This window comes from Callorhinchus milii, unplaced genomic scaffold (assembly GCF_018977255.1).
Source record: "Callorhinchus milii isolate IMCB2004 unplaced genomic scaffold, IMCB_Cmil_1.0 Scaffold2, whole genome shotgun sequence".
In the NCBI taxonomy this organism is placed as follows: domain Eukaryota; kingdom Metazoa; phylum Chordata; class Chondrichthyes; order Chimaeriformes; family Callorhinchidae; genus Callorhinchus; species Callorhinchus milii.
In genome coordinates this window covers 34,532,714-34,676,892 of record NW_024704743.1, presented here as the reverse complement: position 1 = coordinate 34,676,892, position 144,179 = coordinate 34,532,714, and the positions used below count along the sequence as shown (strand labels likewise).

Here is a 144,179-nt window from a genome sequence, read left to right as displayed (position 1 = left end):
GATCACTATCCAGTGATCCCTGCGAGGAAATGGGTGGGTGTGGATATTGGTGAGGGTAGGATTCAGTTTAGCAGTATTGTGTGTTTGAGGCACATAATGTCTTGGCTTCTGTCAATCTGTGTCTTTGTTCTCAAACTGAGGCAAGCAGAGGGCATATGCTTGCCCAGGTAAGGTTGTGCACTCCAGAATTGTCCAAGCAAAAACTCTGTTTCTGCGAGGTATAGCTTGGACCTTGAGACTCTGAAGACTAACCCGGTTTGACTCAGAAATCATAACAGCAGTTTTGGTGTGTCCCAGACTCCTGGCTGATAAAAACAAATGGGAAGAAAATTGGAGCAGGAAAAAATATAAAAAGTAAAGTGATATAGGAGAGGGGATCCGACAAGTGTCAATTTAAACCATCAATTTAAAGATTTCTTAATAAGGACTCCAGGTCACAAATGCAAATTCCTTTCATTAACAGGAAATATGCAGACTGCAGGACTCCAACCCGAAGGTGGATCTCATAGGAGTGAATTGCTCATGGGTCACGTTCCTGGAGGAAATCAATTGTTTGTGAATCACAATCATCATGAAAAAAAAGTTTGAATTTGTTGTGTTTTAGACCCCCAAATCTACGCCAGGACAAAGACAATGGACTCTCTGATTGATCCAAAACACTCTCTGCCCTGAAACAAACCTAAGGAGAGACAACAATTATCCGTTAAAAGTGCAATCATCAAAGAGGAGCTTTTAAAAGCTTCTCAGAAATTCTCTAGGCTTGCATCATCAGAGGCTCTCCAGAACAACAGGCTTGTTTGCAGTCAGGAATTTGCAGATTACAAGCCAGAAATTCCTGATTTTGTGGGCCGGACAGATGACTGAATGATTTGGTTTAGTCGACAATATGTGGTTGGCTGTGTGTGACGATAGCAATCACAAGCTTATTCCTATGAATCACTTGTGAGGCATCCTGTCAACTGACAATCAGATGAAGAATGAGTTGTTGAGCTGACCTGTGCATGGGGTGTGGTTGAATCAGATGGACAAGAGCAGCAGAAAGCCACTCCCCACTCTCCCTTTCTTCTCATGAGAATGAAGTTGCCAAAGGATTAGAGGATGTTTAATCACTCACTTCTCTTTAGTAAATGAGAGCAGTGACCCACTGAAGCACTCACTGTGTTCAGGCTTCTCTGTCATTCTTCATTATTGCCAAAACAAGGAGCTAGTTGATAGGCTATTTAACTACGGTGGCGTCAGAGCTGAGCTCAGTCCTGTCCCCACCCACCCAGGAATCAATGGATATTGTTCAGAAGCAGAGATACTTGTTGATTATTTCCTCCTCACTAACCAAAGGAACATCAAAACCAACTATTGCCTGACTGAGATCAACCCAACTTCAGATAAACCAGGGATCAAACCTTAACCTTTGGAGTCCTGTAGCTCATTGGTTAGAGCACTCGCATTGCAAGCGAGACACCTGGGTTCAATTCCAGGCAGGGTGAAACCTTGGGCAAGTTTCCTTATTCCACACCCCTAATAATAATCCCTCCAAAACAAAACAATAATAAATTGGTCATTTTCAATCCACGACTGTTTGTGGGACATTGCTGTGCGCAATTGGCTGCCGCGTTTCGCCCACAAATATACAGTCAATTCACTTTACAGTCTATTCTGTGAAGCACTTTGAGACATCTAGAAGATGTGAAAAGCGCTATATCAAATGCAAGGATTATTATCATTAACACTACATTGAGCAGTGCCCATACCCACTAAGGCATTTGGAACCCTCATTGGAACCCATAACAAGTGTCATTGAGTGAGCGGATGTGTATTTTCCATTGCTTTGAATTGAAACTTGAAGTTTGTTTCACTGTAAATAATTAAAAGTATGGAAAGTTAATGACATCGGTCTTTCCAATAGAGAATGTATAAATAGATTTGCAGAATGACTCTAAATCAGTACAAGATCTTATGTTTGGTCTGTGAATGTTGATTTTAAAGCACAATCAATTGTCTTGTGCAGGAACATTATATTACTAATGTTTTTTGGTCAGCTGGGTGTCTGATACGTGTGGAAACCCATGCTTAAGAGTATCCAAACCAAATTGAAAGTTCCATCTATCCCACCTATACATGGAAATTCCCAAGATTGATGTTAACACTCTGTTACTGAACAAATCTCCTTGGAGCCAGTTCAGCTTCGAAGAGATCCTGCTTATCTCCACTCCCCCTAGTTGGTCACAACGTTACCAAATTAATGTTTGTGATGATATAAAGGTGTATCAGAGCAGCAAACAGGAAAGGATGATTTCACAGTGAATGGCGTTCCCAAGGAGCTGTGGCCAATACAACATTTGGCCATGTACTTATTTATACCTTGTTCAGTCTTGTTTGGTTGAGAAATAACATGAGCTTATTCAGGAAGAGTTGTGGAAACGTAGAATGCTCTGCCTCAGACGTGCTGTAGACGAGACACTCGTGATTCACTTTCCTATTTGGGAGACCTTTAACTTTGAAATAGTTTTTTTGTCCTGCTAGTTGTTTAAAGATCTATAGAAATGGTCTTCAAAGTCAAATCTGCATACAACAATTTGCCGAATTCTGCATGCTCTGAAATGCTACATTAATAAGAGTAAATTTAGCTCAAGGTGGAATTTTACCCCAACAGTGTCTATGAAAGCACACCTTCTTCTTTACTTGAATTCTTTAATTGCAGAATCATCACCTGTAAATCGTACTGTTTGATGGTGATGTGTGCGAATGTTTGGTAGCAGTCAGTTCCTGGAGTTTATATTGCGTCTTATATTGCATTTCTTTTCCCTTCCAGGATTAGTTGCAGTGAAGGAGGCTCGTGATATTGAAGCAAGACTGAACGAAGTGGAGAAAGTGCTGAAGATTATAATTAGCTTACCCTGTAAAGTAAGTCTTGCTCTATCGAGATGCCTCTTTCTTAGTGCGTAAGATAATTCTGAATGGTATTAACTGTCTGAGTATTACAGAATATGTCTCATCCCAGAATTTCTGAGCTCATCGTTACTCAGAATGAGAGAATGGGTGGGACCAGAATAATAGCTTAGTAACCAGTTTAAAGAGTCTTACAAATATTTTGTAAGAGCATAATGGAACAATTTGAATATAATTCCAACGTTATAGGTTTTTTGAGATATGTGTTCTGTAATGTATAATCCTTGCAGTTGATATGATGCCTTATCACGTTGAAACGTTGCAAAGCTTTCTGTAAAGTGCAGCAGCTGTAATTTGTTGGCAAACACAGCAATCAGTTTCCACGCAGCAATGTTCCACAACAAGCTATGAAGGGAATGATCATTTTTTTAATCTGGAGAATTGTTGGCCAGGGCACCAGGAGAAACTCCCTCCTTTTTCAACTAGCATCACAGGATCTTTAACATAAACATGAACAGACAGCTGGGACCTCGGGTTAACATCTCATCTGAAGAACAGCATTTGCAACATTGCACTGCAGTGTCAGCTTAGTGCAAGGCCCAACCCCTTGCAAATCACGCCAACTTGCAAAACCATTCAGGTTATTACATTTTTAGTTAATTTTACCATAGACTAAAGGAAAGTTTTCACAGAAGTCTTCTGTAAACTATTTTGTTGGTAAATACAATATCTAGTTTGCACCCATCAATGTCTCACAAACAGCCATTAAGTGAAAGACTAACTTATCTGGGGCATTGGTTGGCCAGGTTGCCAAAAGAAACTTGTTTCTCTTTTTGAATAGTGCAATGAAAAAAATGGACAGGACCTTGATTTAGTGTCTCAGCCAAAGGACGGAATTTCTGACAGTACAGTGCTCCCCTAATACTGCACTGAAGTGTCAACTTAGACTACAACAACAACAACAACAACAAGATTCCATTTATAAAGCGCCTTTCACGTCAGGAGGACGTCCCAAGGCGCTGCACAGTTGGGTCATGACCCAAACAGGGGGGAAATGGTCAGGGTGAGGGGAGGGAAGGGAGGGAGCGAGGAGGGGGTAAATGGTCAGGGTGAGGGGAGGGAAGGGAGGGAGCGAGGAGGGGGAAGAGAGTCGAGAGGGGAGCTGAAGGCTCGGTCAAAGAGAAAGGTTTTGAGACCGGCCTTGAAGGAGGAAAGGGAGGAAGCAAGGCGAAGGCACTGGGGGATGGAGTTCCAGAGCCTGGGGGCTGAGAGGCTGAAGGCCCGACCACCGATGGTAGGGCGGTTGGGGCGGGGGACGTGGAGCAGACCGGAGCCAGAGGAACGGAGGGTACGGGCAGGTAGGTAGGGGATAGTAGGTTGGAGAGGAAGGAGGGAGCAAGGCCGTGAATGGCCTTGTAGGTGAGGATGAGGATCTTGAAATCAATCCTCTGGGGGATGGGGAGCCAGTGGAGGCGAGCGAGGGTGGGAGTGATGTGGTCCCGAAGCCTGGTGCGGGACAGTACACGAGCTGCAGAGTTCTGAATGACCTGCAGCTTGTGGAGGGAGGTGGCGGGAAGGCCGGCGAGGAGAGAGTTCCCATAGTCCAGCCTTGAGGTGACAAAGGCGTGGACCAGGGTTTCAGCAGCGTGAGGGGTGAGGTAATGCCGTAGTCTGGCGATGTTCCGGAGGTGATGGAAGGCGGTGCCAGTTGTGGTGCGGATGTGAGGGAGAAAAGACAGCTCAGGGTCGAACAGAACCCCGAGGTTCCTGACTGGCTTTGAGAGGTGGAGAGTGCAGCCTTGGATGCTGATGGTGTCAGCGCCTGAGGTGCGGAGGCGCTGACGTGAGCCATATAAAACAGGCATTAATTATTATGTGGTAAAAATATAACAGTGGGGTTTTAATTGCAGAATTTCTTAACAGGATTTTTCAATAAGTTGTAAATGGATATAAAGGAATGAAATAATTATCACCAATCATATTTGTCATATCACGTACACTTGATTTGGGTAAATAAATGTTACTCTATTTACCATGGTTGTTTTTCTGTCGATCTCGAGCACTTACTAACTCTCTGCCTCTTTGCTCAGTATTCCAGGTCAGAGGTTGTCCTCACCTTCTTTGAAAGGTCATCAATAGACCAAGTGTTAAAAAATGACAGCATACAGAAGATTCAGATGAGCTTCCAAAGCCCAGTCAAAATATCTGGTGAGTGAAACACGTGAAGTTTCGTCTGGTCTTTCAGAGATGTCCGAGATGCTGCCACATGAAGGGCGCTATATAAATTAGGGTTGTTGTTGAAGTGTCCTAGTGGGTTTAGCAAAGTGGTGGCCAATTGGTGGATTAGATGTTATTGGGGGACAATTTGCTGTATTTGATGTGATAATTATCACGGTTTACAGAATTTCTAGTATTTTTTGACCCCATAGTGAATAACTGGTTTGGAGTTGAACACCCATTTGACTTCTGGCGAATTGTTCCTCCCTTTAGGCTGTTCAATTCTGGATTTCTATCATCTCATTAAAGATTTGAGGACATTTGTTTATTTAATACAAATATAAAACTATTTACATTGCGCCTTTCACATCAGTAGGACATCTCAAAGCACTTGACAAAGCTGGATGAGCACTTTAGCTGGGGATGGGAGCTGAGGGGGATAGATGACCCAAAGCGCGGTCAAAGAGGTAGGTCTTGAGACATGCTTTAAATGAGGGGAGGAGGGTTTGAATCAGAGGAGTTCCAGGGAGCGGAGGAAAATGGCAGAAAGTTCACCTGCCAGTGAAGAGTCAGATAGGGTGGGGGACATAAAGTAGGTCGAGTTTTCTGAGCAAAGGAGCAGCCAGGATGATGTTCTCCAGGTGTTCTGGCCAACAATCTTCTAAATAACAAATTGATTATTCACTTTATAACTGTTTGTGGGACATTGCTATAAAAAAAACCTTGCTTTTTTTGATGTAGCGCCTTATCACATCTTCGAGATGTCTCAATGAACTTCTCAGAATATGCTGTAAAGTGAATTGATCTTGTTTTCAAATCCCTCCACTCTCTGCACCCACCCCTACTTCTCTGACCTCTCTCCTCACAACAGTGCCCGTTCCCTTCGTTCCACCAGATATGGCCTCTTCCTTGTCCCCCAAGTCCTTTGCTCCACCCTCGGCGGCCGTCCCTTCAGCCATCGCGTCCCGAGGCTCTGGAACTCCCTTCCTCACTCCCTTCGTCTTGCTCCCTCTCTTCCTCTTTTCAGGTCTCGGGTGAAGACCTTTCTTTTCAACTGCGCCTTTGGTCACCTTCCTCCCCCTCCCCCTGGCTCGGCCCCGGGATCCGTTACTGTGAAGCGCTCTGAGACGCCGTCCGGAGTGGAGGACGCTATATATATAAATCCAAGTTGTTGTTGCTATATTTGTGGGCGAAACACGGCAGCCAATTGCGCAGAGCAGTGTCCCACAAACAATCATGGATTGAGTGACCAAATTATTTATTTTATCTTATTAGTTTTAATTAAGGGATTATCATGCCTGAGAAAGCGATCTGCCAATCACTTAACAACTGGGTTCCTACTTACTACAAGGAATTGAACCCAGATTCTCTTGCTTGCGAGGCAAATGTTCTAACCAATATGCTACAGGACTCCACATTACGTGAGGCTGGAGCAGAAAAGAATACATCCTAGACTGCAGTATGCCTTCAAGCAGCTATATCAGAGTGACATTGACTGTGACAGTGTACAATTGGCTGTACAAATTGGCTACCACATTTGCCTCCAAATATACAGTTATTACACTTCACAGTAAACACTATGAAGCGCTTTGAGACATCTCGATGACGTGAAAAGGTGCTATACCATTGTTATATATTCCAGAGATCTTGCTTATTCAGATTCTAATTTATAATAATAATAATCCTTGCATTTGCTATAGCGCTTTTCATGTCTTCTAGACGTTTCAAAGCTCTTCACAGAATATGCTGTAAAGTGAATGGACTGTATATTTGTGGGCGAAACGGTGAATGCAGTACTGGGCTTGTTGTGAAAAAGCTCTGAATTCTGCTGTAGTTAAATGTTGTATGAAAACTATAAAGGTAACCCAAAAAATATCAGTTTGGAGACTTCACATTCAATATCTGTTTCTTTGGCTCATTTGCTTGCTGTTTTCTGCGGGGCAACGAATTTGAGGATTTGTTTTCAGATAGATTAGCGCCATCTTCTGTCCAAACTTGTGGTGCGGCTCAATAGAGCAATGCTGAAAAACACACACATATTGCATTCTGAAGTTTTCTGAAGTGAAATAGAACAACGAGATAATAAACGGCTAATCTGCCTCTTCTCTCCACAAATCAAAAATAAGTTTACTAAACATTTTTTGCAGGGAGATAGCACTCCTTTAAGTAGAGGAACCAACATCTTTTCTACCATGTTGCATTATTACTACATAATAATAATTCCTTGCATTTGATATAGTGCTTTATCACGTCAGGAGGATGTCTCAAAGCTCTTTGCATGATCTACTACAGAGTGACTTTTACTTTGTAGGAATTTGCACACAGCAATATCCTACAAACAGCCATGATTTGAATGACCAATTTTATTTGGGGGCTTCTTGGCTAGGCATATATGGTTCACCCAACCCACGTTATACATCCCATTTTCCTCACCTGTTGATTTTTGGGATTCACAATTAGTGGTTTTGAAAATCTGAGAAATCAAGAATCTTCTTATCATCACAAACTGGAAACCACAATTAACACAACAATTACAAATTGTGAATATTGTAATTCAGACCCCATCGCCGCACTCAAAATTTTATATTCTGTGTAACTAATGCTACAACTGACAATTAGTGTTGAAAAAGTGCTCCTTTGGACATGATGATAGTAATAGTACCTCTCTGCTGGAAAAGATTCTTCAGGACAAATAATAATAATAATTCTTATACCTGATATAGCTCTTATAATGACAAAATATCACAAAGCACATCAGAGTTATTTACTGTAAAGTGTAGTCATTGTGTATTTGCAGACGACTGTGGCACCAATTTGCGCACAGCAATGTCCCACAAATAGCCATAGAGTGAATGATAATTGTTTATTGTAGATTGTTAGCCAGGACACCGGGAGAAACTCCCTTCTGTTTTTTTTTAACATTCACCTGAAAAGGCAGATGGAACCTCAGTTTAATATCTCATTCAAAGGACATCATTTTCAATATTGCAGCAAACCCTGCACTGGATTGTCAGCCTAGATTACGATTCTTTAATCCCAACCCTATGTAGGCACAGCAACTTGCGAGATCTCTCTCGTCCCATATAGGTTATTATATTTTCAGTGAACTATATCATAGACTAAGAAATGGTAAATACTGTACTCATAAAATAATCCTTCTCTCTGCCCTGCTGTGTCCCATTTGGTTTTGCACTTGGGAAAAGATTTCAACCCTAGACAATCACAATGAGGATGTCAGTGATGGCAGATGAGAACTCTGCTCCTGATAATGATGATGTGTCGGCATCAGCTATACCAAGAACGGTTACAGCATGCAGTCATACATAGAAAAAATATCTCTTTGTGATGATAAAATATCTGCCCCAAAATGCTCCTGAATTCATTACTCAGAGGCACATCCACACTGCTCCACTCAGTTGACATTCCTATGTCTCACACCAGGCATCTGAGGTTTCCGAATCAGTCTTGTTCACCCCAACCCAAAGCATTTTGACCTCATTATTTTGCCATCAATGTAGTGAAACTCCTAACCATTAAATCAGAGCTATCCACGTCATCCTTTGAGTCCTTGATTCACATTCTCATTATAGTGCTGGTCCTGCCTTAGTTAAAAACTTTGAATAGGAATAATGATTCACTAACTTATGCTTTGTTCAAGGTTTTCTTTTGCTTATATTCAGTGTCACAAAAAATCTCAGGTAAAATTTCACAGTTTTCATCCTATTAAGTCAGGCTTCCCTTCACTTTATGAATCTAGGAGGGCGTTGATTCTCCAGAATGTTATGACCTGTGTCTGAATATTATGGGATTGTTTTCATTTCATCTTCTATTTTGTTTCTGCACAGAAATTATGCGCTCCAATGGGTTCTGTTTGGCGAACACGGAAACCATTGTGTTTGACCACAGTATTCCAAATGGGAAAGACCAGATCATAGCAACAGATGCCACTGAAGCCCTGTGAGTATAGAGCTTTAACCTCGTGTAATAGCTCATGTTTACCGAGTGACTGAAAAACTAGTTTCAATAGGATAACAGACAGGCAACAATGAGGTGCCTGATATTATTCAGGATGGATAGACCAAATCTAGAGCAGTTTACGGACATCAGTAGACCCTCAGCTGGTCAAAGGAGATCTGACAACAATGTCAGGCTATTGATGACTTTACATTAGTGTCTGAGCTGAAACTGAGAATAGAGAGGTTATTAAATGAAGAGCTACATTTCCAGTTTGTGTAGAAGGAGGTGTGACACTCCTGATGTGTTAGGCTGGGAGTGGGATTGTAAGAAGATTGCCCCCAGGTGGAGGCTTCTTAACATTGCATATTTTACTTTACAACATAATATTGTCTTTCCATTCATGTTTGCAGACCAGGTATCATTGCAGTCCAAACAACACAATGTCTACCACATGCTCCTTCACCGCTGAAACCCCCAAGGGATTTCAGGGCTGCAGTGAAATAAGACTAGCGGAGGCTGAGAACTGTACTGGAATGTCAGACCACGTGATCTTTGGCGCCATTTCCAGCCTTCACTAACTGAATTCCACTGTTGCATACAAGTCATTGCATGTTGTTAATGGTGTTGTCATGGCACATTGTCAACAGTAATATCATCACATGTTGTCATTGCGTATTGCAATCACACATTGTCATTGCGTGTTGTCACCACATGTTGCCCAGTGATCAGTGTAACCATTTATAGGTCAGGAGTCACTGCCAAGGATCTGATGGCTCAGTCACAAAGCACTACAGAGAGCGATACTTTATGGCCACATCTCCCGTATTGCTGCTGGACAACTAGCCTATTGCAGGCTTTGCCCTGACAGCCCGGATCTCAGCAAAAGTCCAACTAATAGAGTGGGATCACTGAAATAAAGTTGCTGTTGTGGGTGCTATAAGTGGCCACAGCCTGCCATGCTAGCACAAAGAACTTCTAACAGAATTCCTGCTCCTGATGACAATCCAGCTATTCCTGCTGGAAATTTTGTGTGGGTGGATGATGGGCAAGGACAGGCTGGGTGTGTATTTAAAAAGTTGTACTGACTCACTCTTGGTCTAGACTCACTCATGAAGAATAGTTACTTGGATGCTCTAGTGACTATGAAACTAACCCTTAGCCCAAGAGAATGCGTTAAGGAGAGGTGGACCGGAGAAAGGGAGAATATTAAAGGGAGAAACAAAAATAGAGCATGATGGAAACTGCTAACACACTCTGTAGTAAACCAGTTGTGATTGGCATTTTGAAATGAATAGAATTTATGCTTCATCCTAATCATAGTTATGCTTCTCTACAACCTTTTGAAGTTTGAAATGAAGCATAACTGATTAGGATAAACCGTAATCATTATCATTTTATTGTAAGGCTGTGATTTAGCTGTGTAAGGGCTGGCGCAAAGACTGTACGTGTGACCGCCCTGCAGGACTGTGAAGCAGCCTTCTGTTCCACACAGCCAGATTCAGTGTTAACTGTCACAGAACTTAGCGAGCAGATGAAAATGTACCCAGAGAGATGATACTGGCAGAGAAAGCTCCAAACAGACCAGTGCCACCTCATCGAACTTCCCTCTGGTTTCACACTGTACAATTGCAGAACTGACATGGGGATCAGGGACGTGGAGCCACATTTAAGCTGATAAAGAAAATTGTGACTTTCATGTCAGGAAGATATCTCAAAAGTGTTTCACAAGATTTACTGTAAAGTGGAGTGACTGTGTGTTTTGTACGTTAGCACCTATGATCTCTGATAGGTCAGGTTGGTTAAGTGCTGTGGAAACACAGAATGGAGGTGAGGCAACCAAGGAATGACACATATCGCACACTTCCTAGTGGTGGGTCAGTGAACAGTACTGGCAGAGATAACTGGGACCAGCTCATTTGACTCACTGCTTCATCGGTTAATGTGTGCAGAAGTGTCATCAAAAGAGATAAAGATCATTTTAAATCAGTGGGAAGATATGATGGTTATAGGAGAGGTAGATTTAACACAGTGAAGCATTCATATTTCAAACTGTCCTTCGGATGAGGCGTTAAATTGAGCCCCTGCTCCATCTGCCCATTCATATGGACATTAAAGATCCCGTAACACTATTCAAAAAGAGAGGGGAGTTTCTCCTGGTGTCCTGGCCAACAATTGCCCAAATAAAATTGGTCAGTCATGGCTGTTTATGGAGCACTGTTGTGTGCAAATGTGTGGCTGTGTTCACCCACAAAACACACAGTCATTGCATTTTACAGTATATCCTTCAAAGTGCTTTGAAACATATTCCTGTTGTGAAAGGCACTATACCAAATGTAAGTATTATTATAATTATTAGCAGAGAGGTCCACATGTGATGCCTTGGATTTGAACTTGCTGGTCTCAGTATGGGTGGTCTCAGACTTCAGGTTAGGGAGGGTGAAACTCATTCCAGGTTCCCACTACTAATCACTATTTAGCATAACTTCTCCATCCACCACTTCACCCCATCAGAGATGTAAATTATGGCAAGCAAGGTTTAGCTTCAGTTCATCACCGACAACAACATGCATTTCTGTAGCGCCCATCACGCAGGCTGTGTCTTGGGGTGCTTACATAACCAGCCACATTTTAATAAACTGATAACATTCAACTTCAAGTCTCAGACATGAATAATGAACACTTGGGGAGAGTTGGCAGTTCCCAGGAAACCATACCAGCAGAATTAAGAGGCCTCACGAGAGGGGGAAGGGAGAATATCAGAAAAATCTGGTCTCTAGAGCGAGAGAGAGAAAGAGAGAGTGTAAATCGTGGGTGGAGAGACTATTCACAGAGGCATCTTCGTTCATCTGCGCTCAGTGTATTTGATTCATTATGCGCCTTGTCACATGCTTTCAACCCACACTGACACTAACTGAAACTTGTCTTCCAGCTTTGAAAATGGAAGTGAATATTCTGCCGAGGCTGAGATCAGTGACCCTAGTGCCTATGTCACAAACTTGTCCTACTACCAGCTTGTTCCTTTTGAGACAGATATTTTGGAATGATTCTATTAGAGGATTTATTTAATCAGAGGATGGCTCTTTCTCAATCCTCCCCCTCCCTGCCCCCAATCCTCAATTGAAGCATGAACTTTCACCTTTGACACCTCTCTCAGCAGCTTGTTTGGCTGGTCCAATTTCCCAGGGATTCGGCCTTTTTTCAGTTTGTCACTGAAATGTTTACAGAAAAACGAATTGACATTTGAAAAGCGACACTGATTGAAAGTGTGAACCTGTGCACTCTGGAGTCCTCGTGTATGATCCTTGTGATACAGAGATCCACGCGACCAAGGTCAACAGGAAAAGAAAAGGGCATCTCCTTCATGGAAGAAAAATCATCACAATAATTACAGAGTTATAGTCTTTAAACAGCAGCTTCTGAGGATAAAGGTCCCATTGTACAACTTTAGGAGCTGTAGCCATATTATTTCAAAGCACATTGTGTCCTCAGACCTGTTTGTAAGGAGAAAAAAAGAAGTTTGTGCAAGAACTGGGAAGGATTTAGGATCGTCATGTGATTGATTCCAAGTGAAGTCCTAAGACTGGACACCATCCTTACAGAGTGGAAAGTGAGAAAAGTTAGACTATCTTCGATGTCAAGTATTTTGGGACCAGGAAGAATGGGTGGATCCTGATGTTTTGTGACAATTTCTATTCCAGTTTTCATTACAAAGCCACCGCAGAGTATCTAGCAAGTGTTCACTTTGAGGTAGGTAGACAGAACTGTGACAGAACCGGCTACGAATGAAAAGCTCGAGCGATTGGTGCTATGGTGCCTATGCCTTAGTCTAAGAGGCTGCTCCTCACAGTATTGCTGCTGCTGCAGGGAATACACACACACACATGCACATTCTCTTCTACAAGCGCCTTTTAAACAAATATCTACTAACTTACTATTTTTGCTTCATGTAAATAGTAAATTATTGAAGTCTAAATTGTTTTATACAATGTGTCTTCAAATGTATTTTATTTGAAAAAGTATTAATCAATTAAAATGATATTTTAATCTGTGCATTAACCTATACCATCTGTTTGTTCCGATGCGGTCTGCCTGCTCTTCAGGGAGACATTAAAGATCCAGATACAACAACAACAACAACAAGATTCCATTTAGAGAGCGCCTTTCACGTCAGGAGGACGTCCCAAGGAGCTGTACAGTTGGGTCAGGACCCGAGCAGGGGGGAAATGGTCAGGGTGAGGGGAGGGAAGGGAGGGAGCGAGGAGGGGGTAGACAGTCGAGGGGGGAGCTGAAGGCACGGTCAAAGAGAAAGGTCTTGAGACCGGCCTCGAAGGAGGAAAGGGAGGAGGCGGCGAAGGCACTGGGGGATAGAGTTCCAGAGCCTCGGGGCTGAGAGGCTGAAGGCCTGGCCACCGATGGTAGGGCGGTTGGGGCGGGGGATGTGGAGCAGACCGGAGCCAGAGGAACGGAGGGTACGGGCAGGTACGTGGGGGGATAGTAGGTCGGAGAGGTAGGAGGGAGCAAGGCCGTAAATGGCCTTGTAGGTGAGGATGAGGATCTTGAAATCGATCCTCTGGGGGATGGGGAGCCAGTGGAGGTGAGCGAGGGTGGGAGTGATGTGTTCCCGAAGCCTGGTGCGGGACAGTACACGAGCTGCAGAGTTCTGAATGACCTGCAGTTTGTGGAAGGAGGTGCCGGGAAGGCCGGCGAGGAGAGAGTTCCCATAGTCCAGCCTTGAGGTGATAAAGGCGTGGACCAGGGTTTCAGCAGCGTGAGGGGTGAGGTAGTGCCGTAGTCTGGCGATGTTCCGGAGGTGATGGAAGGCGGTGCCAGTTGTGGTGCGGATATGAGGGAGAAAGGACAGCTCAGGGTCGAACAGAACCCCGAGGTTCCTGACGGCTTTGAGAGGCGGAGAGTGCAGCTTTGGATGCTGATGGTGTCGGCGCCTGAGGTGCGGAGGCGCTGACGTGAGCCAATCAGAAGGGCCTCAGATTTATGCACGTTGAGCTGAAGAAAGTTGTCTCTCGTCCAGGACTCGATGTCGGACAGGCAGATTGTCAGGACATCGGTGGTCGTGGAGTTGAGGGTAGAGGAGGAAAGGTAGAGTTGGGTGTCATCCGCCTACATGTGGAAGTTAACCCCATATCTGCGGATGATGTCACCAAGGGGGAGCATATAGAGCGTGAAGAGGAGGGGACCGACGACAGAGCCCTGAGGGACACCACACGAGACAGCCTCACACAACAAGAATGGGCGCTGGGCTGATGTGCTTGAAGGTGTATGGTTCCTGTACATCATATCTCAGCAGCAGTCAGGGCCAATGGAAAGAGGAAGAATGGGAGAAAACTATGGGGGGGAAAGATAAAGGGAGAGAGGCTGAGATTCTGTCCTATGATCCTGAGATCCTCCTTGAGGCTGATTAGAGTAACACTGGCAGAGGCCTGGGAGTGGGTCACTTGTGCACTCATAGCCTTTCGAGATTCCCTGTTAGACCCACGTTTACTTTTAAGTGATCGAGGATGTCGAAGATGTTTAACGTTACTTCACCAGATACCATTTTAAAATTAATATTAAAAGTTAAACTGTGACTTGACAGCCAGAAATAAAGGCTTCAGGATCCTCATTGACTATTAAAACAACATGTGGAGCTTTGGAATCTGAGAAGCCTGTGGTCTAAACCACAATCAAAATTTGGGGCAGTTATATTTTATATACTAGTGGTGGTTGTTCAACCATTTTGGTCGGCCACCAAAATACATTTTCTTGTGATTGAATATCTTGATGTACGCTACACCAACTTAACCTAGACTAACATTTGGTGGGCCACTTCTTGATAGTCCACAGGCCATCACTGCACTAGACTATGAAGGATGCCACAGTGAAGGATGCCACAGCTTGAAAATTACCTTCAGGCTGAATACCTGTGTGCATTCCCTTCGCACCAAAAAAACACTGTTAAATTGTTTTAATCCTTGCATTTGTTATAGTGCTTTATTAAATCTTTGAGACATCTCAAATCGCTTTACGAAATATATTGTAAAGTGAATTAACTGTTGTACAGCTCAAAGATCCCGGGGTCTGAGTCACACTGGATTCTGCTGAATCCCTCATTGTAAATCTTATTAGTGTCAGAAAAGCAAAGCTATTGGTGGATATTAATTTAACATGTCTGCTCTAGCTGTGCACAGCCTGATTGATTTAGTTTCAATTAGGATCCGTTTCAATTCTACACTACGGGTTCCACAGCAGTCCAGCCTGAAGAGATATTAGGGTACTATAACAATGTAAGATCTTTCTAAGTTTTTCTTACATGAATAAAGGTAGCAGACATCAGCAGATGGATGTGATGTCAGTCCACTTTGCTCATTCACCTTATTTAGTCATTAGACTGATTGGGTAAAGGCTCCTTGATTGCATGCACATGGCATCTGACATCTTTGCGTCATATATGCAACACGTCCCGAGTTCCAAACATTTGCAGGGGCAGATCAGGTAACTGTTTAGTGACAGCATTGACAGCAATGGTGGAAGAGGTCTCTGGTGCCAGAATTGGTTCAACCACCAGTGTCTCAACCTTGGCTGTCTTTTCACTTCAGGTCACTTTGTAATGTTTAAATTCAGCTTTACTGCCAAAATTCAGTCAAACTAAAATCACACCTCTTGCCCCCCCACCTCACACCTTCCCTTCTCTTCAATACAACACTTAGTTCTTTCCTAACTTAATTTTGCATCACAAAACAATACAGTATTTCCTGTCTGCTAAGCACACCAAATAGAATTTCAATGGACAGCACATCTTGGAGGCAATTACCATAGAGTATAACCATAGAGTGGAATTTGTGCCAGCTATAATTCATGAAAATTGCTATGCTCCCTCTTAAACTTAATAACACAGTGAGATTTTGGCTTAGTTCTTAAATTTATGTGTTCATCTCAAGAGAAAAAAAACTGAACTTTTATCAGTCTATGAACACAAAGGGGCTGAGATTTGACTTGATTAAAGAAACAACCGAAACATGAGTAAGCGTTGTTCTACCCTCGGATTTACACTCATGCCTTCTTCTCCTCGGGAGTAACTATGCATTTGATCTGCTGTCTGTATCGCTCACTATGCAATCAGTAAATCGATGCATTGGAGGAAAGCTAAAGGCATTGAGTGAACCCTTGGCTGATGCAGGCAAGCCAGAATCAGCCTGTGAAACTAATAGCCCAACAAAAAGAGAATACTTTCCTAGATAAAACAGCTGAGGATTGCTGTCATGTTCAAGCTAAAGTCATAATTTTCTTTTGGCGTCCGTGAATGAGAGGTCAGAGAAGCCGGTGGGTTTCCTGACTGAACATGCAGTGTGTATGGTGCGGTATAGCTCTGTAGAGTATTGTATAGCGGAGTGCAAATAGCTGTCAGTCTAAACTACATGGTTATTACTGTGCAAAGGCAGGTTGGAGCTTAAAAGGATTGATCTTTGCTCTAAATCACTACCCATGCTAAAGCTATTTCAGCTCTCTCCCACCCACTAATTTTCCTATACAGCTTCCCTGGTTTCTTAACATATTCAGTGAGCTCAGTGCTCTCCTATAATTTTGCCCCTGTCGGATTAATAAAATCATCACAACTTTGTTGAGAAGAGTTGTACTTTGGAATAAATTGCTAGTTATAAAATCAGGAGGGGTTGGTGGGCAGAAGTTATTAAGAAGGACTTTAGAGAATTGTGTTGACTTGCTTCAGCCGTTTCATTCTGAAGCACACAGAGACACTCTTGTCTGAGGGGAGGGTGGTATTGAGCCCCAAACTTTCAAATCAATTTGATAGAGATGAATAAAAGGACGCTCTGATGACTAACATGATAAGCACTGTACACTCACTGTCCATTGTGGAGCCCAGACAGGAGAATCCCAGGTCTGAAGAGTTAGATGATCACCCCCAGAGCACCAGTGGGGGGGTTAGGAAAGGGAATGATCAGCCAGGCTTTCCTGCTCCAGATCGCTCTCCAGGGATTCTTCATGAAAGTATGTGTATGTAGATGCCAGAGGCCCAAAAGTTTGGATTGGCCAAACTGGTTGAGTAAGGTTGCTGACACATTGGAGTCCTGTAGCTCAGTGGTTAGAGCACTCGCTTTGCAAGTGAGAGACCTGAGTTCAATTCCAGGCAGAGGGCGAAACCTTGGGCAAGTTTCCTTACTCCACACGCCTAATAATAATCCCTCCAAAACCAAAAACAATAATAAATGGGTCATTTTCAATCTACGACTGTTTGTGGGACATTGCTGTGCGCAATTGGCTGCCGCGTTCACCCACAAATATACAGTCAATTCACTTTACAGTGTGTTCTGTGAAGCGCTTTGGGACGTCCTCCTGACGTGAAAAGCGCTATATCAAATGCAAGGATTATTATTATTATTATTATTATTATTATTATTATTGCCTAGGCTGCTGTGTGAGCAATGGCCACTAGGGATGGGGTCTTGAGCATGAGTCTTGGCCGTCAGATCAGGAGAGGAAAAGCAATTTTAAATTGTCGCTGAACAAACCAGGTTCTACAGCCCCAGCGCTATTTACATCTATTTACATACGTTGGTTTCTCAATTAGCAATTTTTCATGAACATCCGAGGATTACAATAGCTCAGGACTCCTATTAGTTTTAATGAACTGGTGCAAACCTATGTCAGAAGCTAAACTGAATTTCGTTCATGGTATCAGTGCTGCAGCAGGAGGGCAGCAATAAGCCCTTTCTCAGTGGCATATCCATTCTCTATACAAGCCATGAGTTGTGGTGCTCACAGGATTCCGCACACACAAGCATAAATGAAAGCAATTAAGCTGTATCACAGCCCTGAAAATGCAGTTAATAATAATAATATAATAATAATAATAATAAAATAATAATCCTTGCATTTGATATAGTGCTTTTCACGTCTTCTCGACGTCTCAAAGTGCTTCACAGAATATGCTGTAAAGTGAATTGACTGTACATTTGTGGGCGAATTATACTGGCTGTAACAGAACTGTGCATGGAGTGTAAATAGATTCAATGCAAATGCACAGACTCGGTACTGTACAGACAATTTCAATCAATGTATGGGGAACTAAAGACTTCTAATATTTTCACTCTGATAATAATACTAATAATATAATAATAAAAAAAATAATAATAATAATCCTTGCATTTGATATAGTGCTTTTCACATCTTCTAGACGTCTCAAAGCGCTTCACAGAATATGCTGTAAAGTGATTTGACTATATTTGTGGGCAAAATGCCAATGGATTAAATACTTTGCGGTATGCATCACTGAGTGATGAAGAATTTCCCAGGATTGATTCTTGGTCTATGCTAAGGTCATTGATCTAATTAGTTTTCTTGCTTCTGGGATAGGCAAAGAAACAGATCAGACACAAGTTCATTCTCCAGATTACTGTCCTGTCAATCTGGAAAAGAGCGCAGGTGTCGCAATTTTTGCAAGTGGAAAATTCTTAAATTTGGTCTTAATTTGGAAGCTCGTTCTGCAATTCTTAAAATGAAACAACTTCCAAACTAAGGCTGAACTTAAGAATTTTCCACAATTTAACACAATCTTGAATATCAAGGCAAATTAGTCTTACTACCTTACTCACTCCCTTTGCCTCGTCCCCTCTCTTCCTACTTTCAGGTCTCGGCTGAAGACCTTGCTTTTCAACCACGCCTTTGGTCACCTTCCTCCCCCTCTCTCTGGCTCGCCCCCGGGATCCGTTACTGTGAAGCGCTCTGAGATGCTGTCCCGTGTGGAGGGCACTATATAAATCAAAGTTGTTGTTGTTGTACTAGCTAGGACAAGGTGGAATATCAGATCTTAGTTGAGTACAGCATTAGACTAGCCCCCTCCCATCATAAATAACCTGCTGGCTGAGAGTCACTTGACTTAAGCATGAAGAATGGTCACTCAGTGAAGCACTGACAAAATAATGCTGGGTATTGAACCAATGATCAGTCATTACCTGCAGAAGAGGAAATTAGAAAATTTGAAAAGAAATAGATATGACCTGACCTCACATCTTCACAAATCTATTTCTGCCTTGTGGCACATCAGCAGCTCCAGCATGAAACATCAAAGCAAAAACAACTGTGGGACTGAGATGACTGCATCTTCCTAGTCATCCACTTACCTCTCCCTTTCCCACTCACCACATGCACACACACACTCACACACAGTCAACCTTGCCCTCTCCATGACTTAACATTTAAAACATGATACCAAAATGATCACCAAAGTAAAATCAAACTAATTTTACAACATGATATTGTTTCGAAATCTTAAATGCAACTGCGGGATGACAAACAGAAAACATGTTTGTAAAAGAGCAAGTTCCATTATACAACATACTATACAATTCGGTTCCAAGTGCTATACCACATTTATGAATTTATCTTGCCCAAAGTCTGCGAATCTACTGACTTTCGGAGAATCATTCCTGGTGACTTCAGATAAATTATTTCCTCAGGATGATATCTCCAAGGGCACACAATCTAAGGCACCAGGCAGTTGGGCACAAATCCAAATCCTAACCAGTTCCATTTGTTCAGGTTTTAGAAGTTTGGCAATGTTGCACTATGCACTGGGGATTTTGCTCCAGCCAAACTTGATTCTCTGTGTGGAATATAGCTGAGTCTTAAGTACTTTCCTCTATGTTCTTTCATTGGTCAGCTGAGTGTCTGGCACATGTGGATACCTAAGAGTATTCATACCGGACCGATAGATCCCCAGATGTACTCCACCTACAATGGAAATTTTCCTGAATGGAATGTGCACCCTCTCTTTAGAGGGACAGAAGCTTTTCACCTAATTCTGGAAAGTATTAGGTGCAAGTTAGCGAGAGCCAAGTTTTGGGAATGCTGGAGCGTGTGTTGGGTACTGCTGGAATTTAACCAAAACCACATTGTTGACCATTGAGACCACTATCTGATGAGCTTTTGTGCGCAAATTGGCTGCTTCATTCATCTACAAATATACAGGCTCTACACTTTGCAGCAAATCTTGTGAAATGCTTTGAGACCTTTCAATGAGTTAGAGGATGCTGTGCCAAAAACAAAGATTAAAAATTATATTAATAATTTGTCATTTCACATCTGACAAGCGCAATGTGGAAGATAACTGGGATAAGCCTGAATCTTAAGCAATATCACATAGAGAACTTTCCTTGACTATCCGAAAGTGTTAGAGTGGAGCATTAGATCAAGCACAATGTTACATAGAGTTGTTACTCTAGGATTTTCAGCTGTTCCACATTTGCAGCCAGAAAATAAAGTCACAGTTCACAATTTACAATTGAACATATGAGTATTCTCTGTGTTTCTTGATACTTAACATTTCAAACCCATGAATGTATTTGTCAGTGAGTGGGCTATTGTACACATTATCCCCTGATGTTTCATTAGCACTACATGGTTTATATAAATCACAATACTGTAGAGTCCTTAGGGACTCCCCCCACACCGTTGCCTCACTCTTTCCTTTGAAGTCTTGCCACAAATGAACATCAGCTTTGTAAATAACTTTTCCTCAGGATACTCAGTACTACAGGGATAATGGTAACATATCAAACCCTATTAGTCTTCTCGGGAACGAAGTGTGTGCATTTTACAGTCTTCCATTGATTTGTGGGGGGAAGCAAATAATTCTCTCCACCCCTTCTGAACTCTTTCTTTTGCACACTGGAGAAATATCTGTGTGAATCTCTGGTTCTTAACAGCTTTAATTTCTGCATTTCTAGCATTGTTGACTAACCACACAGTGCCCGCTGCTGCCCAGCCCAGTCATTTGTCACATTCTAAAGGAATCCCCCTATTTTATCTCTGCTCTGAACCGCTTTTTAGCCCAGTTCTGAATCATTGTAACCTAGAGTTGTGGAAGTGAGGAAAGGGAGAGCAAAACATCCCGTTTCCTGTAGCATAGTGGTTAGCGCACTCGTCTCACAAGTGAGAGGCAACGATGGGTGACACCAAAAAGGATTCAAAGTGAATGGCACAATAAAATTGATTATTCACTTCATCGCTGTTTGTTCGCCCCAAAACTATAGTCACAGCATTTTACAGTATATCCTATAAGGAACTTTGCAATATCCTCCTGAAGTGAAAGGCGATATACTAAGTGTAAGGATTATTATTACAATATTATAATTTTTATCAAATAAATAGTTTGTAAGTAATTAATTATTATTTACATAGAAAATTGTAGAATTGTTGAATGCTAACAGTGCAGAAGGAATTCAATTCATCTTGTCTGCACTGGTACTAACTCTCCCAATTGAGTTCCAATCCCATTTCCTTCCTATTACACTTGAATATTAGTTTCCCTCAAGTATTTATCCAATTACCTTTCAACAGTCATTTGTGGTAATAGACTCCACATTCGAAGAACCCCTGTATAAAACACATCTTCCAGCCTCCCCTTCTTTTTTTCTGGCGATAAAGAAAGTACAATGAGAATGTTTGACTCCTGTAACTTGGAATCCATCTTCCCGGTTTCCTTGTTTGGCCTGCAGAGAGGCAAGCAGCTGCTACTTAAACTCCACACCTCCAATTGGTGGAACCACCACTCAATGGGAAGGGGTGTCTGCCCGAGCTGCAGATAGGAAGACGGTGGCAATGCTGTCTCGCGTTTCAGGCTGAAATACATTACCCACCTGGAAGCTCACAGGGAGTTCTTTGTACCTACCATCCATCTAGTGAGGGCTCAAGCCCACTCTTGTTGGATGTCGAACGACCAACTAGTGACTATCCTCCTTAGGGAGGAGGTAAGCTAAACTGGCTCCAAGATGAAATACCTGGCAATAAAATGTCGGAATCGAGCCAGCCCTCTGTGGTGGTTTCGGGAATCCAGTTCCTGAGCCAGGGGAGTCCAAAGATGACAGCACAGCCATCCTGGCTCATCGACCAATCACTGAGGGCAGGGACTCATCCCACTCAGCTCCCATTAACCTTGCAAGCTACAGCACTAGTGGGTAGGGTGGTCCTAGCTGGACAAACAGCGGGAAAAATTTCCAGGCAGTGACATCTGTGGCAAGCTATGCGGTTTTAGCTGGTTAGACTCCAGTAATAACCAACGCACACTCTAGGGTCCCCAAGCCTTGGCTCTTACCAGCCTGCACCTAAAACTTCCGGAGTTAGGGAAGCAGGATGTGTCCCTCCAGGGAGTGAGCGTGTGTTCCAATCCAACAATCTATCTCTGGAATTTCCATTTGTAGGTGGGATGCATGGAAATCTCAGCTTGGTTTGGGTACTCTTAAGCATGGTGATGGGTTTCTGTATGTGTCAGATCCCCAGCTGCCCAAAAAAACAACAAAAAAACAAGGTTATTGTGTTGTTCCATCTCCACCAGAAGAACCATTTGGATCATTCAGTCAGTAAAATCCAGCGCTATTTTTTCGAATCACTGATCACCTACAAAACACACAACCTACACTCTACAGTAAATCCTGTGAAGCTTTTGAGATGTCCTGATGTCCATGAAGCCCACTCTATAAAATGCAACAATTATTATTATTGTATCGCCAAAAATCCTTATGTACAGTAGCAATAAAGAACCAAAGAGGCATTCCTTGCTTGTGTTATATGTCTTAATATTCTACTTTGCGTTGCTTTTCCAGCACTCCGAGATGCTATCCGCATGAAGGGCACTATATAAATCCAAGTTGTTGGTGGGTATATCCACATACAATATTTTACAACAAAAAGTTCAGAAAGGTTAAAGTTTCCACTCCATTAATGTAAAAAGTGGTTCATGATTGCAGGAATGAAATATGTTTCCATGGTATCTCCAACTTTTATTTTATCCTTAAATTATGATTCATCCAAGATTTATGGAAGAAAGAGTCATTAACTGGTGCTTGGCTGCTATGTAAGAGATTAATCTACATTTGTCTTTAACTGCCCACTCAATGGTATTTACTCTTTTGTGGGTGAAATGAGCACGATCCAAAGCTATAGATCACGGATGAAGTGATAAATCTCCCCCAAAAGAAACAAGCTTAAGAGAGCTGTAATCAGCCGCATGCTGGCAGTAAGATAGTCTCAGAAAGCAAACTTGGCAATTGAACACAATACTTAAATATTTCAGCTAGACAATAGGCATGAAAAACATACAAAAGTACGAAATTCCAATTTGACTCATTCAACTTGCCAGTAAACCATACACAATGTGAACTGTCATGGTCTCTTCCTCATTTTGTTAATTTTCAGAAGGAAGTGAATACCTGCTGCATAAGTAAATTTTGCAAGAGGGGAATCATAGAATTATAGAGGACACCATTCGGCCGATCATAAAGTACTATATAAGAGGTTAATCTAATTTTGTAATTAGGTGATAGTTTGGCTCAGTTGGTAGCACTCTCACCTCTGAATCAGAAAATTTTGAGTTCAAGCCCCGTAATGAGATTTTGAGCTCCTAGGCTGAAATTCCAGTGCAGAGCTGGGAGAGCTTTATTGGAAGTGCCATCTTTCGAATAAGATGTTAAATCAAGGCCCTGGCTGCCTATTCAGCTGAACGTTAAAAATCCCATGACATTATTCAAAAAGAGAAGGTAGTTTTTGCGATGGCCTGACCAACAATCCTCCAGATAAAAATTGGTCATTCACTTAATGGTTGTTTGGGATATTGCTGTATGTCAGCCAGACAAATCCACAGTCAGTATGGTTTACAATAAATCCTGTGAATCCTGTGAAGGACAGGATCAAGCTTGCCTGCAGTGCCCTCCTCTCCCAAAGTAAAATAACCTGACAAACGGCAAATATTGTGAGGATGCGCATAGAAAACATCTCATCAGAAGTGTAAACCTAGTGTAAACCTAGGCCCAGATTGCGACAACAGTCCTTGTATTTGAAATAGCGCCTATAATGTCAAAATGGCTCAAAGTGCTTCACAGAGCTTACTGTAAAATACAACAAATGTTTATTTTGTAGGCAAACGCAGCAGTTCATTTGCACCTAGCAGCATTCTGTAATCAGTCATGAAGTGAATGATGGACGAAACACAGGCAGAATGCGAGAGAAAGATTTCACTGAATTATCCTACAGTATTATTGTAGGTTAGCAATGAGGCAACATAAGAAACAGTTTGTGCTGTTAAATGTGCATTAATATTCTTTAGCAATTTAGAAGTTTCCAGAAGGAATAGATTTGTAATAATAATACGTAACTAATGGCAAAGGTCTGTACATTGGGGCAGCAGGCGGGCACAACTATTAACCCTAGTGGTTCTGAGCTATGCCAGAGGGAGAGGAGGGAATGGGATATCCAGGATTGTTGCCTTGTGAGTGCTGTTCAAAGTTCCCTGCTTTGAGGATATCGGAGAGGAGAGAATAAGCTTTGCATTTTGAGTAGGAGGAGCTCGTAGCCAGCAGATTGTTTGAATAATTGAACCTGAAGCTGGTGAAAGCTTGGATGAGAGTCTCCATAGCTGGGAGGGGTGGCGGTGGAGGTAAGCGATGTTGCAAAGGTAAGGAAAAGCAGAGCTAGCAAGAGCCCACATGTAAGGTTCGTAGGACAGTTGGGAGTCGAACAAGACAGCAAGGTTCCACACCAGTTCTCTGAGGTGGAGTGAGCACAACATGCAGATCGATACACTCTCCCTTGAGGTGAGAAGGGGCTGACGGGAGCAAGCACGAGAGCCTCCATCTTGTCGACAATAAGCTGTAGAAAGTCAGAACTCATCCAGAACATTATTTGAAAAGATAAGGAAGTTTACCCTCAATGTCCTGGCCAACAATCCTCCAGATAAATTAGTCAATCACTTCATGGCTGTTTGAAGGACCTTGCTGTATGCAAAATTACTCCCAGGTTTGCCACCAAAACACTGTCACTACACTTAACCACAATTACCTGTGAAGCACTTTAAACCATACAACAGCCCCATTGAAGTTAAATATTTGTAGACAATTTACATTAACTTGACAATTCAGTGTAAACCTCTGTTAGATTACTTATTAGAGACCTGAGTGTTACTTCAGCACTTAGAAGCTGAGAATGTTTTAATCAGTTTTGATGTTGCTAAGGTAATTGGCGAAAATAAAACACTGTTTACTTTCTTCAAGTCTGTACCTGCTGGTTGCTGCCACAACAACTGAGCTTTATATGATTCATACACAATAATTATCTGCCTTTGGAAAAACAAACACAACAAATTTTAATAATATCCCATAAAAACTTTGACACTTGTTTTCATCCACTGTGCAATCAAGAATCTTATTCTACAATATCTTGTGGGTGGATCTTTCCAATTTGAGAAATGTTCTGATTGTGTTCTGAGAATAGACTTTCTAGCTCACTTCAGAGTACATGTGACCAGAGCTTCCCCAATGATCCAGAAGGGAAAAAACATTGATATGGATCTGCACTAAATTACCCAGGCCATAATGTGACAGAGGAGCCATTGGTCAGTACTGAGTTAGCTCATCTCAGATGGGGCAACAGTTGAGGTGCTAGAGTTAACCTTAATTCCCTTGAGCCAGAGGGTATGAATATGGTAGCATTTCTGCTTCTGATCGCTATCTTGTCACACGTCCCCTCCACCCCCTCGCTGGAAAGCAGATATTTGGGCATTGATGATATCTCTTTCCCTCAGACCCGTGGTTGAATAACCTGCCGATACTCATCTTGAGCGCTCAGCCTGAATAATGGTCATTTTGGCAAGTTACTGGAGGGTGGCTAAGCACCCGTGGAACTGTAGCACAGTTTGCTACATTGTGTGATTATTATTATTATTATTATAACAACAACAACAACTAGCACTTATATAATGCCATCCACGCAGGGTAGCGTCTCAGAGTGCTTAAAAAAGGGAGTAGAGTCCTGTAGCTCAGTGGTCAGAGCACTCGCCTTGCAAATGAGACACCTGGGTTCAATTCCAGGCAAGGCGAAACCTTGGGCAAGTTTCCTTACTCAACATGCCTAATAATAATCCCTCCAAAAACAAGACAATAATAAATTATAATAATAATCCTTGCATTTGATATAGTGCTTTTCACGTCTTCTCGACGTCTCAAAGTGCTTCACAGAATATACTGTAGAGTGAATTGACCGTATATTTGTGGGTGAAAAGCGGCAGCCAATTGCGCACAGCAGTGTCCCACAAACAGTCGTGGATTGAAAATGACCAATTTATTATTATTTTGACATTTTCAAATTGTCAAATTGTCATTTTCAATCCACGACTGTTTGTGGGACACTGCTGTGCTCAATTGGCTGCCGGGTTCGCCCACAAATATACAGTCAATTCACTTTACAGCATATTCTGTGAAGCACTTTGAGATGTCTAGAAGACGTGAAAAGTGCTATATCAAATGCAAGGATTATCAAATGTTCTCACCAGGGTGAAAGAAAGAAAGAAAAGAAAAAAAGAAAGAAAGAAAGAGTAGGCTGGTTACTTTAATAATGTGTCAGGTTTGTGGCAAAATGTCTACAGAGAGGACTCCGTTTATCTTCCTATACAGAACGGTTCGAGGCCAGAGGTTCAAAGCTATGACTCATAATCCCTCAAGAAAAAAATAATAAATCGGTTACTTCAATCCACGACTGTTTGTGGGACACTGTTGTGCGCAATTGGCTGCCGCGTTTCACCCACAAATATACAGTCAATTCACTTTATAGTCTATTCTGTGATGCAATTTGAGATGTCTCAAAATGCAAGGATTATTATTATTATAACTTGGAAAACACCACACGTGCAGTGATTTGGATGTTGCCAACTGAGGTTGGATTCTACCCCTCAAAGTAACCAGGGAGGAATCGCGATGTTGCAAAATTAATTATGCTTGAATCCCTCTGAAATACCTTTGAAATAAATATTGTATCAAGTTCCCAGTCACAGCCATGCCATCAGCGACAATGACAAACAGAGGTGGTGGATCTCCATAAACAAATGAAGGGAGTCCCGTGCGGCACAGGTATTCTCAGGAGTTTGACAACGGCTGGTTACAGGGTAGCACCAACGGTGCTCTGGAATCAGATTGCTATTTTCGGGTGGGAATGTTACTTGGGGCTGACATAGGGAGATAGACCATGGAAAGGGAAATAAAATACAATAATAGGGACTATATAAAACAAACATCTGATTGGTCATGCTGCAGATTACCACATGATCACAAGAAATGTTCAGGTGAGGAAGGCATTTTGGCCCATTTGATTGTATCCTCTCAGGAAACTAACCCTACTGCATTTCCATTTACAGCTTCAAACTGTTTCTGAAATGCCCTGATCTTAACCACTCTTCTCTGTAATCAATTTCAGTTGTCGATTACCCTCTGTGGAAATATCAATTTCCTTCACAATCCTGAACATGTGACTCCTTGCTCTAATCCATCAAGTATTTTCCCAGGAGAATGTCTCTCAGCCACTTACTTCTCATTGTGTTTGGATTTAATCTTTTATTTGGAAAGATTGAAAAACAATTAACCTGCAACAGCAATTCTTTTGATGCTGCAGCAATACAACAACAACAAATTATGTTTGTAAAACACCTTTCACGTCGGGAGGATGTCTCAAGGCCCAAATACCTGACGCCATTAGCTTTCTGCCTTAATTTCTGCTTCAAAGCTGTGTGGACACCTTCTGATATTTATGTTTATTCTGATCTGCTACCTGAAACCCTATTCAGGCTATGGTTCAGCTTTAAGTTCTACTCATCATGGCTGAAACTTGGTCAAAGGTTAAGGGAGTCAGGAGTAAGACAGAACACTATTTCAGCCTGGTGTCAGCCTGGCTCAGTTGCTAGCATTCTTGGCTCTGAGTCATAAGATAAGATGGTAGGTTCAAGGCCCACGTCAGGACTTGGAACCCATACTGTATAAACTGGCACTCCAATAATAATAATCCTTGCATTTGATATAGCGCTTTTCATGTCTGCTAGACGTCTTAAAGCGCTTCACAGAATATACCGTAAAGTGTAAAGTAAATTGACTGTATATTTGTGGGCAAAACAAACAAATGCAGTGCTGGGGAGTGTTACTTTGTCGGAGTTGCCATCCTTTAGTTGAGATGTTAAGCTGAGGACATTAAACCCATCTGTATGTCCAGGTGGACGTTAAATCCCATCATACTATTTGAAAGAGTTTCTCTCAGCATCCTGGTCAACAATAACACAAAGGAAAATAGTCATTCGTTTCATGACTGTTGGTGGGACAATGCTGTGCACAAATTGGCTGCTGTGTTTACCCATAGAATACACAATCACTCCACTTTACAGCATATCCTATGACGCTCTTCGAGATGTCTCAACAGTGACCATCTTTGACCATCTTTGGTCATCCTGATAAACTTGTGTCCAGGCAGTCTTTCTTTTGAAAAGAAAATTCCAAATAATTCCCAATTCTTAAATAATAATAATAATAATAATCCTTGCATTTGATATAGCGCTTTTCACGTCGGGAGGACGTCCCAAAGCGATTCACAGAACACACTGTAAAGTGAATTGACTGTATATTTGTGGGCGAACGCGGCAGCCAATTGCGCACAGCAATGTCCCACAAACAGTTGTGGATTGAAAATGGCCAATTTATTATTGTTTTTGGAGGGATTATTATTAGGCTTGTGGATTAAGGAAACTTGCCCAAGATTTCGCCCTGCCTGGAATTGAACTCAGGTCTCTCGCTTGCAAAGCGAATGAAGTTATAACTGACTCTGGGAGCTTAGGCCTGCAGAATTTTACTGAGCCACATTGCATGTATTGAGTAATGTAAATTACAGAGACCTAATGACCAGGTGGTCGATAAATCTAATGCGCTGGATTTAGGCATTGATACTTTAATGTTTCCCTTGATCACTGCTTTGGGACTTAAGGCCGTTTTAGTGAGAGCGTGGAAATTTAAGGTGAGCTAGGATGAGAGGTTAGCAATACAGTTCTGCAACATCATTCGAGGGATTTTGATGGTAATCCATTGCTTATGCTCAAAGCCACCAAATACAATACAGCTTGGTCAGGTTTACCTGCCCCTTGAAGCAGTCCTACAGGCTGGAACGGTCTCATATTTCAAATCCTCATTCTGCACTCATTTACCCAGGAGAGAAATTAGGACATTATAACTAGTTGTGGCACCCGTCAGCTAAAAAGGAGAAAAATAAACTAAGATTCCTGTTCCTGATGGTTATCCGTTGGCCTCTTTTAGATGTAAATATGTATAGAAATCAACAGCTGAGGACAGAAGCATGCTTGACTGTATTCTCCCTCCTGTCTAGAAGGCAGTGACTTATGCTGAGATAAAGCCACAGGGGTCTTCCAGCTCTCCATTAACTCATCCAAATCTCTAATCTTTATGCATGAGCCCCAAACAATGTGCGCTGGCAGGCTATTGAGCTTCAGAGGTCATCACAATTCAATCTGGTCCTGCACCAACCCAATGTTCACATGTGCACCCTTTCCCGAAGGATAATGGGTAATGATCAGAAAGGTAACATGTTCGGAAAGAATATGGATAAGGATATGGATCAGAAAGTGTAAAGTGTCAATGATACGCTAGACATATCACATGCTAAGTCCTAACATTTTTGTTAGGTGTTCATAATAGGACATATGATTGTAAACACATAGTGTGACAGACACTTATATAAAATGCATTTACCTAATTAAAAAAGTGGTATATCAAGTGCAAGGATTGTTAAAATGTTGTCAAAATTGCTAAAAACACTTGACAGGTTTTAGTGTAAAGTGTAGTGACTGTATTTGTAGGTGAAGTGAGTCATTGCAGAAGCTCATCACTAAGCTGCTATTTGTGACAGAATATGTTCTGAAATGCGAGTAACTGAATGAGATGCAATGAGGCTGTTTTTAAGAAAAATCTTTCAAATTATTTTGAAACACCCCAATTGCCACATAAAAACTGAATGCTTTTTCTATTCCTGGTGTTAGCAGCCATTGTGTATGTTTTATTTTTAAACTCATGGTACAAATAACATTCAGTGAGTAACTGAAATACTATTATCATCCCACTGATGAGAGAGTTCTTCATAACCATGTCGCAGCTCAGTCATCTGTGAGCCATGAACTCATGGGATAAAAATAATCTTCCATATTCCCAACTTTGCTGTTGCAATCTTCAGTGCCTGCCTCTGCTCATAATGTAACTTGAAACTTGAGGCCGAAATAGCCCAAGGGAACTGAGTTAAGAGCATTGTAATGCCCCAACACCAGCTGAGAGCAGAAAACACAGCACAGGTCGGATTTCAAACCTACTAATCTAGGACAGCATCAACCAGGTGACTTTACCAACCAGCCTTTTGGAGGATCCTTTTTATTTCTACTAATAGAAATCTCCACTCTTCTCTAAAGTGTGCCCAACTCTCACCAGTGTAGATTCAGAACCAAAAAAATCAAGAATTTCAATGATGATATTGGTGGATGGACTGCAGACAATTCCAGGGCTATTCCAATCTCAGTACTTGCTCTCTCACCTGCACCATCACGCCAACCCTCGCTAGGCTCCACTGGCTCCCAGCTGATTGATTTCAAGCTGCTCACCCACAAATCCATTCTCCCTCGTCGGCATTCAACCCTATCCTTGTAAAGCACTCTGAGGTATTACTTACCGTATATTTACCTACAAATAGTCACTACACTTCACAGTGAAATCCTCTACCACTCCATCTCTCCTCCTCCATCCCTCCGTCTCCCCGTTCTATCCCTGCCTCTCTCTGACCCTCCATCTCACCCCTATACTCCTCCATCTCTCCTCCTCTACCCCTCCCTCTCCCCCCACTCCCCCTCCATCTCTTTTGCTGTCTTAAAATTTTGCCTGAAAACCTACTTGTTCAAATGCACCTAGAGCCGTCGGCATCACTAACACCACTGCCATCTACATCTCTTCTTCCTCCTCGCCCCTCTGGCTTGCTTGGAGTCCAACTCCATCCTTATGAAGCTCTCTGAGACGTTACCCTACGTGAAGAGCGCTATATAAATAAAAGTTGTTAATTACGTAACTAAAGGTCCCTGAAATTCTTTTTGTACAGATGTGGCTTCCACAACATTACAGATCACAATATTCCCAAAGGTAGAATCTCCTCCCCCTAGGAATGGTGGATCTTAAACAGTTACATTGTAACTAACAGCACCTGAATCTGGCATTAAAGAGAGAGAATAAATGATTTAACACTGGGCAGCGGTCAACCTAATAACAATAATTCTTGCATTTGATATAGCCTTATCACACCATTGAGACGTCTCAAAGTGCTTCACAGAATATACGGTGAAGTGAATTGACTGTATATTTTGTGGGCAAAAACTGGCAATCAATTGCATGTTGTTGTTGTCCCACAAACATTTGTGGATTGAGGCTCAGATCACCCACATGTGATTACCAGTGGTCATCAGCACTTTCTGCTGTAGCAACAACTTGCACTTACATAGTGCCCCTCATGCAGGGTACCGTCCCAGACCGCTTTAACAGCACATCATCACACAAATTACGCAAAGTTTTATAAAGCGTTTTTTAAAAAAAAACATCGAAGACCTTCATTTTCAACAATAACAAATAATTCTATCGATAGAGTACTATATTACAAAGATTGCAGATTTCTTAAAGTTCCAGTTCTCACAGACTGTAAGGAAGTCAGACAGTATTTTCGGTTGGAGGATGAGAATTAGTGGACAAGCTCTGGATCGTGTCTGCATCGTATGGGGATATTTTATTTGCAGCGAGTAAAACACACAGAATATCTTGTGGAAGGTCGTCACCGGCATCTGTCTGTAGTGCAGCTGTAACTATCTTTCCATCCAGACAGACAGGTGCAGGAGGGCGAGTTGGCACAAATGCACCGTGTGCGTGTGTCTGTCCACAGTCAAAGGCAGTTTTCCAAGGGGATTCAGAGAAGAAAGGAATATATATATATATATATATATATAGTATTTACAAAATCTCCTCTTCCTGATTTCAGCCCATTGTCAATGTACGTACAGCTCATCTTCCAGATTTGGAGAGAAAAAGAGAGGATGTGTTGCAGCTCGTTTCCAGGTGATCGCAGATGTGGTACCTGTAGCTGATTGTGCAATAATATACACATACACATATATATATATATATATATATACACACACACAATAAACCAGAGAAAGAGGGCAGGACTTGGCAGCCAAGAGGATCTGACTCTTCCGGGGAAAAACGTCGAAACCGGTTTCTCTCCTCCTCCCCCTTTGGTTTCTCCCCCCGGCCATGTATGTGTGTGTGTGTTACGAATCTAATGAGTGAGTCGCCAGTGAGTGTTAGTGGGGATCAGAAGCTCTTCCACCGCAGTACTGGAACTTGTATTTTTTTCTTTTTCTTCTTCTTCTTCTTCTATCTGAGCTGGTGACCATTCCGGCCCCTCTCTCCCCCTCTCCCTCTTTCTTTTTCTCTCTGTGTTAGAAAGATCGCGACCGAAAGCAAAGGCGACTTTTGTGTTTCATTTGCAAAAAATTTCGCTGCGCTCTTTCCTGTGCGCTCTCTTTTACTCCTTCTCTCTCCACACACACACACAGGGAGTGGGGGAACACCAACTGAAGTCTCCCCCTCTCTCTCTGTGAGTGGCAATGATTTGCCAGTGAATATTGCAGAGGGCTGGGAGTCAATTGGCAAAGCCCAATCTTGATCAATCTGCAGAGGGATTTCTTTTGTGTCGTTTGAATTGGAATAGGGGTATATATTAAACAATCTCGTGGTGCGAAGCCCATGGCTGTGGAGAGAGGTGATCAGGAGGGGGGGGTTGGCTCCAGACGGCGAGACGCGCCCCCGACGAGGCTCAGGGACTTCGACGGGACGGTGATGCCTCTCTTGGGGGGTTTCGGGCAGTACCAGAAGCGGCTGATCCTCCTGACCTGGATCCCGGCCATCTTCATCGGCTTCAGCCAGAGCTCGGACTCGTTCTTCACCGCCGAGCCCGACTTCAGCTGCCGGAACGACAGCCGGCGGCCGCCGGGGCGGCTGGTGCTGGCACAGCTCGGGGGCCGACTGCCCAACGGCACCGGTGCCGTCCTCGCCCCCGCCCCCGCCCCCGCCCCCAGCCCCAGCCACCAGCACCCGGAGGACAACAGCAGCTGCCAGTGCACAGAGAGGGACTATATCCTGAGAGCTGCCCTCACCCAGAACATCGTCACCAAGGTGAGGGTCTGGGGGGGGGGTCTCTGGGACGCCCCCCATCTACGGGAGGGGCTCTACATAAATGCATGTGGTGGTGGTGGTGGTGGTTGTTGTGGAGGAGGAGTGGCTCAGCATCAGTAAGGCGGGCGCGTGTGTGTGTGTGTGTGTGTGTGTGGGGCTCAGGAGCAATGATGATGATGATGATTATTATTATTTTTATGCCGTGGATTTCTTTTGAAGAAAGATATTGGAACGAATTGTCTCATTCATCCGACTCTCACTAAGATAACTAACTAACTAACTTAACTGACTGTTGGAGGACGTGTCCTTTGGAAGCTCTGCCAGAGGAGGGTCGATGCCCAAGTGAAACGGTTTTTCTCCCAGAGAGGAATGCTGTTCTTGCAAATGTAGTCAATGCCATATTCTCTCTTATAATAATAATAATAATCCTTGCATTTGATATAACGCTTTTCACGTCGGGAGGACGTCCCAAAGCGCTTCACAGAACACACTGTAAAGTGAATTGACTGTATATTTGTGGGCGAACGCGGCAGCCAATTGCGCACAGCAATGTCCCACAAACAGTCGTAGATTGAAAATGAGCAATTTTTTTTTTTTTTTTGGTTTTAGAGGGATTATTATTAGGTATGTGGAGTAAGGAAACTTGCCCAAGGTTTCACCCTGCCTGGAATTGAACTCGGGTCTCTCACTTGCAAAGCGGAGCTACAGGACTCCACTTATGCATTCGATACAGGAGTGCTCGAGTTTCACTCCGTCTCCCCCTTGGGCTCGTCTTGTGTAAGACACCAGCTGCCCTTGCTTGGCACCACTGTGTCAGTGGATTTCATCAAATGCTTGTTGACGCTGACATTTAAAAGAAAATAATCACCACACAGCCCTGATGCGATTCCTCCCAATAATCGTGAATTTCCACAATGAAAACACAAATCCTCCCCTGGAACAAATTGTCTCATTCATCAACTGTTCCGCTGTGTTTTTCAAAAAGTGGGTTGAATTGTGTAAGTATCTTGTTTCATTTCTTCCACCTGGGACATGAGGAAGACAAATCCATACTGACTGGAGATGAACATATTCGTCATTTATTATTACATGTACGTGTATATCCTTCTCTCTTTCTTGATAGCCCCAGTAAAATAATTTTGAGGAGTATGAAACGTCATTCGTAATTGAGTACTAAATTGTGGTATGTATAAAAGAATCCTTCAATTTGCATTGTGCCTTTCATCAGGAGATTGTCTTAAAGTGCTTCACAGGAGTTTACTCTAAAGTGTAGTGCCTGCATTTTGTAGGCAAATTAGGCAGCCAATTTGTGTACAGAAGTGTCTCTCTAACAGCCATGAAGTGAGTGACCATTTTTTGTCTGGGGAATTATTTGAGGCCAGGACACTGGGAGAAACTCCCTTATCATTTTGAGTATTACCATAGGATTTTTAATGTCTGCCCAACCTTAAACCACTCCCTATTGCACAATTTACCACAAGTCAACCTTCTTGCTCTTCTCACAAAGTAGTTGCACATTTTATAATGGAGTTCCCTCTTGATGACGTCATCCAGAAAAATGGGTTCAACTTCCACATGTATGTGGACAACAATCAAATCTACTTTTCCTCCTTCAGCTGCTACTCATTTACCTACCAAGTATACAGTCAATTTGCTTTACAATGTATTCTGTGAAGCACTTTGAGGCATCTGGAAGACTGGTTAAGGTGCTGCATCAAATGCTATTATTGTTACCTGAGGTCAGGCATCTCGGGCTGGATGAGCTCAAGCTTTCTGCAGCTGAATGTTGACAAGATAGAAGCCATCCTTGGCTTCTGTTAATGTCTTCTTACCTGCAGTTCTAACTTTCTTCCGGCCTATTCCTCAAACTTGCTGAATGTTTGCACAACCTAGATGTTGGGTTTCATCCCCAGCTGCCCTTCCTTCCCCACTTCCAATACCTGACCAGGTCTGTCTTCCTCCACCTCTGCGATATCATTCTCCTCTGACTGTACCTGACACCAAATACAGCTGAAACCATCATTCATGCACTTATTGCTGCCCACCATGATTCCACCCCCCCCCCCCAATTTCTGGTCTCCCCAGGCCCACATTCACAAAATGCAACTAATCCCACAACAACTTGGATTTATATAGCACCCTCCACGCTGGACGGAGTCTCAGAGCGCTTTACAGTAACGGATCCTGGGACCGAGCCAGAGGGAGGGGGGAAAGGTGACCAAAGTCGTGGTCAAAGAGAAAGGTCTTCAGCAAAGACCTGAAAATGGGAAGAGGGAGCGAGGCGAATGAAGGGAGTTCCAGAGTCTCGGGGTATAGTGGCTGAAGGCACAGTCACCAAAGGTGGAGTGGAGGACTCGGGATGAGGAGGAGACCAGACCCGGAGAAACCAAGGCAACGGGTACTGTTTTGAGGAGGTCAGAGAGGTAAGGGGCGCAGAGGAGTGGAGGGATTTGAATACAAGGGTGAGGATCTTGAAGTTGAATCAATCCTAATCCAAAACACTGTCAGCTGTACAAGGCTCCATTTTTTTCTGAATCTATGTTGCTGGAGTAACATAAACTGGGCAGTCTGTCTGCAATACTTGACTATAGTCTTGCTGTGCCTATACTCATCTGGTTCCTGTATCCCAGTGGATGAATATCATGACATCTTAAGCTTTGTTTCAAAGTCTCTGGCTTTACTTATTGTGACATCTAGTACACCAAGTGTCCTTGTGTCCCCTTAAATATAGCTGTATTGCTCTGAGTAATGTTTGCTGCAAGTGAATGTTCTGCCTTCTCCAGTATGTCAGCTATCGAATTCAAGATCCTCATCCTCACCTACAAGGCCATTCACGGCCTTGCTCCCTCCTACCTCTCCGACCTACTATCCCCCTACCTACCTGCTCGTACCCTCCGTTCCTCTGGCTCCGGTCTGCTCTACATCCCCCGCCCCAACCGCCCTACCATCGGTGGCCAGGCCTTCAGCCCCTAGGCTCTGGAACTCTATCCCCCAGTGCCTTCGCCTTCCCTCCTCCCTTTCCTCCTTCAAGACCGGTCTCAAGACCTTTCTCTTTGACCGTGCCTTCAGCTCCCCTCTCGACTCTCTACCACCTCCTCGCTCCCTCTCTTCCCTCCCCTCACCTTGACCATTTCCCCCTTGCTCGGGTCCTGACCCAACTGTACATCGCCTTGGGACGTCCTCCCGACGTGAAAGGCGCTCTATAAATGGAATCTTGTTGCTGTTGTATCTGTGATTGGGAAATGTGGAAATGGTCTCATTGTGAAGTGTTTCACCATACGCTTAAGAACTGCATGCAGTGTTCCTTTTCACACTAAAAGCTACTAGGTCTTGAATTTGTGGGTGGGGGGAAAGAGACTGTCTTATGTGGTTTATAAAGTTAGGAAGGATGACTTGCTTGACCATGTAATAGTATCAAAGGCATGTGCTGCTATTTAAATTTTTCATTTCAATTAGGTGAATTTGAAATTTGAAAATCACATGGCACTATTAGAGAAGATTTACTCTTGGTGTTCTGGCCAAAAATCCCCAAATAAAATTGATCACTCACTTAATGGCTTTTTGCACATTGACTGCTGTACTTGTGTACAAAATACAGTCATTGCATATTACAGTAATTCCTCTGAAGTGCTTTAAAATTGTCCTGACATGAAAGGCGTTGTATTAAAGGCAAATACTATATTAATAATCTAAAAATGTATTGCATGGAGAAATCAAAGAGGCTCTGCATATCTAGAAATTCCCTGTAAATGTGCATCCCTGGGTCCTGCCAAAGAAAATGGGTTGTTCTGTGCAGAGCTGTAATCTGATATAATCTTGTGATATTGCTAATGTTTATGAGATGGAAAATAGCACAATATATTAGGTACATCATATTCAGAAGATAAATGTGCTCAAGCATTTTGTGTTGATGCTATACTTGATACCAATTTGTATCTCCTATGTTAACACATTTTATGGTTATATTGCTTTCCTTCATGAATATGCATGAAATATTTCCATGAGACTCAATTTCTTTTGCTGTCCCATCCATCTTTGGAGAAAGGAGGAACAGGGTACAACCTCATTCCTCCAAGTGGGTGTCCTATCTATTAATTTAGAGTAAGATGAGTAGAAGGTTTGTCGTGGGGTGACCTGAAAGCTGGTAATTGGCAAAGGCAGATAATTGTACTGGAGGATTATGAAAGTATAACTATGCTATCCTTGCAGTTAATGTATTCTGCTTGTATGACCTGTTGGCAAAGTAACCTGATTTTATATAATTGCCAGAACAATACATTGCTGCTTTTCTCCACCAACTTTTCCTTCCTTTTCCCGAAGATGCTACACAGATCCACAGGCAAGAGGACCAGTTTCCATGTGTGAAGCTTGACTGAGTTGTTTGATTAGGGATTTGTTTGAAAAGGGCATCACAGCAGCCTTGTATGGCCACATCTCTCTAGCATAGGGAGTCGATGAGTAGTGATCAGAAGAACCCGTGTTTTATTTTCCCTCTTCACATTTATCTGCAACCTTCCTCAATATGTATTCGGCTTGCTGGATACATGCCGAGTTAATAGGGAAGCTTAAAATATTAGTATTAAATGTGGTATTGCCTAGATTGCATATAGTAATTATTGCTGTGAATCATGACTCAATTATAGTGTTGCCTCCATTGAAATGCATATGCGATACTCCTGTCACGATTATGTTCAAAGCAGCAGATTATTCCAAAGGAAGGGAAATTGAATCAGCAATTTGAATAGAGGTCTCTTGAGCAATACAATTTACATTTATATAGTGTCTTTCATGTCAGAAGAATGTCTCAATATGCTAAATTTATACTGCTGGCTGGAAAATTTTGCCCACAGATTATACAGTCAATTCACTTTACAGTATATTCTGTGAAGTGATTTGAGACATCTTGAAGATGTGATAAGATGCTGTATTGAATGTTATTATTATAGATAAGCTGTGGTGGGGAGTGGGAGAAGATGAGGGTGGGGAGTGGGAGGAAATTGAAAGTGACATCAAAGGGGTGAGTCTCAAAATGGGCTTTGAAAGTGTAAAAGAAAGGGGCAAGTGCATAGGTGGGACCTAATCTAATACACTGTTGTAGAGCAATTATTAGACAGGAAAATAATTCACTTGTACTGTAGAATGCCAGTGGTGTGGGTTTTCTATTGGGTAAAAGTACAATGATGTTTTGAGTTTATTTTAATAGAAAGAAATGGAATGGTAAAATCCAAGCAGAATGGTTAAGTCAGTTGGCCAGGGCTGGGTGTGCTGGATGTTAATGTTTCTCTCTTTTTGTCTTCAGTGGAACCTGGTTTGTGATTCCTCTTGGATGGTCCACATTGCTAAGTTCTCGTTACTTGTTGGTCTGATTATTGGCTATTTGGTAACTGGATGCCTAGCTGATTGGTAAGTTCTGAATTACTTTTTTTTACCCCAGGTGATTTTGTTTTGGGGGGGCGGGGCGATGGGGAGCGCTGGGTAACAGTTGATTTCTTGTTTTGTAAGTAATTAATTTGGTTTGACTAAAATGATTGTTTTTGTTTTTTTGTCTCCTGAATGTGCCAACATTCCTGCTGGCTGGGCTCTTGCTCATGACTACTTTCCTTGTCTGAACCTAATCGGGAACTTTGCCAGAACATTTGACTGTTGTGGTGGAGTGAGTCCTAATACTCGCTTTCTCCCTCCCCATTCTGACTTTTCAGCAGAGAGACACGTATCTCCCCACCACAATTAGCTCCGTGGCATTGATGGCCAATTGTAGCAGCAACATTCCTGGACTAATTGGAAAACTAATTTTATATCTGGACTGACAAACTGTTGGGTCAGGAGGACTAGACTAGAAAAATATGATTGCATCGCACACCAGCTTTGCCAGTGATACTTCTGGGATGTTTTACATAATGTACATCTGCACTGGGAGTCCTGATAATTATCTAGCTTGGGGGAAAGGGAAGGAATGGAGAAATGAGACTTGTTTTTAAAATATTGCAATGACCAAATTATTGCTGGTTTGAAGTTTTAATTGGTAACTGTTTGGCTTCAGAAGAAAGGGTGAGAAAGCTAGTTGTGCCAGTGAGAATCTCATCAGGTGGTATGTGTGTATGGGTGGCTCATGTTACTGTGAGAAACTACATTCTGACTCTGACTGTTTATTTCTCAGGTTTGGTCGACAGCTGGTGCTGGCAGTCTCCATTGTGTTAATGTTAATCTTTGGACTGATGGTGGCTCTGTCTGTGAATGTGACGATGTTCAGCACTCTGAGGTTTTTTGAAGGCTTCTCACTGGCAGGAATATTTCTGACTCTCTATGCCACACGTGAGTAACACACCTGTAGCAGATGGTTAAATGTGTGACATTCATAGTGATCTGCTAATCCAAATAACACCTATTCCTTCATGCTTCTATTCCTTTACAGTGTTGGTTTGGCAATCTATTCAGCTCCGTGTTGTGGGTTTTCATTCCATGCACGCATGCATGGACCTTCTCTAGCCATGTACAGCTGTGCTTTCAGTGACTGTACTCTTCTTGTTCTGGATGCTGGTATAAACAGTGACTGGCCACCATATAAACTGGTCTGACATATCAAAGTTTGACCTTTGAGCAGGTCTGACTTTCGGACTGAAAGTTGTTGTAAGAATGTTTTCTTGAATATCATGGGGTTGAAAATCAAAGTCTAATACCAGCTTGCAGGCACACTGCTGCCACTCATTTTTGGAATGTAGTTGGTTCAAGTTGGAGTCATGGATTTTCAGTTATTGGAACTATGAAATAGTGTGAATCAGCAACTTAACCCCAATAGACTATAACTTCAATGTCTTTCTGTGAATATGGTATCTGATTTCATTGTGGGTTACTGAGTGTATTGAGTTATATTTCATGCCATTTTGGGGGAAGGAGAGGTTTTGATGGGATTGAGAGATCTTTATGTACAGTGAGAACTTGGATCTTTAGTTAAACTTGTTTAAAATGGTGTGATTCTTCCTGTACTGTCATTTTAAATGTCTCCGATTCCATCAGTCATCAGCTCCTGCTGGGAAATCAGAAGCCATGTGGAGCAGATAAGCATGACTTGCAACAATAAAAGGTGTATTTCCTGAATGTACTCTTGCAACTTAAAACATCTTTCAGTGAGCATGTGTGTATGGCCTGGAGTTATTTTAGGGGAAACAACAAAACTTTAGGTCAGCTGGCATGAATTTAAGCAAAATTCAGAGCGAAGTTCTTCATCAGTGTCAAACCTTGGTGCTTCCTCTGTTTATTTGCTATACATCCAAGCATGGCCAGCATCATTTGCATTGTATGCATTGAAGCAGTGTGTGCATTTAGAACACTTTAGTATTCTTAGTCAACAATCTTTAATTGTACTAATATTATGAGGCAGATAATTTGATTGAGATCTTTAATATTGGGTACATTAACAGAATAATGGAGAGCCCTTGACCTTGGTTCAATGCTTGTAAATCAGGGTTTGGCAGATGCAAGAGAATTGTTACACTAATTTACTACTAAACGGATTACTTCCTACCTTGCATTATTGATTCTTGTGGGTTTGACTGTGGTGCTGGAGTGTACCCAGCTAACCAAAAACAACTTTCAGGACATTTTTCTGAAATGTTAACACATAGAACTGGAAAAGACCATTGAGATCCATTCGGCTAGTCCAATAGTGAAAGAGAAGTAATCCTACAATTCTTTCTTATACTGATTTTAGAGACCAAATAATTATTAATCTCTTCACTTCCCTACATTGTCTGTTCAACAGATAGCTACTGCATAACATTACTGTTGACCTTTCTTTCATTTTCATGCTTCTAAGCTTGAGCCCATGTCACGATCACTCTCTTTTTGCTTTTTGATCCACTTCTTGGTTTCTCTTTGCTTTTTGAAGTCCTCTACTCTCGTGGATTCTGTTAACCATCCTTTGTTGCCTGTGGTCTATCCTTCATTCAGGCTGGGGGNTCAACTTCCAATCGCATAATGCTGTCCTCCAACTCTACCTTATTTCCAAGATGACTGGTATCCTGAGTACTAACTAAGCCTTAAATTTTTCCACCAAAAAGTCAACAAGTTCAATTCATGCTGTCTCCCATCAGCCTCCCCAATTGTTCACTCAACCAGTGCATAACCTTGTGAGTTTTAGACCCTCATCCATTGTCTTTATTGCTTCTAGACTTGGATTTCTTTGCCTGGTTCACCCTTCACAAGAATCGCCTTGCCCGGAACAACACGGCCTGTATCCTTTCCCACATTAGGTTCTGTATCCATTTACCCCGAATCTCACCAGGCTCTACTGCCTCCAAGCTCGCCAATGGGTTGATCCTCAGCCTCTCCTTCTTGTGTCCATCTTTGTTTCACCTTCCCTGACAGAGCCCAAGCATTTATCTGAGGGGAAGTCTCCAGGGAGAAGGAAATATTTGTTACCTAAAAGTTCTGGAAAATAAAATCAATGCATTACTGATGAAACACAAATTTACAAGTACTTTGAGACATCCTACATTCATGAAAGGTGCTATATCAATGTAGAGTGAGTTGTGTTACTAAGGCCCTCCTACTTGCGTAAGACTCTCACCAGACTGGAAATGTCAATTGCTTTAATCACTTTTCTGGCCACACCCTTTATTCTAGCAGACCTGTGCTCTTCTGAGTCTGTAGTCCAAGCTCAAGGTTGTTGGATATATTGTTAAGATCATTGACTGTTTTGTGGGCAAACGGAGCAGCCAATTTGCACACAATGTCCCACAAACAACCGTGAAGTGAACGACCAATTTTAGTTGAGGGGTTATTGGCCAGAGTACCAGGAGAAACTACCTTCCCTTTTCCAGGAGTTTAATGTCTCATAGGAAGGACAGCACCTCTAACAATGCAACCCCCAACCCAGCACTACATTGAAGTGTCATCATAGATTATATGAGCTCCAGGTCCCGATGTGGTGCTTGAACCCACAACCTTCTGACTCGAGAGTTGAGAGTGCTACCAACTGGGCCAGGCTGATGCACAAACCCAACACTCAGAGAATGATCAGGATGGGAACCCTGGCTTTTTCTTCCTCTTCCCTTAGACCTGGTACTAGTTCCTTTACCCCAGACTACTGAGATTCACTAACCTTCACAGAACAGTTATCTTCTGGGTCTGTAAGGCTCAGGTTTTACCCTGTATTGGTCTTTGTTTTTCTTTCCTCTTCTTCCCCCCCCTCACCACCAATGTGCTTCACCTGCATGAATCTGAATTGTATCTATCCCTCCTTTCATTGCCACCCCCCAAAACTCAATCTATTGGACAATAATATCATTGTGTCTTCTCAGATTAAGTAAACTGGCCAAGTACCAGAGTTCAATCCTAGGACCTTGCTGTATGACTCTGCTGTCATGTGATTCTTCTACTCGCTGATAGCTCCTACTGTCTACATGCAGTGTTGGGAACATGATCAGCTAAGGTGTTAGCTATTTTATTCACTCAGAATTGGCAACATTATCATTCCATTTCATTAGTGCATCTTCCCGGTTACCTTTCTCAGCTGGGAACTGTTCTGTGGCTTTCCAAGAGGTTATGATCTCCAGCCACATGGCACTTGTTCTCCCACCTCTTCTCCATACCACCCATTCAGACTTCATCCCAACTCATTTTAACTGGTGTCAAGATTAACGTTAGTGAAGGTCATTCCCCTCCCCCACCACCATAGAAAGGAGAAAAAATAAGCAAAAATTGAAGAGCGTTGTACTTCAATTGAGATTGTGTTCCCATTTTGTAACCCTAATTTCATTTGCCTTGTTGCTTGTTATTGGGGTAACAAGCATTATGGTTCAAATACTGTAATGCGTAAGACCAAGGGAACAGTACATTCTGTTTAGTTATGTAACACTCTAGTACTGTGCCAGGGATCACTAGGCCACCTGCCAATTGGTGGTAATAGCTTTATGTTGAGTGGGATTGATGGGTTTTGCCAGGAAATATGCTGCAAATACAGTACTGGGATCACTGAAGTGAGTATTGGGTTCACTAAAGAATCCTATATATTGGTTTGGCTGAAGGATTTGCTATTACATTAGTCTATGAAGGCAGTGAAACAATTCCAAGTCTTAATCTCTATTTAAATGAAATGTTTGTTATGGGAATTTTCAATTAAAATTGGAAATGCACAGCAGGTCCTTTTGCATCTGAAGGGCGAGCAAGGCTGTTTTAATGTCTTGGGTGTTCCTTCATTAGAATGTTGCACGTTTTTATAGCTTTGTGTCCCTTGGGACTCATCGGCTTAAGCTACTTTTAGGAGGCCAGACCCGGAGGAATGAAGGCAATGGGTATATTTTTGAGGAGGTCAGAGAGGTAGGGGGGTGCAGAGGAATGGAGGGATTTGAATACAAGGGTGAGTATCTTGAATCTATCCTCTCTGGGATAGGCAGCCAGTGCAGTCTGGCAAGGACTGGGGTGATCGGGGAGAGGAGTTTGGTGCGGATAATAATGCGGGCGGCAGAGTTTTGAATAATCTGGATTTTATGGATGTTAGTGGAGGGGAGGCTGGCGAGGAGGGCGTTACAATAGTCCAGCCAAGAGGTGACAAAGGCATGGACTAGGGTTTCAGTGGCTTTCGGAGAGAGGTATTGGTGGAGACGGGCGATATGTTGGAGGTGGAAGAAGGCGGTGCTGGTGAGGGACCAGATGTGGGGGAGGAAGGATAATTGGGGGTTGAACCTGACGCCCAGGTTGCGTACAGGTTTGGAGAGTTTTAGGGGGAGGTCGGGTAGGTGGAGCAGGTGAGAGCCGTGAGATTTCAGATGTTGACTAGAGCCAAAGAGTATGGCTTCTGTCTTGTCAACGTTCAGTTGAAGGAAATTTGCGCTCATCCAGCCCCTGAGATCTGACAGGCAGCCTGACAGAACATCGGGGGACTGGGGGTCGCAAAGAGGTGGAAAAATAGAGTTGGGTGTTGCCGCATACATGTGGAAATGTACCCCATGTCTGTGGATGACATCCCCAAGAGGGAGTATGTAGATCAGAAAGAGGAGGGGGCCAAGGATGGATCCTTGGGGTACCCCACAGGTAACTGGGTGAGAGTGGGAGGAGAAATCAGTTTGTGCAGATGTACTGCAGACGGTTTGTGAGGTTGGACTCGAGCCAGGCGAGTGTGGTCCCACTGAGGTGGATGACAGAAGAAAGGTGTTGGAGGAGGATGGCATGATCGACTGTGTCGAACGCCGCGGAGAGGTCCAAGAGGACAAGGAGGCAGAGGGAGCCCTGGTCACAGATGGCGAGGATGTAGTTTGTGACTTTTACAAGCACAGTCTCTGTACTGTGGGCAAGGCGGAAACCAGATTGGAGGGGTTTGAAGTGGGAGGAGAGGTGTGCGCAAAGCTGATTGGCAACAACACGTTCTAGGACTTTTGCGAGGAAGGTCACGTTAGAAATAGGGTGATAGAACCTGGGGTTTGAGGGATCTAGGGAAGGTTTTTTTGAGGAGATGGGTGATGACAGCAGTTTTGAGAGGGGCAGGGACTGATCTGGAGGATGGTTGAGGGCTTGGTGAAGAGAGGGATGTGAGAGGAGAAGGAGATGAGGAAGTGGTCCGAGATGGCCTTGTCCACTTTGCTGAGGTCGGAAATGTCAAGGCAGTGGATGATAACGAGGTCAAGGGCATGACCACGGTTGTGGGTGGGTGAATTTGTATGAAGGGTGAGGTTTAGGGAGGAGAGGAAGGCAGTGAAGTCGGCAGAAGTAGTGCGAGGGGAGTTTAGGTGGAGGTTGAAATCGCCCATTATGAGCAGAGGGACAGGGAAGAGGAGAGTGGAGATGTCTGTGTGGAAGGAGCCAGGGGGCTTAGGGGGGCGGTAGACAGGAAGGATTTTCAATGGGAGAGAGGGGTGGAAGAGGGTGAGGTGCTTGAAGGAGGGGAAGCAGCCAGAAGAGTAGGGGGTAAGACCAGGCGAGGCTTTGGAAATGAATGCCACCCTTCTGATATACTGGTTTGGATGGGTGTGTGGTGGAAGGTGTAGCCTGGAGGAGAGGCTTCCACTTGGGGGATGGGGCCATTGGGGGAGAGCCAGGTTTTGGTAAGCCCAAGAATGTCAAGGAGCTCATCCAGGATGAGGTCGTGGATGGTGAGGGCTTTATTTGAGAGTGAACGGATGTTTTGTAGGGAAATGCGGGTGGGTTTTCTGGAGGGAGGAGAGTGATGCGGAGAGGATTTTTGGGTGTACAGGAGAGATGGCTGTGGAGAGTGGTGTGAGTGGAGAGTTGGGGAGGGTATGTTTGGGGGAGGGGGAAATTGGGTTTGCCTTAAGGAGACGGTTTGAGTGGAGGGAGTGAGTGATGGGACATGTGGGGTTGCTGCTCTGGGACAGCCAGTGCCTGGAGCCACGATGGGCCCGGCGGAGGATGCCCAGGTTGGAGCAGAGGGAAGTGGTGATGGGGTCGAGGAGCGAGAAAGAAGGCGGGGAGGGCAGTGGGAGAGAAGGACAGAGGGGGAGTAGTGGATAGAGGGGGATTGGAGGCGAGACATTTAGAATGGAGGGGAGGGTTGGGGTGGCAGCCAAAACGCGCACGCAGAGACCGGGAGCGAGCGATCAGCGGGATGGCATCAGCCCACAGGCTGTGTGGTTATGGCTGGGATAGCAGAGCCAAGCCATTGTTGTTGTTATTGGTAGTCTTTTAACTGACGTCACCTGACATCACTTTGTGAATCTCGCCCGCCCCGTCATTTACACCCCCGCACTCTCCTGACTCCACTCCCATCTGAGTGGCTCCTCACCTGGCTGTACTTTATACGCAGCTAGGCCTCGGCTCCGCCCCGTGCTCTCCCGACTCCGCTCCCGTCCGATAAGGCACTATATCAGATGCAAGGATTATTATTTAATACAGTAGTAATTACTGAAGTGCTTTCAGATGTTTTGATGAGGTATGGCGTTATACCAAATGCAGAAATGTTCTGGCTCCACGTTGTTGAATTATTTTAAAGAACCTTGTGACAAGTTTTCTATGAGTGCTTTTTTTAAAACAAAACAATGTCTGGGAAAATTGCTCAATTGGAAACAAAAAAAATTGTAAAAAGGTTAGCTTTGTGCTTACCACCACAATGAATTGACTTATAGAGGTTTGACATGTTCAGTAGTTGGGTGGTTTGTGGTGTAATCTGCTCCTTTTTGTCTTGTGTGCCTGATTTACGTGAATGACACACCCATACTGAGAACAAGTTCCATATATAAGATTCATAGACAAAGAGGTCAATTTAGTCTACTACTGGCCATTAGGCCCCATCTCAGGGGAGGTGAAAATGAGTGGGAGGAGAAAAGAGTTTTTTACAATTTTCCCAAACCTTTGTAATGTTGTATGAGGGGTTCAAAATGCGAGATTGGCTATTTGGATTCAATAACGACTCCCTCAGGTAACCAGATGTTGTTGTGTGACCTCTATTCTAATTAGTTCTTTTACTCCCCATTCCCTACTTGCCATAAAAATGTTTTCAAGTGGCTCCATTTTCCACTGAAAAATATATTGTTGTGCTAGGCATGTTTGGGTAGCATAACAACTTGCCGCTCTCTCTGCTCAGCAGACACTAGCCTATTCCACATTCCCCGGCCCACCGTCAGCGGTTGGGCCTTCAATCTTTCTGCCCCTACCTGCTGGCACTCCATCCTGGAGTCCCTCAGCCTTATCCCTACCCTTGCCTCATTCAAGGCCCATCTTCCCCTTTGACTGCCTTCGGTCATCCTCCCATCTCCATCCCCTTGCCCTCCATCCCTCTTGACTCCAACCGTCAGCTTGTGGGCACACACTTGACCATCCAGTGCATTGGAACCTCCTCCTGATGTGAAAGGTGGTATACAAATGCAATTTGTTTTTGTTGTAGGAGCTGGTGTGCATGTATGGTATAACTTTTACCAGGGCACTATTCAAATAGGTGTCAGCATAGACCTGAGTGACCAAGATTAAAGTCAGTAGTTCATGATCAAAAAGAGTGGTAGCACAGATATCCTTGGGCACTATTTTTACCCCTTTCTCTCTTCCACCCCTCCCCATTAGATCCAGTTTCATAAATAGTTTGATTGAACATTCAATCAATTATGGAGTCTGTTCTGACATGTGATATTTTAACTGTTGCTATATATACTGCAAAGTAGGTTAATTTAGAATTCCAACATCTCCATTATTCAGGCACGTTATGGTGAGCTGTAATGAACAATTTATATAAAAATATTAAACTACTGAGTAGTTGGAAATGAGCATACAAAAGGCAATGAAACATTTATGTGAATGTTGCCACAACCGCTTTTAACTAATTGCTTTTTTTTGTGACGTCACATGCTATTGTGCTCCCACATGACTATTTTCCATGAATATTTTGTGTGGGACCGTATTGACTCATAATTTCAATGTAGTCATCAACATCTTGGATCCTTGTTTCAGCTATCTGAAAAGTGGTTATATATTTTAATGTTGAGTCACATAGGAATCCCAAGGCAATTCTATTATAATTCACACAAATTAATATCTCTGGAACATTCAAAAGCAATTGGACATTAATATGCTGGCAATATATTAATTTACTATGAAATATATTTATAGGCTTTTTGTGCACGCGTGTGTGGGGAAGGGAACAATGGTAATGCAAATGTGTGGTTCAGGGAAGTTGCTTTTTTCCCCTAGGTAACCAGTTTTATTTATTTTGTGTTTCAAGTGCATTAGATGACAACTAACCATAACAAAGCTGCTCAGGTTATTCTCTGCTTGTCAGTAAATTTTACTCAATATTTTTTAAATGCAGTATATAATGGGCAAATCCTTATAACCCCATAGTTTCAATATTCTTTGAAAATTTCAGCTAATGGAATGGCAACGATTTATTGAGGCTAATATAGGCTAGGTTGGTTTCTACATGCAAATTTGTGGGGGAGGCTCATTGACCTCCTCCGAACTATACAGTAGGGCACTTAGTTCATGTTTTGGAATGCCACATAGGCTGTTATAAAACTTGCTTGTCCTATTTGATATAATGACCATCTGTTTATTGTAAGGCTTAGTCTGTTGATTGCAAGAATTTGTAACCAGTGTATTTTCCTTTGTCCCTATATATGGGATAAATATAGATGTAAATGTTGCTTAATGTTTGTTTTGTGGGAGGTTGTGTTACTGGCTATTGCCTATGCTATCTTCCGATTTAAGTAGAATATAACCCATTACCAGAATTGCTTAATAGAGTTGAAATAATACAGTAGCCTCTTAAAAAGAATAACATTTGTGATAGTGTGGAACAGGCTGCCAAGCAAAATGATGATGCATCATATAATTTTAAAAAATCTGCTTCCAGCAACACTGGATTTTGTTGCTGTCAAGAAATTGGGGGTGTGGGAATCAGACATTTCAAGTTGGTTTTTACACCCCAATCCCCAATTTCCTCAACAGCAATGGAAATAGAGTGTTGTGCAGTGGAGATGAGGGAATACATAGTTATGAATGAAGAACAGTTTCCTCACTTATCTTTGGCATATCATGTCCACCCATTACCTGTTCCTCAGGTGATGGGCATAAGACTCACAATATAGTAGATTTTGTGTGATTGGAGGTTTTCTTGCATGCTTTTTTCAATTTGTGCTTTGTTCATGAATTGAAACTATTATTAAAAACTTTCTTTATTTTTTTTGAAGCTCCTTATAATCCTGTTGGGTCAGATACCTTTGAGCTCAACAACAACAACAAGATTCCATTTATAAAGCGCCTTTCACGTCAGGAGGACGTCCCAAGGCGCTGCACAGTTGGGTCATGACCCGAGCAGGGGGAAATGGTCAGGGTGAGGGGAGGGAAGGGAGGGAGCGAGGAGGGGGGAAATGGTCAGGGTGAGGGGAGGGAGCGAGGAGGGGGAAGAGAGTTGAGAGGGGAGCTGAAGGCTCGGTCAAAGAAAAAGGTTTTGAGACCGGCCTTGAAGGAGGAGAGGGAGGAAGCAAGGCGAAGGCACTGGGGGATGGAGTTCCAGAGCCTAGGGGCTGAGAGGCTGAAGGCCCGACCACCGATGGTAGGGCGATTGGGGCGGGGGACGTGGAGCAGACCGGAGCCGGAGGAACGGAGGGTACGGGCAGGTAGGTAGGGGGATAGTAGGTCTTTTAGGTAGGAGGGAGCAAGGCCGTGGATGGCCTAGACTGACACAGGATTGTGGTACAGGATTGTTGTGGTGCTGTCGTTTTAAATGAGATGTTAAACCAAGGTCTCATGTGCTTGTTGAGGTGGATGTTTAAAGATCCCACATTAGAATAATTATTGCAACAAAAAAGGCTTTCTTTGAGGTCATTGGACCTCAGCAAATAGGAATGTGTAAAATTGGGCAGGCAGGGAAAGGCCAGTGCCTGTTTTTTCTAGGTCTAAGTGGAGTTGTCTCTCTGTATGCAGGAGATATCATCACATTGCTGATCATGCTGAACCTTTATCATAATGTGGCTCAGCAGATGTTGTACCAAAGGTGGCAGCCACTAGAATAGGGCGGCTCCACATCTGTCATTTCCCAGATCTCCATTTTTAAATCAATAATAAAAGTTGCTTTTGTTTGGATGAGTCCTGAGCTTTCTGTATTGTATTCTTCCCGTGGGGCAGGGAGGAAAAATGAGCAGAGTTTCTTTGAACGGGCAGATACAAAGGAGCAGGCACTCTTCCCACGCTGCTTCTGGAAACCAAAGCCCTAATTGGTAGGGTGGTGTTGGACAAGCAGAGGATGTTCTCAATGGCAAGCTATGCAATTTTAGCTGGTTAGACTCTAGTGTATCTGCCATTTCCTGAACAATGGCAAGCCTTGGCACTTGCCATTGTGCAGGAAAGATTCTCCATAATTAGGTAAGCAGGGTGCATTCCTCACACTGCCATTTTTAAAAAAAAAAAGTTATTTGGCATTGCCTTACTACTAGTAACCAACTTAAACCATTAAATATCAGCCTGGATAGTGGTAGCTCTCTGGAGAGTGCATACAGCCTATTGCTTTCCCACACACGACCTGTCAGCTGGCTGATGCAAGTCTATGGGGGGAAAAAACCAAAGGAATCCCTGAGTAAATATTCACAAAGGTGTGGGAGTTGGATACTTCACTGATGAGAGATGTGTAATCCTCTCAGTAACCAGTTTGTAAATCTGCTCATGTAACTACTGCATTTTTTAATTAATTGCTTCTATTTGTGGAATGTTGCTGGTGTCTAGGTTAGCTGTTGCATTTGCCTACATAAAAGCCTTTACATAAATCACGACACTTCAAAGTAACTCGTTGCATGCTGTGATTGAAAGGTTGTGTTGGTGGGAACATTTTCAGTGTAAAGGGTTTTTTATGGACCCAGCAGTATTGTACTGAACCTCTGTTGATGCTGCCTCTGATTCTTCTCCTTGTTCAGGTCCAGGCATCAGTCGCTAATAACCCTGTGGTCTATGTTTTGGAACCAGATTCCTTTTAATAAAGAAACAAAACAAGGACTACTTCCAGTATTGGGAAGTACGTCATGCTAACTTGCAGGAGCTCCTTTCTACAAATGGGAGAAGATTTTTCATCAGTTGGTGTGGATTTAACTTCTGGTTTCTTTTATAAGGAATCCTGTAAATTGCCATCTACAGTATTGGTCACCAATATCAAAGCCATTTGCTTGGGTTATATGACAGATGGCAACTTGATGCATGGCTTTGTTACCAAGTTTTATAACGATGAATTATAACATGGCTCCTGGAGTCAATAAAATCTCAACACTGGGGCTCAATGACTTGTCAGTGCTTCAACATTCTGTGTGAAGTGACATCAATGTAATCTGGTCGATTCAGAAGCCCTGTTTTTAAGGGTGCAGGAAACAAACTGACATGTTTAAAGCATGCTTCAAAACAAAATGCTTTTTTTTTAATGCTTACTAGCTTTTTGGGTAAGTTAGTTGGAATCCACAGTCCAACTGTGATAAGCGAACATGTGTTTATGATGAAATGTGTTCTCTTGTAAGTGAAGAACAGAAGTGCAATAGAACATTAGAAGTTTCATGACATTAATGGATAAAGCAATGTAACTGGAACACAGCATTGGAAATGAGTTACACAAACAGCATAGGATAAACATCTGGATTCCAGGACCAAAGGATTGTTTGTTTGATGCCGTAATTATGTGGAGACTATTGTAATAGGGCGGGGAAGGAATAGAAATCTCGGAATGGAAGTTTAGGGCAAGATTAAACCGTCACCGTCTTGCATAGAGCTGTGTCTCAGCAATGCCCTGCGCAAACGCCTTCTCAATCCTCAAGTGTTTCTATCGGAAGTGATTGGTCTGGGGGTGTTTTTTTTCTTGAAACTGTCAGCCTAATTCATCTTGTAACTCTGACAACATCAGCTGCCTGGCAACAATAACTAAGCAATGATTCATGCAGCTTACTCTACAGTCAGCAGCAGGAAAACAGTGTATTCTGCACTGATGATGGGCAACGTTTAAATGGGAGGGGAAGGAGATGGAATGAAGATGCATAACTGCTGGTCTACCAGCTGTTAAAATTCTTCAGATCCTCTTGTTTTGCTTCTCTTTTTTGTAAGTGTGTGACTGATTTTAGCTTCTTCCTCCTTCAGATTGGGTTCTGAGACCATACATTTTCTTTATTACGCACTTATCAAGTGTATCTTTGTCAGAGGTGTACACATATTATACTCCAAGGCCTTTGGAAACGTGCTGCTTTATTTATCTGTGTTTCCTACATTGTTACAGTCAACATGTAGCATCTTATTAATGGCTTGTTTGTTTGCTTCTTTCAACCTGATGTCTGGCAGTGTTCCACCTCTATGATCAGTTCCCCTCTGGGATTAGTTTCATGCCTGGATTTATTCACACTCAGCCCAGTGTAAGCCCGTGGATTTACCATAAATGCACATCCAAATTTGCAGCTTCAGAGCTACTGCTATCGATGTGAGATGTGAAACTGAGCTTTTTTAAGGGGATTTCAGAGTCTTGTATTGAACTATAGAAATGACCCAAGTTTTGATTCCTGGCTTGTTCTGTTTAGTTAACAATAATGGGGGTGGAACAACAGCAGAGACTTCAGAAGTTTTTTTTTAAAAATGAAGAAAAAATAATTATCCTTCCATTTGTACTTCATGAATTAGTGTAGTAACTGTTTTGTATACCAGTTTGCACTCAGCAATGTTGCATAAACAGCAGTGAAGTGAATGACTGATTTTATTTGGGGGATTGTTGAGCAGGTCAATGCTAATGTTCCATAGGAATGATAGCATTTCCAACAATGCAGCGCTAACCCTCCCCCAGAACTGTATTGGAATGAAAAATTGAAAATAGTGCTGAGGTGTGATGAGATGTTATCAAATACAATTATTATTTAAGACTTGGATAAAGTGAGCAACATGAAGGATGAGAGGTGGAGTGGTTTTGGTGAATGTTGGTGCATTAGTCTACTATGCTCCACAGTGATGGTGATGGAGGCCTCCAATTCCACTCCTTCCCCGCATCAGCCTCTGTGAGCTGATACCCCCCATCCTCGTCTGGCTTCACTGGCTCCCCATTCCCCCAGAGGATAGAGTTCACAATCTTCAACCTTACTTTTAAAGCCTTCCACAGTCTTGCTCTTCCCTACCTCTGTGACCTATAATAATAATAATAATAATAATAATCCTTGCATTTGATATAGCGCTTTTCACGTCGGGAGGACGTCCCAAAGCGCTTCACAGAACACTGTAAAGTGAATTGACTGTATATTTGTGGGCGAACGCGGCAGCCAATTGCGCACAGCAATGTCCCACAAACAGTCGTAGATTGAAAATGACCAATTTATTATTGTTTTGTTTTTTGGAGGGATTATTATTAGGCGTGTGGAGTAAGGAAACTTGCCCAAGGTTTCGCCCTGACTGGAATTGAACTCAGGTCTCTCACTTGCAAAGCGAGTGCTCTAACCACTGAGCTACAGGACTCCACAAAAGCATTACTACTACCTACTAAAGCATTACCAACATCTCCACTCAGCGGGCACAGATCTGCTCCATGTCCACTGCCTCCATATCCACCATAGGCAGGCCTTCAGTCTTTCTGCTCCCACCCTCTTGACCTCCATCCCAGAGCCCCTCTGCTTCGTTCCCACCCTTGCCTCCTTCTAGGCCTATATCAAGACCTTCCTCTTTGACCAGGTTTTTGATCATCCTACTATCTCAACCCCTCTTGACTCCAATTCAGTTGCATATCTTTCACTGTCCAGTGACTTGGTATGTCCTGCTAATGTGAAAGGCCCTCTTTAAATCCAAGTAGTAGTTGTTCTTGAGTCCAACTCTGCTTGGTGTCCATTTCCAACTTTGGCAGTGTGCTCATTACAAGTGGATAATGTTATTAAGTTTGGCTCGGATTCAAGCATAATATTCCAGTCTGTAAACAATGAATTTTGGTTCATAAGTTGCGAATGAAAAGTGATCTGATTCCATGGAGAATTCAGAAATTGATTTGAAACTCTATTTTGCTTTTATCTCTGTACACACTGCCCCTATGCTGAGGCAGAATTCTAGCTGCCCTTGGATATCCATTCCTCCTAATGTGAGCCCAGATGGTCTTGTGTAATCAATCTACTGTGGGGAACATCACAGCTGAGTAGGAACCTGCCTTTCCTGACGTGTACTTTCCAGCAGAGGTCACTGAATAGCGAGCAGGGACCTTAGATTTTTTCCACTCACTGAAGCCAAATTGTAACACCGTTAGCTAAAATCACAGAACTTGCATTGTACTCTTGACTTTCTGCTTGGCATCGCTTAGGCAGTGAATTTGTCAACTCAGTCGGAGGGAGGAGGGGAGAGAGGGGCTTACAAGGTTGATTCTTTTTCTTCTGTATTCTACAGAACATAAGTTTGCCTACAAAATATGGTCACTTTACAATATAACCTGTGAAGCACTTAGCGATGTCTCAACAATGTGATAAGGCTCTATTTCAAATCAAAGATTATTATAAAACAATGTAGAATAATAATCAACCTTACAAGCCCCTCTCTCCTCCCTCCCACTGACTGAGTTGACAAAGTCACTGTCTAAGTGATGCTAAGTAGAAGATCAAGAGTTCAATTCAAGTTCTGTGATTTTAGCTAACGGTGCTTCAATTTGGCTTCAGTGAGTGGAAAAAATCTAGGGTCCCTGCTCGCTATTCAGTGACCTCTGCTGGAAAGTACAAGTCAGGAAAGGCAGGTTTCTACTCAGCTATGATGTTCCTCACAGTAGATTGATTACACAAGACCATCTGGGCTCACATTAGGAGGAATGGATAACCAAGGGCAGCTAGAACTCTGCCTGATAATACACTTCAATCCATGACTGTTTGTGGGACAGTGCTGTGCGCAATTGGCTGCTGTGTTTTGCCCACAAATATACAGTCAATTCACTTTACGGTATATTCTGTGAAGTGGTTTGAGACATCTAGAAGATGTGAAAAGCATTATATCAAATGCAAGTATTATTACTAGCCATTTGTTATATCTACTTTTGTAAAAGATGTTGAATGTCTGGGGACTAAACTCCCAAGGAAGAGACCACAATAGACAAACAACCTGTTTAGATCCCAGATTCTTTTTAGAAGGTGTTCACAAAGATGCTGTCCCAACATGATTGGGATCCAGTAGTTTTAAGATGCATTTGTCATTAGGCTGTGAATGATAGAATCCAGATCAATTGAATAAAAACTTGAAACTGATCTCCAAGAGCCAGATTGCTTCCGACTTGGAACCCCTGATCTAGGTGTCTCTCAGAATACCAGAATTTTGTATTTGTCTTTAAGATCAAATCTGACTGTTTGTTCAGTTTCACTAAAGCAGGGTTTACTTATGAGCTACTATATAATTACTATTGTGTATATACTATATTGTTGGGTGAAGAATTGGATTTGACTCTAGTCCTTTTATGAAGCATTATTTGGTTTGGGGAGGGGAAGAGAGAAAGCAATTGAGGGAGAGGGCAGAATGTAAGATTCTGAGGAAATAGTTTTTATTTATTTTATTCATTTCAACATGGTGTTTGGCTGAATAATTTAAACAAGTAATTAAATTATTGCTCACAGCTTTGTTGCAGGGAAGCCATATAATGATTGATTTCCTTTCCCCTAACAATAGGTATCGAACTATCTCTGCCTAGAAACCGATTCATGATAACCATGACAGCGAGCTTCATTACAATGGGAGGTCAGCTGCTGATGCCTGGTCTTGCTGTCTTGTGCCGAGACTGGCAGATATTGCAAGCCATCATCATTTGTCCTTTCATATTCATGTTGTCTTACTGGTGGTGAGTATGTTACTTTAACCTCAAACTATATTGTAGGAAGTCATGTAGAACAGCTATGAGTTTAGAAGTAGTCTGAGTTGGTGTGGCTCAACATATTTCAAAAGAGCACAGTCCCATTTTGTCCATTCTGTCCTCATAACTAATCTCTATTTTGGTGAATCTGCTGCCTGCCTCTAAGGCTGTTGTGCCTGCTAGAATTGCTGTACCCAAAACCAGACCTACTACTGTGAACTGACCTACAGTGACCAGTGAACCGAACACCATTGAACTCTATCTATATCTCAGCCCACTCATTTAGTCTATCCATAATCCTGAAGAAATGTTTTGCTTCCAACCTTCGTGTCATCTGTGAACTTGGATATATACCCCTCTGTCTAGGTTTGTGTGGTTCAGTACCACACCATGTTTTGCAGTCACCCACGAAGCTATTGCAGGGCAATTGTTTCAGTCTTGGAATCAGATTTCACCAGTGTTAAGCGCTCTGAGACCATACCTTGCTTGGAGGGCACTGTATAAGTGGTGGTTGTTGTTGTTCTCTTCTGCACCAGTAAAGACTAAATGTGATCCTGAACTCTGGTATGGTTCTCAAGGTAGTGAGATAAAGGAGCTATATTTCTGTGGATGGTGTATTACAATTGTTCCTTCCCTTCCTCAGCCTATCCTTCTACACTAGCTGATACTACTTTAAAATCCAAGTGGCTGGCTTTTTTGGATCTATAACATTTGTGTACAAACACCGTGTCCCTAATTGTACTATTTTCTTGTTTTTTTCCCCTCTTCCCCCAGTATTTTCCCAGAATCTCTCCGATGGCTGCTAGCCACGCACCAGCTCCACGCTGCCAAAGACGTATTTCTGGACTTTGCACATAAAAATAGAGTGCATCTGGAGGATGATATCAAGGGATTTCTTACTGGTAAGAGTGCTGACTAATAATGTGACCTCAGAAATGCTGTGAATGAGGAAATTACTCATTCCAATTAACTACTCTTAACAATGATGGGTAGTGATTTGCCAAGCGAGAGAACCTATAGTCGAACCTCACTATAATGAACCCCCTCAGGACCGGCAGTACTGGATGTTCACTATGGTAGAGTTTGGGCTTCAAAGTGATTTGAAACAATAATTGGCTTTGAAGTCTTGTCTTACATGAGATGAAAATGAAAGACAGCAATTCAGAGGTGGACACCAGACAATAGACCTTCTTCAAAGTTTTCCCCTGCTTTGTTGCAATCCCCCCCTTTGTTTTGCATCATTAACACCTCTTTAACCCATCATCCTCTGTCCTCTACCCACTTTTGTCCTTTGTCATCCTTGCCCTACCTCTCCCCTCTAAGCTAGCCCTTAAAAGCCTCTCCCTCCCAACATGCCCCAGTTCTGACGAAGGGTCTTGGACCCAAAATGTTGATTCACTTTCTTTCTCCATAGATGCTGCCTGACCTGCTGAGTGTTCCCAGCAACTTCTACTTTTGTTACCACACAATAGACCTCAGGACAAAGTATTATGCTGAATTCGTGGGAGGGGAGAGGAAAGAATCTTGTGAAAGTCATTTTAGTAAAACCTGTTTATTTGACCTTTTTTAGAACTCGATAAGGAGGAACCAGTGGCGAGACATAACAAAACCTGCATTGTGAAAATCATACATACAAGAATTTTGTGGAAGCACATCTTAGTACTTTGTGTGAATTCGTAAGTAATGAAGCTGCACATTGAGCCATTATGTTTTGCAAGTTGTGTGGACTGAAGTATCTGTGCTAAGCCTAATGATGAGGCACCATGAATTACTCTAGGCTTTCTACAGAGATGCAGGCCAGATGTTGGAGATGATGCTCATTATTGGTGTATACAGAATGTATACTATCACAAGCTCTGTAATGCTGGGTAACATGCCCGCTCTGCTTCACCCACATCACTAGGCAGAGAACAAACCCCCACACAGTGAGAAGGAATGGAGTGTGAGAGAAAGATTTCAACTGATGACCCTTTCATATTATTATCTGATCCAACTACTATTTGCACTGGCTGATGAAAGCAAATGCTCTAAAACAAATCCTCTTGAGGATTTTTCTCAAACCAAAATTCAGACTTTGGCAATAAACTATTTTGAAAATCTCTTGGTTTTGAACAGTAAGTACTGATGACTTTTTGATGAAAGAAAGCACAGATGACCTGGTTTGATGAGAGTTACTAACCTTGACTCTGGGGAAGCCAAGTTAACTCACGACTGAGGTGACCAGGTCACTGAAGCATATATAGCTTTAATGATAAAATCTTCTTTGGACAGTTTGGCTTGTTCTGCTCAAAATGTTTCCCAGACAGTCTCCTTAACTTATCTACGTACAGAAATAGTTTAAGGAACCTTGGGATATGGATGAATACTTTAAATTGCATTTAGTGTCCTCCAAAACACTTGATTGGATTACAGCCATGTAATTCATTGACAGTTATTTTATGTTCAGCACTATGGTTACAGCAGCCCTATCATTTTATGCTCTGACAGTAAAGTAATTCCCTTATATAATAATCCTATCAATCATGTAATGGTATTTTTGCCTAGCAATGACCTCACCATCGTCTCAAAGTCTTGTAAGTCACTTCTTATCTGGTTTATCTTATCTGAATGTTTTCATAAATGATTTTTGTGTAACTTTGACATTTAGTGTCCTCAAGGTGGAAAATTCAAATCTTAACCCCACCTCTTCAAATTTTACCCTCTTCTGAAAAGGATGATTTCTGTAGGGGTATGTTTGAACAGATGTTGATAGGCTATTCAAGAATGGGGTGGAGGAGAAAACTAGACATTGCGGCAGATCTGATCCAATCCTTGTCCACGCTCAACCTTGCAAGAATTACAGCAAGGATCACTAGATAACCAAAGGAATATAGATAATAATAATAATAATCCTTGCATTTGATATAGCGCTTTTCACGTCGGGAGGACGTCCCAAAGCGCTTCACAGAACACACTGTAAAGTGAATTGACTGTATATTTGTGGGCGAACGCGGCAGCCAATTGCGCACAGCAATGTCCCACAAACAGTCGTAGATTGAAAATGACCAATTTATTATTTTTGGTTTTGGAGGGATTATTATTAGGCATCAGAGTAAGGAAACTTGCCCAAGGTTTCACCCTGACCTGCCTGGAATTGAATTCAGGTCTCTTGCTTGCAAAGCGAGTGCTCTAACCACTGAGCTGCAGGACTCCAGATCATTTGTGCCAGGATGAAATCTATTGTTGCTACACAGAGACCAAGTATCAAATCTGCAGCCATTTTGAATCGGACTACTATATTTTAAATGCTTAGTTTGCAGTTGGGTATCTGTCCCATAAGGAGAGATGGAAAGGATTTTATTTTCTACATTGCTATTAATTATTGGGCCCCCTTCTGTGTGTGGGGGAAGGACTAAAGTATGGTGAACATTTGCTATGCACAACACTTAATTCTGTACACTTTGTGAATGTTGTGTTACTAATTTCTCCTTTTCCTTTTGAAGCCTGACTGGATTTGGGATCCACTACTGTTTTGTGAAGAGTATGATGGATCACAAAATGGATGGATCAAGTTACAACTTCCTGCAAAATTTCTATGCTGAGTACTACATCATGGAAGTGATTGGAATTCTATCCTGTGCGGCCATGTGTGGTCTTGTAAGCCTGATGGGGCGAAGGGGCACCCTATTGCTCTTCACCATCATCACTGCACTCGCTTCCCTCCTCCAACTAGGCCTCATAAACTGTAAGTCCTGTTCCTCTGCCTAAACAGCTATTCTCTTTGAGCTTTGAAGAGTGGGTTCTGTTATGTGTTGTGTCAATCTCGCTAAGTTAATAGATTAAAGGAGGAGAATGTGAGGGAATGGAACGGAAGTTATGTCTTAGCCCTCTTTTCAAACTATTCACAATCAAACTCAATGGGTTATGTTTAAGTATTATTGAGCAGTACAGATTAATTAAGGCTATGTTGGGGGGAACCTTGTTTAGACATTGTATTTTTTTTATCTCACAGTAGTTTTGTTCACAACTCTGGAATGCTACCCTGCGTGAGAGCTATATAAATGCAAGTCGTTGTTGGTGGTTGTTTTCCAATAGACGTGGTACCAAATGCAAATGGATTTTTAATAGAAGCATTAATCACAATCTATTATGAGTGATCTGTGGCCTCTTTTTATTCAACATTTATTCACTGAGTATTCCATTTCTGGCAGACTTGTTGAATGCCCAAATATCAAATTGCTCTTTTGTGTTTAAATATACATCTGTTGTGCTTTTTTAAACAAAAGTACAAAATTCAGCAACTTTGTAGTTAAGGTTTCACTAGTTTTATTTGAAACTAGTTTAGTGTATGTTGAAGGCCTGGAGTTGAGGGCGCTGCCTGTGGCTCCTTCGAAGCAAAGCAGTTCGTTGACTTGCTGTTTAGCTCATCTATCCAGTTTTCAAGCTGATCTGTTCCAAGTTTTTGTTATCCAAGAGAAAAATCTGATTCCTATAGTTTTTTTTAAAAACATTAGCATTTTAAGGAACAAGAATAGGACTCTGCTTTAATCCAACCTATTTCTCGATCCTTCTTGAGGAATATGGAATGCCCAAGCAGAGCAGCTAGAGTTGAGTGTGATAATAGTGGACTGGACTACACTCCAACCAGAAATCTGAGTTAGAGAGAAAGCTAATTTACAGAAATCTTTCTTCTGACATATCACATCATGATCTTCAGTTAAAGGCCCTTCAGCCCATTTGATTTCATCCTTTGCAGCATATCAACCATTTATTATAGAATCAAACAGTTTAAGTGAGTCCAGTGACCTGGCCTCGACCATCCAAAACAAAATTTAGCCGTTCAATCCATGACGGTTTGTGGGACGCTGCAGGGCACAGTTGGCCCACTTTTCATCCACAAAATAGTCAATCCACGTTATAATCTATTCTGTGAAGCAATTTGAGATATTTCAACAATGTTATAAGGTGCTATATCAAATGTTTTTATTATCCTTCTTGGTAACCTGGCCCAGCCTTCAAGTTACCCTCTAAATATTTCCTTGTTTGTTTTAAAATAGTATTTCACAACCCTGAACTTAAAGTTCGTATCCTACTGTCTCAGCATATGTGAAAGTGTTGTTCTGGGCTGTTCACTTATTCCATTTACAATGTAAAGTCCTCCTGTTTGAGATGTTTTTTCAAGGCTGATCTTATCTGATTAGCGATATAAGCTCAAACTGCATCACAGGAGATCATCCTAATTGCTCCCTGTACTGCTACTGAGGCCTAGACAGTCCCCTTATGTCACAGCAACCAAGAACTGTATGCATCAGTCCAGGTGCAGCCTGATATGCACTGTGCAGCTTGATCACGACTTCTGGCAATCTGAACTCTTAATCATTTGGCAACATAACCCAACATCCTGTTTGCTTTGCTTACTGCTCCTTCACATGTACAACACATCAGGTGTTTGTTTTGGCCCAAATTAATTGCCATCTACTTGTTTCTATGGTAATCTGTTGAGCACACTATAGAGCAGTATTAGTTTGCTGGGGCTTTTATGTGAAAATCTTTGAATTTTAGGGCACCTGAAACATACTCTTAATTAGTGTCTGCCTGTGTCCTTGAATAGTTGAGTGGCGCTGAATGCTGTGCCAGACTCCCAAAGGAGACTCTACACTATTCTCCATGACTAATAAGGTGCTTCCTGGAACACGGCTCTACAACCAGCAGCCCATCACCTGCACGCTGTAAACTCACCCACGTGGCCATAAAGTCAAACAAATCATGGCTTCTTTTCCCATCGCCCAAGCTATTCTCTTTCCTTTACTTTGTCCCTTTTACACCCACACTTTATTTTCAGGGAATGTACTGCCTGTGGCTGACAGGGTAGCTGCTATTGTCTCTTGCACCAGGCTCTGCAACCTGTTGATGCTAACCTCACCTGGCTCCCAGTATTTTTGTGAATTGACTGCCAAGATCTTCATTCATACCTTCAATGTCTCACTATTTCTGCAGTCTCCTCCAGCTCTGTTATCCTACCTTGACTTCCTTTCTTCTGACTGGTCTATTATTTATTCCTCACCTCCCCACCCACACTGTGCTAAGCCCCCAGCCATTCTCCAAGCCTCTCCTAAAATCACTTAGCAGTGTTTTCTTTCCCATCTTCAAAACCTCTCCTATGCATCATGTCTGTTCATGTGTCAGTTTGGCTCAGTGGTAGCACTCTCAGCTTTGAGTCAGAAGGTTGTGGGTTCAAGCTCCACGTTGGGACTTAAACTGTGTGATTCCATGCTGACCCTCCAAGGCTGTTCTGGGAGTGCGTTTCATTGTTTGAGGTGCCGTTCTTTGGATGAAACGTTAAACCGAGATCCTGTCTGCCAGTTCAGGTGGACGTTAAAGATCCCATGGCACTCTTCGAAAAGAGGAGGGAGTTTCTCCCAGTGTCATGGCCAACAATCTCATGAGTCACAATTGCTTTTGTGGAACATTGCTGTGTGTAACTGTTACTGCTTTTGTCCACAAATTACACAAGCAATCCACTTGACAGTATATCCTGTGTAGTGCTTTGTGACATCTCAATGACATGATAAGGTGCTATATCAAATGCAAGGATTATCTTTTAGACCATGTCTTTGGTTAATGCCCTTAAATTTCCCCCCTCCCTTACTACTTGGGATTTCTCAGTCTTAAGTTTTTTTTATCTTAACATTTTTTTGTTATTTATGCTTCTCTTACAGTATCAAACCAGTACAAAAAAAGAGACGCAACACGTTATTCTCCAGTTTTAGTACGCTCCCTATAAGACCGTCTGGAAACTCCCCTGTTTGCACTACATACGTGTGTGCACCTGCACACAGACTAATAAGGTGCACTTACTGAGTTTGGATGGTGCCCTGATGTGCACTATACACATGCACGTTTACACAGTAACGCAACCAGAAACATCACAGACGCAAAAACATACACTAAACAACCCAAACCACCCCTATCACCACGGTGATCCTAAAGGGGTTCGATTCCCTTTATCTACAGGGATACATGAGTGGGCTAGTCCTGGCTCTACCTTTTACAGGACGGTGAGCCTTTACCTCATTCCCTGCCGCTCCCCCTTTTATGTCAATCGTTTGAAGTACTGCATTCATCCTTAATAAAAGGTGCTGTGCAACTGGCTGCTTTCCATGCTTTTGTATCTAAGCCTCTATGTTGCCCTTTTTACTTACATTGGCCATATTGCACTGGCTGCCATATCCATTCTGTAGAATAGTTATATTTTTGAATTGTCTCCCACAAATCACATTGTGTACAATTTGCATATCTAGTTTTTATTGTGAAGTACTCATTGCAGCAGGTTTTTTTAATATACAAGATGTATATTAGGTGAAAATTCTGCTTTTTAATTTGCATTAAAAGGATTTTATCAAATGGCACACACAATCCTTGGGCATTTATTATTGCATAGTAAGAAATTTTAAAACATACAGCAGTGTACCATGGGATGTTTTTTGGCTTCGATTTTCCAAAAGCAAATGGGAATTGCATCTTCACACAGCAATAGTTTTCATTTAACAAATAATGTTTTGGAAAAGTAGAGTTTCAAGCTGAAGTAACTTCTCTACAAGTTAGTTTGAGAGCTTTAAGCTAGTTATTTTAGTAGGAGTGTCCTGAAGCTCTTTAGGCAAATGAGGTGGTTTGTTGAGAGCAGATCTCCCAGTATGCCTGCATTTCTTCAGCAATACCAGTGCTTTTCCCCTGACCTGTAGAATTTTTATTGTGTGATTGTTAACTCTTTGTTTGCTCCTCAGGCATTGACTCATATTATCCCAAAGGATAGGTTTTTTTGGGGTGTTCAGCTGCCCTGTTGTTCATCAGTTTGTGGCAGGCATTAGCCTGCCCAGCTGTGATATTATTTTCCGAGCTGCCATTTCTCCTCTGCTTTTTACTGGATTTTGGACGTGTTGTGGTGCACCCACATAGCATGGTTACCTGTGACCATCTTGTCACGTTAATGATCCTTGTGTATTTCTGGCTTGTGTATAGTCGGGATATGAATCTCAAGAACGCACTGTACTCTTATGGGCCAGTGTTCTGGATTTCAGTTTGTAGAGCAAAGACTGAAAAGCACTCAAATTCATTGCTTATAATCACAATCCTGATTCTGGCGAGTGAGCTGAATATGCATGGTCAGCAATATTAATCCAAAGTTATGGTCCTCAAATACTAGTGTGGTGCTTGAAAATAACAGATTAATCACAGTTAACATTGTCAGTCACATTTTTGGTTCGTTTTTGTCTTGTTAAATCCATATTAGTATTGGTGGGGAAAAGGGAGGTTGTGCATTGCCTAGATGTGATTGGTTAGCTAGTGATCTTTGAACGTGAATACAATTTGCCTGTATACAACTTCATTTAAAAAAAAACTTCCATGAATACTGCGTTTCTCTGCATTACTTATTGTCAGCCCCAGAGTGATGAAGAGAAAAACATGCAGGTCTGCCATCTCAACCCACAACATGTATTTATTAGGGCACTCGCTTGCAAGCGAAAGGACCTGGGTTCAATTCCCGGACAGGGCGAAACCTTAGGCAAGTTTCCTTACTCCACACACCGGTTTAGCTAGTAGCACGGGAGAGTTAAAGGAACTTTCATCCACTGTTCTCCCCACTAGCCTGGAGTAATAAGTGAAGTTTAGTGCCCCTGCCCTAACTTCACACAGATTGGACATTGAATCTTCTGCTCAGTTTCACTTTGAGACAGTGACGTTTGCCATTGCAATATTCAGCAGGGTGTGTATGCAAATGATGTGCACTGTACCTGTAGGAATTGTAAGAACTTATTTTTCCGTTTATAAAAAAAACTCTCTGGCCTTGCACTTTTCATATGCTTGAGATCAGTTTTAGTAAACTGGGTATGGGTCTACATTAACATTTTTGTACCCTGGAATCAGGAGTCACGCATTCTTCCCCCCCCCCCCACACACTTCGCCATCCTTTAGGACATCTTTCTGACATGAAAGGTGCAATACCAAATGTAAGGGTCATTATTTGAGATGGCAACTGATCAAGGTGTTTAAGATTATAAACTGCTGTATAAATACAATTTGTTATTTTCACTTGTTAGGTGCAAAACAATATATAAAATGGGCAATAATAATAAACCTTGCATTTAATATAACAGCTTATGTTGTTGAGTCGTCTCAAAGTGCTTCACAGAATGTAAAGAGAATTGACAGGTTATTTTGTGGGTGAAAGAAAGTAACTGATATGAAAGGGAGTTTAGCAGGAACTTTTTTTCACATGGGTTGATCTGAATATGGAACTCGCTGCCAAAAGCTGTGGTTGAAGCAAATTAAATCAATGTGTTTAAGAGGAAATGTAATACAAGCATGAGGGATAAGGGAATAAAACACAGGAAGAGGGATTAGGAAGGGTATGAAAGTGAAATATGTATATTTGGCCAATCCTTAGTCATTCATATCCTATGTTTTTATTACTAGAAATAGTGTTGCATATCTCTTGCCTCCCTCTGGATATCTGTTCACTTTGACTTTCCCTCATTAAAATAGAATAAATGTAAATATTTTTTACAAATGCATTGCTCTGATTTTCCTCTCCCATCCCAAATTGTTACACATTGCGAATGTGGTGATGATCCAACTTGTGCCATGAAAGATCTGCTTTCTATGAGCTTCAGATAAACATAGAACACACATAACTCTGGTTTGGCCTTGCCCCAAGAGGGGGTTGTAGGTGCAAGGAATGCTGACTGACTTTCAGTCAGTCTCTTGGATCATTTCTTCTATGTGGGAGATATCTGCTCTGCAGGCCTCTTTTGTAGAACACTGCTGTGTGCCATGTTCACCCACAACACACAGTCACTCCACTTTGCAGTGAATTTCCTACAGTTGAATGTGAACAAGACTGAGGCCCACCTGATTGGCTGATGCCAGTGCCTCTGCACCTCAGGCTCTGGCACCATCAACCTCAACGGTTGCACACTTCAACTCACCACGCCAGTCAGGAACCTAAGTGTCTTGTTCGACAACTGTCTTCTTCCCCACATCCAAGCCAAACCTCTGCCTTCCCTCACCTCCGTAACATCGCCCGACTCTGCCACTACCTCACCCCACAGGCCGCTGAAACTCTTGTTCATGCCTTCATCATCTCCAGACTTGACTAATGCAAATGCCCTGCTTGTCGGCCTTCCCAACTCCTCCTTCCACAGGCTGCAGATAATCCAGAACTCTGCAGCCCATGACCTCTCCCGCACCAAACTGTGACCCCATCTCCCGCATTCTCGCCTAACACCATTGGCTCCCTATCCTTCAGCGGATCCTGGTCCTAACCCCCTACCAACCCGCCCGCTCTCTCCACTCAGCCAGCTCTGGCCTGCTCCACATCCCCTGACCCACCGCCCCACCATTGGTGGGAGAGCCTTCAGCCACTCTGCCCCCAACCTCTGGAATTCTATCCCCCAATCACTCTGCCTCGCCCCCTCCTTAGCCTCCTTCAAGTCTCGCCTCAAAACCCTCCTCTTTGACCATGCCATCGGCCACCCCCTTCCCCTTCCTTCTCCCTCCCTGACCCCAGTTGGGGTCTGAAATGCAGTGCTCTGTCCAGCGTCTTGGGATGTCTTCCCAATGCTATACAAATGTAATCTTGTTGTTTTGAATCCTGTGAAGTTCTTTGGGATATTCTTCTGACATGAAAGTCGCTATTCTTGCTTGGCTCCCCATTCCAGTGGATCAAGTTCAAGAACCTTGTTTTCACCTTTAACTCTCACCATAGTTGCCCCACCCTACCACTACAACTACCAAACACCCCGTCGACCCGGCTGTTCCCTTCATTTAGTGAGCATCTCTCTGTGCCCTGCTTCTCCCTCCCACCATCTTCGGGCAGGCTTTCAGCCTTTCTGCTCCTACTCTGTGTAACTCCATCCCAAAGTCCTTCCAACTCACTCACCTTGTTGAAGGTCCACCTCGAGACCTACTTCTTTGGCTGCATGTTCATCTTTCCCCAGCTCGGGTGCCCAGCCAGTAATGTTCAGTGCTTTGGGATGTCTTCCTGATGTGAGGGTAATCATATAAATGTAAAATTGTGTTTTATTCTGTGAGCCCATGATTTTAATGCTTGTTTATGGCATTGGAGGAGGAAGATGTATGGAAACCACTTAAAGTCAGCTGGTGGTTTTATGGTTGAATTTTATAAAGGCTACAATTGTTGTGCTTGTAAACATTTAAGAATTGATTACATTTCTTAAACCTACATAATCCAGTGGCAGCAGGATTTATATTTAAAAAAAGTGACTTTTTTTCATCTGCTAACATCCAACCCTTAATGTTCACTCCTGCAGATATGAGCAAGAGCCTACAGGACCCATTTTCTGTCACATTTTCTATTGTGGGTATGTTTGCTTCCCATGCGGTGGGAAATCTGAGCATCTTCTTCTGTGCTGAGCTCACCCCGACTGTGATCAGGTAAGACTCCTCAATGTTTGTTGCATGCCTCATTGCCCAGTCTTTGTTCTGTATTGATTGGATCAATGAAAATTTTGCTGTTGTGTTTTTAAGGTTTGAACTGCATTGCAGCCTGTAAAGAGAAAGTGTGCCCTTGAGTTTTGGGGACTTAATGGTGCAGTGGGTAAAAGCACTATCTTTAGGTCAAAGCATTGCTGATAAAGATCAGATACCATATCGAGTGAAAGGCGCTAATATGTGTATTGTATTCTACAAGTATCTGAAATGTGACCCAAATGTCTTTTTATTGACCGACCCTGTAGTTTAATTTGTCACTCTAACTCAGTTGGTAGCACTCCATCCACAGTCAGAAGGTTGTGTGTTCAAGACCTTTGACTTTGAATTCACAATCTTGGCTGACATTCTAATGCAGCACTGGGGGTGTGTTGCAATGTTGGATGTGCCGGTCTTCGGATGAGATGTTAAATCAAGGTTAGGATGACCTGTTCAGGTGGATGTTAAGGAACCTATGGCACTACTTAAAGAGAAGAATGTTTCTCTTGGTACCCTGACCAACAATCCCTCAAATAAAATTGGTCATTCACTTCATAGCTCTTTGTCAGATGTTGCTGTGTGGAAATTGCCTGCTGTTTCCCTACAAATACACTGCCACTACAGTACATTGTCTAGATGTTTTAAGACATCTCGACAATGTAATAAGGTGCTATCACATTGGCGCTACCAAATGCAAGGATTATATTGATTTTGTGTATCTTGCAATTTGTTCAAAGAATGTTTTGGAGCTTTGGTAATATGAGTGACTCTGATTGTATTGCACATGTAACTCAGCACCTGATATGAAGCTTCTGCACATCTCTTTGTTTTTGCATGACTTGGGTGGAGTCTGTAGCTCAGCAGTTAGAGCACTCGCCTCACAAGCGAGAGACTTGGGTTCGATTCCTGGCAGGGCAAAACATTGGGCAAGTTTCCGTACTGTGTTTACCCAGCAGTAAGTAGGAACCTCATTGTTAATTGATTGGCAGTTGATTTTCCGGAGTAATAATTCCTTCAAAAAAAAATTGGTCACTCAATCCACGACTGTTTGTGGGGCATTGCTGTGTGCAATTGGTGATTCATGTTACAATATATTCTGTGATAAGGGCCTATATCAAATACAACTATTATTATTGCAACAACCTTCTGCTTTACAGATAATGCTTTACTGCAGATAATGAGTTCCAGCTGTTGAGATTTTGTTCTGCCTCCCTTTCCCACATTTCCCCAAATGGCATTCAAATAAGAAAATGCAACAATAGAAATATGCAGCTGCATTAAAAAAAGACAGGCAGAAAATGCTGTACTACCAAAGGTGAGGCTTATTAGCGTCTGAACTACAATTCTTTTGAGACATCTTTTGGATAATGCTGCTTCATCACATGTTGAAATTCAACCTTCTATAGAGGGTTGATGCAGCATTTTTTTAGGACATTGTCCTTTCGTCATCTGGAAATGGATATGAATCGAACCCAGATTGATGGGCGAAAGCCTTCTTTTCCAGTAAAGGATCCCAAATGAAATTATTTTGATCAATTTCTACTGGACATGAGCCTGTAATACAAAATTCTAGAACTTGATCTGCTAATAATACTTGCGTTGGGTATAACGCCTTTCACATCGGGAGGACATCCCAAAGCACTTCACAGGATATACTGTGAAGTGACTGTTAATTTCCGCCTCTGACCCAGGCTAGACCTTTAATATGGATTAGTCAATTTTGCAACCCTGAAAGCCAAAACCCTAATGGGTACAGTGGTCCTAGTTGGACAAGCAGCAGGAAAGCTTACCAGACAGTGCTCAATAGCAAGCTACGCAGTTTTAGCTGGTTAATCCAGCAGTATTCCAACGCACACTCTGGGGTCCCCAGGCTTTGGCTCTTGCCTTGTACTTTCCAGAATTAGGGAAGCAGGATGCTTCCCTCCGGGGAGGGAGAGCTCATTCCTCCAACAATCTATCTCTGAGATTTCCATGTGTAGGTGGGATGCATGGAAATCTCAGCATGGTTTAGATACTCAAGTATGGTGATGGGTTTCCATATGCGTCAGACTCCCGGCTAACCCCACAAAAATTGCAGCACAGAATTCAACCATTTGATTCAGTCTGTATCTTTTCTCCATTTGGTCTAATCCCATTCTCTTAATTACTTTTAATCCGTGTCTGTTGGTTTCCTCTCTTTTATTAAAAGAAAGAATTTATGGACTCCCCCCCCCCCCCCCCCCAAAAACAACAAGATTACATTTGTATAGCGCCTTTCACGTCAGGAGGATGTCCCAACAATAGTGTACAGCAGAGAATCTATCTACGTTTAGAATATTATTCATTCTAAGCTTCCTGAATAATTTTTTGAACCTTTTTAATATTGCCCTTTCATTTCAATCTCCTAAACTCTGCAAACACAGGATTGCTTCTTTTCCTGGTGGATCTGCCCTATCATTGATGGGCAACTTTTTAGCCATTCTTCCCCAGCTTTCTGGAACTCCATCTCGGAATCCCTCCAACTCATTCTCTTTCCACTTTTAAATTCTGCCTCGAGCCCTATCTCATTGAATATGCTTTGCATCATCTTTTTCTTCCCCTCACCCCACCTCAAGCACTACATCAGCTGTGTAAAGCACTTAAAGACATCTTTTCAACATGAAAGGTGCTGCAGAAAAGTAAATTTATATTGACTGACCGGTAGATATTATTTATCCTAATCAGCTATTCAATCACTTCTTAACTTCTTCGGCTCCAGTGGAGAATCCTAATTTCTCAAATCTCCCTTGTAACTAAAGCCCCTCACCTCTGGGAACCTTGCAATGTTCTAACTTGACTGGTCACTTAAGTAGAGAAGAAAACATTTCATTTACCCAGCAATGATGTTCCTCCTTTGTTTAGTATAAGAAAAAAGAACACTTTTTTTCCCAGTCAACAAGATGAGGGACCTGATCACAGGCCCTCACAAGACTAATGAGGGTCCCGCTAATGCCCCTCTGTAATGGCCACCATGACTGTGAATCTATCAGTGATTCGTATTTTGTTTCCATGAAGCAATGCCAACACTGCACTTGACATCTCCTCAGGTTGGCATCATTCATAAAAGATCATAATGTGGGCATGTACAGCTTTGTGAATTACAGGCACCAAATTGTGTGTTTTGGCTCAGAAGGTAGCATTCTTGCCTCTGAGTCAAAAGGCTGTAGGTTCATATCCCATGTCGGGACTTGAACTCATAGTCCAAGATTAAACTCCAATGCAACCCTGTAGATGTGTTGCATTGTTAGAGATTCTGTCCTTCGATTGAGACATTAAAGCGAGGTCCTGTCTACCTGTTCAGGTGGATGCTAAAGATCCTATGGCACTATTTGAAAAGAGAAGGGAGCTTCTCCTGGTGTCCTTGCCAATATATCCCCCCCACCCCAAAAAAAATTGGACACTCATTCCATGGCTGTTTGTGGGACTGTGCTGCCATATTTGCTTACAAATACAAAGTCACTCATTTGCACAGTAAATCCCATGAAGCACTTTGAGACATCTTGGCTTGATAAGGCACCATATCAAATGCAAGGATTATTATAAAATTGCATTACTAGCAGCAATTGACTTTCTCTTTATGGCACATGAGCAAAAGCTAATAAGGATCCATTTGTTTCATTTGATTTAAGCTAAGCAATGGTACTGAACCTCAAGTTGTATGATTGTTTATTTTGTTAACTGACATATTGGTAAATTAGCATTCTATTATCCTATAAAATAGTGAAAATGAGACTAATGACATGTATGCATTAAATTTAAAGTTTGGCAATTGCTGAGAATGGAAAGTCTGAACAGTGTCATCAATCTATTGCACATGAGTGCAGCTTCCTCAATACCTGGCACATTTTCAAGTCAACATTTTGTTGGAAGACACCCAAGATGTTCAGATATCATTTCTCTCTGGTGGTATGCATGGCAGCTGCTCATTTATTTGGGTGTATTTACTTACAGTGACTGTGCAGTATTTACAGCCAGTGCAGATATGAAGTGTGTGCATCACATTGTTTTCAGAAACTGGGGTGTAAATTTACCCATTTGAGCCATCAGAATCAATGTGGGTGACTTTAATCTAGATTTGGACTTGCATTTTTTTCCTTTTGTACACCAGTACATTTCAAACATTTTAACTGGAGGAAAACAACATAGATGGAAAGTAATTGAAGATGTTTTTTAAAAAAATGCAGCGAGACATAGATAGGTTAGGTAATTGGGCAGGTAGGTGGTAGATGAAGTATAGTGTAGGGAAGTGCAAAGTCATCCACCTAGGTAGCAAAAACAGTAGAGCGGGTTATTTTTTAGAAGGGGAGAGATTGGAATGTGTTAGCGTCCAGAGGGACTTGGGTGTCCTTGTACACCAATCACAGAAAGTTAGTCTGCAGGTGCAGGAAACAATTAGGAAGGCGAACGGTATGTTAGCATTCATTATGAAAGGATTAGAGTAAGAGAGTAGGGAAGTCTTGCTGCAACTGTATAGGGCTCTGGTGAGACCACACATGGAATACTGTGTGCAGTTTTGGTCTCCTTATTTAAGGAAGGATGTACTTGCCTTGGAGGGGGTGCAGCGTAGATTTTCCAGGTTAGTACCGGGGATGAGTTACGAGGATAGGCTGACCAATTTGGGCCTATATTCTCTAGAATGTAGAAGAATTATTCCTATAGAAGTTATATATATAGAAGTTCCTATTAAGATCATCAAAGGGCGTGATAGAGTAGATAGTGGGAGATTGTTTCCCCTGGTTGGAGAACCTAAAACCAGGGGTCACAACCTTAAAATTAGAGGCCAGCCCTTTCGCACTAAGTTGAGGAAGAACTTTTTCACTCAAAGGGTGGTGAATGTATGGAACTCGCTACCCCAAAGGGCTGTTGACGCTCAGTCCTTGAACATATTCAAGACTGAGATAAATAGATTTCTTATTGCAAAAAGGATTAAGGCATATGGGGATAAGGCAGGGTTAGGTTATTAGCTGGAGTTAGATTAGAAGATCAGCCATGATTGAATGATGGGGCAGACTTGAAGGGCCGAATGGCCTACTCCTGGTCCTACATGTTATGTTTATGGGTAAAACCCTTCGGCAAATTTCTTCTCTCCTCTCCGCCCCCTCTTGTATTTTGTAAAAAGGACATGTAACATTGATTTAAACTTGTGATCTATTTATTAAATGTTTCCTGTCACTGTTCCTTTAAGTATTGTGCTTGGAGGATAAACTCAGCAAACATTCCAGTTTAACTGGTTACTCTACAGCGCATAGCAGTCTCTGCTCAGCATTTAACTCCCCGGTGGACAGCTGAGAATGAGAACTTGGGATGTTGATTTAAAAAAGACTTAAAACTAGCCAAACAATGATACTGAACAATAAATTATGCTTTGGAAGGATGAGATCAAGTGGACTGAAGTCTTTACTTGAATCTTGCTTTGTTTTAGAGTGCCAACCTTGCCGTGTTCCACAACAAATTATATTTATACAGCACCTTTCATGCTGGGAGGATTTTCCAAGTTGCTGAATAGTCCCGATTTGCATCCAATCTGGGGAATAGGATCAGAAGGGTAGGGGGATAGGGGTAGGAATGTGATCGAAGGCATGGTTGAAGAGGGGGCAGTGGTGCCTCTGTGCACATGCATGATGAATGGGCTCCACATGCAACTACGTTCTAAGTGAATTTACTTTGCAGTGAAGCACGTTATAATGGGACATGTACTGTAGTCCTTTTAAATCTCTTCAAATGTCTGATTGAGTATTGGTTACTACAGGAAGGTGGAAGCTGAGTACAGAGAGAATTGCCCTGGAACTTTGTAACTCTTAAAAATAAATTACATTTATAGGGTGAACAGCATATATTATACAATACTTTTTGAGGTTTCCGCTCAAAGTGAAGGATAATAATAATAATTCTTGCATTTGATATAGCGCTTTTCACGTCGGGAGGATGTCCCAAAGCGCTTCACAGAACACACTGTAAAGTGAATTGACTGTATATTTGTGGGCAAACGCGTCAGCCAATTGCGCACAGCAGTGTCACACAAACATTTGTGGATTGAGTGACCAAATTCCTTTTTCATTTTTGAAGGGATTATTACCCCTGCAAATTGATTAACAACCAGGTTCCTGCTTACTGCTTAGTAAACAGAGGCGTGTGGTAAGAAAACTTGCTGAAGGTTTCACCCAGTTAATTCCTTTTTTTATATAAAAAGTGTTAACCTGATGTTCCTTGTTTTATAGGGGTGGAGGTTTAGGTCTGGTTTTGGCAAGTGCTGGATTTGGCAGACTGACTGCACCCATCATGGAGCTTCACAACCAGAAGGGTTACTTTCTGCACCACGTGATCTTTACTTGCTGCACAATGATTTGCATCATTTGCATCCTACTGTTGCCTGAGAGCAGAGGGCTGAATCTCCCAGAGACCATCGACGATGGAGACAACTACACCAGGCAGCCACTCCTCCCTCCGAAAAAGGCAGAGCAGCCTCTGCTCGCAAATCAGACTGAACTCAAGGACTACTCTGGGCTTCAGGAAATCGCAGGCCCCTCCGACTCCACTGCTGAGATCACCACAGCCAATGGCAATGGCATTAGGTCGATATGATCGTCCTTTTTAGTGTTTACAGTTGAGTGTTTTGCACAGAAGAGACCTCCAGCACCTGGTTATTTTGTGAACTAATTCATTTGGCAAGTGTTTTAGTTCTGAGCTGGATGACTTTTTTTAAACAGACTTATACCCTCCCTCCCCTTAAGGGGGTAATGATTGTGAATGTGGAAATTTAGGAGGCTCCCAAATTCCTGGAGGGTCAGTGGGAGCTGCCTATAGCAAATAATGCACTACATCGTTGAAAGGGGAAGGGGGAGAAATGCCAATAAACTGTTGGAGGAGCTGCCATACAACTGGGAAAAAAAAGTAGTGAGACTTTAAGGAAGACACTAGTAGGCTTGCAATTTTCAACCCCATTTTTCCCCTTGATGTCTTACCTTTCTCTCCCACCCCTCCCCATTTCACCATTAAACACATTGGTTTGGAATAATTCTGACTTAATGCCACCCAAATGTTTCCAATGGCAGGAATGTCACCCCTTCACTCCAAATGAATGGAATGTCTCCACTTTACACTGCTTAATTGCTTCTTCTGTCAGCTGATAAGTAGCTAATAGAATCTCAGAACCAGTATTCTTGCCACCTCCTTTCCCTCACTTTAAAACATCTCACTTACATGTGTCTCACTTAAGATAGATCTCATCTGTAAATCCATGGTGTTTTTTGTAATTCTAGGCATTGTTATTAAGTTTCAAACAAAATTGTACAGTTGTAAATTAAGTCTGAGTGTCAAAGCATGATTGAATTTTTAGACCTTTTTCCCTCCATGCAGTAATTTAATATTTCAGGCAGTAATGTATTTTTTGCAAATGGGGAACTATTGCAAGCAATATTGTATTGCAAAAAATATCAGGGTTATGGTACGTATTCTCAACCGTTTCTCTACTAAATGAAGGTTAAACACTGAACATCTTGAGCTGGGCTGCTGACTTGTGGTGCTGGTTTTCCATTGCATTTTTCTAGTGGCCTAGCATTATATCTGAGCCCTCTACAAGTGTCCCTGATGTGCTGGAACACAAAGTAAATTGCACAGCTACTCATTGAAGAATTATTGCACATCACTCAACTGGTGGATTTTTTTAATAAAAGTAATTTCATTCACTGTATTTTTCTTTATTTTACTCTGTGGGAATTATTTTGCTTCAGACTTTGATAGCAGAGAAGTAATCCTGGCATGTGCTTACCCAGACTTACCAGTGAAACAGAATGGTCAATGCTCCAGACAATTTCTACAAATTTGAATACTGCCCCCCTGTGCATGAAGATGGCACTTCAACACTTGTTCCCACTTGATTGTGAATTACAGTATCTTTTAAAATAAATCCTTGCATTTGATAGTGCCTTATGACTTTGTCTCAAAGAGAATGTGTTCTCTGGGGTGGTAAGTAGTGGGAGTGAATCATAGTGAGCTTGGGAACCATTTATCGAGGCACTTGAAAAATTTCCTGATTTCTCATATAGCCAGTCTGCCCTGATTTAATTCCAATATTTTTCTGCTCCTTTCAAATCGCTAGATGTCCAAGCTAGGCTATTGAAGGAGGTGACTTGATTGACAGAACACTGACAATTACACTGTACCCCACTCTAATACAGGTTGAGGAGCTGGTGTTGTCTTCTATACATTACCCAACGGTGTGTATTCTGGTTGCAGCCTGGCACTGAGCCGGAAGGAGCTGCAGCCAGATCCAATATGTGCTTTCTCTTGAAGTGACTGATAGGTTTCAGGGCTGATGAGTTCCATTTTTGGTTTGATTCTGTCTTGTTTGTGTAAAACAGTTTTTGGGGTCCAGATCCTGGAGATTTAAAGCTTTTTTTAAAAAAAACTCTAGCTTCCAGAAAACCAACTTTACATTGCACCGAAACTAACTCTTAAATCAGCCTCTCTCCCTGACTTCAATAGCCTTCCCAATAATGTATTTGACATTAATTAGCCTTTGTAAAGAAATTTCCTGGTGGGCTGTCAAAAATTGCCATTCCCAATTTGAACCTAAATTCTTGATGCATCAAAGCACTGTTCTGGCTTTCTCAATTTAGTTTACATTTAAAAATGTTGCATTGACAACTACATTTGTATGGAGCCTTTCACCGTGGGAGGACCTTCCAAGATGCTGGACAGTCAGTTTCAGACCCGAGCTGTGGGTCAGAACTGAGGTGGGTGGAGAGCAAGGTGATTGAAAGCACGGTCAAAGAGGGTCTTGGGATGAGTCTTGTGGAAGCAAGGGAGGGGGCAAGGTGGAAGGACTGCGGGATGGAATGGGGTGGGGGGCAGACACCAAACAAGCTGCAGTGTGGACAATGTTCCTTCATCTTAAAAAAAAAAAAATCCTCTTTGATCATTCTGTGCAGATATATTCCATTATTTATTGTGGAGATATTCTGTTTGGGACACCTTGTAGAGTATGCCAATTTTATAACTTTCACTGTCTACATAATTTTACTGCTCTCCATTCTGTAGAACATGTGTGCATGCTGTGATTTTGGCTGAGTTTGAGAAATGATCTTTTCTGTCTTTGTGAAGCACTTGGAGACCTTGTTTTTAACATGAAAGGTGCTATATAAGTGTAAATTGTTGATAGTGCCTTATAGGGTCAATTTCAATCAGATTGACCCAGTATTAAACAAGTGACAGGACAACTGACAGAGTATTGATCCCCCATTAACAACCACTGTTCAGCCTCCAGTTATAATCAATTATATTTATTATTGCCACTGACCTTATATATCCCTCAGTCTTTCTTTCTGGTGTTCAAGGCAAAGTTAAGAATCTGGGCCTGCTGCTGGTTACTACAACAGAGTCTGATGTATGGAAGGCAAAGTCAGCTATGAAATCTGAAGCTTAAGTGACTAAATGAATAGGTAACCTGTCCATTTATTAATGCATTAAGTACATAGACATACACCACCTAGTTTTGTCATAATCAAAACAGCATTGAAGTCTGAATTCTACTGCATATTTACAGTTATTCCACACCACATGCAATATTTGGGTGTAGAAGTAGCACCTGCATGGACTGGGTAATTCAACAAGCTTAAACTGCCGTTTCCTCTGAATGAGACTAATTTCCTCTTCAACAAAATGAAGTGCAAGTGGGCTATAAAATACCTCATTTCATACTGATTGATAGAGGAAGTAAAATTATAAATTTTCCATCAGTAAAACCATTAACAAAAGCAAACCCATCCCTCATCCAACCACTAGCAATGGTTGGAAGAAGTTTTAAAATGTGAAGTATTTGATTTGCATTTGATCATAGCAATTGTAAGAATCTTCTGAGCAGAGAATATCATAACTTTTGTTCATTGAAACATGGGTTCACAGATGGTGATCATTGATGAATGAATATTCTGTGGGAGCAATTCTCGGTGCATTTGGAGGTGGTCAGGGTCGGAGTCTCCTTTATAGGATGGAGTGACTCATTAGTCAATGTCACTGCATGATATACATGCAGACCTCCATGAAGGCTTCTGAAGGCCTCAATTGGCACACCATGCAGTGACATTGTCCAGAGAAAACTGTCTCACCATCTATACTTCATACTGATGTGAGACAAATGATGCTTTGGACTATGCACTTGCTGTCAGTCTTGCTGCAGAACCATAAGTGCATCCATCACCTGAGATATGCTAATGCAAAACGAGGAAAACTCAAATTCAGCCTGAAGTTCTCCTCCCAATTGCTATCCAGAAATGGGGGGGCAAAGGAGAAATAATAATGTAATAACTGTTGAATTTGATATAGTGCCTTGTCACATCTTCAAGAAATCTCAAAGCACTTCACATTAAACTGCAAAATGAATTAACTGTATATTTTGTGGGTGAAACACAGCAGCCAAACAGTTGTGGATTGAAGTGACCAATTTCTTTGCACTGCTAGGTAAACAGAGGTATGGAGTAAGGAAACTTGCCCAACATTGTGCCAGGTAAAGGCATGGTTGAATTGGCTATGATTAACATATATTCTACATATGTTCATTCACACAGGGCACTAGCTAGTGATCAGACATACCCTGGTGTGATTTGTTGCCTCCCTAGGGTCAAAAGCAATTATTGCATTACTGCTGCCCTATCTTCCTCACCCACACCCGAGCCTCCAGAAGATAACATTTCCATCACAATGCTCAACATTTTTGGGTAAACAGCAAAGTTTGCTCTACCATGATCTCTCCAAAACCTTCAAATCAGTATTTGATTCCCAATTCATGTAACACCTATAAAGGAAAGTTTTTAACACTTTATTAAATATGCCAAAAGTCATTTTTTTAAAAAAAAGTACAAAATAATAATTAGTTACAATTAGAATTTCTCTGGATGAGCATCCATTTCTTGCTTGATTCGGTTTTCCACCTCCAGTGCTGTGTTGCTGCTGGTGTTTGGGAGGTTGTAGCTGACAAAGACCTGTTTGCCCGTCTTCTTAGCTGGATATAGATATAACAGTAAAATATATTTTTTAGATATTGGTGTTACAACCTAATTTTTAAGTATAGATTAAATTGTGTTTCAATGAAATAACAGTTATCACTTTTAGAGAGTTGTACCAGCACCTGCTAAAGGAACAACTTTAAAATTATAATATAACCTGCACAGTATGGATTGATAACAAGAGAAAGGCATACACATAAGGAGAGAGATTGCACCGATGCATCAGACTGCACACAGTAAAATGGTTCTCTTTAATTCCTCAAAATAACCTGTCCCACCCCACAGCAACACTTTTTTTTAATATATCAGACACTGTGGCATTGCACACTATCTGCTGTTTCCAATGTGAAGAACAGCATTTTTCACAAAGAGAAAGGGGGAAAAGGCATTATATAAATACAAGTTGTTGTTACAGTCACAGGATTTACTTTCACGTGTATGTAGATAATTCTACTACTGTTGATTCCAAGTTCATGGATGTTCTGTCAGATATCAAAGCCTCAATGACCTTCAATTTCCTGAGCTGCATATGGACAAGATGGAAGTCATCCTTTTCAGGTCATGCCAACATTTCCTCACTTCTAGTTTTGACTTCCTCAACCTCCCTGCCCTCTCCTTCTCAAACTCATGAAACCAGCGCGAAACCTCTTCTTCCTTCCTTCACACTCAATCCCTGACCAAAACTGCTACCTTCTCTGCCATATTGTCCATCTCCACTGCTACCTCACACCAAATGCCACCAAAACCCTCATTCGTGCCTTTGTCACCTCCCGCCTAGACTTCTCAAATGCATTTCTCACTAGTCTATCTAGTTTCATCATTTGTCCATAAGCTCCAGCTAATCCAAAACAACGCCGCCCACATCCTCACCCGCACCAAATTCTGCATGGCCATCACCCCAGTCCTCACCAGAATCAAAATGGATTGACGTTAGTGTCCTTGCTCTCACCTATAATCCTTTCATGCCCTAACACCCCCCTTTCGCTGTGTCCCATTCCACTGTTCGCATTTATGGGTCTGAGGTCATCAGAGGTCTGAAATTATTATTTGTCTTAAGACTTATTTTATCTGGAGGAGGGTATTATAATCCTGCCCTAAGTTCAATATATGAACTTATTTTGGTTTTCAACCCAGGTTACAGGCTGATTACCAAGCAACTGAAACTAGTTGGGGGAAGAGGGTGAAAGACAGCACTTCATGCAATGAGACAAGACAAGGAAGCAGACAGTGGCAGAAAGAAAAATCAAACCTGACTGTATGTAAAGTTCTTTTTAAAACACATTGCGAAATGTTCCTACCTAATCGTTGCGCTAGAGAACTGGATGTGGTATCAGAGGTATCTCCAAGAACTAATGTAGACACTGGTATAGGGTTCTGTAAATCAAGAACAACTGGTTACGCATATGCTAGTTTTCCAGGACATCAGCATTCTCTTCCAACATTAAAGAAATCCTGACACTAATTTAGAGGTCCCACCTTCAAAATTACTGGCACTCCAAATAACTCATTCTGAAATTTTTTGTACATTGCTCTGACTCATTTCCAACGCTCTATTTGCATCTAAATTACTGTATTCAATAATAATCATTGCATTTGGTGTAGTGCATATAATGCTGAAATGTCTCAAAGCACTTTGCAGGTAATTGATGTCAAGTGGACATTTGTTGGCAAATTCAGCAACAGGCAGTGTGTACAAATAATAATAATAATCCTTGCATTTGATATAGCGCTTTTCACGTCTTCTAAATGTCCCAAAGCGCTTCACAGAATATACTGTAAAGTGAATTGACTGTATATTTCTGGGCGAACGCGGCAGCCAATTGCGCACAGCAGTGTCCCACAAACAGTCATGGATTGAAAATGACCAATTTATTATTGTTTTTGTTTTTTTGGAGGGATTATTATTAGGCGTGTGGAGTAAGGAAACTTGCCCAGGGTTTCGCCCTGACCAGCCCGGAATTGAACTCTGGTCTCTCACTTGCAAAGCGAGTGCTCTAACCACTGAGCTACAGGATTCCACGAAAGGGCAGGAAATTAATCAACATGAGCTTATGACTCGCACTGGGAATTGATGATCATAATAATTGACTAACAACTGGGTTCCTACTCACTGCTAGGTAAACAGAGGCGTGTGGAGTAAGGACCTTGCCCAGTGTTTTGCCCTGCCCGGAAATCGGAACCAGGTCCTCTTGCTTGCGAGGTGCTGCCCCCACCCTTGTTTTGTATCAATAACACCTATTTAACCCATCATCCCCTGTCCCCTCTATCCCATTTTCCATTTGTCTTCTAGATAAATTAATCATTCGCATCACGTCTGTGTGTGCAGCCAACTCCTCCAAACCAAGATAGGCCCCAAATTGTCAAAGGACAATGCGGACCTGGTACCTGTCTTCACGACCAGGTGAGCGAGTCGGATGATCTGATTACCTCTCTGGCTGGACAAGCCTGCGCCTGGTGACCAAGTATGCAAGCGAGCTCTGCATTGTAGACACCTGAGTTCAATTCCAGGCAGGGGGAAACTGTGGGTAAATTTCCTTACTCCACACATCTAATAATAATCCCTCCAAAAAACAAAAACAATAATAAATTGGTCATTTTCAATCCACGACTGTTTGTGGGACATTGCTGTGTGCAATTGACTGCCGCGTTTCACCCACAAATATACAGTCAATTCACTTTACAGTGTGTTCTGTGAAGTGCTTTGAGACGTCTGGAAGATGTGAAAAGCGCTATAACAAATGCGAGGATTATTATTATTTCAGTATCTCTCTACGGGCAGATCACAAAATACACAGTCAATCCACTTGACAGTATATTCTGTGAAGCACCTAGAGTCGTCTCGACGACGTGATAAGGCACTGTATCAAATGCAAGGATTATTATTATTATTATTTACTGATCAAACTCCTCAGATCAGAAGTACCGCAATACTAATCGCAGCCAACAGGGCTGAAGGCATAGCTGCTGCCAGGCGCTCAATCCTTCCCATAATCTTGTCATTAGTGGGTGAGATTGGCTGTGATGCTCCTCACAAACCAACCTCAGCAGCGGCAGCGCTTGTGCAGCTCAGGGAGTAACTGATAAGAGCAGAGACTGCACTTGATCTCAGCCAAAAGGCCCAATCTCTCCACAATGTGTTAGCATTTCCACCCGCTCCCCCCACCCGACTACTCCACCCCCTACACTCCACAACTCCACCCGCTCCCCCCACCCCACTACTCCACCCCTACACTCCACAACTCCACCCGCTCCCCCCACCCCACTACTCCACCCCCTACACTCCACAACTCCACCCGCTCCCCCCACCCCACTACTCCACCCCCTACACTCCACAACTCCACCCGCTCCCCCCACCCCACTACTCCACCCCCTACACTCCACAACTCCACCCGCTCCCCCCACCCACTACTCCACCCCCTACACTCCACAACTCCACCTGCTCCCCCCACCCCACTACTCCACCCCCTACACTCCACAACTCCACCCGCTCCCCCCACCCCACTACTCCACCCCCTCTCCCCCATCCCACTACTCCAGCCCCTCTCCCCCACCACTCCACCCCCCACCCCACTACTCCACCCCCCCACCCCACTACTCCACCCCCTATCCCCCCACCCACTACTCCACCCCCCCCACCCCACCCCCTCTTCCTCCCACCCGCTCTCCCACCAACTAGTCCACCCCCTCTTCCTCCCACCCGCTCCCCCACCCCACTACTCCACCCTCTTCCTCCCAGCCCATCCCCCCACCCCAACTACTCCACCCCCTCTTCCTCCTCATCCGCTCCACCCACCCCACTACTCCACCCCTCTTCCTCCTCATTAGCTCCCCCACCCCTCTTCCTCCCCCCCCCCCCCCCCCCGCTCCCCCCACCCGACTACTCCACCCTCTTCCTCCCAGCCCATCCCCCCACCCCAACTACTCCACCCCCTCTTCCTCCTCATCCGCTCCACCCACCCCACTACTCCACCCCCTCTTCCTCCTCATCCGCTCCCCCCACCCCCTCTTCCTCCCCCCCCCCCACCCCCACTACTCCACCCCCTCTCCCCCCACCCCACTACTCCACCCCCCACCCCACTACTCCACCCCCTCTTCCTCCCCACCCGCTCCCCCCACCCCACTACTCCACCCCCTCTTCCTCCCCACCCATCCCCCCACCCCCTCTTCCTCCCCACCCATCCCCCCACCCCCTCTTCCTCCCCACCCATCCCCCACCCCACCCCCTCTTCCTCCCCACCCATCCCCCCACCCCACTACTCCACCCCCCCCCCCACTCCAACCCCTTCCCCCCCCTCTCCTCCTCCCCCCCAAAAAAACAATGCGGCCTCTATCTGTGCGGGGAGGCCGCCGGACTCACCAGTCTGCTGCACATGGCCACGGCCAGGTTACACAGGGAGGGCGCGGCCCCCACCCACAGGAAGAAGCTGTCCCTCATGCTCAGGGTGTGGAAGTGCACCACCGTCTGCTCCGCCAGTCTCGCGCTGAAGTTGTGTATCGCCAACCCCGCGGGGCCCGGCTCTCCCGCGGCCATCTTCACCGGTACCTCCAGCTGGTGCCTCCCTCCCCCTCACACACCGCCTCACACCCACACTCCCCCACTCCCCGCCTCCCCCTCACATCCCGCCCCTCCTCCCACACACCGCCCACACCTCCTCCCACACACCGCCCCACACACCCACACTCCCCCACTCCCCGCCTCCCCCCCCCCGCCCCCCCCCTCCCCACACCGCCCCACACCCCCACACCGCCCACACCCACACTCCCCGCCTCCCCCACACATCCCGCCCCCCCCCCCTCCTCCTCCCACACCGCCCGACACCGTCTCACTCCCCACTCCCCGCCTCCCCCTCACATCCCGCCCCCCCCCCCTCCTCCCACACCGCCCGACACCGTCTCACTCCCCCACTCCCCGCCTCCCCCTCACATCCCGCCCCCCCCCTCCTCCTCCCACACCGCCCGACACCGTCTCACTCCCCCACTCCCCGCCTCCCCCTCACATCCCGCCCCCCCCCTCCTCCCACACCGCCCCACACCGTCTCACTCCCCCACTCCCCGCCTCCCCCTCCCCCTCCCGCCCCCCCCCCTCCTCCCACCGCCCCACACACCCACACACCGCCTCACACCCACACTCCCCCACTCCCCGCCTCCCCTCACCTCCCGCCCCCCCCTCCTCCCACACCGCCCCACCTCCTCCTCCCACACACCCCCCTCCCCCACACACCGCCCCACACCCACACACCGCCTCACACCCACACTCCCCCACTCCCCGCCTCCCCTCACCTCCCCCCCCACCTCCTCCTCCCACACCGCCCCACACACCCACACACCGCCTCACACCCACACTCCCCCACTCCCCGCCTCCCCCTCACCTCCCGCCCCCCCACCTCCTCCTCCCACACCGCCCCACACACCCACACACCGCCTCACACCCACACTCCCCCACTCCCCGCCTCCCCCTCACCTCCCGCCCCCCCCCCTCCTCCCACCGCCCCACACACCCACACACCGCCTCACACCCACACTCCCCCCCCCCTCACCTCCGCCCCCCCCTCCTCCCACCGCCCCCACCTCCTCCTCCACACACCGCCCCACACACCCACACACCGTCCACACCCACACACCCCCCTCCCCACACCCCGCCCCACACCCCACACCGCCCCCACACCCCGGCCCACCCCCCCCCCCCACACACTCACACCCCGGCCCCCCCCCACACCCCGGCCCCCACACCCCGGCCCCACCCCCACACACTCACACCCCGCCCCCCACACCGCCCCCACACCCCGGCCCTCCACCCCGCCGTGCGCACCTCGCCGGGAGCTTCCCGTCAATCACCGCTCCCCGGGCCCCGCCCCGCCCCCCCCCCGGGTTGGGCGGGTTCACGTCCAATTGGGCGGGTTTCCTCGTACTTGCGCGTGTTAAATAAACGGCTGTGGGCGGGTACCTCATTTTTATGATTTGTTTTTTTTTAAAAAAAACAGTCTAAACCTGAAAAATGTCTATTTTTTTTCCTTTCAAGATCCTTTCTTACACAGCTGCCAAAAAAAAGCACTCACCTAAACTGCCCAGTCTCCTCCCCACACTAGTAAGCAACGCATAATATTGGGCTACATGTGGGCTAGTGTTCAGTTGACTGGGTTGTTTCTGGCCACCCTCCTCACTACTCCCAGCCATCTGCAGGGGGAGATAATAATAATAATAATCCTTGCATTTGATCCAATTGCGCACAACAGTGTCCCACAAACAGTCGTGGATTGAAAATGACCAATTTATTATTATTTTGTCATTTTCAAATTGTCAAATTGTCATTTTCAATCCACGACTGTTTGTGGGACACTCCTGTGCGCAATTGGCTGCCGCGTTTCGCCCACAAATATACCGTCAATTCACTTTACTGTGAAGCGCTTTGAGACGTCTAGAAGACGTGAAAAGCGCTATATAAAATGCAAGGATTATTATTTTTATAAATTTGCCCATGGTTTTTGCCCTGCCGGGAATCAAACCCAGGTCTCTAACTTGTGAGGCGAGTGCTTTAACCACTGAGCTGCAGGACTCCACTGCAGGCAATTTGTGCACATATTTGGGGGATTTGGGCTAGGACATCAGGAGAAACTCCTTTCTCTTTTCGAGCAGTGCCATGAGATCTTTAACAATCTGAAGAGGCAGAAGAGATTTCAGTTTAATATCTCATCCGAATGATGGCGCCTTCAATGAAATTTCTTTGATCGCTCTACTGTGCGCTAACGCTAACACTGCATCTCTAAGATGTATCTTAGAGATGTAATGCTAAGCATAGGATTGATTACTCTCTGTTCATCTTCAGCAGCAAGATGCACAGTATAGCAATCAAAGAAAAATAGCATAAAGCTAGCGAGACCTTATATGCTTAACCATTTTGCTTTCAAGTCCCACATCGGACCTTCGGAAGCACAGGCCAGGCTGATACACTGTTGCAGTGCTGAAGGAGCATTGTGTGATTGAAGGCGCCATCATTCAGATGAGACGTTAAACTGAAATCTCTTCTGTCTCTTCAGAATGTTAAAGATCTCATGGCCCTGCTCGAAAAGAGAAGGGAGATTCTCCTGATGTTCTGGCTAAAATCCGCCAAGTACCAAAATTAGTCATTTACTTCATTGTGTACAAATTGCTTACTGTGTTCACCTACAAAATAAACAATCACTCCACTTTAGAGCAAAATTCCATGTACTTTGAAATGTCATTCCCAATGTAATAGACCCTATATCAAATGCAAACAACAACAAATTACATTTGTATAGCGCCTTTCGAATCAGGAGGTTATCCCAAGGCGCTGGACAGTCAGGGATTTGTACCCGTGCTGGGGGTTGGGATCAGATAGATGGAGGCGCGGTCAAAGAGGAGGCTATAGAGGGCTTTGAAGGTGAGGACCAGGATCTTGAACTGCATCCTCTGTGTGATGGGAAGCCTTTGGAGTCAGGCGGGGATGGAGGTGATAGGGTCATGGAGCCTGGTGCGGGAGAGGACATGGGCTGCCAAGTTCTGGATGATCTGCAGCCTATGGAGAGAGGAGTTGGGGAGACTGACAAGCAAGGAGTTTGCATAGTCAAGCCTGGATGTTATGAATGCATGTATGAGGATTTTGGCGGCCTGCAGTGTGAGACAATGGCAGAGCCGGGCGATATTGCGGATGTGGGGTAGAACGTGTGTCATGTCATGTGGGCAGAGTGTGTCATGGCACGGATGTGGGGTAGAACGGATAATTGAGAGTCAAACAAGAAGCCAAGGTTCCAGACTGGCTTAGTAAGGTGGAGTGTGCAACCATGGATGGTGATGCTGTCAGCACCTGAGCTCTCATCCAGGACTTGATGTTGACAGATATTCTGTCAGGACAGCAGTGGTCCTGGAGTCGAGGGTGGAGAAAGAGAGGTAGAGTTTGGTGTCATCCGCACACATGTGGAAATTGACCCCATGTCTGTGGATGATGTCACCAAGAGGGAGCATATAGATTTTGAAAAGGAGGGGACTAAGGACAGAGCCCTGAGGAACTCTGCACAAGACGTTGTGGGGGGTTAGAGGATAAACCATTTGTGGAGATGAAGTGGAGATGGTGTGAGAGGTACGATCTGAACCATTCAAGTACAGAACCATGATGGTTGAGGTGAGAGGAGAAGCCAATTTGCCAAATTCGGGACACTCTAAAATTCTACATAAAGTCTAAAGTCAGGTTGAATTTCTTTATCAATTAAATGTAAAACAAAATATAATGGTAACTGAAGAATATGTAATATATATTCTGTTCACTGTACATGCATTGCCTTGTTTTGTTTTCTATTTCAGAGAAAGAATCATTGAAAGCGGTCATGCAATAAAAAAAAGCTGCCACAGTCATTGCACTGGGACTAAGAGAATCTAAGCAGATGATTTAATTCACTTTCCAGAAAGTAATGAAAGGTGTCCATTTAATTGGATGAACCTACAATCTGAATAACTGCTTGGCTACCCTTTACAGAATAAAATTTGCATCTCGTTTTTTAAAAAAATCTTTTCCTTACCTGGGATCAGAAAACATGTGGGACGTAATAATGATCCCACTTGTGAAACTGACCATAACTCACAAGATTAGTCTAGACATTGGATGTAAATCTCATGTTTAAGACTCCTGATGTCCTTTCGCAAACGGTACCCAGCTGACAGTAAAAGCAATTGTATAAAATGTATTAAGATTTGTTCAATGAGAACCAGGATTCATCAAACAGAATGAATCTGTCGGAATGTTATTATCTACATCCACCCAAAGAGCTAATTTAACCACTGTGCATTATTTTATCTCTGTACCAACCTTCCCTGCTCTTCCTCCAACCGGGGATACTGTATATTTCTGGTGAACTTGGCTTGTTTTACTCATCGACAGCAGCCTATGCGCACAATGTTTTAGTCACCAGGAGGGTGGGGGGGAAATCCTACAAGCAAATAGATTTATTTTTTCCTCTTTAGAACGGAAATAGCTTGACTAGCCACAAAATATCTGATTGTGATTGTGTCAGGAGCTGCCCGAGAGATGAGTGGATGGAGAGACTCATTAGACGCAATGAAGTCACCTTCCGGGGTTACCCGGTGCTGGATCACAGTGAAACGTGCTGATTTATATCAACCAGAGCCACTGCTGTTACCAATACATCAGCATAGCTGACCCTGATTATACTTTGCATCTTCAGAGCAACACAGTATTGTATCTCTAACCCTCCTCGCTCCCTCCCTTCCCTCCCCTCACCCTGACCATTTCCCCCTGCTCGGGTCCTGACCCAACTGTCCAGCGCCTTGGGACGTCCTCCCGACGTGAAAGGCGCTCTATAAATAGAATCTTCTTGTTGTTGTTGTCAGCCCTAATCCAATTGGGCAGCAGGCAGATTTCAAAACATGTCTTAAAATACACATCTGATTTGTAAAACTTGTACCGACAATCTAATTGCAACACAAACTACAGATAAAACAGGGGAAAAAAAATCACATGAACGTCGAAATTCTCATTCTGTTTAAGTCTCCTTTATTTCAGTGGCACTCGCTGCTTTCCAGCAAATAATCAAATGTTCTGAAATTGCTAAAACTGTACTTAAATTATTCAGGGTGTATAACACGACTGTTTACGATTTACCCTTAAATACTGCACTTCCACTTTGGTAGTAGTGTAAAAGAAATCATAGGATTAACTTTAAAACCACACATAATTGCTTTCCCATCCTTGTGGATTCAATCGCAAATCAAAGTGACAGAAGCAAACAGAAGATAAGCCATGCATGTGTAATTCCCTGCAGTCATCCTTATCGTGGAGTATATAGGGTGGGCGGACGGAACAAATCCAACCTCAGGCAACGCCCACGGACAGGATGCCAACCATGTGCAACTAATTCCTCTGACACAAATACACCAATTCTGTTGCATTTTATTATATATGGCTATTGCACAACAACAACACCTTGAGTGTATATAGTGCCTTCACGCGAAGCAGCGTCCCAGAGCACTTGACAGTGTCATAGTCTGACACTGAGCCAGAGGCCGAGGGAGATGGGGGAGGTGACCATAAGCACGATCAAAAAAGGTCTTTAGGTGGGTTTTGAAAGTGGGGAGTGAGGGGGCAAGATGGAGGGATTGTGGGAGAGAGTTCCAGAGTTTCGGCGCATAGTGGCTGAAGGCATGACCACCGATGGTGGAGCAGAGGGGATGAGGGACAAACAAGGCCAGAGCCAGATGAGCGGAGACAGCGGGTGGAGGAGTGGGTGGTGGTACAAGGCATTTGAAAACAAGTGAGAGGATCTTAAAATCGATCCATTCAGTAACAATAAATAATCCTTGCATTTGATATAGCGCTTTTCACGTCGGGAGGACGTCCCAAAGCACTTAAATTAGGACGTCCCAAAGCGCAGTAATTAGGAGCCAATGGAGCCTGACAAGGACTGGGGTGATGGAGGTACAGTGTTTAGTGCTGGTGAGAATCTGGGTGGTGAAGTTCTGATTTAGTTGTATTTTGTATATTGTAGAGTTGGGGAGACCAGTGAGGAGGGCATTGGAATACACCTAGCCCTAGCCAGCAATATTATTTTGAATTAGCATTTAGGAATTACCAGAATTGGGGAAACATTTTTAAATTCAGCCTTAATTTGTAAGACTTTCTTTCAAGAACTGATAGAAACTGGATTCTAAATTTAGACTAAGTTAAAGAATTTCCCACAATTCTATACAAACTTATTTTCAAGAAAAAATGGTTTTACAGGTTAAGACCGGGTGAATCTTTGGGCTCACACTTGTGTGATTTGTTTGCTTGCTTCACATCCGTTTGGCAAACTGAGGCCTAACATTCCACCTAACTTATCCTGTAAGTACATTTTGTCTTAAAATTTAAGATTGCTTTCCAAATTTAGACTAAATTAAAGACTTTTCCACAATTTTGAGCAATCTTAATTTGAGAAAAATTCACAATTTGTGCAAACATTGGGGAATATATGTGAAATTTGTGAATTGTGAATTAATTCTATAAACTGCAGTCACTACATTTTACACTATATCCTGTGAAATCTTGTGCCCTCCTTCCCTTCATTTAGATCATGGCTGAAGACTTTCTTCTTTGATGGTGCTGTCACCTCCTTCCTTCCAATGGCTCAGCATCATGCTCTGCCACTGTTAAGCACTCCGAGACGATACCCTGAGTGAAAGGTGCTTTATAAATGCAAGTTGCCGTTGTTGAAGCGTTATTGAGACATCTTCCTGAGGCGAAAGATGCTTATACCAAATGGAAGTATTATTTATAAATTCAGGCTCAATTTGGGAGCCAGATGTCCAGAATTCTGAAAAAGAACCAACCTTCAAATCAAGACTGTCATGAACATGCCCCATTTCTCTCAATTATTTTGCCCACAAAATACACAGTCAATCCACTTTACAGGATATTCTCTGGTAGTACTTTGAGACGTCTCAACGGTGTGATAAGACGCAATATCAAATAATACTAATCCTTGCATTTGTTATAGTGCCTATCACATCTTCGAGATGTCTCAAAGCGCTTAATAGAATACACTGTAAAGTGAATTGACTGTATGTTTTGCGGGTGAAACGCGGCAGCCAATTGCACACAGTAGTGTCTCACAAACAGTCGCGAATTGAGTGATCAATTTATTTTTTCTTTAAGGGATTATTATCCTCGGAAAAGCGATCTGCCAATCGACTAACAACCAGGTTCCTACCTATTGCTCGGTAAACAGGCATGTAGAGTAAAGAAACTTGCCCAACGGCTGGGAATCGAATCCATGACTGTTTGTGGGACATTGCTGTGCGCAATTGGCTGCCATGTTCGCCCACAAATATACAGTCAATTCACTTTACAGTGTGTTCTGTGAAGCGCTTTGGGACGTCCTCCCGACGTGAAAAGCGCTATATCAAATGCAAGGATTATTATTATTAAGGATTATTAATTCGTTCTGTGCAATCTTACATTTTATAACGTGGTTTAAGAGCAGGTGGGATTTGGCATCGACCAGCGCTGGGTACGGAGAGCAGCATCGGCAGAGACAGGTGAACCTATGCAAGGATTGACAGGGCGGCTGGTTGGGTCGCGCTGGTCAGCCCAGCGCTGGGATAAGGTGCGGAGGTGACCCAATGGGGGTTGTGGGCTGTCTGCTGGGACTGGAGGAGAAGCGGCTGTACTCAGGGTTGGCCAATTGAGGAGCAGCACAGGAGGGAGGAGCAGCCCTTGTTTCTGCTGGAAAGCAAGAGGGAGATAGAGAGAGAGAGAGAGGGAGAGGAGAAAGCCATCCACAATGCGGGAAATCGTGCACATCCAGGCAGGACAATGTGGAAATCAGATCGGTGCTAAGGTATACTTTTTTTTAAATTTGAAGCAAAATCAAAAATGTAATGAATAGAAACATGGCACAGTTTTTCAAAGAAGTTTTTCTTTTCCATCCTTAAGGTTAGTGCTTGTTTGCAGTGTATTCTTATGCTAAGGGCAAGGGTCTTATAAACAGGACACAAGCAATATTTGTTTCAGGGGGAAAGGGAAAATAATGGGTTTATCAGCTTATGGGAAAATAGTTTTTTGTGTCAAGTTAATATACATTTTCTTCTGCATATATATGTTTATTCTGATCACGTCAACGTATTGCATTTGAGTTAACTAATAAAGCACTGTTAATAATAAGCATCTGTTTGTTGCCAAAAAAAACAATCAACGCATTTAATAAACATACATTTTCATTCAAAGCATTCAGTCACTGCTACCTGCTGTTAAAATGCAAGCTGGAATGGAAATGGGCAAATTTATTCAAAAAGATGAACTTAGTTGAACCAAGCCCATGGTGAAACTCTCCTAGTTAAGTGTCGTAAAGAATAAGAAGCAGCTCAGTGGGGTTTCTAAGGCAATTCTGCACTCGAGATCTTCCATTTGAGCTGTCTTAAGACCTCCTCATGACTTTAATTTAAGTGAATTTGTGTTTTCCCTCAGGGCAGCAAATTGTGGGAATAGCATCAAGGTACAATAGACTGGAATAGATGTGGTTTCAGAATTGCGGTGGTTAACAACAACAACAAGATTCCATTTATAGAGCGCTTTTCACGTCGGGAGGACGTCCCAAGGCGCTGTACAGTTGGGTCGGGACCCGAGCAGGGGGGAAATGGTCAGGGTGAGGGGAGGGAAGGGAGGGAGCGAGGAGGGGGTAGAGAGTCAAGAGGGGAGCTGAAGGCACGGTCAAAGAGAAAGGTCATTCGTTTGAGGATTCAACATGAATTTGTTTTGGAGATTGGCTCTGGTAAAATGGTCAAGATTGATCAAAAATGCCAATACTGTAAATCTGACAACACCCCAACCCCCCCATCCCAAATTGTTGAAATTAATTGACTGAATTGACTTGCAAACAGAGAAACGAAGGTTGATGTTTGGGTGTGGCCCTTAATCAGAACTGCAATTGTTAGTATGGAGAAACCTCTGGTGGAGACAAAAAGAACCAGATCAAGAAAATAATCCCTGCATTTCTTATAGCGCCTTATGTTGTTGAGTTGTTTCCAACCGCTTCACAGAATATATGCGCACAATAAATTGACTGTATATTTTGTGGGTGAAAAGAAAAAAGGGGCATTTGTAGGAAGTTTAAGAAGAAAAACTTTACCAAGGTGATTGCAGACAAGTGGTAGACATGCTTCTTTAGTAAGACACAATATGTACTTTAGTGTGTATGGATGAGTTATATAAGTGTGAATTATGAAGAAGGAAAACAAATACAGTTAACAAAAGGGATACAACTATGGGATGGGAAATGGAGATGACAATGAAGGTTTGCAGTTAAGTCAATGTTCAGGGGAGTGAGCTTTGAATTCTTCCCCTTGCTCTTCAGCTCCACATTAATGCTGCGTATCCTACTCTCATCCCTTTGTATAGTGCACACTCTGGTACATATCTTCCCAGGTTTCAGAACCTACTAATGATAGGGTGACTATATTTGGTAAACTAAATCCGAGGATACTTATTAAAAAAAATTGGCCTTGCCACAATTCCTGCTGCTGGGAGAACTGGAGAAGCTTGTGGATTAATGGCTGTATTTCTCTGATGAATCTATCTGTTTTCGTATTTTATTATTCTTGTTCAGTTTGTTGCTGAACTAAAGACAGGGCAAATTTGGCCAGGGACACAATACCTCATATAGGGACTGCTCACAGAAATCAGGGACATATGGTCACCCTATTGATGGCCCATTAGCTGTTTTGTTTTGTATATAGTTAATGCTATTAAATTGTAACTTCTTGATTTGCTTATACTTTATAGGAACATATGAATGTGTAGGTTTATTCTATATGCAAATACCAGCAATCCCTTTCACATGATCCCCTTGTGCATCAAAAATGATCCAGCTTTCTCTTTAAAACTGTCCACACCTGAACAACCTTACCCTAATTAATTCTTAATACGGTATCTCTATTCAAAACTTTCAGTTGCGATGAAGGATCATATTCGTAACTTTAACCTGTTTTTCTCTTTCAGGGGTGCTGAGTGACCTGCTGGTCATTTCCAGTATGTCTTCTGGTGAAATGGTCTCTGTGGAGTTGTTCCCAAAATATCTGCATGTATTAACTTTTTCCTTTTGTGTCACAAGTTTTGGGAGGTGATTAGCGATGAACATGGCATTGATCCCACTGGCAGCTACCACGGAGACAGCCATCTTCAGCTGGAGAGAATAAATGTCTATTACAATGAAGCAGCAGGTACAATTCCACAGAAATATACTGTACAACCTTTCCATTCACTATCCACATCATTTTCCTTTTCTTAATTTTGCTTTGAAGGGAAGGAATGAGATTGTTTCCTGATGTAAACTAGGGGACGGGATGGAAAATAGGAAAGAAAGTGAAGGTTTTGGATAGTTTTGCATCTGTCCAACTGCTGATAGGTCTTAAGAAGGTCATGCATGAATAAATAATTCCCAACTCTGCTAGACTTCTTCAACTAATTAAATGAAATCTTGTGTTTTCTGCAGCCCAACAATTTGTTTCGAGACCTCCTTTGGAGAACTGGTATATTGTTACCAAACTTTGTGAAGATAGAATGCAAAAGGAATACGTCAATGACATAAACCAATTGGTATAGTAAAGTCATCAAATTAATAGACACTGTTCCCTCTTTTCAGCTTTCTGATTAGGAATGCATTATTGAGAATGCTTATTCTGTGGAGATGTCCTGATGATCACTGCATTGGAAACCAGCCTGGACACTTCCAATGTGTTCTGAAATGTCCAGTAACAAATTGATGTCACGTGCATAAGTTTCACTGTTATGTCCATCAATTTAGTAGTATTTAATTGAAGTAATCGTATTGATAACATGATGCTGGACCACATTGTCAAATCAATTAACTTCAGGATGACCACAGGTCATGCTTAAGTTTTGAGTGCTCCTACAAAATCTTGTGAAGCACTTTCAGACATTTCGATGATAAAATAATGAGCTATATTAAATGCAAGGATTATTATTAATAATGTACAATTTTGGCAACGTACAAGTGCTGGACAGTCCCTAGAGCAAGTACAGATAGGCTGATCTCCATTGTTAGACAGATTCTGTGCACAAATTGGCTGCCGCTTCTCAAACAAAATAAATCATAGCATTTAACAGTAAATCCTGTAAAGCAGTTTGAGACGTCCTCCTGACATCCTCTAACAAATGCTAGGATTATTATCACATAAGTGATGTGAGGAATGACTTGGTAAGCTATGTCTTTAGGGGGGATCTTAATTGGTGTATTTGTAAGAACTAATCAACAATATAATTGCCTGAAGTTTATAAATTATAAATCAATGATATATTACTGGTGTGCAAGCCCTTGAAAGTAAGTTGTTGTTGCAACAGAACTACACAGATAATGCAATAAAAGTTCGAAGTATACAGGGCCTTTCATGTCGGGAGGAGGTCCGAAAAGTGCATAAATGGATAAAGACAATCCCAACTTCAATCTCTTGGTCTGTGCTAATTGTTGATGGTCTCAGTGCGATACTACGATTGGACTCAGTGTCCGGGTTAGGGAGGGGAACATCAGCCAGGTTCTTGCTGCTGAGTACAATCAAGTGACTCTTGCTGGAAAGTGCATGCCCTTGTGGACATTGGATGCAAGCAGATCATGCTTGGGTGGGATGCCTCCCATGACCACAAATAACTTTTGTTCATCCCTGCTCACAGCCTTGTGATTGTAGCACTGTAACTATACGTGGCCTTTAAGATGGACACAAACGTACACATTTCCCGTAGTATAAATGAGATTCAGTGTATATTTGATGAAGATCAGCAATTAATTTAAACCCATTGCACACACAATGCTCTTATTTATTGTCGGGACACGGCTGGCTGGAGAACAGTGATGTCCTTTGTTCAGATGTTGCTAACTCAGCAGCATTGACTGCATTACTCTAACTGTCAATTTTATTCCTCCCACAGGAAGCAAGTATGTTCCCCGTGCTATTCTGGTGGATTTGGAGCCAGGCACAATGGACTCTGTCAGATCTGGACCTTTCGGGCAGATTTTTAGACCTGACAATTTTGTATTCGGTATGTTTTCCCCCGCCCCACCCCCCACTTCCACCCCCAGATTTATAGCTAATACTGAGATGTTAAGATCTATTTAACATAAACAAAATGGAAGAAAGGTTATTTACTTTTAAGGAAAACAATTTTGCTGGTTTTTCGGATCAGTGGCTAGTAACCAGTCAAAGTACAACTTTGAAATCATTGCTTTAAGATAACCGAGCAATCACCCCAATAAGTAGGTAAAAGATGCACAAATTTTAATCTGGATATCCTCTTATTAAATTTATCATCCTGTAAAAATATAGTCACTAGACTCTGTGGAAAAATTCTGAGGTGCTTTGAGATGTTTTAGTGACAAAAGATGTTCTATACACATACAGATTCCTCCGCACCCTAGCACCTCCATATCTCTCCGACCTCTACATCACAGTCTTCAGCTACTATGCCCCTAATCTCTGGAACTCCCTGCCTCAATCCTTTTGCCTCGCTCCCCCTTTATCTACTTAACCCAGGAGACGGGGAAGGGGAAAGACGGAAGGATGAAAGAGGAAATTGGTTGATTCAATAACTAGCAAAATCAATCACCCGAGAACAAAATCTAAATTGCTGTTTCTATGCAATATTAATTGGACTTCACTTAACCGTTTAAAGGAACTTAAGTATTTTTGACGTATTATTTATGTATTCTATATAGGGCAGAGTGGTGCAGGTAACAACTGGGCAAAAGGCCACTACACAGAAGGAGCTGAGCTGGTCGACTCGGTGTTGGACGTGGTGCGAAAGGAATCTGAGAGCTGTGACTGTCTGCAGGGATTCCAACTGACCCATTCCTTGGGCGGAGGCACTGGCTCTGGTATGGGCACACTGCTCATCAGCAAGATCAGGGAGGAGTACCCCGACCGCATCATGAACACTTTCAGTGTCATGCCGTCTCCCAAAGTGTCCGACACCGTCGTGGAGCCTTACAACGCCACCCTCTCGGTTCACCAGTTGGTGGAAAACACAGATGAAACCTACTCCATCGACAACGAGGCACTCTACGACATCTGCTTCCGCACCTTGAAGCTCACCACCCCCACCTACGGCGATCTCAACCATCTGGTGTCGGCCACCATGAGCGGAGTGACCACCTGCCTGCGCTTCCCGGGGCAGCTCAACGCAGACCTGCGCAAACTGGCGGTCAACATGGTGCCTTTCCCCCGCCTGCACTTCTTCATGCCAGGCTTCGCCCCGCTGACCAGCCGCGGGAGCCAGCAGTACCGAGCCCTCAGTGTGCCCGAGCTGACCCAGCAGATGTTTGATGCCAAGAACATGATGGCAGCTTGTGACCCACGCCACGGGCGCTACCTGACGGTGGCCGCCATATTCCGCGGCCGGATGTCCATGAAGGAGGTGGACGAGCAGATGCTGAACGTGCAGAATAAGAACAGCAGCTACTTTGTGGAGTGGATCCCCAACAACGTCAAAACGGCCGTGTGTGACATCCCGCCCCGCGGCCTCAAGATGTCCGCCACCTTCATCGGCAACAGCACGGCCATCCAGGAGCTCTTCAAACGCATCTCTGAGCAGTTCACTGCCATGTTCCGCCGGAAAGCCTTCCTGCATTGGTACACGGGTGAGGGCATGGACGAGATGGAGTTCACGGAGGCGGAAAGTAACATGAACGATCTGGTGTCTGAGTACCAGCAGTACCAGGATGCCACTGCTGACGAACAAGGCGAATTTGAAGAGGAGGAAGGCGATGATGAACCTTAAAAGACCACCCCCACCCCTCTCATCCACCACACCTCCCCGTCCAAGTCACTGTTCTGGTCCTCTTGTTTCTTTTTAATAAAAATAAATAAATCCCTAGATCTGCTTGCATGGTGAGGCTGATTCAGAACCTGCTGTCATTTGTAAACCTTGGTGTTTTTAAAAGAGTTCAGAATTTTGCGACAGGTAGCGCTCATTGGAATCCCTGACACCGCAGTGACATTCCCAAACACTAGTAATGTTTTTGTATTGGTTTAAATGTTGCAACTCATTAAAAACAATGTTTTGATCGGAGGGAACTTTGTGATGTGAAATTGGTGAAATCTCAGCACAATTAAATATCATTGGGGAATGTATCTAATGTACTCATGTCACAGATAGGGAGATCAGCGTAATACGGACGCAGTGACTATTCCAGTTAAGTCCAGCATTAATATGTTCTCAAAATGCCTCGACATTCTATCACCCGGTGCAACCCCACAGGGAACTTTCATTGTAAATCAATGGGATCCCATCTCATATGTTCCCTGTGGCAGAAACCAGCGAGCCAGCACTCGGTTTAAGAGTAACGAGTGCTACACATAAAGTGTTTTGGAGGTGTGTTGTAACTTAAAGCTGTGATTTAGCAGATATTTGTGATTAGGGATGTTTCCAAGTCAATTGTTATAGTTACGATTTTCATCGTAACTACAGATTCTTTGGTAAATGTTGGCCATTAAAACAATTTTTAAATTAAAAGTCCCTAACCTCTTGACCTCCCTGCTTCAATCCCTCCACGTTGCCCCCTCTATTTGTTGTTAAATCCCACTTTAAGACCTATCTCCTTCACTGGGTCTATGATTATGTTTTCGCCCCCACCCCTTTTCTCTCTTGATCAGTGTCCAACCCTGCAACTGTTCCAAGATGCTATCCTGTATGAAGGATGCTATAAAATACAAGTTGATTTTTTCTGAAAATGCTCAAATTCACCACCTTTTTATAGGCTTCTGGAATGTGTGTGCATTGCAGTCCTGTTGCAGAGAACCTCAGCCTTTACTGAGCAGAAAACTCAAATCAGTGGCAGATTTTTTCTACATCAAAGTTCTCATGCTTTTGACCTATTTTTGATGCAAAAATTAAAACTTGACGTGAGCGACCTTAGTTCTGATATACAGTCTCCTGGGAGCTGAAGTTTCATGAGTCAGTGTGACGTACCAGGAATTTCACACACAAAACTGAGTTCATGTCAAAAAGCTTTTTAAATTCACAACCTGGTGTTTGTAAACCTTTAGTTGCATTTCAAGCAACAAATATAGTTTGGGCACTTCACAAATTAGACCTCACATAATTAATAGTTATTGACCAGTTTGTGTGTGAATTTTGTGATATCAAAATGTAATTTGTTGTGTATTTCACTGGTTTAATCCAGGGAAGAGTTTCAAGCTTGTTGAAGAACAGAATGTGAATCTGAAATTGGGCTACAGATTTGAACTCCCATATATTTTTATGCAATGCATTCTGTTTATGTTTAGTTAGCACTGACATACCAGCATTTCAACTGGAACAAATGTGTCTTTGTTCACCAGCTCAAGGGGCACAATATTAATCAAATGATGGACACTTTTTAAAGTAAATGAATACAAATTATACCCCAATGTAGAAGGGAATTACTGCTTCTCCCATAGGTTGAAATTATCTATTACGTATTCTGAACACTGAGAGAAGAGTGAGATATATTTATTCCACTTGTAAGTTCTCTATCATTCATCTTCCGGTTAGGAGTTTTTCCCTATTATTGTCTGATTGTTCACAAGTTTGCATTAATTATATAATTATGCACAGGTAGAAGTAACGAGATCTCTCAGTTTGTGACTAAAATAGTGCCATAGTATCCTATTCAATACAGGAATCTAACATGGTCTCAGCAAATAGATTTTTAAAAGCTCTATCTTTACAAGCTGAATTTGGCATTGCCTCCCTTCATTAAACATGTGCATTAGAAATGAATCTCAGAAATTAAGAAAATAGAATGAGGCAAGATGTTAGTAGATAGAGAAGTGGTGTTACTCAAGTTTACTGGACACTTCTGGGAATATATATGTGTTCATAATGACAGCTTCATTTGAACTCTGAGGAAGTAAAGGCATTCTATGAGGCCAAGGTGCAATTCATAAGGAAGGTTTGAAGTCCAACAATGTCGATTTTCCAACAAATTGCTGATCCCCAACTTCAAAATTATTAATGTTAAGACATTCAATAAAACACCAGTACTTTACATTTATATAGCGCCTTTCACATCACGAGGATGTCTCAAAGTGCTTCCCTGCAATCAAATCCATGAGTTATTTTCAGACCTCTTCAATCTAAGTGCTTTGCCACTGTTTTATTGAGAGTCAGATAATGTCAGAGCTGATGGGTGGCAGAATGCTGCTCAGCTACCATCTGTGGTGGGTCCAATAGCAAACAGTTGCATTATCTATCAGTCCTGACGCTACACTATCACTGACCTTTAAAGTTCAATTTTGCTGACCGCATGGTGAGAGAGGCTACAGAGCTGTTTGCTGATGAGCCACCACTGGCAGGTAAATGCTAAAGCAACATAAGTACATCAATTGGTCAGAGCAAGGTACCATTTATAGACATGAAAAGTAAATAGTTAGGATATACCAGTAAATCAAAACAAGTGCATCATGCCCCCCAAATGTTTATAATAATAATAATCCTTGCATTTGGTACAATGCTTTTCACATCTTCTAGACGTCTCAGAATATACTATAATGTGAACTGACTGTATATTTTGTGGGCGAAATGCGGCAGCCAATTGCGCACAGCAGTGTCCCATAAACAGTCATGGATTGAAGTGACCAAATTATTAATTTTTTTGTTGAGGGATTATTATCAGGCGTGTGGAATAAGGAAACTTGCCCAAGGTTTCCCCCTGCCGGAATCGAACCCAGGTTTCTCACTTGCAAGGTGAGTGCTCTAACCACTGAGATACAGGACTCAGTGTTTGTGCCTTTCATTGATGAAGAGAACGCTAAACTGGATCAAATTTAGGGCACGGTGCCACACTGTGAAATGTCCTCATTGTCCAAATGCTAACCCTTGTACTGTCAAATGTGCTGAGTTAATACTGCGTACACAATCCATGACTGTTTGTGGGACACTGATGTGCGTAATTGGCATTTCGCCCACAAACATATACAGTCAATTCACTTTGCAGTATATTTTGTAAAGCACTCTGAGACGTCTCAATGATGTGAGAAGGCCCTATATCAAATGCAAGGATTATTATTATTATTGATTCAGGTACATTCTGTGCAGAAGACAGGCTCCAACAATCAAGTACAAAGTTTGTATGGACTAGTAGACATGCCAATTACAGACACAGATTCTAGGCTTCCACCATCAGTGCTCGGGGTCCTGGTGCACAAACCTCTAGCCTCATGAGGTCAAAAATTCTTCCACAAGAGAATTAAATTCTTTAGCAAAGCGCAAGTGTAAGTGATGTTTTCCTTCTGGCATCAGGTGCAACCTGCAGACAGGAATAAATAAAGAATGGGTAAATGCTGTTTAGAAGGTGGTGAGGGCAACCAGCAGTTTTAAAGGAGTTACTGAGATGCAGATTATAACTTGCATTGCTTGCTTATTGCTTCTCTCAATACATATCTGTAAATTTGCTGACGTTTAGGCAATCCCATTACAAGTGGAAACCAACAAAGGTCAATGCAATTTACTGACAAGCCTAGAATAACGATCACAAACCTGCATGTGACTGCCTTACATATTGAATTATGGATGCTGCACAATGGAGACAGAAAACCAGAGGAAGGTGCGTTGGGGCATCATCAGCACCCCCTAGAGTGCAGTTTAATTAAATTACATTGAGGCTCGACTATGCAAACTCACTGCTTGTCAGCCTCCCCAACTCCTCCCTCCACAGGCTGCAGATCATCCAGAACTCTGCCGCCTTTGTCCTCTCTCGCACTAGGCTCCGTGACCCTATCATCCCCATCCTTGCCCAACTCCACTGGCTTCCCATCAGACAGAGGATACAGTTCAAGATCCTGGTACTCACCTTCAAAGCCCTCCATGGTCTTGCTCCCCACTACCTTTCTGACTTCTAACCATCCTGTTCACTCCCTCCACTCAGCGGGCTCCGACCTGCTTCACGTCCCCTGCCTTGCTCGCTCCACTATTGGCAGGTGAGCCTTCTGCCGATCTGCACCCACCCTCTGGACTCCATCCTGCAGTACCTCCCCACCTTCAAGACCCACCTCAAGACCCTCCTCTTCGATTGTGCTTTCAATCTCCCTGCTTCCTTCCCTGCCTTCCACTCTCTCCCACCCTGACCGCCAGCTCGGGCCCGTAACTCTGTCTGTCCAGTGCCTTGGGATGTCCTCCCAAGGTGAAAGGCGCTATACAAAGGTAATTTTGTTGTTGTTATTTAAGAATAGAATGAACAGCAGTTTGGAACCTGAGAGCATGTGGGCCACTTGCTCCCTGGTAAGAAGTGTGTGCTCAGCAGAATTAGAAGGGGAATAAAATAATAGGGAGGAAATGAAGATAGTAATTTATATGGCCTCAGTGCAAATAATAATATAATAATCCTGGCATTTGATATAGTGCTTTTCACGTCTTCTTGACATCTTAAAGCACTTCACAGAATAGACTGTAAAGTGAATTGACCGTATATTTGTGGGCGAAACGAAATTTGATCTTTATCCAAGTCATTCTCTACCCCCCGCCACCGCCAACCCCTCCACCACCCACCTCCATCTCTTTAAACTTGGTAATATTTTTTCCACAAACAAAAAAAGCATTATTGCAATCTAATTGAATTTGCTTAAAGGAATTTACAGCATTGGTTATTGCAGAATTGAACAGATTTACTATATTAATAATTTGCATTTATATTGTGTCTTTCTTATTTGAAAAATAAGCAATTTACAAAAATACTGTTGATTAGAAATTAAGTGAAGGTTGTTAGCATACTGGGCTAATCTGCATCAACAACATCCCATAAACAACAACCAATTCATATGAACTTGGAGATAAATTTGGATTAAGAATACAACCTCGAGAAAGAATCCACATTTCTTTGAAATAGCAACAGCAGGACAGTCCCTTTACATCCACCCAAACCACATGGCAGATTGTACAGAAATTAATAACACAATCAAAGAATGGGATGATGATGTGTGTAAAAAAAATGTACCTAATAGAGAATTTTGCTACGTTACTACATCCTGATATCAGGCACAATCCTATCACCTCTGTTCATCACACACAATGCTCTGGGGAATATGCTTTTCCATTAAGCAGCACATACCTGTTAGATTAAATTTACACCTATTGTTCCTCACCTTGAGTCCTCAATGTGCTTGTGCAGGTATTCTGTATGAAACCGGGAAACCATGGGATCCTTCTCACCATGAATTATCAGTGTTGGGCACTTTATTCGTGGAAGAAGATCTTGACAAATGTTTCCTACAATGATGATATTTAGGAGCTCAGTGACTAGAGAATATAACAAACGCCAAGTACCTACTGCAAAAAGAATAGTCAAGTCTCTTTAATCAAAATACAGTCAATCCCCTTTACAATATATTCTGTGAAGCGCATTGAGACGTTTCAACGACAAGGCGCTATATCAAATGCAAGGATTATTATTATTAAAACCGCTTACGTATTCCATCATGTCAATAAACTAACAATAGTATTGAAAAATAAAAATAGAAACCACTTCTATCACCATCAGAAACAGAAAATAGGTTAATGTTGCAGGAGACTTGTTTCTAGTTGAGAGGATGATTAGACAGGAAGAACACACTACAGAGGCAGTGGGCAGGCAGACTCTGGGATCTAGTGCTAAATGGGGGGTGGGGGGAAGAGTGGCTCACTTGACAAGAGTGGGGTAGGGGTTGAACAGCAGGCTGGATTTTAAAATAATAATCCCTGCAGTTGATATAACCAGCCTTTCACATCTCAAAGCTTCTCAAAGCACTTTGATGAGTGGAGGGCCTAAAGGTTGCAGTGGTAGGGTGGGGCTAGGTCAGGGAGGGATTTGAATGAAGCAGAAGATCTTGAATTTGCTCTGCTGAGGACTGAGGATCCAGTGGAGCCAAGCGAGGATGGAAAGATAGGCTCACAGAGCCTAATGAAGGAGAGGATACTCAATGTTGATTGCCTACATAACCCTAAATGTAATATACAGCAGTACATTAATAAGTAAACATGGCTTAAAAAAATAAAAGTACAGGTAAATTGCCTCATGGGTCAGGATCTCTGTTGCTGAAGTTACAATGGCCGAGATAGCAGCAAATTCCATTTGGAAATGTATGAGAAATTGAGCACCAGCTGCTGCTAATCTGGTGTGACAAAGGAGTTATGTATTAAGGGGATTTTGCTTTTCTTGTGGACAATGAGATTAGCTTCTTATGTTTCATTCGATGCTCTGGTTGCTGGTTTTAGGTATTATCTTGTGTGCTCAGGAGTGAGTCTTGCTGCTCTGAGCAATTGCCTTTGATACAGTTGCAAATTCATATTCTTCAGAAGTCTAATTTATTCCAAATTCATTTCTTCCTGAAACAACTGCTCAATTCCAAATGAATCCCAAATTGGGATTCTAGTCTTTTTTCTCCAAACATTACTAGACAAATTACGACCAAAAATAATCAAAGACAAGCTGTGTATCAGTATTAGAGAATATTTGTACGGTAGTTAATTTGCTGTTCACTATTTGTTTTATTAAAGTTGGAGACTTTTCTGTTCAATTGTTACAGATATAGGCTAGAAAATAGCTGTATCAGAAGAAGGTCTGAGGTGAGAGAAGGCCCCTGAATTAGCAACAGAAAAGAGAGAAACGAGGATTAGATCACGATAACAAATTGATAGACTAGAGCCACACTGTTTGCGAGTCACAGGGACAGCTGTGGGGGTTGTTTATGCCTGGAAACATTGATGGCAGCAAATCAAGAGGCAGATGACCAAGGAAGTGGTTAGGTGACGTGATGGAAATGGACAGGTTAAACGCCAAGCCTGCTATCATCCACCTAGAAGGTACACAGTGAACCAGTCACAAAGCTTCACTGGAGAATGCAGATAATATTAAGAATACTATCAACTGTATACCACAAAAATAACAACAAGATGACATTTGTATAGCGCCTTTCATGTTGGGAGGACGTCACAAAGCACTGGACAGGTTACAGCATTTCAGACCCGAGCTGGGGTCAAGGGGGGAAAAGGAAGGGGAGGGGAAGGGGAGTGATCGATGGCATGATCGAAGAGAGGGGTTTTGAGGCGGGACTTGAACAAGACTAAGGAGGGGGCGAGTGATTGGGGAATGGAACTCCAGAGGTTGGGGGCAGAGTGGCTGAAGGCTCTCCCGTCAATGGTGGGGCGGGTGGGTTGGGGGTCATGGAGCAGGCCAAAGCCGGCTGAACGGAGGGAGCGGGCTGGTTGGTAGGGGGTTAGGAGGTCACAGAGGTAGGGTGGGGTGTGGCCATTGAGGGCTTTGTAGGTGAGGACAAGGATTTTGAATCGGATCCTCTGAAGGATAGGGAGCCAATGGAGTCGGGTGAGAATTGGGGAGATGGGGTCACGGAGTTTGGTGCTGGGGAGGACACAGGCTGCGCAGATCTGGAATATCTGCAGCCTGTGGAGGGAGGAGTTGGGAAGGGCGACAAGCAGGACATTTGCATAGTCGAGCCTGGAAGTGATGATAGCATGAACAAAAGTTTCAGTGGCGTGAAGGGTGAGGTAGTGGCAGAGTTGGGCGATGTTACGGAGGTGAGAAAATGTAGAGCGGGTCATGGCTTGAATGTGGGGAAGGAAAGACAGTTGAGAGTCGAACAAGACACCTAGGTTCCTGACTGGCTTGGTGAGTTGAAGTGCGCAACCATGGAGGTTGATGCTGCCAGAACCTGAGGTGCAGAGACTCTGGCGAGAGTCAATCAGGAGGGCCTCAGTCTTGTTCACATTCAACTTTAAAGGCCAGTTTAGAGTTGAAAACATAGCCCAGCTCACCAAAACAAGAATAAATACCTACGAATGCAATAATATTACGTGCATTTGATATAGCACCTTATCATGCCTTCAAGAAATCTCAAAGCACTGCACAGAACAAAACAAGAAGATTACATTTGTATAGCCTCTCCTCCACCTTCAACTCCCTTGTCCCCCTGAAATCCAGAACCATCTACAAACCCACCCGATCCCCCTGGTACAACAACCATCTCCGCTGCTTAAAATCCAAACCCGGCTGCTCGAGGACAGATGGCGGAAAAATCCTACCACCTCCGTGCCTGCCCTCAGGCCTCCTCAATCTTCACATCCAATGCCAAGTACGAGGAGGTCATGGACTACTTTTCATCTAAAATAAACAACATCCGCCAGGTTGCCTCATCCACCTGCCTCTTATCACCCACCACTACGCCTCTCTGTCCCCCTCACCCTCCCCATCATCTGCTCCTACCACCACCCCCATCCTACATTCCTTCCTCCCCATCTCTCCCTCCTTCCTCTCACCCACCATCACCTCCATGAAACCCACCACCTGCTGCTTCAACTCCCTCCCCACCAACTTGCTGGTCACTCAGAGAAAGAAAAAAAAAGTATGTCATAGAAACCAGAGGAGAAGAGTAGAAAAGTGGAAACCCAGAGGAGAAAGTAGAAAATTGAAATCCAGAGAAGAGGAGATGAAATCAAAGACCTTTGTCACACCATCAAAGAAAATCAGTAAATTTAGATTGGCAAAACCTCCCCTTCATGAATTCATATTGGTTATCATTTATAACTTTATCTCTGCCGGGGTGCTCTGTGATTTTTACCCTTAATAAGTCTCCATAATTTTACCCACAATGGATGGAAAAAATTTACTGGGTATGAAGTTTACTTTCTAACAATAAAACTTTTGCTTGCTGTTAGCCCATCCATTGTATTTGTACCATTACAGTCTTAAACAGATCTTTGGCTAGGTCTATGTTGTAAGAGGATTGGAATGTTTTGGGGAATGTGCCTCTGTATAGAAAATTGGTATGGACTATGGTATTGATATATATGACTCCTATACATTATTTGTTCAGTACCATGTGGAACGAGAAGTTAGAATAATTTGAGATCCTTGATTATATTCAAGAATGATATTGCTGATTCTTAAATGTGTTATAAATTGTCACAGCAATCATATGTCATAACGGATGTCTTGTGTCAGGCTGGCTCAGTTGGTACGACTCGCACCTCTGGGTCTTAAAGATGTGAGTTGAATCCCCACGTTGGGTCGTGGAAGCCGTGGAGTCTGACATTCAGTGTAGTGCTGCAGGTGCCGTCCTTTGTATGAGATGCTAAACTGCTCTTTGCTTTTATCCTGAATAAGAATCTCCATAATTTACCCACAATGGATGTCAAATTTACTAGTCTTGTATTCTGGGTCTGTTTTGTTAACTTTCTTAAAAAATAGGAGTAACAACCGCCTTTCTCCAGTCCCCAGCATGCTCCAGTGTTCAGTGATTTGTGCCAGCATAATAATAATGATTATCTTGTCAGAAGCATGTCTCCAAGCACTTCACAGGATTGTACTGTGAAATGTGGTGACTATATTTATAAGCAAACAAGGTAGCCCAATTGCACACAACAATGTCCCACAAACAGGCATGAAATGAGTTACCAATTTTATTTGGGGGATTATTGGACAGGATATCAGGAGAAACTTCCTTCTCTTTTCGAATAGTGCCATTAGATTTTTAACCTCCACTTGAAAGGGCAGACGGGAATGCACATGTGGGACTTCAACCCACAACCTTCTGACTTAGAGGTGAGGGTCCTACCTCTGAGCAAAGCTGACCTCTGAGCAAAACTGAGTGAAATATATCAACCCTCTTTATTGTGCCAAAGGAAATGTTCACTACTCTAGAAATCTGGGGAGTTGTGATCAAAATGAGACACACAGATCAGTATGGTATGAAGGTGAAGATTTTTTAAAACATACAATAATAATCCTTGCATGTACAGTAATGTTTAACATTTATTGTTCCTCTCTTTTGATGTTACATGGGAATTTTAAAAAGTCAAACCAGTTCATGGGTCAGTTCTAAAATTAAGAGCACCAAACATTACAATACACATTTATATAGCATCTTTCGTGTCAGGAGGACATCCGAAAACGCATTCAGAATGCTGAAAGAGCACCTGAACTAGGGTGGGAGCCTAGGGGGTGTGTGAAGGGGAAAGATAAAAAGAAAGTTCTGAGAGGTATGTTTTGCATAAGTTGAACACACCAAAAATGGTAGTACATGATGGTTGCAACATCATGTTGAAAGCAACATTTTGTATCTAGAAGTGTATCAGAATTCAGTGAGTAATACAATTGCATTAAGGAATCCCTTAAAGACTTTACACAGAGTGATTTGCTGTTAAGTCATTTAATGCTAGTTTATTTACAATTTATTCCATTTGTTATAAATTCAATGTTAAAGAAACATAAGAATTATAAAACTAACCATCATGACATTCAAAAAACGAGCAGAACAATAGTTTTACATTCATTTTTATTGATAAAGTTTCAAAACAATCTTATTTATGAAAAGATTGTTCATAGTGCAAGCAATTTAACAACCCAAATGTTTTCTATATTCATATTTATTGGATCATATTTGTTAGCCATATTGATTGGCTGAGAAATGCAAACTCTGCTTCAGACCTTCTTGCTGCAGAAATAACTTTATACACACTGTCATTCAGGGAGAAGAGACTCTACCAAAAAAGAGAATACTATTGGTTTTGGTGTGCCTGATGAAAAATAGGAAGGGCCGATCAGCAGTAAATATCTCCTCTCTGGTCAACATACAAAACGAAGCTATTGCTGCGGTAGCAGCTGCTGCCTCCGTACCTTCCTCATTCACTTCCAGGAATGATTTGTGGACCACTCTGGACATATACAAGTCACGACATCCCGACATTCCAGAGAGATCTACTTTTGCGGAATCAAAAACATCCTGCATGCCTAAACTAGAAAGAATGGGCTTCAGTTCATAATTATCTTCCAGCTTAAACTTCGGCAGACGAACGTGAACTTCTACAGGCATGCAGTTTAGCTTTGTCCACTCCTGCAGGTTTTCCAATGTCAGCATTGTCTCCAGCTGGTGGTCCAAGTTAAAAACACATTAGCCACAAGGAGCAGATAACACTGGAACACCGGGACCAGAACTTGTACAAGACACCAAAAACCCACAATTTCTCATGGTCTTTGCCTTGGGACCACTTACTTTGCAATGTAGCTTTATGTATTTGCTCAAAGTGAGATATTCCACAAGTGCTTTGTCCATAGTTGAGATTCACAATTCCTAAATTTAGTCTTAATTTAAAAGCTGATGCTCTGCAGCTCTTTTCCAAATTAAATCTGAATCTTCTAATTTTCCAAACTTCTACACAATCTAAAATGCAAGGCTATGAGCATGAGAAGATCTGCACGTCACGTTTCTGTATCTAACCTCAGAGGTGCCAATGCAATGGTGGCATTATAGGTTGCTTATACTTAAAAAAATGTATACAGAGAATATTTTGCAGATAAATAATTAGAAATAAAGCTATTATATAGAAAATGATCATTGTAGAGTTTTCATAAGGTTATTAGCTCTGAAAATAAAGTATAATTATAACAGAGATGACATTTCCCATTACTTAAACTCTTGTATTCCTTTCTTAGTAACCAGTGCTGAAAATCAGGAACAGACCTGACCTATGTAAGCCAAAAAAAGTCTCAAAAACATTTGACACATGTAGCAGAGGACAACTGAGCTGAGATTATTTTTCAAAGCAGGGAGACAAGCAATGAGATAAAGACAATTGATCATAGATTAAAATCTGGCCAAGACCCAATTCCTTTAAATTTGCATCCTCATTGAGCTTGGTGTTTTAGATTACAATTATGTTGCTAATCAAATTCTGTAATATTTTTTGACCAAACTAAATAATGGCCCATGAATTATTGGCAATAGTTTCCTGCAAATAATACAAATGCCATCCTTCTAACCTGCTAACAAACTTGGGCTAGTGCTCTTCAGTCTTGAGAAACAACAAATCAGAGGGGACCTCATAAAAGGTCTACCAAATATGAAATAGGATTGAGAAAGTAAACCCAGAACAACACATTAAGATGCACCAATACAGTAAGACAAGGGGTTTAGAGTTACAAAGGGCAATTTCAGAACAGATATAAGGAAGCTTTTTTTCTTTACCCAGAGGGTAATTAACAACTGGGGTTGAAGCCACACACCCCCAAGGCTCCCACCCTAGCTCGGGTGCCCTTTCAGCATACTGAATGCGCTTTCGGATATCCTCCTGACATGAAAACCAACTACTGTATAAATCCTTTTATTACAGTTTGTTACAGGTTTGTGATCAACATTGCTTAACTATGGGATAGAATCTGGTACATACATATGTGGAGTACGATTCTGTGTAATATGTCCAAACTCTTTTTTAAAAAAAGTTAGAAAGATATTCTACCTGTTTTAGTCCAGGGGAGCCATCTTCATTGTCATCGGGTAACATGATGATCATACTTAGCTCTTTCCCAACATACGGAAGCTCAAGAACTTTGCACTTAACTTCGGGAATGTAATTGAAGCGGAATTTTTTCATCAGGTACATCATTTTCACTGTCCTGCTTTCATTCTGCAGTAGGTAAAATATATGAAAATAACCTTTTTGAAATGGAATTGTGGAAAACCATCTCCATAAACAGTCGTACTTGAAAAAATGGTGCAAAAGGTTTACATAGATTTTCATAGAATATACAGCACAGAAACAGACCATTCAGCCCAACGAGACTGGGCCGGTGTTTTGCTCCACACAAGTCTTCACCTACTCCTTACTCCCTCCCATATCTTTCTCAACCTTCTTCCTCATGTACATTTATCTTCCTCTTAAATACATCTATGCTATTTGTGTGGGAATAGCTTTTAAACGATTCAATATCTCTTGAGTTGAGTGTAGGCATTATATTGTAAATGACAATTTTTTTTTAATAAAAGGAAAGATTCCATGAATAAAAGGCATCAGGATATTTCTCCTCAAGTTATTTTTTGCTGTTAATTTTTTCTCAGCACACAAGGAAGAAAAAAAATGCCCATTGTTAAACTAGGAGTGGAGGAATGAACAGATACTCCTGGGAGAACATCCACTTGCAGTCGAGAAAACCTCTTTGTTCTTTGGCGCTCACATATTGGCTGCTGGTCCAGAGAGAACAAAGGGAAGCTGACACCTACAAAAACAGCTTGCACTTACATAGCGCCCTTCATGCAAGGTAGTGTCTCAGAGCACTAAACAGTGGCGGAGCCTAACTCTGAGCCAGGGGAGTGGGGAGGTGGCCATAATCACAGTCAAAGAGGAAAGGACTTGAAAGAAAAGAGAGAGGGGGCAAAGCAGAGGCATTGAGGGAGAGTGATCCAGAGTTTTGGGGCGAAGTGGCTGAAAGCGCAACCTGTGATGGTGGGGTGGAGTTTGTGAGGGACAAGCAGGAACCCAGAGCCAGTCGAGGGGAGGAGCCAAGTGGTGGATTGGGGATTAAGAAGGTCGGAGAGGTAGGAAGGTAACAGGGAGTGAATGGATTTCAACACGAGTGTGAGGATCTTGAAGTCGATCCATTCGGTGATGCGAAGCCAGCGAAGGCTGGCCAGAATTGGTGAGGTGTGGGTACGGAATTTGGTCCGGGTCAGTATGCAGGCGGCAGAGTTTTGAATGAGCTGGATCTTTTGAAAGGTGGGGCTGGAGAGACCAGTGAGGAGTGCATTGGAGTAATCTAAGCGGGAGGTGGCAAACAGATGCACAAAGGTTTTGGTCGAAGGTGGGCAATGTGGCGGAGGTAGAAGAAGGGGGTCCTGGTCAGGGAATGGATGTGGGGGAGGAAGGATAGCTGGGGGTCGAACCGGACCCCTAAGTTGCACACTGGTTTAGTGAGTCTGAGAGAGAGCCCAGGGAGGTGGAGGAGTTTAAATCTGACCAAGCCAAGTGGTCAGATCTAAACTCCTCAACCTCCCTGGGCTCTCCCTCAGACTCATCGAACCAGTGCGCAACCTAGGCATCCGGTTCATGGGCTGTTGTAGGAAGCTGCCAAGCTTGGAGAGACTATAAGTACCTGAGCAGCGTGGGAACCGTGGGTGGGACTAAAGCAGAGGGAATGTAGGATGCAGAACAGACATTCTTATTAATATGAAGTCAAGTTCATATTAATAAGAATGTCAGGGAAGGAACTTGCCACATAAAAGGGATTTAATTTAACCCCTATTGTACTAGTCAACATTAAATAAGATTTTCAAAAATGAAATATTCATATAATTAACATCTAAACTGATATTTAGGAGTCCTGTAGCTCAGTGGTTAGAGCACTCGCCTTACAAGTGAGAGACCTGGGTTTGATTCCTGGCAGAGCAAAACCTTGGGTAAATTTCCTTACTCCACACACCTAATAATAAGCCCTCCAAATCAAAAAAAAATTGGTCATTTTCAACACTACTGCTGTGCGCAATTGGCTGCCGCGTTTCGCCCACAAATATACGGTCAATTCACTTTACAGCATATTCTATGAAGCACTTTGTGACATCCAGAAGACGTGAAAAGCGCTGTATCAAATGTAAGGATTATTATATTTATTATTTATTTCTCACATTTTAGGGTGAGCAGGAAAATTAGGGGGAAAAAACATTGAACAAGACAAATCCATAAAAAGAATCAGCTACAGGAGGGTGGTGGCAGGGCAGGTAAATGGGAGTGAAAAAATTGCTCTCAAGGGAGCCAGTACAGACGTGGTGGACTGAATGACCTTCTTCTCTGCTGTAAACAAATTCTATTGTTAAAAATCAAAGTAAAACAAACCTAGTGCAGAATCAGTATTGGTAATTTTGGCAATTTATACATGAATTACTATATATAGGAATTGTATATAGAATTCCATTATAAAGGCATAACAAAGTGATTGGTAATTTTGACAAATGTGATATGATATACTCCAACCATTTAATAATGCCTTTATAATGGAAATTCCACTACAAACATACAACAATTCTTTTATGTTGTAATTAGATATAAATTGTCTACAACAACTTGCATTCATGGATCACCCTTCATGATTGAATGCTTCACAGAGACTGGGCGGATACTGAGCAAGGAAAAAAGAGGATGGGGAGGGGAGAAGTGACGGTAGGGCAGTCAAAGAGGTAGGTAGTTAGGCATTAGATAGAGATGGGCGAGACCGAGGGGTAGAGGGTGGGAGTTTCAGGGCATAGTTGCCGAAAGTTCATCCATCAATGGTGGGATAGAGGGTGCAAGGGATGCTGGACAGGCCCAAATTTTTGAGCGGATGGTAGATGAGAGAGTGGGTAGGAGAAGATCAGAGAGATAAGGAGGTCGTAGAGTGTGAAGTGGTTTATAGGTGAGGATACGAATCTTGAAATTGATCTATTGGGACATAGGACCTTGGCAGTCTAAATACCTTATTAAGTTTGAATGGCATCTCCTCCGTTAGTTTTTCATCAAATTTCTCAGCCCAACTTCCTTTGAAGTAGATGGCATTCACCAGGACCAGTTTCGTGAGATGATCCACTGAGCCATGAGCCAGCAGGTCTTGGATCTTACCTAAATAGAAGTATATTCAATACAATAATTCACAACAGAAGTGAATGTCTGGGACGTCCTCCTGACGTGAAAGGCGCTTTATAAATGGAATCTTGTTGTTGTTGTTGTTGTCTGCATAAACATGCCCCTCAAAATAGTTGGGTATCTTTAGGAATTTAATACAATTTAAATTTGGAATTTCAAAATGGAGAGAAAAAATATACAAAACATGTTCTAAGGGTTAAACATTGGCCACACCTTTCAAAATCATTCAAAATAAAACCCTTACCTCTGAAGATTTGCTAAAAAGTTCAGTTTTGACCCCACCCTTGAGTATCAGTTAAAGCAGAAGGTTCTTAGAATTATGCAAATCCTAAGCAGAACACAGACAGATTTTACCATTGAATAGTGTTATATATCTCCTTTGATCGCGAAAAGTTTGTTTCAGGTCCAGCTGTCAGTATCGCTCCCATTTCACTCACTGTCAAGCACTCTTGTGATTACAAGGATTAACAATTGTTTACCATTGGCTTGACAGCAATAAATTAAAGTGAAGAGATACCTCTCCAACTGCCTTATTCTTTATCAATGTCTCAATCAATGACAGTGAGCTAAATGACAGAATGTTTTATAAGGATTGCCTGGTTAAAAATAAACATTCATAGACACAATATCCTTAGTCAAGCCTACCGCAATGTGACAATGTGATCCCTTTTTATATCAGGGTTCCTGCACATTTGAGTTCCTAGAAATGTTAAACAAGCTGCAAAGATGCCAGTGTAAACCCAATAAACTGGAACCAACTTGTTTGTTAATTATAAATTTAGTGTTTTTTTTTAAATTTGTTCACTATTGCCCTCTGCTCCTGTTCAGGCCCCCTCAGGGTGGGGTGTAGTTCTACAGGTGCTGGTTGCCCACCATGGCCCTGCCCAAGAGACCATAGTTAATGTGTGAGCCTTGGCAGTGAATGACAGCAGCCACTCGACTGAGTCATTTAGCTTACAGTCATTGATTCAGCAAAGCCTGACCTCTCGTCACCTGGCTTTCATGTCGGGAGAACATCCCAAGGTACAGTCAGGGTTTAGGAAGGACCCGAGCGGGGATGGGGTGGGATCAGGAAGGGTGTAGGGCAGAGAGGGTAGGAAGGCAGCCGAAGGCACGGTCAAAGAGGAGGGTCTTGAGGCATGTCTTGTAGGTGGTAAGGGAGGGAGCGAGACGAGGGAATGTGAGATGGAGTTCCACAGGGTGGGAGCAGAGTGGCTGAAGGACCAACCTCTGATGGTGGGGTGGCCCAGGCGGGGGAAATTGAGCAGGCCAGAGCATGCTGAGCGGAGGTTGATAAGTGGTTAGCAGGTCAGAAACAGATGAAACAGATCCTGCATAGATCATCCATTCTTTTTTTTCCCCAAAAGACAAAATATTTGTACTTTCATTTCTTCATAATTGCAACTTCTAGAAACTTACCTTCAGTCTGGTCCTCCACCCATTTATTGATCTCTTGCCTTGCCTCATCTGCAGCACTAAGAAAATTAACTGGAAGCAGGTTTGCTCCATACAATTTAACACAGGTTTGAATGAACTCCTGTATAATAGAGATAAGGAATGTTAGGCAGTACCACCCAATTCAGAATCATTGCAAGTTCAAGAGTTATAAATCAACAGATACACATTGGCGACTACAAAGCACTTCAGCAGCATCAGCCTTTCTGCCTCCACTCTCTGGGATTCCATCCTATAGTCCTTCTGACTCGCTCCCTCAGTCACTTCTTTCAAGACCTTCGATCATCTTTCACTTCCAATAACTCCCTCAGCTCCCATCCTCAGTTCGGTGCCAAGCTAGGACTGTTAAGAGTCTTGGGACATACCCTCAATGTATGGCGCTATACACATGTAAATTTGTATTGTTTGTCACTGCTGTATGGTCATCAGCAAAATGTTTTGTGCATCTATATGGCACCCAGTCATGAGATTGCAGCTCCAATGGGATTTTGGTCCAAGCCAAAGTCTTGAGCCTCAGATAGGCAGTGGAACAAGATACTAACATCCCCGTTATAACTTGGAACTTACTTCAAAGAAGTTAAAGGTTTTCTCTCCGTACAGTCGGTTGGCGGTTTTCAGTACATATAGAGCACCAGCTTTGTTGATGTCAGATTGCAGTGTCTGGAATCCGGAGTGGAGATCAGCTACTTGGTCAAAGTGGAGGACCTGTTACCAGAACAATGAGAAACAAAATCAACAGTGAGTATCGTGGTGAGAAACATTAGTCCACAAAACATATAGTCACTGCACTCTATAGTGAAGCACCTCAAGACATACCCCTGTAAGGATTAATTCTTCTTCTTATTATTATAATAATGGTTAATGCAGCAAAGTTACCATATTCAGTTCTTCATTACAGTATAAACAAAACATTAACTTTTAAAAAAAATCTAAAGTATTCATCTTCCATTTCTAACTCCCTTGCAAGAATCTGAGGCCCAAAACATCACCATATACACAGAATTTCGCCCACAAATATACAGTCAATTCACTTTACAGCATATTCTGTGAAGCGCTTTGAGACGTCTAGAAGATGTGAAAAGCACTATATCAAATGCAAGGATTATTATTATTATTTTTATTAGATGTACCTAGGTCTCTTCGAGAAAGAGTCAAGAGTTTCCAATGGTGAAAGGGAAACATTGACAATTCTGGTCTGTGCCACTAGATAGAGCACTTTATGCAATTTAAAAACACCATTTTGAGAAACAGGCAATAAAATTCCACCACAGTGGAAAACCCTAATCTTCCCACAGAGGATGTCATAGAAATGAAAAGTTTAGCAAAAAAGTTGAAGAAACCATCTATAATAATAATAATCCTTGCATTTGATATAGATCTTATCACCTCTTCGAGACGTCTTAAAGCGCTTCACAGAATATACTGTAAAGTGAATTGACTGTAAATTTTGTAGGCGAAACCCGGCAACCAATTGCACATAGTAATATCCCACAAACAGTCACAGATTGAGTGTCTAATCTACCCAGCGAGAATGTATATAGAAAACTATACAGGAGAACCCCGTTATAATATGCTGCTTTGTGTCCATAAGCCCAAAATCGCATACTAATGGGGTGCAGTCAAAATGGCCACCACATCATCACTTCCTGTGCACTGTGTACGTGCAGGAATGTCAAACATTAACTTGTGGATCCAATGCATGACTGCAGTATAGACAAAACTGGTTTAGCCTGATGCTTTCTACTTAACTATACAAAAGTTCTTATTAGTAGGTGGGAGCTTGTCTCATGATGAAGCGCGAAGCGCTTTGGGACGTCCTCCCGACGTGAAAAGCGCTATATCAAATGCAAGGATTATTATTAAGAACTAAATATTTAAATAGTATTGGCCAGGCATATTGATATTATATTATATAATAATGCTGAAATAGAACTATTATTTTATTAACACCATATCACATTGAAATATCACAGAGTAGAAGCTGTCAGGTGTCTGAACTGTTTTTATAACTAAACTACGGCAAACATTTTCAACAGCAAAGTCCCACAAACAGCTGTGAGGTGAATGATCAATTTATCTGAACAGCAGGAATTGTGTCAATGAACCTTCAGCGTCCATCTGAAGAACAGACAGATGGGACTGCTCAATACTTCATTCACCTCTGTCAATGCAGTGCGGCCCAAAAATTGCACAATAGTTTCAGCCAAATAGTAACACTAGAAATGTTTCTACATTGAAAGATCTCACGAAGAGAGAAATTCACACTGGTATCAAACAATATTACCCAATACTATTCCAAACTTCATTTGTTAGATAATGGACAAAGATAAGAGTGGAACTAAGGCAAATCATATTATTCACTGTTCCTATTTCACTGGGTTGCAACACATTTTCTGTTGACCTTTAGTATTGTTTCCATGAGTAATTCTCTTAAAGGTACAAAATACAATGGCGTAATGTTTACTTATTATTAAGCGATGCAGAAATTAGAGTACATTGAGCAATTTCAAGACACAAATCATTAAAATTGTTGGCGAAAATATGTCTGCATGCATTTGTAGAGCTTCAGCAAATTCCTGAAAATTATTTTCTAAAAGCATACTGATTGTGTTTGTTTGCACGCCTCTATATATGCACCAGATGTAAATTTCACTTTGTCTCAGCCTGGGAGCCTATTTGCCTTATAATTTAACATTACTCAGAATCAATTTAGAAACTAAAATAAACCAACTTCCAAATGAAGTCAAAATTTAAATCTTCCACAATTTTGCAATCTTAAATTTTTAGATAAAATGGTCTTATGGGCTAAGACAAGATAGAATGTGCAGCCTCTGATGGCTCCTTTTCATAAATTTGCAATCATATTTTAACCATAGCACATTAAATTTGCCAACAAGATAATAATAGTCCTTACATTTGATATATCACATCTTCAAGACATCTCAAAGTGCTTCACAGTATATTCTGTAAAGTGAATTGACTGGATATATTGTAAGCGAATCGCGACAGCCAATTGCCTTCAAACAATCATGGATTGAGTGACCAATAATGGGGCGAACAAGGCGAGGGACGTGAAGCAAGTCGGAGTCCACTGAGCAGAGAGAGTGAGCAGGATGGTAGGGGCTAGGAGGTCGCAGAGGTAGGAGGGTGCAAGACCTTGGAGGGCTTTGAAGGTGAGGACCAGGATTTTGAACTGTACCCTCTATGTGATGAGCAGCCAGTGGAGTCGGGCGAGGATGGGGGTGATAGGGTCATGGAGCCTAGTGTGGGAGAGGACACGGGCTGCAGAGTTCTGGATTACCCCCGGAAAAGCAATCCGTCAATTTACTAAAAACTGGGTTCCTACTTACTGCTAGATAAACAGCAGTGTATGGAGTAAGGAAACTTGCCTTGCAGGGAATCCAACCCAGGTGTCTTGTGTTAGCATAAGGTGTGCAAAATTAACATACTAACAATGGGTCAAAATGGGTGAGAGGTCATGGAACATGTGATCATGTAATTATGGAGTCAGTACAAAGAAAGAGGGTTGAAGGAAACATATGATTGGATATGTTAATGAGGGATTGTAACATATTCACCAACCATTGAATGCTGTAAGATAGGGTATGTAAAATAACGGATTGTAAATGACTGACAAGAGATTGGTGGAAGGCATAGAGGGAGTGGAATGAGAGTATAAAGATAGGGAGAACAAAGAACGAGGAGAAGGAAAAGATCGGAGCAGCACGAGTGAAGACTTGATGGAAGATCAAAAGCTTGAATAACCAGACAAGACAGATTGGAACCTCGGTTGCTGAACGTCTCGTCCCGCGGTAGCATTGCTTTGTTGTAATCCCTCCATGGTGTAACTTTATAGAACTAGTAAAGTTTGGCTAAACAGATTTTGCCTAAACGGAATGCTGGGTGACCTTTCTTGATACCTAACACTTGCTTGCGAGGCGAGTGCTCTAACCACTGAGCTACAGGACTCCACAGAGATAGAGTGAATACACTTTACAAGAAATCCTATGAAGTCCTTTGAGACATGCTCCCAAAATTGAAAGGTGCTATATCAAATGCAAAATTCTTATTATGAATTAGTTGTATTCTGGAATTGATGATTTATACTTCTGTATTTCTATTGTGTTGCTTTTACAGAACAATTTTAACAAACTAATTGATTTGTCCACAATACACCAACAAGCTTGGCTGAGAACATTTGTCATTCTTCGCATTTAAAGAATCAAATAGAATTGAATTCCCATTTAACAGTACAGTAGAACCATATTATAAGAGTGTCTCACGCTCATAAAATACCAACTCACACCAAAAATGAGATGTGTTAGCTGTTTTCACCATAAATACACCCAGCTGCCAGCATGCTTTTTAGGCTGGTCACCACCAGAAAAAAGGCTGACTGTAATGATTCTCACAAGTCTGGTGTATAAGGTAACTATTTTATTCTTAACTCCACCCAAAAATCCACATTTAGTTGTTCTCACAGAATCCCTTTTTATACTTCCTGGTCTTCTTTCATTGGAACCCACTTAATTTTCTATCTCCTCGTTAAGGGTTATCCAACATTGACCTCAGGGACATTCAGGTCCCCACTGCCAATATCAATTCCTCTGTATCATGAATGCCCAAACCAGACAACGACATGAACAGTGATCTGATGTCCATGAAGGTGATCTTTGTTTAGCGCTGGAAAATAAAATGGCTGAATTCTGGGTCATCAGATCTTTGCTTTTACAGACTTGCACCTACATCTTTTGAAAAAAATGATTTAATACAAACCTTTGCCATCTGAGACGCAGTGTTATTTTTTGCTCCATGATAAACCATGGCCAAAGCAGTTGAGATGCTCAATGGGGAAAAGAAGATATTGCCAACTTGATTTGTTTCACTCAGCTTCCTGAACACATCTAGAGTGAAATGGGTATTCACTCTACTCAGATCCTCCATGGTTGAAATCTACAAGAGAAAATAAAACACAAAATTATTTTATAGAACCAAATACAAATTTATCAATGCCTTTTATATTAGGAGGACTTTGTGAGAATGTGAGAAATTTAACAATAACATTAACTCACTTTCTCCATAGATGCTGCCTGACCTGCTAAGTGTTCCCGGCGACTTCTGTTTTTATTTCAGATTTCCAGCATCCGCAGTATTTTGCCTTTTATTTAACAATAATGACTTGGCACTCATGCTGAGGGTGGGGAGGGGAAAGATAACTGGATCATGGAAACGTGACAACACAGAAATAGGCTGTCTGCCCATCAAGCCTACGCAGGTGTTTTTCTCCATATGAGCTACTTATCTAATCCCAATCTCCTCATTAATCATACAATTTTTTCACATGGCTCTTTTCAAACATCCATCTATTCTATTTGATTAGAATCCTCTTAGGAAGTTTATCTGTTCCCTTTTGCAGTCCGCCCAATTGGAGATAAAAGTTGGCCTATAAAAAGTCACAAGCTTGGTAGTGTTCTCCTATAATTCAGCCACATCTATCACCATAATGATTGCTCAAGGTTTTGAATCCTTTATTGTTGCGTTGTTGCCACAGTGATAAAACAAGGATGATTAATAATCATCATAAAAATAAAGATTTCTATGTCAAGAAACATTACACTCCCAGTGAGGCAAAAAAATCCCTTATCACACTAACTAATAATTGCACAACATGATAGGTGGTTCTAAGGGGACCAGCAGATAACTTGCGCTCATAAACATGAAATCATTTAATGATAATAATAATAAAAATAAGCATTGCATTTGATTTAGTAGCTTTTAAAATGGGAGGACCTCTCAAAGTGCTTCACAGGATTTACTGTAAAGAGTAGTGACAGTGTATTTTGTTGTCGCTCACAAATATACAGTAATTCACTTAACAACATATTCTGTGAAATGCTTTGAGACGTCTAGAAGACGTAAAAAGTGCTATATCAAATGCAAGGATTATTATATTATTATTAAAGGCAATAGCAGCAGCTAATTCCATTCAACCATTCACAAATAAAGAGTCATGAAAATACAAAACTATTGGGTTTAATGATATGTTGGATATTTAATTACACTGCTCATAGGTGTGAAATGAGGCCTCCTCATCATTTGGTTGAAACGTTAAACCAAGGTTTCTGTCTGCTTGTTAAGATGGGCGTTAAAGACACATTTTTTGAAAAGGGAATTTCTCCCAGTTTCCTGGCCAAAAATCCCCAGATAGGGCATTCTCTTCACGGCTGGTTGTGAGACATTGCTGCGTGCAAATGTCCTACGACCAGCCGTGTTTGCTTGCCAAATACAGGATCACTCCACAGTAAATTCTGTGAAATATTTTGAGATATCCTTCTGACAAGAAAGATAGTATATCAAATGCAAGGATTTTTATTTATTATTGTAAATATGATTATTACAACTCCAAAAAGTACTGCTGCATTTACCCCATTGATCTATTTCCACACCAAGATTTTGAGTCCTATAATTGCCCTTGCTGCTCTCTTCTGAATTAATGTGCATCTCTAAATCTGTGAGTGTCATGGAGCATGGGACACAAGAAGAAAATCAAGAAGCCTCAACCAAGACTAAAAAGAAGACATTTATTTATTCCCTCCCAATAAAGCATTAGATTATGTCAAACTCCCAGGAGTAAATGCTGAATTGATAGAAAAAAATATAAAGGCTCATTGTTGAATATGTCTGAGTCTTGGATGAGTACAAAGTATTGGAATAAAAAAACTTTATTTGTCCACAACAACTGCCGATAACCAATTTCCAAATTAAAACCATTTGACACTGGCATCATGAAAGTCACTCAAAGGAAGATCAACCAGAATTTTTACCCTCTATTCTATTGGTGGCTTCCCAAGCTTTCTATCCTAGTATTATTGACTAAGCCCTTCCATATTGTAACTCTTTCAAAATCATTTTCTCTTGCTTTCCTCTCTTCCTGCCTTTAAAATCCTGTTTAAAAATATCTCTACAATTGTGCCTTCAATTAACACCCTTAAATTTTCCCTTTTTACAAGATCACAAGAGTGGCTCAGGTGCAGAAAACTTCCAGAACACCCACCCTACTGTCTTCCCATCAAAGCACCAGAGCAAACCACTTTTCTTAAATGCTCCATTCCCTAACGGATTGTTATGATTGGAAGAATCAACCTATTATAATGCTCCTCAAATGGTTTGAGCCACTGTTTGCTACTTCAAAAACTGATTGTGGTTCTGTATTCCCTTTTGTAATTCAGATTGACAATCCATAAACCCTCAACTACTCCTCAAAAACATTTTCCCAGAGAGGCTGAAGATCCTATCCAGGAAGACTTAGATTCTCTTACAAAGCAGAATGTGGTGCAACCATGTCACTCCACTTGTAATAATCCAATAGAGTTGGTAAAGAAACCGAACAGATCCTGGCGCCTTACGATTGACTTTAGAAAGTTAAACAAATGTACTCCTGCAGCAGTTTTTCCTGCAGATGGACATATTCTCCAGATTCCCTCCGGCAGCTAAAGTGCTTTCCTCACTAGATCTGTCAAATGGAGTCTGAACACTCCCTGTCCATCCTGACTCTCGGTACAACAACAACAACAAGATTCCATTTATAGAGCGCCTTTCACGTCGGGAGGACGTCCCAAAGCGCTGGCTTTTACTTTTAAAGGTTGTCAGTTTACAAGGAATAGAATGCCCCAGGCTTTCCATAATTCACCTGTAATGTTTCATGTCTTTACGAAAATGAACCTGGACCCTCTACGTTTGGAACTATCTGTTTTGCTCTCTGTGGATGATATTTTATTGGCGATCCCACATAAACAGTCACATCTGCAAATGCTTCAAACATTGTTCCCAGTGATCCTAACAGCTGGAGTTAAGTTGAATCTTACAACAGCTCAGTTGGTCACAAGACACACATAGACTCACACACACATACACACACACACACACACACAGTATACCAGATACAGTGTTCTATTAGGGATTTGGGGAAACACTCCATGAACTTACCTTCCCTCTCGATTGTACACACAGTCCTGAGGAAACTCAACGGTGGTGAGTCACCCTGAGACAGACACCCTCTGCGCCTATACGGAAATGTGCATTTCCTGACTGGTGGGGAGGAACCTCCACACTATGCAGTGTGTGTGCCTGAGAACCAACCAACCAACCTACCTACCTACCTACCTACCTACCTGTCTGTCTGTCTGTCTGTCACTCGGTGTCTCTGGCGATCTCTCCACTCCCTCCTGCAGCGAACTCGCCTTTTAACAGCGAGTTGCAACCAGCGAGGTGGAGGCGGCCACTGTCCATCACCCAAGGAGGCGGTCCTGCCCTCTCCACACACTCTGTCTGCGCTGAGCAGCAAAGAGCATCAATCTCCTCCTCGGAAATTTCTTGCTGTGACTGACAGCAGCGTCCCTAAAGCATGCACCAGCTTGCACCAATTCTCAGTCACTAGAGCCCAGACTTTATTGCAAGCAACACGAATCTCTTTGGCGTGAAAGCGGTTCCTCCATTGACAGTGGTAGAACGACTCAAAGCTCCGTTTTACATGTAAATAATTATCTTTGCATTTGATGCAGAGCCTCTCGGGTCCGTAATTCCGTCCAGTACCTTGGGACGTCCTCCCGATGTGAAAGGCGCTATACAAATCTAATTTTGTTGTTGTTGTTATCACCTCGTTGAGAAGTCTCAAAGCGCTCCACAGAATATATTGTAAAATGTATTGACTGTATTTTGTGGGTGAAACGCAGCAGATAATTGCACACAGCAGTATCCCACAAGCAGTTGTGGATTAGGTTGACCAGTTCTTTGGAGGGATTATTACTCCTGGAAAGCGATCCGCCAATTGACTAACAACTGGGTTCCTACTTATTGCTAGATAAAAAGAGGCAGGTTATAGCTTTGCCAACATCGTCTCTCACTTCCGTCATGTTGAAAATGAAGCCCACCACCTGCTCCCTCGTCTCCATCCCTTACCTCTCCTTATCTCCCTGCTCCATCTCCTTTCCCCTCCAACAATAGATATTATAAACCTCTCCTTGTTTACTGGCACTGTTCCCACCCCCTTAAAAACAGCAGTCAGCACCCTCATCCTCAAAAACCATTTCCTGGACCCATTTCTGCTCTCAAATTACTGCCCCACCTCCAACCTCCCTTTCCTTTCCAATGTTCTGGAATGAGTCGTCACTTCCCAGCTTCGCTCCTTCCTCTCCTACCATTCCCTCTATGAATCCTGCCAATCAGGTTGCCGTGCTGCCCACAGCACAGAGACAGCTTTGGTCAAAGTGACAAATGACATTTTGTCCACCTGTGACCAGGGATCCCTCCGTCTCCTCAACCTCCTTATCCTCTCCGCCGCCTCTCTTCTCAGCTCAATCTTCACAGTTCTGCCCTTGACTGGTTCAAATCTTACTTTTCCCACCATCTCCACTTTGTCTCCATGTATGACTTCTACTCCAACTTGTGCAGCGTTCCTCAGGGCTCTGTCCTTGGCCTTCTCCTGTTAAATATCTGCATGCTTCTCTTGACGACATCGTTCACAGACATGGGGTCAACTTCCATATGAATGCAGAAGACACCCAATCTGTCTCTCTGCCTGCACCCTCAACTCCAGGACCACTGCTGTCCTGTCTTGTCTAAATATAAAATGGCACCTGCCTCTTTTTCCTGAAATAAAATTTGTCAAATGTTTGTTTCATGAAGAAAGGGGCTAAAAAGACTTTAATGAAAAGAGATCAGGTGCGATTAAACCAGAGATAGTAGCTGTGCCCTAATAATGATCATCATTCTGGAAAATGAAGTTTAAGTACATTGAAAATATTTTGAAAACAAGTTTGTAAAATTATTGTAGAAGGATTTCTGCAAAAAGAAGCAAAAGACTCAATACAATTAATATAATAAATATGGAAAATTTGTCCTGATTTGAACATTATCTCTTTAACATATGTCACAATGTTTTACAACATATTCGATGGCTCTTTGAACAGAGCTATGGTATGAAATCAAATGATGTGGAGAAGTTGTTCAATTCCCACACAATGTAACCAACAATGTCAACAATACTGTAGCTTTTGACGTCTCCTGGGTTCTAATCAGCATGATCAATTGAGGTCTCTAATTCTCCTGGTTAGATTATCAGGGTCACAGTTGATATAAGGTTCATATTCCACAACTTAGTCATATGATCTCTATTTAGCATTATGAGCAAGTCGATAGGAAACAATTATAGACGTATACTATCACCAAGGAACAATCTCTTATTACACAATCCACCCGTTTCCAATGTCCCAGAAACAGAAAAGACTTTAACCTCATCTACATTGCACACTAACTTGGATAACAAGTATTCTCCTTATCAATTGTATCAGCCTTCAGGATTCTGCCTAAATTTATTCATTCATGGCTTAGTCGCCCACGTATATCAGAATGATACAAACGTGTTCTAAATGAGAGTAAACATTTTATTTTGGATAATGGTTGCTGCTTCACAGGTTTGATTCCCGTATATTTTTTGGTGACTGCAAAACCCATTGAATTACGACCAACCCTTCAATAGTTATTGATTGTTTGTAAAAAAGTTACAGAAGGAACAGTTTGTTTACGGAAGGTGTGCCTACATGATTCACAATTATGGTTGCCTCATTACTGTGTGTGGAAACCCAACTGTAGCACTAACTATCCTTATATTTGATATAGTGCCTTACCACCTCATTGAGAAGTCTCAAAGCAACTGTTTCTTCTGTAACTTTTTTACAAGCAATCAATAATGTATTTTGTGGGTGAAACGCAGCAGCCAATTGCACACAGCAGTATCCCACAAAAAGTCCCACAAACTAAACTTCACGATACAAGACTTAAAGAAGGGTTTTGATAGGGCTACATTAGATATCACAGAAATTCCACCTGGGACTAGATTTACTTTATTTATGTAGCATTTTACAGCTGTGAAAAACTTGATAAATAATTAAATTCAGTCTTATCTTTGTAGTTTTTTGGTAGTCCTTAAAAGAACAATTAAAGATATATACCGTCAGCAGGCAACAATATCTCACGCAAATTATTTTTTAATGGATTATTATGCCCCAGAAAGTGATCTGCCAATTGAACAGCAATCAGGTTCCTACTTACTACTAGGTAAACAGGTTTGTGGAGTACGGAAATTTGCATAAGGTTTTGCCCTGCCTGGGAAACGAACCACAGGACTCTTGCTTGTGAGGCGAGTGCTCCAACCAATACGCTACAGGACTCCACATAGTTATTAAAAGAATAATTATTGATGTATTCTGTCACCAGGCAACAATCTCTCACCCAACCTTGCACAATCAACTCATTTCCACTGCTGCAGTGCTAGTCTAGGCCGTATTTAAGAATTTGCCAAATTTTGGAAGCTTTGAAATGCTACACAAATTGAATAAATCTAGACCCAGGTGGAATTTCGTCTCAATGGTGTAGAGATGATCTGAGCTATACAGATAAAGACACTGTCCTTGTCTTGTGCTGTATATGATCTTATTGAGGGTTCAGTGATAACCAGGGCAACAGAACGCGCAAATATTTGCAGAAATTTGCAAGGATATTTGTCAAATTTTGTGGAAAACTGCGGGTAGTTGATTGGTAATATTAAAAGCTACATTTTACTGCCAACTGACATTTTTACACTTTATTGATTAAAACTAAACTTGAAGAAATAACACGTATTAGATTGTTGTAAATTGTATTTATTAATGCTTTCTTTAACAAAAATGGGCGGACCACTCGAGGGATGGGGGGACGGGGGACACCAGTGCAGGCCCAAGGGCCAAATGGTCCATTTACACTCCGCACTACATTTGAAGGCCTGGAGATCCACCAAACACCAACACTGCTCATCAAGCTCGCCAGAGTCCTTTCTGTGGGGCTACAGGAGGTCACCACCGCCTGCCTCTTGGGGCGCGCCACCACACACACAGACCCAGAGAGAAACATACATACAGACACAGAGAGATGCACTCACACACGACACACACAATCGTAGAAAGAGACACACATAGACTCAGAGACACACTCACAGAGACACAGAGAGACAGAGAGACAAACATGCCCAGGCACTCAGAAACAGACACACATGCAGAGGAGAGAGAGACATTCACACATACAGAGGAAAGACAGACACACTTACACATACAGAGGAAAGACAGACACACTCACACATACAGAGGAGATAGACACGCACTCATACAGAGGAGAGACACACTCACATACAGAGGAGAGAGAGAGACACACAGACAATCTCAACAGCTCTGGGTGAGTGAATCCCATTTCCTGTTCGAGCTGCACCACAAATTCGCGTTCGGAACCTGTCCATCCAACGTTGAGTAGCATTGAGTAAACGGTCTGCAGAAGTGCACAGAGGCCTGGGGCCGAGCACATTGCGTTGTTACAGGTGTGCAGCGGAGGGCGTTTGCAGTGGAGGAGTTTGTTTCCGCAGAAAAATTACATCTGCACTTTTCTATTGGCCCAGGTGATAACCTTCCAATTAACCTCTGTGCTCTTGGCTGAGAATAATAAGAAAAAGAAATATGAAGCAGCCAGATTTACTTCTCCCAATTGCTCACCATTGATTTCCCCTCACTGTAAGTGGGTGTATAGAAACAGTATCAGACATGGCATTGACTTCAAACAGCCCATCAGCACTCACTGTCTGGAACCAATAAATAGACAGTTAAACAAGGTACGAGAGAACTGCCAGTATCCTAAATGTGAAGCAAACTCTTTTAAAGGTTAGGACATTAGGACTTGGAACTCATATATCTAAGATGACTCTAATGCAATGTTGGGGGGTTTTGCATTTTGAAGTGCCATCCTTCAGATGAGACATTAAACTGAGACTCTGCCTGTTGAGTTCCTCCTACTGTCCTCACCAGAAATCTCCCAAATAAAATTGGTCTTTCACTCCATGGCTGTGATCATAATGCACAATGACGTCCCCCCTCTCTGTGATCAGGGTGCACTCTGCCTCATTGTCCTTCTGAACCTCTCTGCTGCATTCGACACAGTCGATTACGCTTCCTCCTCCACCACCTCTCCTTCTCCCACAACCACTTCAGTGGCAACGCATTCGCCTGGTTCCGGTCCTACTTAACCAATCGCCATCCCTTTGTCTCCACAAACACTTTTTCATCCTGCTCCCACACAGTCACCTGCAGCATACTGCAAGACTCCATCCTTGGCCCCCTCCTTTTCCTCATTTACATTCTCATCTGGGCGATGTCAGCTGCAGACATGGGTTAAAGTGCCACATTTATGAGGATGACACCCAAATCTACTTCTCCTCAACCAGCTGCCACTCCAGAGGAGTGTACAAAATATTAAATGGGATTGAAAAAGGAAAGCCAGAAAATGATTTAGGATATATCATGACAGTAGAACAAGAGGATATAGGTTTAGAATCCATCATAGCCCTCGATCTAACCGCTGTGGTGGCATTGTGACTCTCATCTCTCGGTACCTGCTCAGCTTATCCCCTTACACCTCTGGAACCTTCCCGTCCTCTGAGCACCTTATCCTTTATCACCCCTCCAACCTTTCCCTCAAAATTCTCCTTATCTATCGCCCCCCACCCCCAGCCCTCCTCCACCTTCATCCCTGACATCTACCCCATCCTATCTTCCCTCTCCCTTTGCTCTGAACACCTCCTCATCCTGGATGATTTCAACCTTCACTTCACCCCCTCCTACTATGCCTCTTCTGACTTCCCCTCCCTTATCTCCTCCCTCAACCTCTTCCTCCGCATCCACTCCTCCACCCACATCCGTGGTCATCCCCTCAACCCGGTGATCATTTGGGGTCTCACTCTCTCGGACCTCACCATTATCGACAAGCGATCTTGGACCATCACTTCATCTCCCTTAACTCCTCAATCCTTCTCTCCACTGCCACCCAACCCACCTTGATCTCCTACTGTCCCTGAAAAAAATTTGCCCCCATCCCTCTGGCTGCCTTGGAGTCATCTGAACGCCTTCCCCTCTGGGCTTCCTCCTGCAATGACCTATCGTCCTCTGTCACTCATCTCCACAGCTCTCTCTCCTCCATTCTCGATTCCCTTGCTCCCCTCTCTTCCCAGACTTTCTCCTATGCACGTACGTCACCATGGTACACCAGACACCTCTGCTCCATTAAAGCACAGGCGCGAGACTTAACGGTCCATCGGCAGATCTGGCTGGACCTTATCAAATCTTACTGTTCCACCTTCACCTCTGCAAAATCATCATTCTACTCCAAGACAATCTTGGAGGCCAAGGACAACCCAGGCTCCTCTTCTCAATCACGAACCGGCTCCTCCACCCACCCTCTCAAGTCTCGCCCATCCTCACCTGAAATGCCAACTGCGAGGTGATTCTGTACTTCCTCGAATCCAAAGTTGAGGGAATCCACTCAGCTGCCTCTGCCATTCCACCAGCTACACCTGCCCCATCTCCCCCTCTCATCCCAGACTCCGTGACTCTATCACCCCCATCCTCGCCCGACTCCACTGGCTGCTCATCACATAGAGGATACAGTTCAATATCCTGGTCCTCATCTTCAAAGCCCTCCATGGTCTTGCTCACCCCATCCTCTGTGACCTCCTAACCACCGACCAACCTGCACGCTCCTTCCGCTCAGCAAGCTCCGGCATGCTTCTCGTCCTCCGCCTTACTTGCCCTGCTATTGATGGGTTGGACTTCTGCACTCTACCCCCACCCTCTGGAACTCCATCCCGCAGTCCCTCCGCCTCACCCCCTCCTTTGCTTCCTGCAAGACCCATCTCAAGATCCTCCTCTTCGAACATGCTTTTGATATCCCTGCTTCCCCCCCAGCTCTCCACTCTCCCCGATCTCGACCCCCAGCTCAGGTCCGAAACACTGGCTGTCCAGTGCCTTGGGATGTCCTCCCGAACGTGAAAGGCACTGTACAAATGTCATTTTGTTGTTGTTCTTGTAGAGTTGTAAAAGGCAGCTTAAGGTCATATACCAGGAAGCTTTTTCTTCTGGCAGACGGTAATCAATGAGTAGAACAGATTATCAGCTAGGCCAATAGAAAAGTGTGACCGCACTTTTTTAGTGCAATCCGCTACAAATGACCCTCTGCTACAAACAGGCGTCAAATAAATGCCTCCACTACTAACCTGTACACACAGTCTGCTAGGCTCCAGGCCTCCGCGTGCTGTTTGCTCGAGGCTGCTACTGTGGGTGGAACAGCTCTGGTCGCATATGTGTAGCGCTGGGAGTGTTGGGATCACAGAAGCAGTGCAAGCAGAAAATCAGCTTCGTTAGTGAGTGAATGTGTGAGTGTGTGAGTGAGTAAGGGAGTGTGTGAGGAATTGTGTGAGGAAGTGTGTGAGTGAGGGAGTATATGTGAGTAAGTGTGTGACCCACGTTAGTGAGTGAGTAACCCTCGATAGACACAGTATCATGCTCCTGCTATCTGTTTGTATGGCTCCTGGCCTAAACTGAGTCAAAGATCGAAAATATCCGCTTGGCTGCACGTACACAGTGCACAGGAATTGATGATGTGGTGGCCATTTTGACTGTGCCCCATTAGAATGCGATGTTTGGGCTTATGGACCCAAAGCAACATGCTATAATGAGGTTCTTCTATATAGTTTTATCTAATTAAACTTCCCATTACCATGGTATTCTCGCTGGGAAGATTAGATGGGTGGGTGGGGGGGGGAGGGGGGTCAATTTTTTTGACAAAACTTCTCATTTCTATGACACCCTCTGTGGGAAGATTAGGGTTTTCCACTGTGACTCCTAATTTTATTGCTAATTTTATTCCTAATTGTCACATACATCCTGGAAAATAAAAACCTAAATGGGGTAGAGGAGCAAAGGGATCTAGGGGTACACATACACAATTCACTAAAAGTAGCAACGCAGGTTAATGAGGCCTTAAAAAAAAGAGGCAAAACAGGCATTGGGGTTCATTTCTAGAGGGATATAAATGAAAAAAGGGAAGTTATGGTAAACTTCTATAGAACCTCGGTTAGACCACACTTGGAATACTGAGTGCATTTCTGGTCCCCACATTATAGAAGGGACATAGAGGCACTGGAGAGGGTGCAAAGGAGATTCACAAAGATGATCCCAGAACTGAGAGGTTATACCTATCAGCAAAGGCTGAACATTCTTGGACACTTCTCTTGAAAAGAGGAGGGTAAGGGGTGACCTGATAGAAGTCTTTAAAATGATGAAAGATTTTGATAGGGTAGATATAGGTAAGATGTTTCCACTTGTGGGGGAAACCAACACCAGGCGCCATTAATACAAAATAGTCACAATAGATCAAAAGGGAAATTAGAAGAAATTTCTTCACGCAGAGAGTCGTGGGAATGTGGAACTTGCTACCACAAGGAGTTGTTGAGGCAAATAGCATAGTTGTATTTAAGGGGAAGCTATGTGAGGGAGAAACGAATAGAAGGTTATGCTTGAGGAAGGGCAAGAGGAGACTCATGTGGAGCAAAAACACCGGCATAGACCAGTTGGGCCGAATGGCCTGTTTCTGTGCTGTATATTCTAATGTATTGCCTGCTTCTCAAAATGGTGTTTTTAAATTGCATGAAGTGCTCCATCTACTGGCACAGTTTCAGACCTCGAGTGCTCTCATGTTGATGGGGAGACGTCAGGGCATAGCTTTGTAAGCAAATGTTGTAACACCTTTTGCTGACCATTGGCACACATGTCAGTAGTAAGCACCATTCCTCATGGGTCCCAATGAAACATAATAGCTTCTAAGAGGGAATGAGATAAAGATCTGAAAGGGAGAAATATAAAAGTGGGGAAAGAGCAAGGCAAATGGAAATAAACAGTTAGCTCTTTCAAAGAGCCAGCATAGGCATGCTTAGCCAAATGGCCTCCTCCTATGCTGTATATTTGTACAGCTTGAGCTACTCCTATTATTCTAATAAATGTGTGTGGAGACGTGCATTTTGACCTAGCAAGATTATGAAAAATTGCTTGCCGTAGCCTTGGGATTCTGGCTTCCATGCCGGGGCCTGTTAGAAAGTACAAGACAAATTCGAGTCATTTCTTGAAATGAAAGAAACGTGATTAGCAACATTTGAAAGCATTAAGGATTTCCGATGTTTCCAAAACATTCCCAATACTGCATTCGCATGATATCACATATTTGTTTGACAAAGAAGGTATTACAGATTGTTTTGTTAAATAAGGTATACACATTTGTTTTGATAAGAAGGATGGCAGGAAAAACAAAGCGGGAGATAGATGATATTTGACCATGTTGACTCACCTCACTGACATCTGTTCCCGAGAGCGGAGAGATGGAGGAGGAAAGCACTTGACACAATGCACTGGCTTCTTATCAGCACCAAAGTGTGACAGCAATACCGATGTTCCGTACGTTTGTTGCTTCAATTCGGGTATGAGATATGCTCAGCAGAGACACAGCACAATGCATTTGCTTCATGTACTTGTTTTCTTGGTGCAAAAGTATTGCAAGCAAAGTAAAAGCTATGCCTTACAACAACAATAACCATGCATTTATATAGAGTCCATCATGGGTGGTAGCATCTTGGAGCACTTAAAAATCATAATAAAAATCATTAAACCAAAGATATGGACCAGAACACAGCAGGTAGATTAAGGCAGTAATTTCAGTTTTCCTTGATAGCATAAAATAATTAAGAATGTTTGTAGAAATCTCTAAGATAAAAGTGTAATTGAATGTAACATTGTACATAAAGATCACTTTGGGCTTCAGCCCTTTTAAGCAATCATGACACAGATTTGTTTTTCGACCACTGACCAATTCACATGATTAATTAGCTGATTCAGTTCAGTAAGAAAATAATAAATAATGATAATACAATAAATAGCAGGTAACCAGTGATAACCTGAAAACTAGTGAAAATCAATAGTGATAAACATAACTAATGATAAAATAATAAATTGTGATTAAACAATAAATAGCTAGTCACTTGCTCTTAACTACTAAATGCTTCTAGAAACCATGGAAGTGGATGGAGGTGAAATACATGATTAATTTTTCATGTATGAGATTTTATCCTGAACTTTCAGATAAAGTTTGAATTTTAGCGCATTTGGATTCAACCTACTCATTTTAATTTAAACAATAGTAACAACAGCAACTTGCATTTATATAGCATCCATCATGCACAGTAGTGTCCCAGAGTACTTGACAGTGGCAGAGTACAGAGAAGGTGGGAGGTGACCGTAGGCACGATCGAATAGGATCTGGGGGGGCATTGTGAATTAAACATTGTCCTTTCATCAGTCTGAACCAACCTGTGCTTCAATCCATCACAGATTGATGAGATAAAAAGACATTTCCTTTCTGAGCTGGCTGCAGCACCTTGGGATGTTCAGCCGACGTGAAAGGCGCAATACAAATGTAATTTTGTTGTTATTGTCTTTGTGAAATGTGTTTCAAAAATCACAATTGAGGTTCCTAGCAGCCTTCAGTGCAAAACTGCACACGATTTACCACACAATTGCATTTTTATTCGACACCTATGGTGCATAGACTAGTGTCAGAAATGTAAACATTCATACATATGCAGAACGGGCTCTATTTAGGGTGGGAAGGGAGTAGGGGGCTTTTTATAAGAGCTGGTCATGCTATACTCTATAGTAAAATTCCCTTAAAGACTCTGCTCAGAGTTACGTGTGTCAGCCTTTAAGTAGAAACACTAAATGGAATGTTTACCATTTGCTAATAGGCTGAGATGGTTCAAAATGAAAACCATTCCATTTCCCAGCACTGACCCATTCAGTCTGAAGAAAACAGCAATTAAAAAAAATGAATTCAATAAAAGTTGTCAGACTCTTTCAGATCAACCAATAACTGACATAATACTAATGTTCTAAATGAATAATGCAATTCTTGCTTCCTTCAACACTCCATGTATCAGCCTGGCTAAATTGGTAGCATTCTCGCCAGAAGGTTATGGGTTCAAGCCCCAAGTTGAGTTCCAGTGTTGAGTACAGCGCTGGGGAGTGCTGGTTGTCAGAGATGCCAATCTTCAGACGAGACGTTAAACCAAAGTCCCTATCTACCTGTTCAGGTGGACGTTAAATATCCCACTGCATTATTCAAAATGAGTTTATCCTGGTGTCTTAACAAGTAATCTCCCAGACGAAATTGGTCATTCGCATAATGGCGTATTTGGAACATTGCTGTGTGCAAATTGTCTTACCTACAAATGCACACTCTTTACAGTAAATCCTGTGAAGTGCTTTGTGATAATGCCTTACGTCAAATGCACAAATTTTATGATTAATCTTACAGGAAGAGTTTCAAGTCAAGCTGTTTTGAATGTAAATGTTGTCAAGGAACGTTAAGTTTTTAATATGCTGAACATGTATTATAAACACTGCTGATCCACACATTTTAAACAATGTTTTATTACATTGCCAAAAATATCAAGCCGCTAATATGCAAATGACATATCGACACACCTTCAACTTCTTGTGGTGATCTAATATCATTTGCAATTTTGATTGCCAGTTGCAATCATACACTCTCAGATCAAACAAATCTGGAACAAATATTTTGAAGTATTACATTTATCTGTGTTAACTCCTTGGCCTATAAGACTACAGGGAAGTCAAGCTTGTGACTGTCTGTTAATCCATAAAGGCATTCTCCGACACAATAACTGTGAAGACATTCACCACTCAGTGGAACTAAATTTTAAAGATCTGGGGCTTTATACCCAGTGTATATTGAGTTAGCTATACTCAGCTGGGGCAGCTGTTAATGTAATAGAATTGATTTCAATACACCTGTGGTTAGGGAGGAGAAAACTCAGCCAGATTTCTTGCGAGTGATAACTAGCCAATGGTTCATGCTGGAAAATGCATATGAGAACAATAAAAGCCCAACACTTCTCATGGTCTTATACTTTAAAAGCCTGCAATACTGTAATTAGGAAAATGCTTCAATTACATCTTAATTTGAAAGATTTTTTTTCATAACTATTGCTTAACGACTAAGATCACGAGAAATTTCTGACCTCTGGTGAGGATAGGATCAGGCTCTCTTGAGTTGCCCATCTCCATAATCAAACAGCCCGAGACATTCATTGCCTAGGTGGGAGTAAACTGAGGTATAGGAGTAAAATAAGGGAATTAAAAAACAGAACTAATCTATACATGATTTTTTAAAAATACACACCCTCTTTTAATATCTTTTATTTTATCCTCTGATTTACACCCAATCTGGGCCAAGCTTTCAGCCACTATCTCCCTACTCTCTGAAATTCGCTCCGAAAATCCTTACATCTCTCGCCCCCATGATTTCAAAATGCTTCCAAAAATCTACCTCTTGTCTATGCCGAAAGTTACCTTCATCTACCTACTCGCCTCTACCCCACCTTGCTCAGTATAAATGCCTTGAAATATTCTCTGATTTGAAAGGCATGACATATGTTCAAGTTCAGTTTGTCATTCAGTCCAGTGTGGTTAAAAAGCTGGAAATAACATCAACGAATGACTGAAGCAGTACGACATTAGCTTCATTGGAAGTCTCTTGAAGTTCTGAATCGAAGACACCAAAAAGTGGGGTAGATAGAATAATATCATCTCGATTAGCACGCAGCAAAATTACCAACAGGTCCTGTCTTATCTTCTCAAACTTCTCCCCATCATAATTTTTCATGTTCTCTTCTGTGAGCGGGTAGGTAAAGGTGTCAGGGTAACAGTCTTTGGGAACTGGAAACTCGACTTTACGAAGAGCAGGGAGCTCAGTAAACACCAGAAAAAGGCGATGAAGAGCATGCGAGGTGAGAGGATTCCCCAGGAAATTGAACTCACGCAGTTGTCTACAGGATTCCAAGGCCAGAATTATCATGTGGACCTGATTATCACTGATGTCACACTCTTCGAGAGTGAGTTTTCTCAGTGTACGGGATGCCCGGCCAAGCAGTTTGAAGAAGGTTGATGGAAAGAGCTCAGCTACACTCTGGCCACTGAGGTCCAGCTCTTCCAGGTACTCAGCGTGCAGGCTGTTGGCCAAATATGCCATGTCTGCATGATTCATAGAGCAGTAGGAGAGATCCAGGACACGCAGAGGAGATTTTAAAGGACTGTACAGAGATAAAGTAAACAAGTCATGGATTTCATAGTAACACAAATAGATCTGAATCTTTACAAAGACAGTCTCCCTGTAACCTGACAACATTTATAATGATCTCCAGGTAAGCACAGAGAGAGTGAAATTTCATCATTGCGCATGTGTGCAACTTGCAGTCATTTAGTTTGGATACACTTCAGCATATATACAATCACGACACTTTATAGTAAAATCCTGTGATGTTTCAACCATGTGATAAGGAACTAAATCAAATGCAAGGGCAATTATTACATTCAGAAGCATGGTAATGGTTTTCCTGTTGGTCAGATACTCAGCTGACCAAAACATTATCATTACTCTGACTCACAAGAATTTAATTCCAAGCCAGGATATTATTGAAGCCAAAAGGTTTTTTGATGCCTTCAGCTAGAGAAGGTCTATTCCATATTGAAAAGAGCCATCTCCACAATGATCAGATTTTTGGTTTTGGTCAACTAGGTATCCAACACACACAGAAACTCATCTCCAAGCTTAAGAGGATCCAGACCAGAATGAGAATTCCAGATATGCATGTAGCTATGCAGAGAAATTTCCCTTTGCCCGAATGCTTTGAGACATTTTGATGTTTTAGGCCCTACATTATTATTAATACATCATGTAATTTTGAAAGATAAGCAGAAAACCTTAAAAACTACTTAATTTAAACCAATTCTCATCATTCATCCTGCACCCTACCTGAGGAGCCGACGAATTCGTCCCGTGAGAATGGAAAAGGGCAGGTTGAGTTCAGCGAGATGCTTCATTGTGCTCAGCTTTTCACCAATCATTACCAGTAGGACTTCGTCCTCTGGAGTCATCCCACGTACATCAAAAGCTCTTGCTGGGAGTGTCAGAGATCTGAGCAGAGGCAAAGGCACATGGTTCAGCAGTATCTCAAAATGTTTCATCTCCATACGGATGTTGTGAACCAGCTCCAGCTTCAGCAGGGTCTCAGGCTGGATCAGCTTTATCATGTAAAAGAATTTATGCAAAGCCAGGTTATCTGCCCGGAATTCAAGGATCCTGATCTTGAGTGGGCACCAGTTTCTCATGCACAGAGCCTGAACCATTGCTTCATAAATGCGCTCTGTCACAAACGCGCTCACCAAGACATCGATTGAGATGTCGAATGACTGAATGTCAAGTTCACGAGCATCCATTTCCACCAGCAGATCTAAACAGGCCTTTACAAGCAGCACAGTTCTGCCCCATCTCCCCAAGGCCTTTTTGCAAGTGCACTGCTGAGATTCAACGTCATGGAGTCCTGTTAGATCGACCAGTTTCAGCTTCTTTGAGTAGGTCCCAGAGCTGTTCAAAACATAGTCCTTCAGCCCTGTAAAGCAGGCTCGCAGACAAGCTTCACATGTCCTGTTGGAGAGATCGTCCTCGCAGTCAGCTGTCTTTCCTAACATCTTCCCAATGCTGAACTCTGCCAATGGCCACGTCTCCACCAAGTCGTGGAGCACAGTAGGCTGCTCCAGCAAATAACTGGCTTTAAAAAGCAGTGGATACAAGTTGTATGCCACATGAACTAAACTTCTTTGAGCAATCTGAGCATCTGATACCAAGGCCTGGGCACTCATAAACTTCAAGGTCTTCATTATTCCTCAGTTGACTGAAGCTGATGGCATGTTTAATGATTCCAGCCCACTATTTGCTTGGTTTGAGGTGCTGGTTATTTTTAGCAGTAGTTAAACAGCATCAGCTGCCGCTCTACTGGCTGGGAAAGTTAGCTGACACTTGTGGGACCTGATTTCTATTTTAGCAACAACCGGCCACAGACTGGTCAGGGAATATTATTAGCAACATGACTAAAGTAAACTCAACAGCCAGATTTAAACCTTTGTTAGCACAGCAATATGTGCGGGGGAGGGGGGATTCATCTTTAAATTGATTATAATGCAAAATTGGTAACATTGGTGCTGGTTTTGTAAAATGGAGGACAGGCATTCTATTTAAAATTGCTTTTTAAGCAACACTCATGCTGACTGTTCAGTTTGAGGTGTCAGTCTGTTTGTGTGACATCAATCCCCGCCCCCTCCCCCATCCTTCAAAAATAGCAGCACAAAAGGAAAGGTCTGTGAAAAAAGGTTTTATACATAGGACTACAGAATAGCAAAGCAATAATGTACACATCATTGGTTAGACAGCAAATGGAGTACTGTATTTAGTTCTGGATACTTTCGTCTGAGTCAACTGTTTGTAAAACTTAGAACACGTTCCAGATCATGTGATCCCACTGGAGAGCTGACACCTCCTAGCCCCAGCCACACACAACCCCAAGACCATCCGAAAACCTCACTACAATTTCCTTTTGTGTAGGCGAAAAGGGAAGAGGCCAAAACCAGAACCAAGTGTTTGTCAACCTTAACATGGAGTAGACCAACAGAGTTTGAATTGGACTCTTCCTTCTGTATCTGTCTGTTCAAAAAGAAATGAGAGTTTATCCCAATGTCCTGACCAACAATCTCTCAAATAAAATTAGTCACTCACACCATGGTTGTTTGTGGAACATTCCTGTTTGCAAATAGGCTACAGCATTTGTTTGCAAATACACAGTCATACAGCTTTGCAGTAAATTCTGTGTAGCACTTTGAGACATTGTCCCAATGTGAAACGCACTACAACAAATGGAAGAATTATAAAGGCTTTATAAGAAGTCTGCAAAACAGACTTTTGAATTAAGAATTAAAAATGAAGTCCCGGGAGATTCTGGTACTTGCCATTCACCGAGTGAGGGCTCAAACCTGCGCTTCCTGGATGCCAAATAACCAACTAGTGATTATCCTCCTTGGGGGAGGTGGAGCTCTGGTTGATGTTTTGAGCCTGAGATTCTTGCAAGAGAGTTGGTAAAAGGAAGATGAATATTTTAGATTTTTTTTGAAGAATCTTGCACAGCAGTTTGTGTATTGTTTATACTGGCATGAAAAACTGATCAAGGTAACTGCTGTGATAACTCGTATCATAATAATAATAGTAATTAATCCTTACATTTGATATAGCACCTTTCAAGTTAGAAGGACATCTCAAAGTCCTTATCTATAAGCTAACACTTATCACCATGTTGATTGTTGATTACTCACCGTTGATTTTGTTTCTCATTGTTCTGGAAACAGGTCCTCCACTTTGACCAAGTAGCTGATCTCCACTCTGGATTCCAGATACTGCAATCTGACATCAACAAAGCTGATGCTCTATATGTGCTGAAAACCGCCAACCGACTGTGCAGAGAGAAGCCTCTAACTTTAAGAAACACTCTATATAATTGTACAATTGTTGTTGACACATATTTTTCATCTAATAACCTTGAATCCTTTTAATTTGAAGGAGCTGTATAGTTCCTTTTGGAAATCCTTCATAGTTTCCCATTGTTATAGTACCTTATTCCCCTATTTATCCGAGGTACAAGACTTTGACTTGGACCAAAAATCCCATTGGAACTGCAATCTCATGACTGGGTGCCCTATAGAGGATTCCCCATTTATGCACTCTTTTGCTGATGACTATACAGTACATATTTACATTTATATAGCATATTGAGAGGATGTCCAAAGACTCTTATCAATCCTAGCTTGGCTCTGAAGCAGTTTGTCATCACCAATGAGTATATCTATTTAGAACTAAAGTGAAGGCGCTTTAGCCAGAAGCTGGTTAACCCAGAACCGGTGTAAATCAGACAAAAACCCAGATCTGGATTCATTTGTATTCTTACCTGTTTAAATTTGCCTGTTAATTCCTACCAAATTCTAGTTAATCTGGACAAAATGCTGTGCAGTTCACCTCTGAGGCTACTCAGTCTGTGTCTCGAGCAGCTCCACTCAGCCACAAGTGGCTCTGGGATAGAGATGGGAGAAGGCTAATTGTTAATGATTTACAATGAACTCCAGACATTCACAAGCATCTCCGGGCTGTCAACCAGTGAGGAGACAGAGGAACGGGAAGAAACAAAGCAGTGAATGGGAGGAGCCAAATTGTGATTGATTGACAGCTGGAGCCACTTGTGAATGGATGGCGTACTCCAGACGGTCATCACCTCGGAGCTATCGCTAATTGGTCTGCTTCCTGACCAATGGGAACAGCAATGGGAGGGAGGAGACCCCGGCGCCATTCCTCATACTGGGCAGGAAGAGAACTTTGGTTAGCCTTGGACGCCGCTTAAGGCGGACAAACTGCTGCCCAAATTAAGCCCCTTCCACTGCAATTATAAATGCTCTTGAGATCTTGCTATTATTCCGAATTGAACAGTACTCCCTGACATTGCTTATCTCTATTATGTAGATGTTCATTCAATCCTCTGCTAAGTTGTATGGAGCGAACCTGTTTTCAGTTAATTTTCTAAGTGCTGCAGATAATAATAATAATCCTTGCATTTTGATATAACGCTTTTCACATCTTCTAGATGTCTCAAGAGCGCATCACGGAATATACTGTAAAGTGAATTGACTGTATATTTATAAGGCAAAGGAGGAGATCAATAAATGAGTGGAGGACCAGAATGAAGGCAAGTTTCTATAAGTTTCAATTTTGAAGAAATGAAAGTACAAATATTTTGCCTTTTCGGAAAAAAACAATTGATGATCTATGCAGGATCTGTTTCACGAAGGAGCACCATAGATCACCACAAAATAGCCATTCTGGAGTCCTAAGAAACCTTAGGAAAGTTTTCTTGCTCCCCATGTCTCTGTTTACCTAGCAGTACGTAGCAATCCAGTTGTTAGTCGGTTGGCAGATGGCTATTCTGGGGGTAAAAATCCCTTCCAAAAAAAATAATAATTTGGTTACTCAATTCACGACTGTTTGTGGGACACTGCTGTGAGCAATTGGCTGCAGCATTTTGCCCACAAACTATACAGTCAGTTGTCTTTATAGTATACGCGACCACATCACTTCCACCCTCGCTCGTCTCCACTGGCTCCCCATCCCCCAGAGGATCGAATTCAAGATCCTCATCCTCACCTACAAGGCCATTCACGGCTTTGATCCCTCCTACCTCTTCGACCTACTATCCCCCTATCTACCTGCCCGTACCCTCCGTTCCTCTGGCTCCGGTCTGCTCCACATCCGCCGCCCCAACCGCCCTACCATCGGTGGCCGGGCCTTCAGCCTCTCAGCCCCGAGGCTCTGGAACTCTATCCCCCAGTGGCTTCGCCGCCTCCTCCCTTTCTTCCTTCAAGGCCGGTCTCAAGACCTTTCTCTTTGACCGTGCCTTCAGCTCCCCTCTAAACTCTCTACCCCCTCCTCGCCCCCTCCCTTACCTCCCCTCACCCTGACCATTTTCCCCTCCTCGTTCCCTCCCCTCACCCCGACCATTTCCCCCCTTCCTCGCTCCCTCCCTTTCCTCCCCTCACCCTGACCATTTTCCCCCTCTTCGCTCCCTCCCTTTCCTCCCCTCACCCTGACCATTTACCCCCTGCTCGGGTCCTGACCCAACTGTCCAGCGCTTTGGGACGTCCTCCCGACGTGAAAGGCGCTCTATAAATGGAATCTTGTAGTTGTTGTTGTATATTCTGGGAAGCGCTTTGAGATGTCTCGAAGACCTGATAAGGCACTATATGCAAGGATTATTATTATCCCTTTGCATGGTCTAAGAGTTGCTACTACCCAGAATTGCTGCTGGTTGGCGCTGATGATGTAAATGGATAGAAGCTGCAGCTAACTGACTGAAAGGTCTAAATGTGGAAGTTAAATTGTCCCCCAACTTTCTCAAGGTTAGTGAGGAGGAAACCAGCCAAGTTCCTGCTCTTGGTGTTTGTATTGGTTGTGCACGTCTGTGGTAGCCAGGTGACTAGAGGTCATGCTTTTCTTTGACACCCTTTACAGTCAAGTGACTGCTGGCATTCACTGCCAAGGCTCACACATTAACAATGGCCTCTCGATCAGGGTCTGGTGGACAACCAGCACCTGTAGAACTACATCCCAATCTGAGGAGACGTGACCAGGAGAAGAGAGCAATTGGAAGAAAATTATTGAACACACTAAATTTATAAGTAACAAGCAAGTTGAAATATCTAATGCCAACAGTGTGAGGCAACTGATGCTTTGCCATCCTGCTCCAACATCTCCATTATAACCTTCATCTCACTTCAAGGAAATTAAAGTTTTTTTCTCTATACAACCATTTGGTGGTTTTCAGCACTGACAGAGCACCAGCTTTGTTGATGTCAGATTGCCGTGTCGGGAATCCAGAGTGGAGATCAGCTACTTGGTCAAAGTGGAGGACCTGTTACCAGAACAATGAGAGACAAAATCAACAGTGAGTAATCAACAAACAACATGGTGATAAGCGTTAGCCCCCAAAAAATACAGTGACTGCACTCTATAGTGAAGCACTTTGAGACATCCTCATGACTTCAAACGTGCTATATATATATATATCAAATGTAAGGATTAATTATTGTTGTGTTATTAGTTTTATTGTTATTAAATAATAATTATTGTTAAAATGTTATCACAGCAAAGTTACGCTTGTCATTCTCCATCCCAGTATAAAGAAGACACTCACTACAGTGTAACATTCTTTAAAAAAATCAAAAATATTCATCTTCCCTTTCTAACTATCTTGCAAGAACCTGAGGCTCCAAAACAACAACAATAAAATTACATTTGTGTAGTGTCTTTCAAGTCAGGAGGACGTACCAAGGTGCTGGACAATCAGTGTTTCGGACCCGAGCTGAGGTTGGGGTTGGGGAGGGTGGAGAGCCGTGGGGAGAAGGAGGGTGACCGAAAGCACGTCGAAGAGGATGGTCTTGAGATGTGTCTTGAAGGAGGCAAGGGAGGGGGGCAAGGCGGAGGGACTGCGGGACGGAGTTCCAGAGGGTGGGGGCAGAGAAGGCCTGCCTGCCTATGGTGTGACGGTCAAGGCAGGGGACGTTCAGCAGGCCGGAGTCCGCTGAGCGGAAGGGTTTAGAAGGTCATGGATGTAGGGGGGAGCAAGGCCATGGAGGGCTTTGAAGGTGAGGACCAGGATCTTGAACTGTATCCTCTGTGTGATGGGAAGCCAATGGAGTCGGGCGAGGATGGTTGTGATAATTTTGCGGAAACTGGTGCAGGAGAGGATATGGACTGCCGAGTTCTGGATGATCAAGAGCCTATGGAGAGAGGAGTTGGGGAGGCCGACAAGCAGGAAGTTTGTGTAGTCAAGCCTGGATGTTATGGATGCGTGTATCAGGGTGTTGGCGACCTGCGGTGTGAGCCAGTGGTGGAGCCTGGCGATGTTGAGGTGTTGGTGTGGGGGGGCCCCAATCTTGGGCCCAATCTGTAAAATACTAGTACCATGGCATGAAATGCTTCTTTGCTAGGCATAGGAATGGCATTTCAAATCAATTAGATTTCAAATAAATTGAGTATAAACCTTGGTAACAAGAGAGATGGCATTTTACCTTCACAATCTCAACCTGTTTAAATTCAGTAACAAGATTATTGTGGATATCTATTGTAGATGGATGGAACACCACACATCCAAGAACTGCATTGAATTCAGTTACTCGGAATATAAAGTCCAATTCCCTCTGACTTAGTCATTCTTCCATCGAATATACAGCCAGGGCACCAATGAGGGTAAAATTTATTTTTCGTGAGATTGTTAGTTAGGTGACTGGCAGATTGCTTTCCGGGGGTAATAATATCTTGTACTCCAAAAATGTTGTCACTCAACCCACAGCTGTTTGCGGAATACCGCTGTGAATAATTGGCTGCCGTGTCTCGCACACAAAATACAGCCAATCCTCTTTACGATATATTCTGTGAAGCATTTTGACTCGTTTCAATGATGTAATGAGGCGTGATATCCAATGCAAGGATTATTATTAGTACAACAACAAGATTGCATTTATGGAGCGCCTTTCACGTCGGGAGGACGTCCCACGTCACTGGACAGTTGGGTCGGGACCCGAGTAGGGGGGAATTTGTCAGTGTGAGGGAAGGGAGGGAGCGATGAGGGGGTAGAGAGTCGGGAGGAGAGGTGAAGGCACGGTTGAAGAGAAAGATCTTGAGACTGGCCTTGAAGGAGGAAAGGGAGGAGGCAAGGCGAAGGCACTGGGGGATGGAGTTCCAGAGTCTGGGGGTTGAGAGGCTGAAAGCCCGGCCACCGATGGTAGGGCGTTTAGGGCGGTGGATGCTGATCAGAGTGGAGCCAGAGGAAGGTCATTTGGCTCCCTCCTGAGATTTCCATTTTGAAGGTGGAAGTTTCATCTAACTCCCTCCAGACTTGGAAATACAATACAATAAATCACAAGAAAGTTTTAGGTGAAGAAAGCTCTTTGACCCATTTGATCTGAAATGATTAGACATTGTTGCCCAGCATCGTGTTTGCCTTGTTTATTTAATAACTGAGTGGACAGTCTGCATCAAAACTTCTGCCTATTCTACTCCATGACCACTGGGCAATGGAAAAAAATCCTGAATTGTATTATTACCTTCTTCACTATCCCTTAGCTCAACTCTTGATCAAGAGAAAAAATATTCCACTTGAAGATTCATAAATTATTCTGTTATTTGTGTCTGTGGTGCTAACATCTTTAATCCACTGCAAATTCACAAATGACGGCTGCATTTTTAGAAAGTGTGAAAATGTTGAAGTTAATCTTTCCTGATTTGATTTGAATTTAATTTTAATTGTTGCCAAGTTGCGCACACATATTTATCTACGGTTTAAAGAACTTTTAAGATCCCCTGGCACTACTCGATCAAAGCAGGACGTTTCACTTGGAGTGCGAGGCAACATACCCACAAATAAAATTGGACACACACTCCATGGGTGTTAGTGGGACATCGCTGTGCACAGGCTGCTTTGTTTGTGTACAAAATACACACAATCACATAACTTTAATGTGAAACAATTTGAGACTTGTGATCAGGTGCTATATCAAACGCCAGGATTATTGATGTCTATTATTATTATTAATCCCAATGCATAATGTAAATAAGATTGTAGCCAGTGCACCATCAAACAGGAAAGCTGCCAAACATTTACTATTGGAGTATGCACAAGTGACCAGGGTCTTTTCTAACATACTGTTGCCTTCTTAACTACAACCTATCTGAGCAGGCCACACAGTAACAGGAAATTCCATCCATTTTTCCTGCGTCGAAAATTCCACAGTAAACATCTTAATTGGCTCTTATTAACGGATGAGGTAAAGTCAAGAGTTAGTTTATTCTGTAAATTCCATTAATTTACTCTTTGTTAAGATCAACACTGATTAATAGCTGACAAGTTTTTGTAGAAGCCATTTTTAAGAAAATTTGCTTTGGGTCGAGATTACTTTAGGTGCTTTACAGTCAAAGTCAGCTTATCTCATCAAAACTGTTCATTGAAATTGTTGATATTGTTGACTTCCCTAACTAACTTAAAGATCTTTCTCTTCGACCATATCTACTCTACTTTCATCGATTGGATGATTACTATGCAAAAGTGTGTCCAAAACACTCCAAGGTACCATCTCACTTGAAGAGTATTATATAAATGCAAGTTGCGGTTGTAAATGGGTTTGAGTATGCCAGGCTGTGATTGGCTGCACCAATTCCCATTTGCTAGATGGTTCTACGGACGATGTGAATGCAACTGATCTGGCGGGAAAACAAAAGCCAAATGACATTAATTATTTTAATACTTGTCCACCAGAATTTCAACTAATAAACTGGAAACAAGTAAATGTGGGTGGTTTATTCCAAGAGAGTTGAAAAAGGTACATCTGTCAACTATAGACACATTGGTCTCATCTTGATCAATGGAAAATGCATTAAAGCACACTGGACAATCATCTGTATGAAAATAGTCCCACAAGTGATCGGAGGATAAACCATGTCACTGCCTTTTGTAGTTATTGGTG

General features: G+C 42.6%; 6 protein-coding genes across 9 annotated transcripts in view; 3 read left to right on the top strand and 3 right to left on the bottom strand.

Moving 5' to 3' along the window:
* The window catches only part of pxdc1b (PX domain containing 1b), a 19,967-nt gene extending 6,875 nt beyond the window's left edge, over positions 1-13,092 (top strand). The window contains exons 2-5 of the mRNA XM_007902638.2: positions 2,810-2,901; positions 4,977-5,094; positions 8,949-9,060; positions 11,990-13,092. Of these exons, the coding sequence (XP_007900829.1) occupies positions 2,810-2,901; positions 4,977-5,094; positions 8,949-9,060; positions 11,990-12,104 (437 nt within the window). The 3' untranslated portion in view covers positions 12,105-13,092. The remainder of the gene's footprint in view (positions 1-2,809; positions 2,902-4,976; positions 5,095-8,948; positions 9,061-11,989) is intronic.
* A 19,460-nt stretch (positions 13,093-32,552) lies between these two features.
* LOC103184576 (solute carrier family 22 member 23) lies at positions 32,553-74,563 on the top strand. The gene is made up of 9 exons (XM_007902670.2): positions 32,553-33,146; positions 38,446-38,549; positions 39,304-39,458; positions 55,209-55,377; positions 56,164-56,291; positions 56,960-57,065; positions 58,872-59,113; positions 66,699-66,822; positions 73,092-74,563. Exons 1-9 carry the CDS (start codon positions 32,718-32,720, stop codon positions 73,453-73,455), a joined length of 1,821 nt encoding a protein of 606 aa, XP_007900861.1. The 5' UTR covers positions 32,553-32,717; the 3' UTR covers positions 73,456-74,563.
* Positions 74,564-76,310: 1,747 nt separating this feature from the next.
* On the bottom strand, positions 76,311-82,483 carry psmg4 (proteasome (prosome, macropain) assembly chaperone 4). 2 transcript variants are annotated; one of them, XM_042332461.1, is made up of 4 exons: positions 82,234-82,483; positions 79,175-79,250; positions 77,749-77,872; positions 77,320-77,665 (listed from the first exon to the last, which is right to left on the bottom strand). In XM_042332461.1, the coding sequence occupies exons 1-3, from the start codon at positions 82,405-82,407 to the stop codon at positions 77,751-77,753; spliced, it is 372 nt and encodes a 123-aa protein (XP_042188395.1). In that variant the 5' UTR covers positions 82,408-82,483; the 3' UTR covers positions 77,320-77,665; positions 77,749-77,750. The 2 variants fall into 2 exon arrangements, with proteins under 2 accessions (XP_042188394.1, XP_042188395.1); XM_042332460.1 differs by having other exon boundaries at positions 76,311-77,872.
* A 7,498-nt stretch (positions 82,484-89,981) lies between these two features.
* Positions 89,982-96,165, top strand: tubb6 (tubulin, beta 6 class V). Its single transcript, XM_007902636.2, has 4 exons — positions 89,982-90,220; positions 92,489-92,597; positions 94,321-94,431; positions 95,105-96,165. Exons 1-4 carry the CDS (start codon positions 90,164-90,166, stop codon positions 96,163-96,165), a joined length of 1,338 nt encoding a protein of 445 aa, XP_007900827.1. The 5' UTR covers positions 89,982-90,163.
* A 9,985-nt stretch (positions 96,166-106,150) lies between these two features.
* Positions 106,151-121,574, bottom strand: LOC103184558 (leukocyte elastase inhibitor). 3 transcript variants are annotated; one of them, XM_007902634.2, is made up of 7 exons: positions 121,428-121,574; positions 118,033-118,209; positions 113,824-113,961; positions 113,221-113,338; positions 111,635-111,777; positions 108,652-108,819; positions 106,151-107,282 (listed from the first exon to the last, which is right to left on the bottom strand). In XM_007902634.2, the coding sequence occupies exons 2-7, from the start codon at positions 118,198-118,200 to the stop codon at positions 106,881-106,883; spliced, it is 1,137 nt and encodes a 378-aa protein (XP_007900825.1). In that variant the 5' UTR covers positions 118,201-118,209; positions 121,428-121,574; the 3' UTR covers positions 106,151-106,880. The 3 variants fall into 3 exon arrangements, with proteins under 3 accessions (XP_007900825.1, XP_007900824.1, XP_007900823.1); XM_007902633.2 differs by lacking the exon at positions 121,428-121,574 and adding an exon at positions 121,243-121,419; XM_007902632.2 differs by lacking the exon at positions 121,428-121,574 and adding an exon at positions 118,329-118,343.
* Positions 121,575-132,621: 11,047 nt separating this feature from the next.
* LOC103184557 (leucine-rich repeat-containing protein 14B-like) lies at positions 132,622-136,032 on the bottom strand. The gene is made up of 2 exons (XM_007902630.2): positions 135,046-136,032; positions 132,622-134,323 (listed from the first exon to the last, which is right to left on the bottom strand). The coding sequence occupies exons 1-2, from the start codon at positions 135,948-135,950 to the stop codon at positions 133,687-133,689; spliced, it is 1,542 nt and encodes a 513-aa protein (XP_007900821.1). The 5' UTR covers positions 135,951-136,032; the 3' UTR covers positions 132,622-133,686.
* Between the last annotated feature and the right edge of the window lie 8,147 nt (positions 136,033-144,179).

Bases quoted from the DNA above. Each gene is read 5' to 3' on its own strand.
- LOC103184576 (XM_007902670.2), top strand. From the start codon at position 32,718: ATGGCTGTGGAGAGAGGTGATCAGGAGGGGGGGGTTGGCTCCAGACGG. The intron at 39,459-55,208 runs GTGAGTAACACA...CCCTAACAATAG, and splicing joins TCTGACTCTCTATGCCACAC to GTATCGAACTATCTCTGCCT. The intron at 59,114-66,698 runs GTAAGTCCTGTT...TCACTCCTGCAG, and splicing joins CCAACTAGGCCTCATAAACT to ATATGAGCAAGAGCCTACAG.
- LOC103184557 (XM_007902630.2), bottom strand. From the start codon at position 135,950: ATGAAGACCTTGAAGTTTATGAGTGCCCAGGCCTTGGTATCAGATGCT. The intron at 134,324-135,045 runs GTAGGGTGCAGG...ATCTCTGTACAG, and splicing joins CGAATTCGTCGGCTCCTCAG to TCCTTTAAAATCTCCTCTGC.
- tubb6 (XM_007902636.2), top strand. From the start codon at position 90,164: ATGCGGGAAATCGTGCACATCCAGGCAGGACAATGTGGAAATCAGATC. The intron at 92,598-94,320 runs GTACAATTCCAC...TTCCTCCCACAG, and splicing joins CTATTACAATGAAGCAGCAG to GAAGCAAGTATGTTCCCCGT. The intron at 94,432-95,104 runs GTATGTTTTCCC...TATTCTATATAG, and splicing joins ACCTGACAATTTTGTATTCG to GGCAGAGTGGTGCAGGTAAC.
- psmg4 (XM_042332460.1), bottom strand. From the start codon at position 82,407: ATGGCCGCGGGAGAGCCGGGCCCCGCGGGGTTGGCGATACACAACTTC. The intron at 79,251-82,233 runs GTGAGTCCGGCG...CTTGATTTACAG, and splicing joins TGGCCATGTGCAGCAGACTG to AACCCTATACCAGTGTCTAC. The intron at 77,873-79,174 runs GTAGGAACATTT...ATCTATATCCAG, and splicing joins TTCTCTAGCGCAACGATTAG to CTAAGAAGACGGGCAAACAG.
- LOC103184558 (XM_007902632.2), bottom strand. The intron at 113,962-118,032 runs GTTTGTATTAAA...TTCTGGTAACAG, and splicing joins CTGCGTCTCAGATGGCAAAG to GTCCTCCACTTTGACCAAGT. The intron at 111,778-113,220 runs GTAAGTTTCTAG...ACTTCTATTTAG, and splicing joins GGTGGAGGACCAGACTGAAG to GTAAGATCCAAGACCTGCTG.